The sequence below is a fragment of the Elephas maximus genome, chromosome 7 (assembly GCF_024166365.1).
Source record: "Elephas maximus indicus isolate mEleMax1 chromosome 7, mEleMax1 primary haplotype, whole genome shotgun sequence".
In the NCBI taxonomy this organism is placed as follows: Eukaryota; Metazoa; Chordata; class Mammalia; order Proboscidea; family Elephantidae; genus Elephas; species Elephas maximus.
Window position 1 is genome coordinate 77423331 of NC_064825.1, and position 144179 is coordinate 77567509.

Here is a 144179-nt window from a genome sequence, read left to right on the forward strand (position 1 = left end):
TTAGGGAAAAGGACAGATCCTACAATCATAAATGGAGGAGCAGCATAAAATATTTTCACTGATACAAATACAGAAAAAAAAGTCTCAAGATCTAAAGAGTTGTAGATAAGGAAGAGACCTTCATCAAAAGAATACAACTGGTGTTCAACTTCTTGTTAACAAAGTTCAAAGAGGTTGATACAATATCAGCAAATTCACCATCAAATTATCTCACTTAACTTTGGGAAAAATCATCAATATTAAATATCTTCTCATACATGTCATTTCAAATACAGTGAAAATTAAGAAATATGAAATGGAATTATATAAAATTATAGAAAATAACTTTATTGCCTTTATTTTTATTTAATTTATGTAAAGCAAAAATTGTACTTATCTGTTTAATTCCAATATCCATAGCACCTTTCTTTGGAATAGTCATTAGTATGGACCTCTTCCAGTCTATTGGCCAGGTAGCTGTCTTTGAAATTTCTTGGCATAGACAAGTAAGCACTTCCAGCATGGCATCTGTTTGTTGAAGCATCTCAAATGGTATTTGGTCAATTCCTAGAGACTTGTTTTTCACCAACGTCTTCAGTACAGCTTGGACTTCTTCCTTCAGTGCCATTGGCTCTTGATCATATGCTACCTCCTGAGATGGCTGAATCTCAACCAATTCTTTTCAGTGCAATGACTCTGTGTATTCCTTCCATCTTCTTTTGATGCTTCCTGTGTCGTTCAGTATTTTGCCCATAGAATCCTTCAATACTGCAACTCGAGGCTTGAATTTTTTCTCCAGTTCTTTCAGCTTGAGAAATGTTGAGTGAGATCTTCCTTTTTGGTTTTCTAACTCCAGGTCTTTGCGCATGTCTTCCTGAGCCACTCTTTTACTTCATCATTTCTTCTATTTGCTTTAGCTACTCAACTTTCAAGAGCCACTTTCAGAGTCTCTTCTGATATCCATTGTGGTCTTATATTTCTTTCCTTTCTTTTTAGTGACCTCTTTCTTTCTTCATGTATGATGTCATTCCACAACTCATCTGGTCTTTGGTCATTAGTGTTCAATGCATCAAGTCTATCCCTGAGATAGTTTCTAAATTCAGGCGTGATATACTTAAGATTGTACTTTAGCTCTTGTGAACTTGCTCTAATTTTCTTCAGCTTCAACCTGAATTCGCATATGAGCAATTGATGGTCTGTTCCACAGTTGGCTCCTGGCCTTGTTCTGGCTGATGATATTGAGCTTTACCATCATTTCTTTGCTTTTTTTTTTTTTTTTTTGCACAGATGTAGTCAATTTGATTCTTGCATATTCAATCCAGCAAGGTACCATTGTATAGTTGCTGTTATGTTGTTGAAAAAAGGTATTTTCAATGAAGAAGTCATTGGTCTTGCAAAATTCTATCATGCAATCTCTGGCATCATTTCCATCACCAAGGCCACATTTCCAACTACCATTCCTTCTTCTTTGTTTCCAACTTTTGCATTCCAATCACTAGTAATTATCAGTGCATCCTGACTGAATGTTCCATCAATTTCAGACTGCAGAAGTTGGTAAAAATCTCCAATTTCTTCATCTTTCGCCTTAGTGGTTGGTGCATAAATTTGAATAATAGTCTTAGTAACTGGTCTTCCTTGTAGGCATATGGGTATTATTCTATCACTGGTGGAGCTGTACTTCAGGATAGATCTTGAAATGTTCTTTCCAATGATGAATGCAACTCCATTTCTCTTCAATTTGTCATTGCTGGCATAGTAAACCATAAGATTATCTGATTCAAAATGTCCAATATCAGTCCATTTCAGCTCACTAATGCCTAGGATATTGATCTTTATGTATTCCATTTCTTTTTTTTATAATTTCCAATTGTCCTAGATGCATACTTTGTACATTCCATGTTCTAATTATTAATGAATGTTTCCAGCTGTTTCTTTCATTTTTGAGTCCTGCCATGTTGGCAAATGAAGGTACTGAAAGTTTAACTTCATCCATGTCATTAAGGACCACTCTACTGGCAATATATCAGAGAATATTCTACTGCTATTCATAAGGTTTTCACTGGCTAACTTTTTTTCAGAAGTAGATTGCCAGGTCCCTCTTCCTAGTCAGTGTTAGTCTGAAAGCTCAGATGAAACTTGTCCACCATAGGTGACCCTGCTGGCATTTGAATACTGGTTTGGCATAGCTTCCAGCATCACAGCCAAATGCAAGCACCCACAATAGGATAAACTGACAGATGCATGGGGGCTGGCCAAAGTATTTCAAAGAAAGGTGATCCAACTGAATGCAGAAATTACCAAACAATATCATTAATATCACATGCAAGTAAAATTGTGCTGAAGATCATTCAAAAGTGGTTGCAGCAGTACATGGACAGGGAACTTCCGGAAATTCAAGCCAGATTCAGAAGAAGGCGTGCAATGAGGGATATCATTGCTGATGTCAGATGGATCCTGGTGAAAGTAGAGAATACCAGAAAGATGTTTAAAAAAAAAAAAAGTTTTATTGACTATGCAAAGGCATTCGACTGTGTGGATCATAACAAACTGTGGATAACATTGCAAAGAACGAAAATTCCAGAACACTTAATTGTGCTCGTGAGGAACCTGTACATAGATCAAGAGGCAGTCATTTGAACAGAACAAGGGGATATTGCATAGTTTAAAATCAGGAAAGATGTGCGTCAGGGTTGTATCCTTTCACCATACTTATTCAGTCTGTATGATGAACAAATAATCTGAGAAGCTGGGCTATATGAAGAAGAATGTGGCATCAGGATTGAGGAAGACTCATTAACAACCTGCAGTATGCAGATGACACAACCCTGCTTGCTGAAAGTGAAGAGAATTTGTATCACTTACTGATGAATATCAAAGACCACAGCCTTCAGTATGGATTATACCTCAACATAAAGAAAAATCCTCACAACTGGACCAATAAACAATATCATGACAAATGGAGAAAATGTTGAAGTTGTCAAGGATTTCATGATACTTGGATCCACAATCGGAAACCTTGGTGGCATAGTGGTTAAGTGTTACAGCTGTTAACCAAACTGACAGCAGTTCAAATCCACCAGGCGCTCCTTGGAAACTCTATGGGGGCAGTTCTACTCTGTCCTATAGGGTCGCTATGGGTTGGAATCGACTCTACAGCAACGGGTTTGGTTGTTTTTTTTTTTTTTTTTTTTGTTTGGATCCACAATCAACACCCATTGAAGCAGCAGTCAAGAAATCAAACAATGCACTGAGTTGGGAAAATCTAATGCAAAAGACCTCTTTACAGTGTTAAAAAGCAAAGTCACCTAAAAGACTAAGGTGCACCTGACCCAAGCCATGGTGTTTTCAATAGCCTCATATGCGCACAAAGGCTGGTCAATGAATAAGGAAGACTGAAGAAGAATTGATGCCCTTGAATTATAGAGTTTGCGAAGAGTACTGAATACATCATGGATTGCCAAAAGAACAAACAAATCTGTCTTGGAAGTATAGCCAGAATGCTCCTTAGAAATGACAAAGGTGAGACTTCATCTCACATACTCTGGACATATTATCAGGAGGGACCAGTCCCAGGAGAAGGACATCATGCTTGGTAAAGTAGATGGTCAGAGAAAAAGAGGAAGACCATCAATGAGATGGACTGACACAGTGGCTGCAACAATGGGCTCAAGCATAACAATTATCACGAGGATGGTGCAGGACCAGACTGTGTTTTGTTCTGTTGTACACAGGGGTGCTATGAGTTGGAACCGACCAGACGGCACCTAACAACAACATAGTACCTGGCAGACAGGAAGAATCTAAAGCATCGATATATGCAAAAATTGAATCAAACACTGATCAATAATCAAGTGGTAAAAATCAAATATTGTATCAAAATTAGCAATTTATGATAATTTCATGTAAGTCTATCGATTGATTTATGCATATTCACCTTTTAAACACAGTTTCAAAATACAGCATGTCTGCAAGTAAAGAATTGTCCATAGTCTCCAATCACTTAACAAGAACAATGTATTTCTAGAGTTTTAAGTAGGAAACACGTAGCAAGGTAGTGAGGAAAAAGTGATTTTCAGTCCTGAGTTAATTCTGGTTCAGACAGTCACCAAAACTCTTCTGTCAGCTTCAGTTTCCTCATCTGTAAAAAGTGATTCTCAATTCTAAAATATCAATAAACCCATTGCCATGGAGTTGATTCTGACTCATAGAGAACCTGTATCAATACACCAAACCAAACCCATTACAGTTGAGTTGATTCCAACTCACGGCAATTTTATAGGACAGGGTTTCCAGCCTGTAAATTTTTATGGAAGTGTACTACCATATCTTTCTCTCATAGAGAGGCTGGTGGGCTCAAATCACTGACCTTTCCGTTAGCAGCCAAGTACTTAACCACAGCACCACTGTGGGTGCTCTCCTATATCATCACAAAGAAAAAAAAGTAAAAGTATAAAAAAAAATGAGTTTAAGAGTAGAGACTTCTTTGGTCAACTCCTCATTAGTCTCAAATCATCCCATCCCTGCTCCAAACTCATAGTCACTCCCTTCTCAGTACTATCAAGGCTCCCAAGTTCAGACTTACCTTGCCCTTAGTTCACCATCACTCACTTGTTTCTTCCTTGTTGTTGTTAGCTGCCATGGAGTCACATGGCAACCCCATGCACGACAAGATCAGATGGTTATGACCCATAGGGTTTTCACTGGCTGATTTTTGGAAGATCACCAGGCCTTTCTTCCTTATCTCTCAGCTCCTCTGAAACCTGTTCAGCATTATAGCAACATGCAAGCCTCCACTAACAGGTGGTGGCTGCGCTGAGGTGCATTGGTCAGAAATCCAACCCAGGTGTTCTGCCTATGGGGAGAACTCTACCACTGCCCCACCACTGCCTGCAGCTGTTTTTTTCCCTTATTAGAATGTGCCTTCTTATCCCCCAATTTTTATGACCTGGCAGTTGCTAGGCTCTGAAAAACATAGAAGCAATTCAGAGAGGACTGTGAGGAGTGGGACTATCCACTCTGCTTGAGGCTGAAGCTCTCTGGGCAGTAAGAGACTCGCAGTGGAGCAGAGCTCAATATGTAACTTGGATTAATTACGTGCCAAGCACTCTGCATTGTGCTCCTCACAACATATCTAAGAGATGGGTACTATTGCCATTCTCATTTTAAAGACGACGAAACTGAAGCTTATAAAAATTGCATCCAACTTTTAAGTGGCAGACGATGAATGTGAACTCAGGCCACAATGTATGACATCCCTGCAACTGTTGAAGACAGCGATCCAGTTTGGTGCCCTGGAGCAGCCGCTACCAGGAAAAAAAGTTAATACCCACGCGCCAGAGGCGAGAGGGAGGGGTCTGTTGGAATCTTGGAGATCCTGGCCACCCGCCGGCCGTAAGGGGTGGGGGCCCCCTTTAGGAGAGGGAGGCTTTTTCTCACCCGACAAGAAATAACTCCCGAGCCGAGACGGGGATCCCTCCGAGTGCCACCTGCGGTGGGCGGAGGACCAGGCGGATGGACGAGGACGAGGCCAATTTGCCATGGAAACAGCCGCCCAATCAGTTGGGACCGAAGGGAGTGAGTCCAGAGAGAAGGGAGACGGCAGGATTTAGTGGAGAGGAGTCTTGGATGTGGGCCGACCCGGTGGAAAGGAACCAGGGAAGCCTGTTGAGAATGGAGCTGACCGGCCGAGAAAGCTGGGAATCGGTGCGCTCCGAGGAATGGTCGGACGCGGCGGAGGCCAGGCCGGGGATCTCCAGTCCCCCGAGTGAAGAGGTGCTGTCCGGCACCGAGTCGGTGGGGACAAGGGGCGGGGAGATGACGGTCTCCGCGGGCGGGGCGCGGGCGGATCTTGAGGTCTGGAGGCGGGGAGAGAGGCGGGGAGAGAGGGATCAAGCTGAAAGGAAAGGCAAGCGGCAGGCGAGCCAGACTAGAAAGGACCAGGGGAAGCACGGAGAGACTCGAAGGCCGGACGACAAGTACAAGGAGAAGTGCTGGGAAGGATCCAAGCAGGACTTTCGAGACAGGGACGTGAAGTGGGGGGTCAAAGGCGAGGAGGAGGTAGTGAGGCCCAAGGTCAAGGGGAAGTACCGGCTGAAGAAGCAAAACTGGCAGAGGAAGCCGAGTCTGGTGGACACCCGGGAGGAGGTCGAGGCTTGCAAAGAGGAGAGGGACTCAGACTTGAAGACCTCGGAATCGTGGAAACGATACAGGCGGCCCACGATCAGATTCAGCATCTGCCCTACAACTTCTTGTGTCCAGTCTAAGTCGTCTGTCGCTCGCGGCACCTCGGCCGTCAGCGTCGTTAACGAGCTGGCGAAGATGGGCGACCCAGATGTCTTGGAAATGGTGGTCGCAGAAGGTAGGAGTCCGCGGAGCGCGCGGGGGGCGGGCCAGGCGAGTGTGCGGACCCCGCCACGCCCGGTGCAGGTACGGCGGGGAACGTTGGCGTCCTGCGACTCGTGTCCCGGGAACGTTCGCGGCCCGGCGCGCCCTCCGCGAGGCTGGGGGCCGCAGGACGGAAGCCTCTGCCGCGGGTGGAGAGGGGAATGTCGGCGCTCTGCCTCTCCCTCTGCGGCTCCCGCGCACCCTGGGCCTGGGCTGTGCGCCCCCTGCGGTTCCGGGGACCACCCTCCTGGCTCCTCTGTGTGTATTGTCCCGAGGCGAGGCGGATGCCCTGGGCAGGAGCGCTGCAGCGCTGCGGCTTCTGAACCCAGGCACCTGCATGGGAGGGTCTCCCAAAGAGAACTGCCATTTAGGGTGGGTGACTACAAGCCTGTGTGTAGGAAGCTAGCCCCTTCAGGCCTTTTGCCTCCCTGTCATTGTTGGTTGCTGCTTAAGCTCTGAGATGCTTGAGTATGGGAGGGGCAGGCCCCAAGGTCTTTCGGCTTGAGACTCTTATGCACTTGAAAATGCTGCGGTTCTACCAGCTTTCATTGAATCTTTAGTTCTGTTGGGAAATATTTGTCCATTGTTTGCCAAGGCTATATTCTGTGGATATATTTTAGTATACACATTTTCCTCAAAATGCACATATTTTTCTGTAGCTATTTCGTGTACCTCATTTCCCTCAATGACTGTTTCCACGTCTTGTTTAGTATTAAGCACGGTAACAAACTTTTTTAAGCCACAGAACATTTGAGCCTTATCTTCATAACTCAAAAAACAAACAAACAAAAAAAAACCGTTGCCGTCGAGTCGATTCCGACTCTTGGCAACTCTATAGGACCGAGTAGAACCACCAGATACGGCTTCCAAGGAGCAGCTGGTGGATTCGAACTGCTGACTTTTTCGTTAGCAGCTGAGGTCTTAACCACAGCGCCACCGCGGCTCCATAAAAAACCAAAACCAAACCCATTGCTGTGGAATCCATTCTGACTCATGGTGACACTGTAGGCCAGAGTAGAACCGCCCCACAGGGTTTTGAAGGAGTGGCTGGTGGATTCGCACTGCCAGCTTTTGATTAGCAGCGAGCCCTTAAGCCAAGCTCTTAACCACTGCACCACCAGAGCTCTGTAGGTACCAAAAATACAGTGCAACATTGCATCTTCTCCCCCCTTTTTTAACAGCTTTATTGAGACATAATTCACATACCATAAAATCCACCTATTTAAAGTGTATAGCTTGATGATTTTTAGTGTATTTACAGTTTTGAATCCATCACCATAATCTAATTTTAAAACATTTTCATCACCCCAAATAGAAACCTCTTAGCTGTCACTCCCCATTTCAGTGACCCCAACCCTTCACTCTCAACCCTAGTCAGCCACTAATACACTTACCGTATAGATTTGCCTCTTCTGGATATTTCATATAAATGGAATCATACAGTATTTGGCCTTTTGTGATTGGCTTCTTTCTCTTGGCATATTTTTGAGGTGCACCCATGTTGTAGTATGTATCAGTGTATTATTCCTTTTTATTGCTAAATAATATTTCATGTATTATCCATTTATCAGTTCATGGACATTTAGGTTGTTTCCTAAATTAGGAATAATGCTCCCATGAATATTCACATACAAGTTTTTGTATGAATGTATGTTTTCATTCTCTAGGAGTGGAATTGCTGGGTCATGTGGTAACTCTGGAAACCTTGGTGGCATAGTGGTTAAGAGTTCGGCTGTTGGTCAAAAGGTTGGCAGTTCAGATCCACCAGGCACTCCTTGTAAACCCTTTGGGGCAATTCTACTCTGTTCTGTAAGGCCACTATGAGTCGGAATCGACTTAATGGCAATGAGTTTGGTTGGTTGGTTTATGGTAACTCTATATTAAACATTTTGAGAAACTGTCAGGCTGTTTTCTAAGTGGCTGAACCCTTTTACGTTTCTACCAGCAACGTATAAGGATTCCAATTTCTCTACATCCTCACTAACCCTTGTCTGTCTTTTTAATTATAGCCACCCTGAAGGGAGCCCTGGTGATGCAGTAATTAAAGCATTCAACTGCTAACTGAAAGGTTGGTGGTTCGAAACCATCAGCGGCTCCGTGGGAGAAAGATGTGGCAGTCTGCTTTGTAGAGATATACAGCCTTAGAAACCCTGTGAGGTCACTAGGCGTCAGAACTGACTCAACAGCAATGTTTTTTTTTTTTTCCTTTTGGTAATGAGTATGAAGTGGTAGCTCACTGTGGTTTTGGTTTGCAGTTCCCTGACAGCTGATGATGTCCCTGGGTGGCACAAATTTCCCCTTTACTACTAACCTAAAGGAAACCCTGGTGGCATAACAGCTAAGAGCTACAGCTGCTAACCAAAACGTCAGCAGTTTGAATTCAAGATTGGAGGTTTGAATTCATGCAGCAGCTTGGAAGACTAAAGGCCTGATAACTGTTTCTGTAAAGATTATAGCTAAGCACTGTAGACCCAGAGAAGAATTACAAGGCTGGGACACATTGTGATTTTTTTTCCCCATTTGGGGTTTGTTTTTTTTTTTTTTTTGCTTTGGGATTAAGAAAGCACATGCAGTCAGACAGCTCTGGGTGTGAGTCCTGGGAATGTGACTTGTAAGCTGTGTGCCCTTCAACAAATTGCTTAACCTCTTTCATCCACTTTACTCTTCTGAAAAATTGCTGTGGTAGCATTTTACAAGCTATGTAATACAGTTGTTTTGAGAATTAAAAGGGGTAATGTATGTACTTTGCTTAACTCAGTGTCTGGCACATAATGAGAATTTAATAAATACAGAATATCTGGTCTTATTCTCCCTAAAAAAAGGTTATAGCTAAGAAAACTCTAAGAAGCAATTCTACTCCCTCACTCATGGGGTCACCGTCAGTTGGAATCCATTAGACACCAACAGGTTTTTGGGTTAGTGACTAATAATAAGTTCAGCATCTTTTCATATGCTTATTGGCCATTCATATATCTCCTTTGGAGGAATGTCTATTTAAATCCATTGCCCATTTAAAAAATTAGTTATTTGCTTTTTTCATTATTGAGTCATAAGAGTTCTTTATGTGTTCTGGATATAAGTCCCTCATCTGATATATGATTTGAAAATATTTTCTCCTATTCTGTGACTTATCTTTCCATATTCTTGATAGTGTCACTTGGAGCGCAACCCCCTTTTTTTCTAAAATCCAACATAATTAGAAGATGGAAGGAAATAAAGTGAAGCTATTGAAGACTAAGCTTTGATTAATGGCTCTGCTAAATGATGCAGTAAATTCATTTGCTATGAAAAATGATTGGCTTTCAATGGTGTAAAGAGTGAAATGACATTTAGAAGTATAAAATTAGAAGTCCATTTCCACAACTCTTTTGAACTTTTTTTCCTCCTCTGCCGAAAATTAAGGAGCCCTGGTGGTACAGTGGTTAAGCACTTGGCTGCTAACCAAAAGGTCAGTGGTTCAAACCCACCAACCACTGCAAAGGAGAAAGACGTGGTAGTCTGCTTCTGTAAAGTTTACTGCCTTGGAAACCCTATGGGGCAGTTTTACTCTGTCCTATTCGGGCACTATAAATTAGAATCAACTTGATGGCAACGGGTTTGATTTTTGGTTCCCCAAGAATTATCCTTGTAATATGAGTAATCCCCAAATCTAAATAGAGATGTGCTTTTTCTTTTTCATTTAAAACATTTGGTATTTCCTTATAATCAGTCCTTCTGAAATAAAGCTAGGAGAAGAAACAGAAATGTATATCTTCCTTAAAGGTATATTGGAGGAAAAAAATGTGGAAAGTATAACGTTCTATATACAATGGAGAAAAAAAATCAATATAGCATTAAAGAGATTGACCATTACTTTCCTTCAGATAGTAGAAGTATGTGATCTAATTTAGCCTCAGGATCATTTTACTTGCTAGACTCTATACTTAAATTAGTATCACTTTAGTATGAGGTCATATGGCAGCTTGAGTCCATCCCAGGAAGATTTTAAAACTTTTCCCCAAATGATTTCAGTTTTCTTTTTCTTTGGAAAAAGCCTTTGTAATTTCTTTACACTCCATTTTATTGTGATTGAAGCTGTGTGTCTGTGATTTGGTTGGAGGTGGGTGAAAAGAGTGGAGATAAGGAATACCATATATTTGATGGGTGGGTCCAATGACTGCACCCTGCCTAATTTTCTGCCGCATGATTTGTTCATAAATCCAGAATAGAAGCAGCAGAGGCATGTGGTATTGGTGAGAGCAGGATGGTTCAAAACACCGAAATGATTATTTTTTTTTCTAAATGTTTCTCAGTATGACAATTGTTTTGGTGGGTTGGTTTTACTTCCCCTTACTAAGACCTCTGTTATTACTAGGGTTGTAAAAAAAAAAAAAAAAAAAAAAGTGATGGTGCAGATGGTTAACTCTCTCCACTGTTAACTGAAAGGTTGGAGTTCTGAGTCCACTCAGAGGTACCTTGGAAGAAAGGCCGGGCAATCTACTTCCAAAAAATCGGTCATTAAAAACCCTTTATGAAGCACAGTTCTACTCTGACACACATGGGGTCACAATAGTCAGAATCGACTTGATGACAACTGATTTGGTTTTTAGAAAAAGTGGATTATAATGAGGATGTGTTTTAAACATAGACAGTCCAAAAGATCTCAGACTCTGCCTTCCAAATATAATTGTTCTTCTTGGAGTTAAATGATATAATTATGAAATCAAAACTGTTGGTTGAAGAAGGCTGGGCTCCATACCATCAATTTTTAGGATCTAGTTTTATTTTTGTGTACTTAAATATAAATAGGTTCTTTAGAGTAAATTTATTGAATAAAAGTAAGCCTCTGTCCTTTCTGTAATGTGTTTCTTAAATCATCATAGAAGATTAAATATGAAAAAGTCAAAGATTTAATTTGCATGGGGCAGGGAAGATTTCATCTCAGAGACAGAATGTTCACATTTTGCCTGGTAACAGTTAATGAGATATTCTAGGATTTGTTTCATGTTCTTTGAGTAGTTTCTCCACAGTTGAACACATAAGCAATTGACAGTCTCCAACTGGCTACTTTCCCACTGTCTACTAAAATACAATTCTACGGACAAAGTATAATAGAATATTTGAATAGTTACATAAACACCGCTAATAAAAAGTCAAGGTTGCAGAAATTAAATTATTGACTAGTAGTTGTAATTTGAAATGCCCATTCTTTGATTTATGATACATTTACCATTGGAAAGGGCAGTTTAGGGGTGTTAAGATGCTTATAACTTGAAAGTTGAATGTATGAAAGTCAAGGACTACTTGTATCTTTACACTTACATTAAGCACTGTGTTAAACCAAACCAGCTATTCTGTGTGTATTTGATTGCATATATTTTATTTTATGCTGCTCGTCAGAGTGTAAACTGAGAAGGCCCTTTGGTAAATGCAAGAGCTATTTTTGGACTCTGGGTTTGCTGGAACCTGTATTCTTAGTGGTGTGCTTTCAGAAAAAAACTCGTAGCTCAGTCTTTGGGTTAACTTTATTTTTCACTCATATTTGATGATTCTTCATGATAATTGGTACCAAATCTGTCCTATCTCTCTGGTTTCGAGCCCACAGAAAGAAGTAGTCATAATGTGTTTCCATTCATTGTGGAGGAAATTGGAGAAATAACAAGAGGGTGTTTCAAAGTTGTTGCCTTCAAATCCTGCCTCTTCAGATAGACCAGTGTTTTGACAGAGGTCTGGTGGTTATACATCATTGCTATAACTTCCTAGTATGTGAGCGAGCGTAAAAGTGTGTCTGAGTCTGTGGCACACATGAGCATCTGGTTGGGTGTCAAGAGTGCAAGCAGTATGTGTGAGAGGGAGCATAGTGTGTGAGGAAGTAAACGGATAGTCTTCAACCTTTCTGCTTTTCAGAGAAGAATACAGTTTATAAAGTGTGCATTTACTGGGAAGTGTTTAGGCACCATGCTCAGCTGGGCTCTCAGGGAGCCTGCAGTTGTGAAAACCCATCGTCCTCAAGTCGCCCCAACTCGCAGTGACCCCATATGTTACAGAGTAGAACTGCGCCATAGGGTTTTCTTGGCTGTTATCTCTCTGGAAGCAGGTCACGAGACCTTTCTTTTGCAGCGCCACTGGGTGGGTTCGAACACCAACCTTTCCATTAGCAGCCAAGCACATTTGATTCTGACTCACAGGGACCCTATAGGAAAAGTAGAACTGCCTTTTGGTTTCCAAGTCTGTAAATCCTTACAGAAGCAGACTGCCACACCTTTCTCCCTCGGAGCTACGGGCGGGGACGTGGGTTCAAACCACCAACCTTTTGGTTAGCAACCGAGTGCTTTAACCACTGCTCCACCAGGGCTCCTTTGTGTACCATCCAGGGATTCCTAAAATGCTCTATAATCCTGGGTTACAGCTTGCACTTATTTGATTGTTCTGTGGTAGCGTCTATATTTTTGTTTGATGCACTGCTTTTCTGTATAACAGTGATTATTTATGTTCTCAAGGAAAGAAAAACCTCCCGATGTTAGTGCTCAAGTACTAGCTGTTGAGGGACAAAGCGTGATTTTCCTATAATCCCATCCCTTATGTATTTATTATAAAGATTTACTAGGTTGGTCGCCTTTTCATTCAAAGATCCAATGAGAGGTGGTCAGGATATTGTGGAGTTTTCTTGTACATCTAGGCAGTATTCGTAGGTAAAACTATTTGAGATGGTACGGTATGATGTTTGATATTTTTCAAAACATTTTTACTTATAGTCTTGTCTTTTAGATGCGAAAGTCTACACTCAGAAAAGTTAAGTGATAGAACTTCAGTTAGTTTTCATGCTCTGCTTACAATAATTTTTAACATTTTAAGAGCATATCTTGCAACAAAAGGATCTGAATACAAAAGCCATTCTTTCACCTTTATTCTGACACTCTAAAACTAATCCCAGAGTATTTGTATCAGTTTTAAAAATTAATATGGAATAGAATATACTCTAATAATAATAACCATATAAACAAGAATAACTAGCATGTGTTGGCTTCCTAGGTGCCCAGGGCTGCAGTAAACATTTTACATTCCTTATCTCATTTAATGCACTAATAAACCTTATCTGAATACTGTCGGCATAGCTTCCAGCATCACAGCAACCCCCAGAGTACAACAAACTGACAGACACGTGGGGGAAACCTTGGGACATAGACATTCCAAAAAACCAAATCCATTGATGTAGAGTCTATTCTGACTCATAGCGACCCTATAGGACAGAGGAGAACTGCCCCATAGGGTTTGCAAGGAGCAGCTGGTGGATTCGAACTGCTGACCTTTTGGTTAGCAGCCAAGCTCTTAACCACCGCACCACCAGGGCTCCAGAAAGACATTAGTGACATTTATATGGTAGATTAGAGCTTTAAATTTATATCACACTTTAAGTTGCAAGGAAAGTTAGGAATTTTTTTTCTTTTTGGGGAGGTAGGGACATGTTGCTGCACAATACAATTAGGGTTCTGTTAATAAAGGCATCCCTGGGTGGTGCAAATGGGTAACATGCTCAGCTGCTAACCAAAAGGCTGGAGGTTCAGGTTCACCCAGTGATGCCTTAGAAGAAAGGCCTGGGAACCTGTTTCAAAAAAAGTCAGGCATTGTAAACCCTATGGGGCACAGTTTGACTCTGATACACATGAAGTCACCATGAGATGGAGTTGACTCAAGGGCAACTGGTACTGGTAAAGAAGAAGGAGGAAAAGGATACTTGTGTGCATCTGGCAGCTTCTTCCGTACTCACCATTAACAGTCTTGCCCATTTTATTGAATGGCACCTCCACTAATTGCTAAAGCTTAGCAGTTGTCAGTCCCCTTTGTCTATTACCTACACATCTGAAATTTGATAGCCAATTCTTTCAAATTATTTTCGCAAATATATGCAACCCATCTACTTATTTTTATATGCATTGTTCCAGCTCTAGTCCAGACTGCCATCATCTCTTTTGTGGTTCATTGCAGCAGCCTCATAATTTGTCTCCTTCCTCCTTCTTGCTTTCTTGGAACCTTTTCTCCATTCAGCAGCTAGTACTTTTCTTAAAATGTAAATACTGTTTAAAAACTCGAACAGTTTACCATTTCATTTAGGAAAAAAAAAATCCAGACTCGTTCAAAAGGCCTATAAGGCTTTCTGCCAACTGTTCCCTCTCTATCTCTCCAACCTTACCTTGTGCCCCTCTGCCATTTACCTCCTCCTAACTTACGTTTGTTCTCTTGGGCACCTCAAACTATTAGCCCAGCTCAAGCAGTTATCCCAGTGTCTGGTGCATGGCAAGTTCTCAAAACAGTTTGATTTAGCAGTAGCAGCAATAGTGGTAGAAGAACCTGGCTCCCTTACTGGTCTGCTCACTCATTCATTCAGTAAATACTTAATCAAACAATTTTAATTTGCCAGGCATTGTGCTAAGAGAGGAAAACCAGACTTTGTCCCCAACTTTCAGGATTATGGAAACCCTGGTGGTGTAGTAGTTAAGAGCTATGGCTACTAAGCAAAAGGTCAGTAGTTCGAATCTACCAGATGCTCCTTGAAAACCCTATGGGGTAGTTCTATTCTGTCCTATAGGGTTGCTATGAGGTGGAATTGACTCAGTGGTAATGGGTTTGGTTTGGTTTTTCAGGAATATACAGTCTCTTGGAAAAAGAAAATATTACACATATATTCATGTAAAATTGAAACTCTGACAAGTGCCACAAAATAGACATACATAAAATGATTTAAACTGGTGAGTTAGTCTTCCCTGAGGATAAAGTAGCTTTCAAGCTGAAATCTGAAGGACAGGTGGATTTGTTCTGGAGGAATGAAAGAGGAAGAGAATTTCGTACCAAAACCAAACCCAGTGCCGTCGAGTTGATTCTGACTCACAGCGACCGTATAGGACAGAGTGGAACTGCCCCATAGAGCTTCCAAGGAGTGCCTGGAGGATTTGAACTGCTGACCCTTTGGTTAGCAGCCGTAGCACTTAACCACTACACCACCAGGGTTTCCAGAATTTCTTACGGGGGGAATAATATCTGCAAAGGTGCCATAGTGAAAGGGAGCGTGAAGCTGAAAGAAGTTACAAAGGTCTGAAAGAAGACTGATGGGTTAAGAGCAAGGGAGTGAGGCTGAAGAGGTAGGTTGCTATTATTAAATGTTAAAGAGTTTATTGCTTAACTGGAAGAAGCCAAAAGCCAATATGAAGAATGATTTCTGTACTTTATTGTCAAAGCTATGAATGATGCATCTGATTTTTTTAAATAAAATAAATTTTTAAATAAAATAAATGTTTCTTCCAAAACCAGTATTTATTTTCACATATAGCCTTGCTTGGAGCCCTCGTGGTGCAGTGGTTACAGAGCTATGGCTGCTAACCAAAAGGTCAGCAGTTCGAACCCACCAGCCTCTCCTTGGAAACTCTATGGGGCAGCTCTACTCTGTCCTTTAGGGTCGCTATCAGTCAGAATCAACTCGACGGCAATGGGTTTGGTTTGTTTGGCATAGCCTTCCATTAACAAAGAAAAAACAAATGCTTCTCTATAAAAAGCTTAGGACCTTCTCCCCTCATTGACTCATAATGGTTGAACTTGTGTCAAGTATAGATTCATCTCTACAGTAGATTTAATGGTTAGAGAGAATCAATGAGTGATTTTCATTGTCTGTAAAAAGGAACTGAACTGTTATAAGCAATGTACAATTAATTTCATTTAACATATGTTTAATATTGTTTTGTGACATGAATTGTGTTTATTTTCTCCAAGAAATTTTTTTATGTTGGAAGTTTTGACTTGAAAAATATTTGTTTTTTTTTTTTTCCAGTGGGGGATCACTAGAGAGTAAGACCCTGAATTCTATATGTAACATTTTTAGTGTCAGAAACCTCTTTGAACATGTATTTCAGTTCAAGTGGTTCATCACATACCATCACTAAGATATCTATCTGTGGAGCAGGAAAGTGATTTGACAGATTTAGAACCTGGGTCATTGTGAGTTGGAATCGATTTGATGGCAGCGAGTGCTCTGTTAGTGCTTTACTTACAAACAAACCCAAACCTACTGCCATCAAGTCAATTCTGACTCCTAGCAGCCCCGTAGAGTTTCCAAGACTGTAAATCTTTATGGAAGCAGACTGCCACATCTTTCTCCCACAGAGCTGCAGGTGGTTTTGAACCGTTGACCTTTCGGTTCACAGTTGAGCATTTTAACCACTGTGTCACCAGGGCTCCTTTACAACCAGTGTGATCCAATTCCGTGAAAACAATTGGAAATAATATGATATATTAAATGGGCATTCATATTGGATATTTTCCTCTCAGTGAGTTTGTGTCTATGAATTGATAACTGCATTAATGAGAATTAGTTTTTTTTCTTAGTGGCCAAGATTGCATTTTATACAACTGCATTTGATGCTTTTCACCTAGATTATAGACTGGTTTTTGGTGATGATTTATTTTAGAGGTTGTTTTAAACAACTTAGCTCCAGGAAGGTCTTGTTTAACTATTCCGTTGTGTTTTTTCTTTTCTTTATTTTTTTGCTCCTTGCTCAATTCCTGTTTTATTCTTATGGAGGCTTTTGAACATATTCTGATCAGCTGACTACTTTAATATGTTTTTCTCTTTCTTATTTCATTTAGGGAAAAGAGACAGTAGAGAAATAGACTATGATTTTCAAATGAGTGAGGTAAGTTAAATATATATATTTATTAGCTTCCCTATTTGTTAGACCAGAAAATCGAGACAAGTTTAGGAATGTATTTCATAGAAACACTTAAGTCTTTCTTTAGTTATTTTCTCATACTACATTCTATGTATTTTCTCCTTGGACCTATTCATTTTTTAATGAGTAAATCAAATCCCATGTTTCATGCAGATTTAATATTGGATCTTTCTAAATGTTGTGAGAGAGCAAACATAACTCTGCATTTATTTCAAAGCTCCCTGTGAAATAAACTCAGATATGTTGAGCCTTGATGTGCAAGACAATAATATTTGACCTAGCACTTTTTTAGAAGCATAATACATGTACAATATGTGACAGCTCTTTGTTACAGTTAGTAGTATTTAATTAAGTAGTGCTTATTGATAACTGCTTGAATACAAGTGACTCAACCTGAATTAAGTAATACAATTTTTGAAAATACAGAATTCTTTTCGTCAGAGACCTTATTTTATTTATATAAATTTTCAAAAAGATACTAAGAATTTAGATTGCTTCAATACAGAGTATAAGCACTATAAAGGTGTTTCAGATAAAATAATCCTCAAGTAGGCTCTAGTTGGTCCAGAATGCCTATTCCAGAGGAAGATGGTCTTGAATTCATCAGTGTGCTCAGCCAGATATAAATAAGGTATTAAAAAAAAGTAATAAGTGAGCACTGGGCAGATTTCTAGAAATGACTGTAATTCCCAGTCAACTAGAATAAGTTGACTGCATGCTTGTTGACTGGTTGAGCTGGTTAACTTAAGATTCCCAGAAATTCTAGGATCCCTTCCAAAAGTTCAGTGACCAAAATGCTGAGAGGAACTGTAGAATGTCAGAAATGGAAGGGACTATGAAGATCGTCTGCCCAGTGATTTTTACAGTGAAGTTTGCAGACTTGCCTGCATAAGAATTATGTGAACAGTTTCTTAAAAATGCAGACTTTTGAACCCAGCCTTAGACTACTGATCAGAATCTTTGGGAATGAGGCTGAGTCATTATTTTAAAAAGCAACTTAAGTTCTCCTTATTGTCACTGAAGTCTGAGAACCATTGTCATAAAGCAGAGTCTCTACAACTAAAGTGATATAAAATGACACAAAAACAATGTCTTGACATATTTATTGAATTACTGAGTAAGTGAATTTCAGAGCGTTACCTGGAAAATAAATAACAAGAAAATTAAAGCTTTTGTGTCTTTGGAGTGGGCTATGGAAAGGTTGATTTTATGAGATTCATTTAATCAAATTTAAATGATAATAAATTAATTCTCATTACTATTTTGTTCATATTGACATAATAATAATGTGTTTCTCCCAGACCGTTATATGTATAGCTCAGGTTAACTTCAGTTATAGTTCACGTTCTGTCCTTCTATGTGTATCTTTCATATTTATATATATTTCAGAATTTGAACTTCTAGGACAGAAAAATAATTTTATCAATTCATACTTTTGCCATTTCTTATTCCTTTGCACATTTCAAGAATGAATATTGCTTCCTTGCCTTCAAGCTCAGATCGAACATCGTCTGAAATAATCTTGCTAAGAATTTTAATGTTTTAAGTTTGGTTTGCCAAACTGAGTTTACTTAATTAAATTTGAGCCTAAACTCTTCAGGTACATCATGTCTCATCATTTTGAGTGAATTTTTTTTGTTGTTTTTGTGTTTTTTTTTTAATAGAAAGGCAATAAGTGACATGGGAATGTTAGAGTATTGTAGTGTTACAGCAGAGTAGCACTCTCATGCCTAATTCACTTTTAGATCTTGCCTAGATTTATGTTTAACATATCTTTTTTTAACATACAGTACTTTGGGATAAAAACAGATTATCGTTGAATAAAAGATGAAGAACTGCTGGTAAATACTGGAGTTATTAAATTGGTGTATTATTGAATCCGTCACTTCAAAAGTGCTTATAGCCTTTGCTTCCAGAAAGATGGAGCAAACACATTTTCCCTGTTCTTTCTGCTAATTACAGTTAAAAACCCCTGGACATTATGTATGAAACAAGCATAAGTAGACTTTGAAAGGTGAAAGAAGGCACACTGGCTAAGGACCTTGAAACCCAAGAAACATTGTGATTAGTTTCCTGAGTTTTATTTTTGCCTCATATATTTCATACTGGGTGCTGGAGAAACTAGCAACCTAGAAATGCCAACTGGCACAAATATGTAAAGCCCCAAGTAAAGCCTGGTCTCTCTAGCTCATAGGCCAGGAAGGGGGTGGTCTAGGAGTACAGAAAAACAGTTGCTCAATAACCACTTTATTGTAGCCAAACACTGCAGAAAAATATTGTGGTCCTTCCCATCCTCTTTGCCAGAGGTCAAGTGAATATTTTAGACTTTCATCCTCATCTGTTTGTAATGAGGTGCCCCAACTCTCTGTTGGCATGGTGCCAGACAAGGCTGACTAGGGAGCTGAGACTTTCATCCTTACTGAGTAGTAACTAGTCCTCCTCCCCTCCCCCACTTGGTGTCCATGGAGACCATGTGGGAAGCCTGGACTTCTACTACCACTAGTGGTAACAAGGCATCCTAAACCCTCTCTGCTGTAGTGGTGTCAGAGGGGGCCTAGTGGTAGGTCAGGAGTTTTATCAGCCCTCAGAGGTAATAAGGCCATGTAGGGAGCAGTGCTGAAGCACCCTTATACCTCCTACCCAGGGTATTGTCTGTAAAGGCCTAATGGTCATCCTGAACTCTCACCCCGACCCAGCAAAAAGTACCAAGTAACCCCCCTCTCCCCACCTCCGCCCAGGTATCAGCAGCTGAGTGGGAAACCTGAATTTCCACTCCCACCTGGCAATAATGAGGAAAAGCCTCAATTACCCCACTGGAGCCATGTTAGAGGAAGTGTGCTAAAAGAATTCCAGAGTCTCATAATGGAATACTCAAAAAGTCCAGGTTTCAGTTGCAAATAACTTATAACACCAAGAACTAGAAGGATCTCAACTTGGATGAGAAAAGACAATCAAGAGATGCCAACACGGAGGTGACACAGATCTTAGAATTATCTGTTAAGGATTTTAAAACAACCATCATAAAAAATACTTTAATGAGCCATTATGAAAATTCTTGAAAAATTAGAAAGTCTCAGCAAAAATTAGCAGTTATGAAAAAGAACAATATGGAGCTGTTAGAACTAAAAAATAGGATAACTAACAGAAACTTACTGGATGGGCTCAACAGCAGAAAGGAGGGGACAGAGAAAAGAATTGTCAAACAAAAAGATAAAAGAATAGAAATTACTCGATCTGAACAATAGAGAGAAAATAGACTTGGGGGGAAAAATAAAGAACAGAGCCTCAGGGATGTGTGAGGCAACAAAAAAAGTTCTATTTTGTGCCTTTGGAGTCCTAGGAGGAAAAGAGAAAAGAGAATGGAGTAAAGAAGTATTTAAAGAAATATTAGCTGGACATATCCCAATTGGTCAAAAGATACAAACTTACAGACTCAAGAAGCTGTGGTAACTACAAATAGGTTAAGCCTAAAGAAATTCACACCAGGAGACCTCATAAACTAAAACTAGTCTGAAAACTACAGATGAAGAAAAAAAAAAATCTTGAAAGCAGTGAAAGAGAAAGAATACCTTAACTATAGGGGAAAATAATTAGAATGATAACAAATTTCTTATCAGAAACGATGGAGGCCAGAAGTAAGTAGCACAACATTTTTAAGTGCTAGAATTAATCTAGAATTCTATGTTTAACAGAAATATCTTTAGGAATGAAGGGGAAATCAAAACATCCCCTGATGAAGGGTAATAGAAAATTTTTCATCAGAATCCCTACTATTAGATTGCCTAAAGAATGTTTTTTTAACAGAAAGAAAATTATAAAAAGTAGAATTTTGTGATATCAGAAAGGAAGAAAGAGTAAAAATATGGGTAAAAACAATAGACTTCTCCTCTTGAGTTCTCTAAATTATGCTTGATAGTGAAGCAAAAAGTTTAACACTGTTTGATGCAGTGCTCAATGTATATTCAGAAATATTTAAGACTATAATAAATTATATATATAATGTAAAATGAAGAGCCACTATTTAAAAAACTACAGAAATGTAGGAAAAAACTGTATAGGTAAATCAACATGGAATTAAATAAAATGTTCAAGTAATTCACAGGAAGGTAGGAATATTCAAACAGAGAAACAAAAGATACAGGGAAAAACAGAAAACAAAAATACATAGTGGCAGAATTAATTCCTAATACGTCAATAATTACATCAAATGTATATGCTCTAAACATACCAATTAAAGATAGATTTTCAGGAAATCCATTAAAGTAAAAGGATTAAAAAGATACATCGTGAAAACATTAATCAAAAGAAAACAGGAGTGGTTATATTGAGGGACAGAGAGGAATATTACATAATGATAAAAAAAGGCGATCAATCCAACAAGAAGACATAACAATCCTAAAGGTGTATGCACCAAAAAACAGAACTTCACAATATGTGTAGAAAAAATTGATAGAATGAAGAGGAGTAATACACAAATCCACAGTTATGTTGGAGATTTCAACACCTCTTTCACAACAGTTAAGTGGAACTACTAGATAGAAAACCAGCAAGAATATAGAAGAACTCAACAACACCATCAACCAAATAGCATGTAATTGACATTTATAGAATATTCCACCCAATAACAGTATACACATTCATTTTAAGGACATACTCTGACCATAATGGAATCAAACTAGAAATCAATAACTGATAGTTAACAGGAAAATCTCCAACACTTGAAAACTAAACAACATACTTATAAATAATCCATAGATCAAAAAGTCTTAAGAGAAAAATTTTAAAAATACATTCAACTGAATGAAAATACAACATATCAAAATTTGAGGAATGAAGCCAAAGTAGTGCTATGAGGAAAATTTGTAGCACTAAATGCTTATAATAGTAAATAGGAGAAGTCTCAAATCAATAATAAGCTCCCATCTCAAAAAAACTTGAGTACAATAAAACCAAAACAAGAAGGGAGGAAATAATAAAGATAAGACCAGAAATCAATGAAATTGAAATGAAGAAAACATTAGAGAAGATCACTGAAAGCAAGAGCTGGTTCTTTGAAAAGATCAATAAAACTGACAGACCTCCAGGTAGACTGACTAGAGAAAGAGAGGGAGAGAATGGAAGACACAAAGAACCACTATCAGGAATGAAAGAAGGCATGTCATTATAGACCCTGTGGATATCAAATGAGTAATAAAAGAATGCTACAGGCAACTTTACACACATAAATTTGACAACTTAGATGAAATGGGCCACTTTCTCAAAAAGCATAAACTATCACAATTCACCTAATACAAAATAGATAATTTGAATAGTTCTACATCTATTAGGAAAATTGAATGTGTAATTTAAAAATTCCCACAAAAGAAACCTCCAGGCCCAAATGGTTTCACTGGAGAATTCTACCAAATGTTTAAAGAAGAATTAACACCAATTTAACACAATCCCTTCCAGAAAACATTTCCCAATTCATTTTAAAAGGCCTGCATTATTGCCCTGATACTCCAACAATACAAAGACAGTACAGAAAAAGAAAACTACAGAATGATGTCCCTCGTGAATACACACCTTGAAAACCTTAGCAAAATTTTACAAATAGAACTATACACCATGACCAAGTAGGATTTATTCTAGGAATGCAAGGCTCATTGATTATTTGAAAATCAGTTGATGTACTTCACCATATTAAAAGGCTGTTGTTTTTGTTAGCTGCTGTGGACCCAGCCCCTAACTCATGGCACAACATAATAAAACACTGCCCGGTCCTGCGACATTCCCGTTATTGCTTGTGGCTTGGACCGTTGTGATTCAGGGAGTTTTCATTGCGTGATTTTTGGAAGTAGATCTCAAGGGCTTTCTTTCATTAAAAGAGTAAAGAAAAAAAAATGATTATAACTTTTTTAAAAATGCATTTGTCAAAATCCAAAACCATTCATAATAAAAATGTTCAGAAACCTGGAAATAGAGGGAGACTCAACCAGCTCGAGTTGGTAAAAAAAATCTACAGTAACATCATGATAGTGTAAGACTATTCTTTCCCCCTAAGATCTGGAACAAGGTTAAAGATGCCCTCACCACTTCTATTAAACACAGTACTGTAAGTTGTAGCTAGTGCAAGAAGGCAAGAAAAGAAAAACCATACAGATCAGAAAGGAATAAATAAAAATGTCCCATTTGCAGCTGGAGGAGCCCTGGTGGTGCAGTGGTTAAAAGCACTTGGCTGCTAACCAAAAGGTCAGCTGCTACGCAGGAGAAAGCTGTGGCAGACTGCTTCCATAAAGATTTACAGTCTTGGAAACCCTATCAGGCACTTCTAGTCTGTCTTATAGGGTCGCTATGAGTCAGAATCAACTCGACAGCAATGCAGCAGTGGGTTCGGTTTTATTTGCAGATAACACGATGGTCTATGTAGAAAATCTCAAGGAATCTACTAAAAAAAACTCCTAGGACTAATGAATTTGTTTAGCAAGCTTGCAGGATACATGAGAATAATATAGAAATGAATTGTATTTATATATACTAGCAATGAACATGTGGAAACCCAAACTGGTCTTCAGGTTTAATGCATAATCTCAACAAGACTTTTTATAGATATACACAAGATCATTCTAAAATTTTTAGATGAGAATGCAAAGAAACTAGAAGAGATAAAACAATTAAAAAAAATTTAAATCACTCAATCCATTTCAAGAATTATTTTTAAGTTGCAGTAATTGAGACTGATATTGGCTAAGGGATAAGCACAGAGAATAGTGGAGCAGAATAAGAGAGCCCAGAAATAATCCCATACAAGTGCAGCCAACTGATTTTTGACAAATGTGCAAAAGCAGTTTAATGGAGAAAGGGTAGTCTTTTTAACAAATGGTGCTAGAGCATTTGGGTGTATGTAGACAAAATATCAACTTTGACCTAAACCTCATACCTTCTATAAAAATTAATTCAACTTTGATCATAGATTTAAAAGTAAAACATAAAACTTTCAGAAGGAAATATAGGAGAAAAATCTTTGGGAACTAGAGTGAAGAGTTCTTAGACATAACAAAAAATAATGATCCATAAAAGGAATAATTGATAAATTGTACTCTCTCAAATTTAAAAAATTTTTACTCTGTAAAAAATACTATTAAGAGGACACTCTACCAACTGGGAGAGAATACTTATGGACAATATGTTTTACAAAGAAGTTGTATTTATAATTAAAGAACTCTCATAACTTGATAGTAAAAAAAAAAAAATAGCAAATGGACAAAACAGATGAAGAGACATTTCACCAAAGATGATATATAGATGATAATTAGACACATGAGAAGAAGTTCAACATCACTAGCCATTGGAGAAATGTACAATAAGACCAAAATTAGATACCATGTGATACCTATTAAAACACTGAAAATAATTTTAAAAATATTGACAATATCAAATAATGGTGAGGATGCAGAGAAACTGGATTTCTCATACACTGCAGGTGGGAATGTAAAATGGTACAGCCACTCTGAAAAAACTATTGGGAAGTTTAAAAAAAAAAAACAAAAAACTAAATATTCACTTACCATGTAACTCAGCATCACACATTTGGGCATTTCTCCCACAGAAAAGGAAACTTATATTCCCATTTTTCATAGCAACTTTATTAGTTTTATGAGTATGCAAAACTGGAAACAACCAAAATGTCCTACAACTGCTGAATGGTTTAACGGACTGTGGTACATCCTCACCATAGAATACTACGCAGCAATAAAAAGGAATGAACTCAATACATGCAACTTGGATGAATTATGCTGAGTGAAAAAAGCCAACCTCAAAGGTCATATAATGTATGATTGTATTTTTATAACACTATTGAAATGACAAAATTATAAAGATGGAGAAAAAAATGAGTGGTTGCCAGGGCCTCTAGATATTGAGGAGAAGGGAAGTGGATGTAACTTTAAAGGGATAGAGATCTTTGGGATGATGGAATAGCTGTATATCTTAATTGGATTATTTCTGACCAAAAATGTACACATGTGATAAAATTACACAGAACTATACAAACACGTATTTTACTGATGTCAATTTCCTCATTTTGATATTGCACATATTGTGTAATATGTAATCATTTGGGGAAACTGGGTGAAGCGTATGTGGAATTTCTCTGTACTATGTTTGCGGATTCCTGTTAATCTATAATTATTTCTAAATAAAACGTTTTAATAAATGAATGCAACTTTTTTCACTTTCTTCAGTGCCAAATTGCTTTTTCCCACTGACACTCGAATGCTGTGAAGACACCAACTCTATGTTACAGTCAGTTTTTAAAAGACAGATTAATAATAGAATATACATCGAAGCTTTGGAATGAGGCAGAGATAACTAGAACCAATGAGTTGAACAAGTTTATAGTTATGATGAATGTTTGGACCTTTACAAAACAGAAAAATATATAGAAATTCTAGGCTATTTTAAAATTATTCTGTACTTCCAAAGGGCCTTCTTTCTGTGCTTTCGTGATTCCACAAACTTTTAAAAGGGTAAATTAATCAGTGTTAACTCTGTTTAATTGATATTGATCATCATTGGCCAGTGTTATAATATTTTTGGAGATACAGAAAATGCATGTGAATTCAAAACTTTTGATATGATAAATACCATATATTAAATGGGTGATAATGATCACTAGAATGTAAGCAAAAAATTAATAAAGTAGCCAGCATTTATTGATAACTTCTCATCTATTATTCTCATTCTGAGGAAATTGTGTCATACAAATGTTAAGCAACTGTTCATCTTTGTATAGTTTTGTTGTTGTTGTTAGGTGCCATCGAGTCAGTTTCGACTCATAGTGACCCTATGCACAACAGAACGAAACACTGCCCGGTCCTGTGCCATCCTTACAGTCATTGTTATGCTTGAGCTCATTGTTGCAGCCACTGTGTCAATCCACCTCGTTGAGGGTCTTCCTCTTTCCGCTGACCCTGTACTCTGACAAGCATGATGTCCTTCTCCAGGGACTGATGCCTCCTGACAACATGTCCAAAGTACGTAGAACGCAGTCTCGCCATCCTTGCCTCTAAGGAGCATTCTGGCCACACTTCTTCCAAGACAGATTTGTTTGTTTTTTTGGCAGTCCATGGTGTGTTCAATATTCTTTGCCAATACCACAATTCAAAGGTGTCAACTCTTCTTTGGTCTTCCTTATTCATTGTCCAGCTTTCACAGGCATATAATGCGATTGAAAATATCATGGCTTGTGTCAGGCGCACCTTAGTCTTCAGAGTGACATCTTTGCTCTTCAACACTTTGAAGAGGTCCTTTGCAGCAGATTTGCCCAATGCAATGCATCTTTTGATTTCTTGCCCTGCTGCTTCCATGGCTGTTGATTGTGGATCCAAGTAAAATGAAACCCTTGACAACTTTCAATCTTTTCTCCATTTATCGTGATGTTGCTCATTTGTCCAGTTGTGAGGATTTTTGTTTTCTTTATGCTGAGGCGTAATCCATACTGAAGGCTGTGGTCTTTGATCTTCATTAGTAAGTGCTTCAAGTCCTCTTCACTTTGAGCAAGCAAGGTTGTGTCATCTGCATAATGCAGGTTATAATGAGTCTTCCTCCAACCCTGATGCCCCGTTCTTCATATAGTCCAGGTTCTCGGATTATTTGTTCAGCATACAGATTAAATAGGTATGGTGAAAGAATACAACCCTGACGCACACCTTTCCTGACTTTAAACCACTCAGTATCCCCTTGTTCTGCCTGAACAACTGCCTCTTGATCTATGTAAGGGTTCCTCATGAGCACAATTAAGTGTTCTGGAATTCCCATTCTTCGCAGTGTTATCCATAGTTTGTTATGATACACACAGTCAAATGCCTTTGCATAATCAATAAAACACAGGTAAACATCCTTCTGGTATTCTCTGCTTTCAGCCAGGATTCATCTGACATCAGCAATGATATCCCTGGTTCCACGTCCTCTTCTGAAACCGGCCTGAATTTCTGGCAGTTCCCTGTCGATATACCGCTGCAGCCATTTTTGAATGATCTTCAGCAAAATTTTGCTTGCGTGTGATATTAATGATATTGTTCTATAATTTCCAGATTAGGTTGGATCACCTTTCTTGGGAATAGGCATAAATATGGATCTCTTTCAATCAGTTGGCCAGGAAGCTGTCTTCCATATTTCTTGGCATAGACGAGTGAGCACCTCCAGTGTTGCATCTGTTTGTTGAAACATCTCAGTTGATATTCCATCAATTCCTGGAGCCTTATTTTTCCCCAATGCCTTCAGAGCAGCTTGGACTTCTTCCTTCAGAACCATCGGTTCCTGATCATATGCCACCTCTTGAAATGGTTGAATATTGACTAATTCTTTTTGTTATAATAACTCTGTATTCCTTCCATTTTCTTTTGATGCTTCTGGCATCGTTTAATATTTTCCCCATGGAATCCTTAACTATTGCAACTGTAGGCTTGAATTTTTTCTTCAGTTCTTTCAGCTTGAGAAACACCGAGTGTGTTCTTCCCTTTTGGTTTTCCATCTCCAGCTCTTTGCACATGTCCTTATAATACTTTATTTTGTCTTCTCAAGAGGCCCTTTGAAATCTTCTGTTCAGTTGTTTTACTTCATGAATTCTTCCTTTTGCTTTAGCTGCTCGATGCTCAAGAGCAAGTTTCAGAGTCTCCTCTGACATCCACCTTGGTCTTTTCTTTCTTTCCTGTCTTTTCAGTGGCCTCTTGCTTTCTTCATGGATGATGTCCTTGATGTCATTCCACAACTCGTCTGGTCTTCGGTCACTAGTGTTCAATGTGTCAAATCTATTCTTCAGATGGTCTCTAAATTCAGGTGGGATATACTCAAGGTCATATTTTGGCTCTCATGGACTTGCTCTGATTTTCTTCATTTTCAGCTTGAACTTGCATATGAGCAATTGATGGTCTGTTCCACAGTCGGCCCCTGGCCTTGTTCTGACTGATGATATTGAGCTTTTCCATCATCTCTTTCCACAGATGTAGTCAATGTGATTTCTGTGTGTTCCATCTGGCAAGGTCCATGTGTATAGTCGCGGTTTATGTTGGTGAAAGAAGGTATTTGCAATGAAGAAGTCGTTGGTCTTGCAAAATTCTATCATTCGAGCTCTGGCATTGTTTCTGTCACCAAGGCCATATTTTCCAACTACTGATCCTTCTTCTTTGTTTACAACTTTTGCATTCCAATCACCAGTAATTATCAATGCATCTTGATTGCATGTTCGATCAATTTCAGACTGTAGCAGCTGATAAAAATCTTCCATTTCTTCACCGTTGGCTCTAGTGGTTGGTGCGTAAATTTGAATAATAGTCGTATTAACTGGTCTTCCTTGTAGGCATATGGGTATCATCCTATCACTGACAGAGTTGTACTTCAGGATATATCTTGAAATGTTCTTTTTGATGATGAATGCAACACCATTCCTTTTCGAGTTGTCATTCCCAGCATAGTAGACTATATGATTGTCCGATTCAAAATGGCCTATACCAGTCCATTTCAGCTCACTAATGCCTAGGATATCGATGTTTATGCATTCCATTTCATTTTTGATGACTTCCAATTTTCCTAGATTCATACTTCTTACATTCCAGGTTCTGACTATTAATGGATGTTTGCAGCTGTTTCTTCTCATTCTGTATAGTTTTACATAATTGAAAAAAGGTTATGTGCAGTCTGCAATGTGAGTTTGTAATAAGTTTGTTTATTGTTACATCTACTAAGTGTTGAAGCTAGGATTCTGAACCCAGATGTTATTTTTCTAGAGCTTACTCTCCTAAGCACTCTATAGTATTACTTCTCTAAGAATACTGTTTTAAAAACTCTGTTAGAAGTAGGTTTTTTGTTTGTTTTGTTTTGGTTTTGTTCCCCCCCGCCCCCGAATTTCATAAGGAGCAATTCTAAATCGTTGCTTCTTATGTTCAGGGTACTCAGTATGGGTACTTAGCTTCTGTGATGATTCAGTAAATCTTCTGAATATTGTCACATTTTGTTGCAAGTGGAAGTGTGTGTTTTTCTTTCTATTTTGTACCATTTCATGCCATATCTTAATAGTTGGAGTCAGAGAACGCCTCAGCCTAAGACATGTAAAAAATGGCCACAGATATTTGAAGAGAGAAGCGTAGAATAGAGAACAGCACAGATTCTCCGTTTGCCTCAGCCTGAGGACGTTGAGAAATGAGTATGAAGGAATCTGTTATCTTATTTTACAGTTTGCAGACTGAAGATCGAACCAGAGGTTTTGATTGGAAGGACAGCAAACTTGTTTTTTGTAAAGCGAGACATTGTAAAGTGACTAGCCTGTTTGCTTTTGGAACATTTAATATGCTGTTTTCTTGTACCATCCTATAAGCAAAACAACTGGCCTTTCTCTAGGATAATTGAATAAAATATGTTATGAGAAGTCTATAATCAATTGAAACTAGCTATTTATTGTCTTAAAGGCAAAATATAGATATATGGGCAATACACACAGTATATTATTACAAGACACAAACATATTAAAAATAAAAAAAATTTTTTTTTTTTTAAATTTTAGGGCCTGCTAATTCAGAATGGGATAATTAAGACATTCACTAGATTTATTTGGTATCTGATATACTTGGATATGTTAATGGAATTCATCCAATGTCCACAAGTAAACAGAATCACATATAAGGGAAATAGGATATTGAGCATATATTCACTCACGGAGACTTTCAGTCTTCCTAGAGCTCTTCCCATTTATTTCAGTATAACTTTAATACCGTAAATGCCCTTTGATTAGTCCTTAAATGTGTCTATAGCACTTTTTATCTGCTATTTTCAAAACTGATTTGCTCAGCATCACCTGGGCATAAGGAGATGCTGGTTGTGATTTACCAAGGACCAGGTAAGTGAACTCCCAGCCTGGGCATGCATCATAGGTCATTCTTGTTGGCTTCTACCTCTCTGTAGCTCTTTAGTGTCTCTGTCACTAGACACTACTGAGAAGTGACTGATGTGATTTCAGGAGCATGTACTGTGGTGTGTTGGTTATCATGGAGCACAAGGATTTGAAATCCCTCATACGCCAAGAGAGGCAGCAATCACTATTACTTTAATCATAAAGTTGTGTGTTTGTGTGTTTATATGCATGTATAGCTTTTTTTCTTGGTTATAAGTACAAATATAAGTTCATCTTCCAAAACAAAAAAAAAAAAAAAAAATCCGAAACCTATTGCTGTCGAGTTGATTCCAACTCATTGTGACCCTGTAGGACAGAGTAGAGTTTCCAAGGAGCCCCTGGTGGATTTGAACTGCCAACTTTTTGGTTAACAGGCATAGCACTTAACAACTATACCACCAGGGTTTCCTCATCTTCCAAAGTATTTATTAATTTCAAACAAATGTTGAAGGGCATAAAATAGCCAATTAATTAACCCCTTCCTGTTGGTCCCATTCATGATTTGACATCATTAAAAGACTAGAGTGCCTGGTTAATTACCTATAATATAGTAGTTCTTAACCATTTCTTGGGTCATATATAATTTGATAAAGCTACCTCTAAAATGCTCATTTCTCTCAATCTCTCTCTCTCACCACCCCCCACATACACATACTCTCATGAACAGACATGCATATGTAACATACACACATGCAAAGTTTTGCATACAATTTGAGGTATTTCATAACTCCCCTGAGGTCCAAGTTTAATATTTCTGCATAGGTAGCCTAAAATTTTTGTTAGTAGAAGTTAAAGACATGCCTTCCCCATTTGAATTATTATTAACAGCATTATATCTTTCCTACGGTGCCATTAGCAGAGCCTGAGCAGCAGAGAGACCAGCTTTCTCATCAGGGAACAACCAGGGGTAAGCAGCACTCAATATTATACTTTCTTGCATGGACACAAATGGGTATCTTTTCCGTAGCATGCAATGATGATGCTGTCTTTCCCAGTTCACAATTATTTTTCAGGTTCTTATACATGGTATTTGAGAATTTACTAGTTTGGTTAGAAAAAAAAGTAACAGCAGACATATTAATGAGAATGGCACATAAAATGTAACATTTTGCTTATATTTTAATTTCCCAGTTTTACAAATGAGAAAACCAAGGGTCTAAGGAATTTTATGACTTAACCAAGGTTATCAGCATGTATTAGGGGCAGATCCTGGACTAAAACTCAAGTTTCTGAGACCTAGTTCAGTATTCTCCTTTACATGAATCTTCTTACCTATAAATACTTACCTAAGAATAATCATGAAGAAGTAAGATTTATTTAAAAATGAAATTTGAATATCAATTAAAAGGATAATAAAGATATTAAAATTTTTTTCATTGTTTTCCTAGTGATTAAAATATGCTTGCTTGTTCCCATTCTTTGCTGTGGGAAATAGAGTTATATTCTACTGACAATTTCAGCATAGATGATAATTTGCCTTCCACTAGATTACTGATCTTTAGTATTCTGGTATGATGGTTGTAGGATTGGTGAAATTATAATAATGGAAGTTATGTTAGTTTTTATGTATTTACTTTTATTTTTGATCATGTGAAACATTTACATGATTACAAAGTTGAAAACCACAGATTGAACAAGGTTTTGTAAAACCTGAAACTTTATAATTTTGGTGACGCTCTTTAAGAAAATAATGCAAAAATACTCTATCTTAAAAGTTTACAAAAATATTTGACCATGACTACAAACTGCTAGAACCCATTGCCATCAAGTCAGTTCTGACTCATAGCGACCCTATAGGACAGAGTAGAACTGCCCCATAGCGTTTCCGAGGAGAGGCAGGTGGACTTGAACAGCCAACATTTTGATTAGGGGTTGAACTACTATACCACCAGGGTTTCGAAACTGCTAGAGTCCCTCCTAAATCCTTGGAAGGGGCCAGTGCAAGTCAGAAGCCCTAAAATTTAGACTGCATTAGCTTGAAAATAAATCTGTCTCATGTTGATGCTATGAAACAAAGCATACTCAGAGAAAACTTTCTTCCTTTCTCTCTCAATTCTTCTCTAGTAACCATTTTTATTTGGTCTATCCTTCTAGCATTTCCTTTCTTTTAAAAATATAAGTAAATATATATCTGTGTATTTGTAGCTATGCACATACATGTGTATGTTCAAATTCTCTTTGCTTCTTGCACTAAAGGTAGCATGTTGTATATTCTGTTCTGTGCCTTGGTTTTTTACTTAAAAACATGCTTGAAGTTAGCTCTGTATTGTGTGTAGATTTCTTTCTCATTCATTTGTATCCTGCATAATATTCCATTGTGGGGATGTAGCATAGTATATTCAGTCAGTCCCTTTATTGATGGACTTATGAGTTATTTTTAACCTTTTGCTATTACAAATACTGCTGTAATGAATACCCTTGGGCATTGATCTTAAAGTATTTTTGCCAATGTGTCTTTGGGATAGAATCATCCTAAATGGAATTTCTGGATCAAATAATAAATGTATATGCAATTTTAACATATGCTGACAAATTTCCCTCTGTTTTGCCAATGTTTGAGAGTGCCTATTTTTCCACAGCCTCACCAGCAGTGTGCTGTCGTCCTTTTAGATTTCTGCCTATTTGATAGTGAGAAATGGTATCTCAGTGTAAATTTTCATTTGCATTTCTTTCATTATGAGTCAGATGTCCATCTTTTTATATATGAATGGTTATTATTGATTTTGCTGGATCATCCTGTTTTATATATATATATATATGTATTTTTTTTTCTCAGACTGTTAGGTTTTGTTTTTTTTCTTGATTTTTAGTAGATCTTTATATGTTGGAAATATTATCCCCTTGCTGGTGACATAAGTTGCAAATAACTTCCCCAATTATGTCATAAGCCGGTAATTGAAATTTTAAATTCTAAATCACTTTAGAATGGCTTGTGATATTTCACTATGTTGACATTGTCTTAGGTTAAATAGTAAGTTGTTAAAATAAACAGTATTTTTTAAATAAAATTCTTACTTTAGAACAGTTTTAGATTTGTTGAGAAGATGGTACACAGAATTTCCATATCCTGAACATTCATTTTCTCCTATTATTAGCATCTTACATTAGTAAGTTACATATGTTACAATTAATATTGATCCATTATTATTAACTAAAGTCCATACTTCATTTAGATTTCCTTACTTTTTATCATTATAGATTATTTTTTTCTAAAGTTTTATGCAATGGAATCATATGGTATAAACTTTATGGCTGATTTTTGGTTTCTTTTGCTCAGCATAATATTTTTGAGATTCAAGTAAAACTCCAAGTGATACTGATGGATTGACTCTTGTTGAACACATGAGTAGTTTTTTTTTTTTTTCTTTTTTATTGCTGAGTAGTATCTCATTGTATGGACTTACCAAAATATGTTTATTCATCTGTTGATGAATATTTGGGTGTTTTCAATTTGGGGACCATTGTGAATAAAGCTGTTATGGACATTTATTTAAAAACTACTTTTGTTATAGACATATATTTTCATTTCTCTTGAATGATTTCCTAGGAGTAGAATTCCTGGATCATATGGCATATAGAAAGAATATGGTAACTTTACGTGAAACTTTATATGAAAATATATGTATATATGAAATTTTATATATAACTTTACATGTTTTGAAAAATGCTCGTGCCATTTTTTACCTGCAGTGTATGACAGTTGTAGTTGCTCTACATACTCACCAGCACTTGATGCCAGCTGTTAATTTTAGTTATTCTAATACAAAAAAAAATTTTTTTTTAATGAGTGGGTAGCAGTCCCTGGGTAGCACAGATGGCTAAACGCTGGGTTACTAGCTGAAAGGTCAATGGTTCAAACCCAGCCAGAGGTGCCCGGGAAGAGAGGCCTGATGGTCTGCTTCCAAATGGTCACAGCCTTGAACGCCCTTTGGAGCCCGGTTTCACTGTGACGCACATGGGGTCGCCATGAGTTGGAATTGACTAGATGGCAACTAACAACAATGACAAATGAATGGGTAGCGAGATCTCCTTGCAGTTTTAATTCTGATTTCCCTAATGAATACTGATGTTGTACTTCTTTTCATTGGCATTTTGGCCAGTCATGTGTCTTCTTTTGTGCAATGTCTGTTCACATCTTTTGTCCATTTTTAAACTGGGCTTGATCATCTTCTGACTGACTTTTAAGAGTTGTTTATACATTCTGGATGTAAGACCTTTGTCAGTTGTATGTATCGCACATATTTTCTGCCAATTTGTGGCTTGTCTTTTCATTTACTTAGCAATGTTTACAAAAGCAATTTTTAAAAATTAAGATTTTTGCCATTATTATGTTAGCCATATATTTTTCTTAGATGCCTTTTGTAGAAGTCCATTTATCTTTTTTTTTAAATGGAGAAAGGGGCCCATGAAGGCAAACATGCCTTGAGCCCATGAAAGTCATAATGTGGCCCTACGTGCCCCTCCCCCCCAGTATATGACTATTTCATTTCTTTTAACAAATCTTTTACGAGTGTAGGGGAAACATCAGAGAAAAGCAGTAGTTGTAAATCTCATGAAAGGTCCCAAGAAAATTAAAGTGCTGTGGCAAAATGTCTAGGTCAACAGATGAACATAATTTAAAATATACTTTTAAATAAATAACAGCAATATTAGCTCCTATTTTGTAGGTATTTTGTTAACAAAAGAGGAATTTTCATTCCAATAATTACCAGTAACTTTGACCTCTTCAACTTATTCTAGGAAAACAATAGGAATTTAAGCCATTTATTGATAATATTTTTTAGATTATACGTCTTTTCATTATACTATAAAATGCACACAATGCTTGCTTTTTTTGTGCCATAGGCTTGTCGTTCTTTCAAATATTGATTATCCAAGGTATTTTTAGGTAAATATTGGCCATGGTAAAAGAAGATTGAAGACAACTCAGCATTTAAATAATTGAATGATTATTCCTTTTTTCCAGTGTTCTGTCTCTCCTTTCTTTCTTAATTCAATTCCACAATTTTTTTTTTAAATTTAAAACCACTGTTTAGAGAAACTTTTGAAGTCTCCTCTTTCCCTTTCCTTTATTCTTAATTGTTTTCTTCCTATTTTTCCTCTCTTCCCTTCACGCTACCCTTTTTCCCCTTCCAACTTTAAATGTCGCGTGCACACACACACACACATACACTCACAGAGTGATGATGCTAAGGTTTTGTTTGTGTGTCTGTTTTTTGGAATCTTCCTTTTGTTCCTGTGTATGATTTGCTAACTCTCTATCGGTTGCTTCACAGACTGCTAAGCGATACAATTTGTTCCTGAGGCGGCGTCTTATGGTAAAACCAGTGCCGAGTGATGTTGCTTATGCTTTGGATGGCTGCAGTGATAGCCTGGGTCATTTTTCTTCCTGAAAGCCGTTGATTTTTGAGGGGACCTTTTCACTGATTCCTAGTCCTCAGGAAATTGAGGTTTTGAAATGATGTTTCTTAATCTTTTTTGGATGTGATGGAAGCTGTGGACCCTCTTCCTAAAAATGCACACATACAAGTAAAATTTACATACAATTTCTGAGGGTTATGAACCTACATAAGGAATCCAGGTTTATGAACTTCAGATTAAGAAACTGATTCAAACAAACGGAAGCCACCCAGATGTTTGCCTCCTGGCAAACAGACATTTCTTAGAGCGAACCAAATATAAACGCATAGAGATATATGCACTGCAAAGTACACTCTTAATGTCTCTCCTTGAGCCAAATAAAAAATGATGAATTTTAACAATATGCGATTATAATATAGCAAAATTATCAGTGTTTTCTGCCCTAGATGGCTTCAACCAGTTTTCGTTAACAGTCTTAAGACATGTATCTCATGGTAACTTACAAAACTGTCAGTGATTTTTTTTTTTTTTAACTTAACAGTTTATAGTGAGGGCATAACGTAACGATAAAAATTTGGGGTTCCTAGTTAGCCCTTTGGCTTTTAGGCAAAGGAAAGTAAATATACCTATTTTGACTGAGCACTCAGGAAAATAATTGGAGCAATTATTTTTTTAGCTGCTTTGTCTATTTGGTAGTCCTAAGACACTCCGAGTGTGATTTTTGCCAATTTCCACGTGTACATCTGCCCCTGGAGCTGCTCTTTGTAGATTTAGCCTGTCTGAACAACACGAGCACTTCTATACACGTTAGTCGTTTAAAAAAGCAAAACCAAACCAAACAAACAAACCAAATATAGCTATCACAGACTTAGAGCAAAAGAAGTATTGTTTTCTTCTCTACTTTTATGCTTTAATTATATTTCATCTAATGAGGATATTTTCTGCCTCAATATGTTTCCACAGTTTTGGTAAATGTCATAAAATATGTTTATGCTATAGTGATTTTCAAGAGTGCCAATGCTTTATTTCTTTTTGTTTTAGTGATCAGTTTTTAATCAAGTGTAGCATGATAGTTTGAGTTTTCTCAGGTTCTCTTATTTTCTTTTAGGAAAAGGGAAGTGAATATGCATCTTCTAGTTGGGGTGCAGAGAACTCTGACATAACAACTGAGTGACTATATTTTACTACTTAATCTCGAGACTATCTGGGTCTTTTTGTTTGTTTGTTTCTTTATTCATTTTCTACCCATCTTCTCCTGAGGATTGGGAGCTAATGTAGCCCTTTTTGAGGCACAACAGTCATCATACATAAAATACAGTTACTCTGTTCATAAACCGCAGGTCAAAGAGGACATGTTTGTCTTATTCATGCACGACAGATTGGCATTCATTCCCTTTTATGGGAGGCTGTCTGACCTGATTAGAGTGAGAAACAGCATAGAGTACCTTCAAAGAAAGTCATAAGCTAGCTGATGTATACACAGGTTATAAAAATTAAACTCATCCAGCTCCCCATTATCAGATTAGCTGAAGCAATTGGAAAGTTGTCTATATTGACTTTGCATCACAGAGTGAGAGAAATCCACTGAATCATCTATTTGAATCATATACATTACATATGAGCCATTATAAGTATTAAGTTTTACATATTGCATGTAAACTCTGAAGATGATGGGATCAGTGAAACATGAAGCCTCACCTTTCTGAAAGTACCTCTAGTGTTTTTGCCATTTTGAAAGGGAACAACATGGGAACTTGAGCTTGTAAGTTTGTCTATTATACTGAGAGTTGATAATCAAATGTTAACAGAGGATTGATTTTGACTCACCTGAGAAATCTGATGCTGAAGGGAGCTTTGCACGAGAGCTTACTTGTCATGAGACCAGCTGGCAAGCTACTACCTGCTTCCTAATTTATAAGTGCACCTTGGTTTTGGTTTTCACCCTTCAAAAATTGAGTTAGAAAATGAAAATTTTATAAAGAACATGGTATAAATGATATTAATCATAAATTAACTTTTCTTATACTGAGGTTCTGTGAATTGCTGTCTAATTAATCATACCCATCAGAGCTTTGTGTAATGATGGATGATGTCGTTGGCTCCTTGGTATATTGTTTACTGAAGATGACAAGTCTCTCTGAATATACATTTCAGGATCCATGTGTACATATATTCACTTTATACTTTGCTATAATTGCAGTCTTTTCATTGTGTGTGCATATAATTAACGTGCTTAGCTTTGTCCTGAGTCCTCATTGTTTAATATATATGCATCGCCTATGTGGAATCTTCACGTACTAAAACGGGCATATTCTTAGGTGGATGAAAATTCTGGTTATTTTTCTTGACCTGGCATTTCAGGACTGCAAATACTAGCTGGGGACAAAATTGTAGATAATTCTTTTAATGTTTTTACAATCGCAGAATAAAATTATAGTTTACATTGTGCCACTTATGTCTCCTGCAGTTTAAAAAAAGTCTACAAAGCAAGGATTCTATCTTCTTTCGAGATGGGGTTAGACAAATTGATTTTGTGCTTTCCTATGTTGATGACATAAAGAAAGAAGGAGACATAAAGGTGGTAAGTACTTAGTGAATGAAAAACAGAAATAATAAAAAGAAACACATTCTGTAGTTTGAGATACAGGCAGTCCCCGGGTTATAACTGCCGACTTACAGACAACCCATCCCAAAAACCCAGTGCCACAGACAACCCATACTTGCCCTTTAATGCTTTGTAAATTTGCCCTCGTTTTAAAATGATTGAACCCACCCATAAACCAAAAAAACCAAACCCAGTGCCATCAGTCTATTCTGACTCAGAGTAGAACTGCCCCATGGAGTTTCCAAGGAGCACCCGGCAGATTTGAACTGCTGAACCCACCTGTACTGACAACAAATTCTTCATCACAATCACTTTCACTTGCTACACATGAAGCTTGTAAATCACCGAAAAGGCATCGAGCCTTTTCTTGCACTAAACCCGTTGTCATCGAGTCGGTGAAGTAAGTAAGACTGAATAAGAACCGTATGTACCTGTTCCGACTTCCCTACAAACTCAACTTGAAGATACCTTTAGGAATAGATCTCATTCATTAACTCCAGGACTGCCTATAATGTCCGCATTGAATTATGTGAGTCAGAGGGCTCTGAAGTGATACTGAAAGCTAAAACTGTGTGAGAAGACTACAATATATACAATATAGGCAGCCAAAAACTGGAAGTGTGGTAGCCGTTTATTTTTGGGGCCTTTTGGAAACTAGCTTCTTTTTATTTTTCTTCCAAGTAAGTTGATGTATTTCTTATACAGCTTTCTTTAGATATTAAAGGGACAATGAAATTTGAGATAAATGTCAGAATATAGTCTTTATTATATGCAGTTTTCATTTTGAAAACTTAAGAACTGATCCATTTTATTTGAAGTAGCCTCCCCATTATGCTCCATCTCCTTATCCTATTTTATTTTTATTATAACACCACTTTCTGAACTTAAATAATTTATTCGTTTTTACTTGTTTATTGTATGTCTCCATTACCATAAATTAAGTTTCATGAGGCCAAGGTCTTTGTCTTGTTCGTTGCTCTATACCCAAATGCCTGAGACAGTGGTTTGACCATAGTGAATGCTCAGTAAATATTAGATATTTAAAATAATGAATTAATAATATACACACACATACCATTTACTTATATACTTACGTATGAAATAAATGCCATACAAAATTTTAATTATAGATATTGTCCCCAAAAGACTGTGTACATTTTCAGTTCTGTCCCTTTCTTCTGACCTCTCTTGGAAAACCCTTCTACCAAATCCCTGAAATTCACGGTCCATCGTCATCTTCACCTCTTCTCTGAATGCTTTTTCAAAACTGACACTTCACTGAGGTTTGTTGCTTCCTTCCATAAAAAACCTGTTGCCATCGAGTCGATTCTGACTCATAGCAGCCCTATAGGACAGAGTAGAACTGCTCCATAGAGTTTCCAAGGAGTGCCTGGTGGATTTGAACTGCCGACCTTTTGGTGTGCAGCTATAGCACTTAACCACTACGCCACCAGGGTTAAATAGTGGTCGTTTTTTCCTTACACTGCCTTTTCCTGGAGATGGGGTAAGTGCTTACCCTCCATATATCTTATTGTTCATTGCAATGCATCCTCCCTCCTTTCTCCCTAAAATCCTGACTTCTGTATCTCATTTTGTCATATTATCACTACCCTGCATTGTTGCTGTCATCTATTGAATCCCTGCATCTTCCCTTTTATTTCCCAATAATTTTAGCTCCTGACTTACTGTCCCTCTTTCTACCAATACTCCTTTTTTAATTAATTTCAATACATACATAAATGATTAGTTTGGCAAACTGGCCTTCTTCTTGAACTCCCCTCATTCAATTAACTTAGCTTCGTCCCCAACTCACCCATTTACTACCCCCTGAAACTTGTTAAGAGGAACCCTGTGGGCCCAGTGGTTAAGCGCTTGGCTGTTAACCGAAAGGTCAGTGTTTCAAACCCACCAGCCTCTCCATGGGAGAAAGATGTGGCAGTCTGCTTCCATAAAGATTATAGCCTTGGAAACCCTGTGGGGCGCTTCTCCTCTGTCCTGTAGGGTTGCTGTGAGTCAGAATTGACTCATGCAGTGGGTTGGTTTGTTTGTTTGGTTTGGAACTTGTTATTACTAATAACTGCAACCACTTTATATTCTTATTCCGTGCTCAACTGTCTGCCCAACTGCTTAAGTATTTTTGACCCATGCCTTCCATCCTACAGACCTATCAGGACCCTCAACATAACTATTATTCCAGCTCTTCATTGCTCGTTGTCCTCCTCTTCCCTGTCTTTGTTGTTGTTGTTATTAGCTGCTGTCAGGTCAGCCCCTGACACATGGCGACCCCAGCACAATGGAACAAAACTCTGCCTGGTCTGTGCCATCCCCATAATTGGTTGTGGATCAGACTATTGTAACCCATAGGATTTTCATTGGCTGATTTTTAGAAGTAGGTCAGCAGGTCTATTCCTAGTCTGTCTTAGTCCCATGGCGTTTTCAATTGCCTTATATGTATGTGAAAACTGGATGATGAATAAGGAAGACCGAAGAAGAATTGAGGCCTTTGAATTGTGGTGTGGCAAAAAATATTGAATATACCATGGACTGCCAAAAGAACTGTCTTGGAAGAAGTACAACTAGAATACCCCTTAGAAGCAAGGATGGTGATACTATGTGTCACATACTTTGGACATGTTATCAGGAGGAATCAGTCTCTGGAGAAGGATATCATGCTTGGTAAAGTAGAGGATCTTTTGAAAAAGAGGAAGACTCTCAACAAGATGGATTGGCACAGTGGCTGCAACGATGGGCTCAAGCATAACAATGATTGTGAGGATGGCACATGATCGGGCAGTGTTTTGTTCTATTGTACGTAGGGTCACTATGAGTTGGAACTGACTCAATGGCACCTGACAACAACATCTTAGTCTGGAGGCTCCACTGAAACCTGTTCATTGTTATAGCAGCATGCAAGCCTCCACTGAAAAATAGCTGGTTATTAGATGCATTGGCCTGGAGTTGAACCCAGGTCCCCTACATGGAAGGTGAGAATTCTGCCACTGAACCACCAATGTCCCTATCCTTATCCAGCTTAAATCTCATGGCCAATAATTTTAATCACTCTCATACATATGCCATTAAGTCTTTTGCCTCAATTGTATTTACTTGGCAAAACCACAACTCTAGTTAATTCAACTTTCCATCTATTAAATGCAAGCACTAATGAAGAAAGAAAAACACACAGGCCACTGACCAATTGTGCCTTATATTTGTGCCCACAGACACAACTGAGTCCTTGATGGTGCTTGTCAGTCATAATTATATCCCTGTTATTTTCAGTCTCTCACTATCCTGTATGACTCTTTTATAACTTCTTTCTTACACCTCTGATTTTCCATTTTCAAGCTTAGCTGACCAAATTTTTCCATTTCATTGAGAAAACTGAAGGAAGTAGAAGATAAATTCTATAAATTTTCACCACCATGTATATCCATCTGTCTGCATCTAAACATGTACGATCTAACTTTCTGCCCTTTGTAGATGAATTATTTATCCTTCTATCTAAAGCCAACCCCTTCACTTATGCACTGGGTCCCATTCCCTTTTGTCTATTCTTTGAGGGTCCCAATACTACCCCCAGGTTTCATTATTCACTAGAAGAACTCACAAGGTACAGCTTACTATGATATTGATACCTATGAGTTATTACGGCAAAAAAAGAAAAGGCAAACTAATATCAGCAAAGGGAAGGGCACAGGGGGTGAAGTCCAGAGGAAACCAGATGCAAGTTTCTAAGAGTCTTCTCTCAGTGTAATCACACAGGATGCACTTAATATCTCCAACAATGATGTGTAACAACACATGCAAAATATTATCTCCTAGAGAAATGCATTACAGACTGAGTACCTACATTTTTATTGGCCTAGGATGGTCCATGAATGACTATGTAGTCACCTTCTGCCTAGCACATACCAAAATATACTCCCAGAGGGAAGCAGGTATTCACCATAAACAGCATAATTATTACAAATAGTTTAAGCACAGTGAGCCACTCTTACCAGTTCTGGGAATAGTGGGAACCTTCCTGAAACCCAAATTGCCAGATGCTAGTGAAGCGCCAATCTTGCAAGCAGGCCTTTCTAAGGACAGCGGGCTCATATTAGCTCTTTTTTGCACACCTATGTAAGAATATCACTGTAACAGCTTGCTCCTCTCTCCTAAATTATATTTTGTGTAATTGTTGTTCTTTACTAGGTCATAATTTTCAACACACAAGTATCTGTTAATTCTCCCAACTTAAAAAGAAAAAGTAAAAAAATTTCTGACCCCAGTTTCCCCATCAGCTAGTGCCCATTTCTCAAATTCTTTCCTCCCGTTTTGAGGATTATAGTATAGGTGAAAGATAGTACATGGTACCAAGATCAGTGCAATTCATGTAGCACTTTTCACACAACAATGGAAGGGGTAGAGAACCTTATCCAAAGACAGAGCCATTGTGAAATGATTCTACGTATTCACTGGACAGAAGAGTGCTCTGCGTAATTCTGTTTATTTGTTTTGTCACAGGAAAGAAGAAGAGAGTTTGAAATAAATCTCAGAAAAACAGGTCTTGAGTTGGAAACTGAAGACAAAAGGGTAAATGTAATTGTTAATTTTTACTGGAAGGTTGGTGTTTTAAGTGTTGTTTTCTCCTGTTCCGTCCTTTGATGTGATAGACTTGTGTTTGGGGACAATGAAATGGTTCATTTGGCTACAGATATGTGTGCTTGACATCGTTTAGGCTCTGGTCTTCCAGGTAAGTAGATCTTTGCCCTGAGTGTGGGATAATCAGTGGAGCATTTTAAAAATAGATACCCATGATTCCCATCCAGAATAAAAAGAAAAAATGAAGACACTGTCTTTGCTTCATATCTGTCTCATTTGAAGGCTGCCTGTAATCTGGCACCCTAGCTAGTTAACTTGGATAGCTTCCAGCACAACCTGTTATTTAAGCCAAGATACTTTTTCTGTTGCATCAGTATGCCAAGTTCTTTTTATCTCCTACCACCTACTGGTTTTCTAGAGACCTATTTCAATTCCCACCTGTTGATGAAACTTCGAGAACTCTTCCGTTCTAAATTAATAATCTCTAGTTCTTACTTGGAAACCCTGATGGGATAGTGGTTAAGAGCTACATCTGCTAACCAAAAGGTCAGCAGTTTGTATATACCAGGTGCTCCTTGGAAACTCAATGGGGCAGTTCTACTCTGTTCTATAGGGTTGCTTTGAGTTGGAATTGACTCCATGGCAACAGGTTATTCATTTATTTGTTTATTTCGCTTAAACCCAGTGCCGTTGAGTTGATTCTGACTCATAGCGACCCTTTTTTCACTTAGTTCTTATTTATCCCCTTTTTAAAATTGAACTAATGAATGTGTATTATACCACACAATTTATGACTGATCATTTCTGTAATGAACCTTTATTATCTAAAGCTCTTCTTCTATGTGTGGGTTATACATAGAAGCTGCGTAAGAAGAATGAGTAAATTTCGTAGTTGTGTATATCCTTCATATAAGCAAAACACAATTCCAAGCTCATCACTCATCTTTAAAAACTTAGTGATTGCTCAGAGCCACATAAAGAGCTGTGGATTTTGGGCTTAGTCTACATTGAACATGAAGTATATATATTTTTAAATTTCTTTCTCTCTCTATGTGTGTGTGTGTGTGTGTGTATGTATATATATATATATATAACTACCACATGTCTGTCAGTTTACTGTACTGTGGTAGCTTGCATGTTGCTGTGATACTGGAACCTTGGCCACAGGAATTTCAAATACCAGCAGGGTCACACTTGGTGGACAGACTTTAGTGGAGTTTCCAGACAAAGACAGACTAGGAAGAAGGGTCTGGAGGTCTACTTCTGAAGGAATTGCCCAGTAAAAACCTTATAAAAAGCAAGAGAACATTGTCTGATATAGTGCTTCAAAACGAGTGCCTCAGGTTGGAAGGCACTCAAAATAGGACTAGGGAAGAGCTGCCTCCTGAAAATAGAGTCAATCTTAGTGATGTGGATGGAGTCAAGCTTTTCGGACCTTCATTTGCTGATATGGCATGACTTGAAATGAGAATAAACAGCTGCAAACACCCATTAATAATTGGAACGTGTAATATACAGAGTATGCATGTGGGAAAATTGGAAGTCATCAAAAATGAAATGGAATACATAAAGATCAATATCACAGGCATTAGTGAACTGAAATGGACTGGTATTGGCCATTTTGAATCACACAATCATGGTCTTATATGCCAGGAATGACAAATTTAAGAGGAATGGCGTCACATTTGTTCTCAAAAAGAACATTTGAAGTTCTCTGTCCTGAAGTACAATGCTGTCCATGATAGGATAATATCCGTATGTCTACAAGGAAGACCAGTTAATACGACTACTATTCAAATTTACACACCAACCACTAAGTCCAAAGATGAAGAAATTGAAGATTTTTTACCAACTTCCACAGTCTGGAACTGATTAAACATGCAATCAAGATGCACTGATATTTACTGGAAGGAGAAAGTTGGAAACAAAGAAGGAGGATCAGTAGCTGAAAAATATGGTCTTGATGATACGAACGACACCAGAGACCACATAATAGAATTTTGCAAGACAAATGACTTCTTCATTGCAAATATGTTTTTTCAACAACATAAATGGTGACTATACATGTGAACCTTACCATATGGAATACAAAGGATGGAATACACAGGAATCAAATAGACTACACCTGTGGAAGGAGACGATGGAGAAGCTCAATATCATCAGTCAGAAGGAGGCTAGGGGCTGACTGCAGAACAGTATTGACTGCTCATAAGCAAATTCAAGTTGAAGCTGAAGAAAATTAGAGCGAGTCCAAACCAAAACCAAACCAAACCTGTTGCCGTCGAGTCAATTCTGACTCATAGCAACCCTATAGGACAGGGTAGAACTGTCCCATACAGTTTCCAAGAGGCATCTGGTGGGTTCGAACTGCTGACCTTTTGGTTAGCAGCCCTAGCTCTTAACCACTATGCCACCAGAGCAAGTCCATGAGAGCCAAAATACGACCTGAAATTTATCACACCTGAATTTTGAGACCATCTAAAGAATAGATTTGAAACATTGAACACTAATGACTGAAGATCAGATGAGTTGTGGAATGACATCAAGGACATCATACATGAAGAAGGTAAGAGTCATTAAAAAGAAAAGACCAAAATGGATGTCAGAAGAGACTCTGAAACTTGCTCTTGAACATAGAGTAGGTAAAGCAAGTAGAAGAAATGATGAAGCAAAGAGTTGAACAGAAATTTTCAAAGGGCGGCTCGAGAAGACAAAGTATTTTAATGACAAGTGAAAAGACCTGGAGGTAGAAAACCAAAAGAGTAGAACACACTCAGCATTTCTTAAGCTGAAAGAATTAAAGAAAAAATTCAAGCCTCGGGTTGCAATATTGAAGGATTCTGTCCTTCATTATTGCAATGGGGAAAATACAGAACAATGCAGGAAGCATCAAAAGAAGAAGGAAGGAGTACAGTCACTGTGCCAAAAAGAAGTGGTCGACATTCAACCATTTCAGGAGGTAGTGTATAATCAAGAGCTGATGGTACTGAAGGAAGAAGTCCGAGCTGCACTGAAGGCATTGGTGAAAACAAGGCTACAGGAATTGATGGAATACCAACTGAAATGTTTCATCAAATGGATGCAGCGTTGGAGGTGCTCACTCATCCATGCTAAGAAATTTGGAGGATATCTACCTGGCCAACTAATTGGAAAAACAAAACAAACCCGTTGCCATCGAGTCAATTCTGACTCATAACAACCCTATAGGACAGGGTAGAACGGCCCCATAGAGTTTTGAAGGAGCACCCGGTGGATTTGAACTGCCAACCTTTTCGTTAGCAGCCCTAGCACTTAACCGCTATGCCACCAGGGTTTCCCATATTTGTGCCTATTACAAAGAAAGCTGATCCAAGAGAAAGCAGAAATAAACAATATCATTAATATCACACAAAAGTAAAATTATGTCGAAAATCATTCAAAAGCAATTGCATCAGTGCATTGACAGGAACTGCCAGAAATTCAAGCAGGATTCAGAAAAGGATATGGGATGAGGTATATCAATCCTGATGTCAGATGGATCATGGCTGAAAGCAGAGAATACCAAAAAGATGTTGTCTTGGTTATCTAGTGCTGCTATAACAAAAATACCACAAGTGGATGGCTTTAACAAAGAGAAATTAATTTTCTTGCAGTCCAATAGGCTAGAAATACAAATTCGGGACACTGGTCCCAGGGAAAGGCTTTCTCTATCTGCCAGCTCTGGAGGAAGGTCCTTGTGATGCATCAGCCTTCCCTTGGTCTGAGAGCATCTCAGCGCAGGAACCTCAGGTCCAAAGGACACACTCTGCTCCTGGCACTGCTTTCTTGGTGGTATGAAGTCCCCAACTCTCTACTTGCTTCCCTTTCCTTTTATCTCTTGTAAGATAAAAGGCGGTGCAGGCCACACCCCACAGAAACTCCCTTTATATTGGGTTAGGGACGTGACCTTAGCATGGGTGTTATAATCCTACCCTAATCCTCTTTAACATAAGATTACAGTCACGAAATGGAGGGCAGCCACAAAATACTGGGAATCATGGCCCAGCCACATTGATACACATGTTTTTGGGGGGACATAATTCAACCCATGACAGATGTTTACCTGTATATTGTTGACTATGCAAAGGCATTCAACTGTGTGGGTCATAAATTATGGACAACATTGTGAAGATCGGGAATTCCAGAACATTTAATTTTGCACAGATGGAGCCTGTACATAGACCAAGAGGCAGTCAATCTAACAGAACAAGGGCATACTACACGTTTTAAAGTCAGGAAAGGTGTATCCTTTCGCAATGCTTATTCAATCTTTATGCTGAGCAAATAATCCAAGAAACTGGACCATATGAAGAAAAACATGGCATCAGGATTGGAGGAAGACTCATTAACAACCTACGATAAAGATGACACAATATTGCTTGCTGAAAATGAGTAGGACTTGCAGCACTTATTGATGAAGATCAAATACCACAGACTTCAGTATGGATTGCACCTCAACATAAAGAAAACAAATATCCTCCTAACTGAACCAATAAACAACATCTTGATAACCTGAGAAAATTCTGAAGTTGTCAAGGACTTCATTTACTTGGATCCGTAGCCAACACTCATGGAAGCAGCAGTCAAGAAATTAAAGGATGTATTGCATTAGGCAAATCTGTGGCAAAAGACCTCTTTAAAGTGTTAAAAAGCAAAGATGTCACTTTGAGGTCTAAGGTGCACCTGACCCAAGCCATGGTATTTTCAGACATCTCATATGCATATGGAAACTGGGCAATGAATAAGGAAGACAGAAGAAGAAGATTTGACACCTTTGAATTATGGTTTGGCCAAGGATATTAAATATACCATGGACTGCCAGAAGAACGAACAAGCCTGTCTTGGAAGAAGTATAGCCAGAAAGCTCCTTGGAAGCAAGGATGGCAAGACTTTGTCTCATGTATTTTGGATGTATTATCAGGAGGGCCTAGTCCCTGGAGAAGGACATCGTGCTTCTTAAAGGGTCAGCAAAAATGAGGAAGACGCTCACTGAGATGGATTGACACAGTGGCTGCGACAATGGTCTCAAGCGTAACAATGGTTGTGAGGGTGGCACAGGACCGGACAGTGTTTTGTTCTGTTTTTCATACAGTCCCTGTCAGAACTGACTTGATGGCAGTTAACAACAACAAATTATATATCTATATCTATATACGTATATGTTGTTTTATATACATGTATATATTTGTTGTTGTTGTTGTTTGCCATTGAGTCAATTTTGACTCGTAGCAACACTTGTGTGGCAATGGTTAAGTTCTCTACTGCTAACCTAAAGGTTGGAGGTTTGATCCCACCAGCCTCTGTGCAGGAGAAAAAAATATATATATATACACACACACATATATATACATATATATATGTATATGTGTGTGTGCACATGCATGTGTATATGTATATATATGTATATCTAAGCATATATTTTAACACTTCCTTTTCTAGAAGTTTTGCTGAAAAAAATTCAATGAATTGAAAGTACTGAGACATCTTTAATTTGAGATTTTTATAAAATTTTATTTTATTTCTTTAATTAGCCAGTAATAAGCAGATCATTAAGTTTTCTGTTATCTTGCCTCCTTTTTATGCAGGACTCTGAAGATGGAAAAACTTACTTTGTCAAGATCCATGCCCCTTGGGAGGTATTAATTACCTATGCTGAAGTGTTGGGAATGAAACTGCCCATTAGGGAGAGTGATATCCCCCCACCTGATGCAAACCCCTTTAGCTGTGTCCTTGGGCCTCTGAAGCTCAAAAAGGCTGTGAAGCACCCTCATCCTGAATATTTCACTGCCCAATTCACCAGACATCGGCAGGAGCTCTTCCTCATTGAAGACGAGTCAACCTTCTTTCCGACCTCAGCAAGGAACAGAATTGTAGGTAGAAAAGACCTTTGTGTATATAGCCATTCAAGGAAGGGATGTTTACCTATTTGTGCTTTTGTACATATACATGTATGACACTATGTCTGCAAGACTTTTTTTGAGTAAATTTTAATAAATATTTGGTAGTTTGGTTCAGGTTCAAAAGTCCATTAGGGTTACACAAATTCATTAACCTCCCTACATCTCAAATTGTTTTCTAAAAATGAATGGTTGACAGTGTGGATGCAAAAAAGAAAAGGTGTCATGCAATATCAGGAAAGTGCTCAATTGGGAGGCAGAGGCCAATTGTAATTTTTGTAAAAAGGTCTTAGAGACACAGTTTTGTTTTGTGCACTCAGTGCATGGAAATGGGATGTTTTGATTTTTTTATATATATATAAATAGCATTTCAGAAACCTCAGAATTTTTTCCACATCATTTGAAATGATTTTCAGTCTTTTGAATAGTAATATTTCTTCTTCATTTGTAGTACTACGATGTTTAATTTTCTCATTTAAGACCCCTCTCTTAGAGCATCATGATTCCTGTTCCAGTATTTCTTTGTGTCATTGTAGGGCTAATATCTGTCTCGTTTGTTATGCAAAAAATTAAATGAGTTACCATATAAAAGGCTTTGAACAGTGCCTGCCACATAGCATGTGCTCAGGAAGCGTTACTTACTATAGTTATTGATCTGACTAATCTTTCACATCCTTATGACAGATAGATTATTCTATTTAGTTCTAGGGTATTTTGTTCAGTGCTGGTGAGGATATGGAGTCAGTGACTGAATCACATACCTGTTAAGTTTCTTTGGCGGCCTCTGAGAGATTTACATGTGCTCACTGAGAAGAACAGGATATCAGTTAATATCTGCTTGTGAGCAAGCTCACTGCTCGTTGTTTTAAGATCTGAATTCTGTGTTGCCCTAGGCAGTTAGTCTGTATAGCTGAAAAGACTATTCTGCCTCACATCATTCTCAAATCAGTCATTGCAAGGATATTAAAATAAAATCTTTGTAATCAGTGTTACTCAATGGGGTAAAATTTGGAAGGTGTGTATAAAAAAAAACGAAACCAAATCCGTTCTCGTTGAGTTGATTCCAATTCATAGCGACCCTACAGGATAGATTTGAGTTGCCCCCTAGAGTTTCCAAGGAGAGCCTGGTGGATTCAGACTGGCAACCTTTTGGTTAGCAGATGAGCTGTTAACCACCTTACTACCAGCGTTCTGTATAGACCTAGTGAAATTTGTTTTTACCATTAACAAAAGAGTAAAAGTTCTAGTATGTAAATCTTTCCTCCCTCCCCTGCCTGGGCTATCTGCATGGTATGATCAGCTTAGGAGATATTAGCATATATTTGCATGTTATGTATATTTTTATATATTACCAAATTATCCGAAATTATTTTTGTTAGGTGCTGTCAAGTTGATTCCAACTCGTAGTGACCCTATATACAACAGAAAAAATCACTGCCTTGTCCTGCACCATCCTCATAATCGTTGTTATGCCTAAGCCCATTGTTGCAGGCGCTGCAACAGTCCATCTTGTTAAGGGTCTTCCTCTTTTAAGCTGACCCTCCACTTTACCAAGCATGATGTCCTTCTCCAGGGACTGATCCCTCCTGACAACATGTCCAAAGTGTGTGAGACATAGTCTTGCCATTCTTGCTTCAGAGGAGCATTCTGGTCTTACTTCTTCCAAGACAGATTTATTCATTCTTTTGGCAGTCCACTGTATATTCAATATTCTTCTCCAGCACCACAATTCAAAGTCATCATCCAGCTTTCACATGCACATGAGGCAATTGAAAACACCATGGCTTGGGTAAGGCGCACCTTAGTCTTCAAGGTGACGTCTTTGCTTTTCAGCACTTTAAAGAGTTCTTTTGCAGCAGATTTGCCTGATGCAGTGCATCTTTTGATTTCTTGACTGCTGCTTCCATGGGTGTAGTCCAAAATTACATGCATATATATATAATATCCCAAACACCTTGCCGTCAAGTTGATTCTGACTCATAGGTACTCTATGGGACAGATTAGAACTGCCCAATAGGGTTTCAAGGCTATAAATCTTTATGGAAGCTGAACACTTTAACCATCGTGCCACCAGGACTCGCATATATAAGGATATTTTATATATATATGTATAATAGGTCAATAGCCCCCTCCCCTTCTTTCAAAAGTTGCTTTCCTCCTCTTGAATAAAATATCTTTTGAATAAAATTTGTCCTTACCTAAATTAAGATTTGTTTTCATTTGAAAATACCATACCATATTTATTACCATAGCTTTATTAAAAAAAAAAAAAAAAAAACATGCCCAGTGCCGTCAAGTTGATTCCTACTCAGAGCGACCCTACGGGACAGAGTAGAACTGCCCGATAGAGTTTCCAAGGAGGACCTGGTGGATTTGAACTGCTGACCCTTTGGTTAGCAGCTGTAGCACTTAACCACTACGCCACCAGGGTTTCCCCATAGCTTTATAGTAAGTCTTAATATCTATCTAGTAGAGTTAGATTTTCCTCTTTGTTGTCACCTGAAGACAGAGTTCTTATTTTAGTGAATCTTTCTTAAGGAAATAATGCAAGGTGTGTAAAATAGTTGATACTCACATGTTGTTTATAAAAATTAAAATCAACTTGTATAAATTATGGCATATTTACCAAGATGGAATATTAAGCTGCCGTTGAAATGAATGGCTAGATTAGATAAAAATGACAATTCAAGGACAACAATCATCCCAATCAATCCTTGAATGATGAAATATAAAAAGGAGGTAAGGGAAATAAATCTAAAACAGTGCTAAAAAGACCAAAAGAACAGAAAGCAGAAAAAACAGAAGATCTGAAAAGCCTGGAAAGGCAAAAACAAATGAGATTGAATTTACAGAAATACAAGAACAGAGGAAGCCAAAGCCCAGTTTACATGTAGGAGAAAACTAAAATTAAAATACAGTGTTTGCAGAGTGATTACAGAGATATGGTACTCTTGAGTTAATATATTTAGGTATCAGGAGCAGCCCTGTGTAAATCGTGAGAGTAATTAATTGAAGAAATATTTTAAGACTTGGCTAAGTATCAGTTCTACCCCATATTCCCTTAACTGAGTCGTTAGTAGCACAAAGAACTCCTGGAGAAGCTTGGAACCAGAGAAGAAAAAAAACTTATGATCCACCCACCAGGAGATTGAGGAGCTCTCACATTCAGGAGCTAAAAATACCTGGAAACTCCATACAACCCCATACTCTACATCTTCCCCCAGACATCTAGAAGAGAAGCTTCCTTCTGTAATCATAGCCTGTATTTACATTCAGACAAAGTGCATATTGTTTTAATAATAGGGAGAAAAAATTGGAAAACAAATATGGGAAGCATCAGTTCTGAGATGTGACACTGTTGCTCTACTTGCTTTGTAGGTTTACTATATTCTCTCACGGTGTCCTTTTGGCACAGAAGAGGGGAAGAAAAGGTTTGGGATTGAAAGACTACTAAATTCTAAAACTTACTCATCTGCCTTCCCACTCCATGATGTAAGTATAAATTTGATTTTTTTTTTTCTTTTTGAATTTATTATCCATTTATTTAAATTTTTTTTATTAACTTTTATTAAGCTTCAAGTGAACGTTTACAAATCCAACCAGTCTGTCACATATAAGTTTACATACATCTAACTCCGTACTCCCACTTGCTCTCCCCCTATTGAGTCAGCCCTTTCAGTCTCTCCTTTTGTGACAATTTTGCCAGCTTCCCTCTCTCTCTATCCTCCCATCCCCCCTCCAGACAAGAGATGCCAACACAATCTCAAGTGTCCACCTGATATAATTAGATCACTCTTCATCAGCATCTCTCTCCCACCCACTGACCAGTCCCTTTCATGTCCGATGAGTTGTCTTCGGGGATGGTTCCTGTCCTGTGCCAACAGAAGGTCTGGGGAGCATGGCCGCCAGGATTCCTCTAGTCTCAGTCAGACCATTAAGTATGGTCTTTTCATGAGAATTTGGGGTCTGCATCCCACTGATCTCCTGCTCCCTCAGGGGTTCTCTGTTGTGCTCCCTGTCAGGGCAGTCATTGATTGTGGCCGGGCACCAACTAGTTCTTCTGGTCTCAGGATGATGTAGGTCTCTGGTTCATGTGGCCCTTTCTGTCTCTTGGGCTCTTAGTTGTCGTGTGACCTTGGTGTTCTTCATTTTCCTTTGCTCCAGGTGGGTTGAGACCAATTGATGCATCTTAGATGGCCGCTTGTTAGCATTTAAGACCCCAGACGCCACATTTCAAAGTGGGATGCAGAATGTTTTCATAATAGAATTGTTTTGCCAATTGACTTAGAAGTCCCCTCAAACCATGGTCCCCAGACCCCCGCCCTTGCTCGGCTGACCTTTGAAGCATTCATTTTATCCCGGAAACTTCTTTGCTTTTGGTCCAGTCCAATTGAGCTGACCTTCCATGTATTGAGTGTTGTCCTTCCCTTCACCTAAAGCAGTTCTTATCTACTGATTAATCAATAAAAAACCCTCTCCCTCCCTCCCTCCCTCCCCGCCTCGTAACCACAAAAGTATGTGTTCTTTTCAGTTTTTACTATTTCTCAAGATCTTATAATAGTGGTCTTATACAATATTTGTCCTTTTGCCTCTGACTCATTTCGCTCAGCATGATGCCTTCCAGGTTCCTCCATGTTATGAAATGTTTCACAGATTCGTCACTGTTCTTTATCGATGCGTAGTATTCCATTGTGTGAATATACCACAATTTATTTACCCATTCATCCGTTGATGGACACCTTGGTTGCTTCCAACTTTTTGCTATTGTAAACAGAGCTCCAGTAAACATGGGTGTGCATATATCTGTTTGTGTAAAGGCTCTTATTTCTCTAGGGTATATTCCGAGGAGTGGGATTTCTGGGTTGTATGGTAGTTCTATTTCTAACTGTTTAAGATAACGCCAGATAGATTTCCAAAGTGGTTGTACCATTTTACATTCCCACCAGCAGTGTATAAGAGTTCCAATCTCTCAGCAGCCTCTCCAACATTTATTATTTTGTGTTTTTTGGATTGATGCCAGCCTTGTTGGTGTGAGATGGAATCTCATCGTAGTTTTAATTTGCATTTCTCTAATGGCTAATGATCGAGAGCATTTTCTCATGTATCTGTTGGCTGCCTGAATATCTTCTTTAGTGAAATGTGTGTTCATATCCTTTGCCCACTTCTTGATTGGGTTGTTTGTCTTTTTGTGGTTGAGTTTTGACAGAATCATGTAGATTTTAGAGATCAGGCGCTGGTCGGAGATGTCATAGCTGAAAATTCTTTCCCAGTCTGTAGGTGGTCTTTTTAGTCTTTTGGTGAAGTCTTTAGATGAGCATAGGTGTTTGATTTTTAGGAGCTCCCAGTTATCAGGTTTCTCTTCATCATTTTTGGTAATGTTTTGTATTCTGTTTATGCCTTGTATTAGGGCTCCTAGGGTTGTCCCTATTTTTTCTTCCATGATCTTTATCATTTTAGTCTTTATGTTTAGGTCTTTGATCCACTTGGAGTTAGTTTTTGTGCATGGTGTGAGGTATGGGTCCTGTTTCATTTTTTTGCAAATCGATATCCAGTTATGCCAGCACCATTTGTTAAAAAGACTATCTTTTCCCCAATTAACTGACACTGGGCCTTTGTCAAATATCAGCTGGTCATACGTGGATGGATTTATATTTGGGTTCTCAATTCTGTTCCACTAGTCTATGTGCCTGTTGTTGTACCAGTACCAGGCTGTTTTGACTACTGTGGCTGTATAATAGCTTCTGAAATCAGGTAGAGTGAGGCCTTCCACTTTCTTCTTCTTTTTCAGTAATGCTTTGCTTATCCGGGGCTTCTTTCCCTTCCATATGAAATTGGTGATTTGTTTCTCTATCCCCTTAAAATATGACATTGGAATTTGGATCGGAAGTGCGTTATATGTATAGATGGCTTTTGGTAGAATAGACATTTTTACTACGTTAAGTCTTCCTATCCATGAGCAAGGTATGTTTTTCCACTTAATTATGTCCTTTTGAATTTCTTGTAGTAGAGCTTTGTAGTTTTCTTTGTATAGGTCTTTTACATCCTTGGTAAGATTTATTCCTAAGTATTTTATCTTCTTGGGAGCTACTGTGAGTGGTATTGATTTGGTTATTTCCTCTTCGGTGTTCTTTTTATTGATGTAGAGGAATCCAAGTGATTTTTGTATGTTTGTTTTATAACCTGAGACTCTGCCAAAGTCTTCTATTAGTTTCAGTAGTTTTCTGGAGGATTCCTTAAGGTTTTCTGTGTATAAGATCATGTCATCTGCAAATAGTGATAACTTTACTTCCTCCTTGCCAATCCGGATACCTTTTATTTCTTTGTCTAGCCTAATTGCCCTGGCTAGGACTTCAAGCACGATGTTGAATAAGAGCAGTGATAAAGGGCATCCTTGTCTGGTTCCCGTTCTCAAGGGAAATGCTTTCAGGTTCTCTCCATTTAGAGTGATATTGGCTGTTGGCTTTGCATAGATGCCCTTTATTATGTTGAGGAATTTTCCTTCGATTCCTATTTTGGTAAGAGTTTTTATCATAAATGGGTGTTGGACTTTGTCAAATGCCTTTTCTGCATCAATTGATAAGATCATGTGGTTTTTGTCTTTTGTTTTATTTATGTGATGGATTACATTAATGGTTTTTCTGATATTAAACCAGCCTTGCATACCTGGTATAAATCCCACTTGATCATGGTGAATTATTTTTTTGATGTGTTGTTGGATTCTATTGGCTGGAATTTTGTTGAGGATTTTTGCATCTATGTTCATGAGGGATATAGGTCTATAATTTTCTTTTTTTATAATGTCTTTACCTGGTTTTGGTATCAGGGAGATGGTGGCTTCATAGAATGAGTTGGGTAGTATTCCGTCATTTTCTATGCTTTGAAATACCTTCAGTAGTAGTGGTGTTAACTCTTCTCTGAAAGTTTAGTAGAACTCTGCAGTGAAGCTGTCTGGGCCAGAGCTTTTTTTGGTTGGGAGTTTTTTGATTACCGTTTCAATCTCTTTTTTTGTTATGGGTCTATTTAGTTGTTCTACTTCTGAATGTGTTAGTTTAGGTAGGTAGTGTTTTTCCAAGAATTCATCCATTTCTTCTAGGTTTTCAAATTTGTTAGAGTACAATTTTTCGTAATACTCTAAAATGATTCTTTTAATTTCATTTGGTTCTGTTGTGATGTGGTCCTTCTCATTTCTTATTCGGGTTATTTGTTTCCTTTCCTGTATTTCTTTAGTCAGTCTAGCCAATGGTTTATCAATTTTGTTAATTTTTTCAAAGAACCAGCTTTTGGCTTTGTTAATTCTTTCAATTGTTTTTCTGTTCTCTAATTCATTTAGTTCAGCTCTAATTTTTATTATTTGTTTTCTTCTGGTGCCTGATGGATTCTTTTGTTGCTCACTTTCTATTTGTTCAAGTTGTAGGGACAGTTCTCTGCTTTTGGCTCTTTCTTCTTTTTGTATGTGTGCATTTATTGATATAAATTGGCCTCTGAGCACTGCTTTTGCTGTGTCCCAGAGGTTTTGATAGGAAGTATTTTCATTCTCGTTGCATTCTATGAATTTCCTTATTCCCTCCTTGATGTCTTCTATAACCCAGTCTTTTTTCAGGAGGGTATTGTTCATTTTCCAAGTATTTGATTTCTTTTCCCTAGTTTTTCTGTTATTGATTTCTAGTTTTATTGCCTTGTGGTCTGAGAAGATGCTGTGTAATATTTCGATGTTTTGGACTCTGCAAAGGTTTGTTTTATGACCTAATATGTGGTCTATTCTAGAGAATGTTCCATGTGTGCTAGGAAGAAAAGTATACTTTGTAGCAGTTGGGTGGAGAGTTCTGTATAAGTCAATGAGGTCAAGTTGGTTGATTGTTGTAAGTAGGTCTTCCGTGTCTCTATTGAGCTTCTTACTGGATGTCCTGTCCTTCTCCGAAAGTGGTGTGTTGAAGTCTCCTACTATAATTGTGGAGGTGTCTATCTCACTTTTCAATTCTGTTAAAATTTGATTTATGTATCTTGCAGCCCTGTCATTGGGTGCATAAATATTTAATATGGTTATGTCTTCCTGATCAATTGTCCCTTTTATCATTATATAGTGTCCTTCTTTATCCTTTGTGGTGGATTTAAGTCTAAAGTCTATTTTGTCAGAAATTAATATTGCTACTCCTCTTCTTTTTTGCTTATTGTTTGCTTGATATATTTTTTTCCATCCTTTGAGTTTTAGTTTGTTTGTGTCTATAAGTCTAAAGTGTGTCTCTTGTAGGCAGCATATAGATGGATCATGTTTCTTTATCCAGTCCGTGACTCTGTCTCTTTATTGGTGCATTTAGTCCATTTACATTCAGCGTAATTATAGATAAATAAGTTTTTAGTGCTGTCATTTTGATGCCTTTTTATGTGTGTTGTTGACAATTTCATTTTTCCACATACTTTTTTTGTGCTGAGACGTTTTTCTTAGTAAATTGTGAGATCCTCATTTTCATAGTGTTTGACTTTATGTTAGTTGAGTCGTTACGTTTTTCTTGGCTTTTATCTTGAGTTATGGAGTTGTTATACCTTTTTGTGGTTACCTTATTATTTACCCCTATTTTTCTAAGTAAAAACCTAACTTGTATTGTTCTATATCGCCTTGTATCACTCTCCATCTGGCAGTTCAATGCCTCCTGTATTTAGTCCCTCTTTTTGATTATTGTGATCTTTTACCTATTGACTTCCATGATTCCCTGTTATGTGTATTTTTTTTTTTTAATCAATCTTCATTTGTTCGTTTTTGTGATTTCCCTATTTGAGTTGATATCAGGACGTTCTGTTTTGTGACCTTGTGTTGTGCTGGTATCTGATATTATTGGTTATCTGACCAAACAATATCCTTTAGTATTTCTTGTAGCTTTGGTTTGGTTTTTGTAAATTCTCTAAACTTGTATTTATCTGTAAATATCTTAATTTCGCCTTCATATTTCAGAGAGAGTTTTGCTGGATATACGATCCTTGGCTGTCAGTTTTTCTCCTTCAGTGCTCTGTATATGTCGTCCCATTCCCTTCTTGCCTGCCTGGTTTCTGCTGAGTAGTCTGAACTTATTCTTATTGATTATCCCTTGAAGGAAACCTTTCTTTTCTCCCTGGCTGCTTTTAAAATTTTCTCTTTATCTTTGGTTTTGGCGAGTTTGATGATAATATGTCTTGGTGTTTTTCTTTTTGGATCAATCTTAAATGGGGTTCGATGAGCATCTTGGAAAGATATCCTTTCGTCTTTCATGATGTCAGGGAAGTTTTGTGTCAGGAGATCTTCAACTATTTTCTCTGTGTTTTCTGTCCCCCCTCCCTGTTCTGGGACTCCAATCACCTGCAAGTTATCCTTCTTGATAGAGTGCCACATGATTCTTAGGGTTTCTTCATTTTTTTTTAATTCTTTTATCTGATTTTTTTTCAGCTATGTTGGTGTTGATTCCCTGGTCCTCCAGATGTCCCAGTCTGCATTCTGATTGCTCGAGTCTGCTCCTCTGACTTCCTATTGCGTTGTCTAATTCTGTAATTTTATTGTTACTCTTTTGGATTTCTACATGCTGTCTCTCTATGGATTCTTGCAACTTATTAATTTTTCCACTATGTTCTTGAATAATCTTTTTGAGTTCTTCAACAGTTTTATCGGTGTGTTCCTTGACTTTTTCTGCAGTTTGCTTTATTTCATTTGTGATGTCTTGAAGCATTCTGTAAATTAGTTTTTTATATTCTGTATCTGATAATTCCAGGATCGTATCTTCATTTGGGAAAGATTTAGATTCTTTTGTTTGGGGGATTGGAGAAGCTTTCATGGTCTGCTTCTTTATGTGGTTTGATATGGACTGCTTTCTCCGAGCCATCACTGAGAAACTAGTTTTTCCAGAAAATCCGCTGACTGGTACGCTGGCTCCAGGCTCTGAAAACAATCACTGCTTCCCCATATTTGTTTGTTCTCCATCTCTAAATCTGTGTTTGTTGTTCAGGGTTCGTAGATTGTTATGTATGTGATCGATTCACTTGTTTTTCCGAGTCTTTGTTGCAAGAGGGATCCGAGGTAGCGTCTACCTAGTCCGCCATCTTCGCCCCTAAATTTGATTTTTAAATGCTGAGCCTATTTTCCCTTTCCTGTATTCAGAGATTGCCTTATTGGGAGAGGGGATCTTCCATTTTCTCCTCTTTTTATAACAGGCTGCTAAATTCTTGTTCATGTTGAGAAAATCCCTGCAGACTTCCTAACACAAAGCTGAGAAGTTACCTACTATGCTGAAACCCCCGGTGACATTAATATCTCTTCAAATTGAGGTTTCAAATGAGAGTTCATTTAAAACAATTATTATGTTTGCACAAGAGTTTCCTTTAGAACCCATTTTGGAAACAGTGGTTTCACTAAAAGAACATTTTAGAATATATATTTGCAAATCTCTCTCTGAACCCATCTGATCTTTCATTTGTAAAATTTTGAAGCCATATGCATTTATTTATTCATTCATCAATTATATAACTTGTTTCAATTACATGAAAAGCATTCTGCTAGATATTGCTGGAATATGCAATGAAATGGAGCTCACAGACTAGAAGAAATGGAGCTCACAGACTAGGAATTTGTTTAGAAACAAAGCATGAACACAACTGTAAAACAAGCGAAAGTCTTCAACCCATACGAAAGATTGGAACAAACAACTGAGATTCAGAAGGGGATCAAGGAAGAATGCATGTGGAGGATGTTGAGTTTGTTATTTTAAGTATTTCCATTGTTTATTTTCCTACAGTTAAAAACAATCCTGTATTTTCACTACTAATGCCTGTAATATCTATCAGTGTACAAACCTACTGAACTTTGTAAATTGTAAAGAAAAAAAAGTTATATAAAAAGTGATATTTTATATGATACATCCTTTGAGCTAAACCTGAAAACTCGGCAACGAAGACTCAGTCTCATTTCTGAGGGCAACAATTGGGAAACCTTCCCATGTGGATATTTAGCATTTAAATTTAGAAGTAGAAGTCATGTCACTGGACATGTATACACTCCTTTGAGGTCATCTGTTGGAGCGTTCATTTCTTTTGTTCCTGTTTTACTCTTCCATACTTATAAACAAAAATGAAAATCCATAAAATTGGACCAATAACATCATGAAGAATGGTGAAGAAATTGCAGTTGTCAAGGATTTCATTCTTCTTGGATCCAAAATCAATGCCTTTGGAAGCAGCAATCAAAAAAATCAAGCGAACATATTGCATTGGGCAAATCTACTGCAAAAGACCTCTTTAAACTGTTAAAAAGCAAAGACGTCAACCTGAGGACTAGGTGCGCCTGACCCAAGCCCTGATATTTTCAATTGCCTTATATGCATATGAAAGCTGGACAATGAATAAGGAAGACTGAAGAAGAATTGACACATTTGAATTGTGGTGTTGGTGAAGAATACTGATGTTTCCTGGACTGCCAGAAGAACAAACAGGTTTATCTTGGAAGAAGTACAGCCAGAATTCTCCTTAGAAGTAAGGGTAGAGAGACTTTGTCTCACTTACTTTGGACATGTCATCAGGAGGAACCGATCGCTGGAAAAAGCCATCATGTTTGGTAAAGTAGAGTGTCAGCAAAAAAGAGGAAGACCCTCAATGAGATGAACAGACACAGTGCCTGCACCAACAGGCTCAAACATAGCAACCATTACGAGGATGGAGCAGGACCTAGCAATGTTTCATTCTGTTATGCCTAAGGTCACTATGAGTCAGAGCCTCCTCGAAGGCACCTAACACCACTACCAACATACTTACAAAAGGCTTTTTGATGCTGTTTCTCTTCCTAAGAAATACTTTCAATATGGAAAAAACAAATATTTCCAATGAAACGAGTGGCAGCTAAACTATTGCCCAGATTTTTCGAGGTAGTGTTCCTTGAAAAATCTAACCACTTTAAACTATTGTGTCACCTTTCTAGTGTCAATATTTATTTGCCAGTATGATAATTGACTCTAGGTCACACACACACACACACACACACACTTTCTTTTTTCTTTTAGGGCATTAATTCTGTTCTTACTATTATCAGGCCATAAACCAAAACAATAGCCTCAATTGCCAGTAATTATAATCTATGCATCTAGGATGACAGAGGAGTCAGGCTTACTGGAAATACAATGTCACTAGCTAGCAATAGAGATCACTGTAAGCTTATTAATTTAGTTTTATTTCTTTCTTCTCTTCTGAATGCCAGTTAGGTATTAGATTTTTTTCTTATGTGCTTTAGACACACGTTTTTACACAATACTCAAATAGGTGGCTTTTTTTCCCCCTCCTATTTTAACTCTCAAGATTCAGCAGGATTAACTACAGGAGGAAAAGAAGTTCTAATCTAGATGCTTTAAAATCTTGTTCCTTATCATACGTGCCCAATTTTAAGCTGGCTAGTCATTCAGTATCGTCCTAAGCAATTCACTTGTCTAGGCAAACAGTTATAAGGAATGTTTTGAAGGGCGACTTTGTAGCTAGTACTTTAAAAAAAAAAAAAAAAAAAATACTAGGCCCTAAAGGAGTATTAATAAAACTACTCATTTCTAATGGTGGCAAAAGAATTGAGGCATGAAACAATACTGAGGCTCTTAAGTGCTAATGTTTGTTGTGTATATTTTAAGCTCTTTGGGAAATGGCTAGCAATGATAGCCAGTGAGGCCAGGACAGATTCCTGTCAAAGCAGTGTGACTTTGGATCAGTTGCTTAACTCTCCTGAGATTTAGTGTTTCCATCTATAAAAGAAAAGAGTTAGCCTGTTGTAAAGTAGCAACCTACTATATAGTGCTAAGCTGTAAATATATTAGGATTTGAGTAAAGAAAGGACATTTTGGGTGAAAGGAACAACTTGAATAAAACCAATCTGAAACTTTCACTTTTGTTCTTACATAACTGGGTGCTAGAATTTAACAAATAAATCACTATGACTATAGTTTATACAGAATTTATTAAATACTTAAACATTACTGAAATATTAAAATCTAAAAGTAAAGAGAGCATTAGCCTAATTCACCGTTTTTATAAAAACAGTGTTCAATTACTTCTTTGTCTTTTTCTTTGTCCTTTATGTCCCCTCTTCTTGAATATCTGTAGGGCCAATATTGGAAGCCATCAGAACCTCCCAGTCCTGTCAATGAAAGATACATACTTCACAAGAACTGGGCTCGGTTTTCCTATTTTTACAAGGAGCAGCCTTTAAATTTGATTAGGTAAGTTTCTTATACAAGGATGAGGCTGATTAAAACTTGATGATGTAATTTTTATTGAAAATGGCATCATATTCTTTTCTTTTTTACTACTGTTTTCACCCACTACATTTCACAGCTTCTCAAGTTTCATATCAACACCTTGATCAGTATTTCACTGAAAGGCAGAATGTTGTACCAGAATCTCTGGGAGAGGCAATAGAAATAGCACAGTGGTTAAGAGGCCAGGCGTTAGTATTATCTAGGCTTGATTCGAATCCACATTCTGCCTCTTAGAAGCTAGATGAACCTAGTCAAGTTACTTAACCCCTGTGAGGCTAACTTTTCTCTGCTTAAAAATGGGAATAACAATAGAACTTACCTTACGGGGTTATTTGGTATTAAATGAAATATGTGTATTTTTTAGCAAAGGGGCTAGTAATTAGGTGTTTAATAAATATTAGATTTTTTTTCCATCGTATATTTTCTAATAGCATCCTGGAATTTTGAAGATAGCAGAAAGGTTGTGTATGGATATTTGTGTATATGTGTTGACCTCAGAGAGCTGTGAAGATGATCTGTGACTCAATTCTTTTAGACAGTTTCATTAACTAAAGCAAGCATACTCTGGTTGCATGTCCCTGTTTTGAGCAATAGCAATACTACTTATACAGAGAATGTTAGGAGACACCTGTTATGATTTCGCTACAGGAACAATCAGATTACAGACCCTTTGCTATTATAGGCTGTATTTTTCAGTTGATGATTTATGCTTGTACTGCTCTGCTTGCACAGCATCACAGCATCCGTTTTAAGAGACTGATTCTGATGCATCCATCCAAATCATTGAAATGTTGTCTCAATAGATAGTTTAAGGAGAACAAGAGGAGAAATTAAAAAAAAAAAAAAAAAGACACCTAGCATACATAAGTTGATGCTTTCTGTAAATCATTTGCTTTATGTGAACTCTTTTTAGATGGATGTTTTAATTGTTTTGAATAGTGGTCTTTTTTTTTTTTTTTGCATTATAAAAATAGCACAAGTTTATCAAAAAATTTCAAGTAACAAAGACATATGCAAAGTTTTAAGTGAAATTCCACCTCCATCACACTCCACAGAAGTAACTACTCTTGACTCAGTAGTATCCATTCAGTCATATTTTTGTGTGGTGTGTCCGGGCATGGACCATCAACACCAAATTTACCTCCAAAGATTGTGGGTGTTGAGAGGCTGAAGAAAGAGGCAGGCAACACCAGGGTAGGAGTAAAGGAGTTTGTAAGGGACACTTACATACAAGCTCAAGGCCAAGTCCTGGGTGGCTGCAGGACCAGAGCAGATCTCAGCACCCCACAGTGGGAGGGCAGAGGTTTTATAGTGGTGGTGGACATAGTGGCTGTATGCCAGGGGCTTACATAAGGATGACTTAGCAAACCGCAGTGAGCTAGCAAACCACATGAGGACACTCATGTTCAGCCTCATAAAACTTGTTTCCCTTTCAGTGCACCCCTCAAAGCCAGCTTTCACAGTCTGGCACACTCCCCTTCTTGTACCATAGTATGAAAGACTCTGTTCCTTCCCCACCAGGAAAAGATATAGAAGTGGGGTTGGCCAGGTGGTGCCCGTGAATGTGCAAGAGACACAGAAAGTTAGTGTGTGCCCAGAAGAGGGGGAAGGCTTCACTGAAAAGGAGAAGGAACCAGGAAAGAGAAGGCGACCCAATTCCCAGCCTCCTTATCAGAGAATGCTCTGGGTCAGGGCCTTTACTTAGGCAGTGTTCACGGAAGGTACAGAGGCAGACCATTCTCCCAACTGTCCAACCCTCAACTTCCATCAGGATGCCAGGAAAAGAAGCAAAGCAGTACCAAGTCTTCGTATACCCATCACCCATTTTGGACATTGAGCTGCATGTCTGTGGTTTGGCGTATAAGTCTGTTGGATGTTACATCTGTGCATCATTTGAGGCAGCATTTACTGAGGCTCACTAGGACGACTGTTCCCAGCAGATTCCTCAGGCCTGCTTGGAGGAGAGATTCCAACTAGCCCTCCCAGCTATGGCTTAATACAAGCCAACTAAATAAAATAAAGCCAACTAATCTTACGTATGATTTCCAGCATCCTGTGGTTGTCCTCCATTTTGTGATTGTAATTTTATGTTTAAAAGGCTTAGAGTGGGATTGTAACACCGCCCTTATTCAGGTCACCTCCCTGATCCAAGGTAAAGGGAGTTTCCCTGGGGTGTGGTCTGCACCACCTTTTATCTCTCAAGAGATAAAAGGGAAGCAAGCAGAGAGTTGGGGACCTCATACCACCAAGAAAGAAGCACTGGGAGCAGAGCGTGTCTTTTAGATGTGGGGTTCCTGCACAGAGAAGCTCCTAGTCTAGGGGAAGATTGATGAGAAAGACCTTCCTCCAGAGCCGATAGAGAGAGAGAAAACCTTTCCCTGAATTTGGACTTTTAGCCAGCTTTACTGTGAGAAAATCAACTTTTCTTTGTTAAAACCGTCCACTTGTGGTATTTGTGTTATAGCAGCACTAGATCACTAAGACAGTTCCCAAAAGGGCAGGTTATATAAATTTAGTGATATAAAAACACATTAAGTCTCAGTGCTGGTTTATCAGTAATATCTTTCTAACAGTTGCTTATTTTCTTTTATAACAAAGAAGAGCTCCATATAGGTTAAATAAAATAGCTTTAATTTTTCTCATCCTATTGTGATTATTTTCTATTTTTATCAAGTTATACTGCTTTTCCATTTCAATAGTGAACTAATTTTTCAAAAATAAATTTAAAGTGTTTTTAACAGAAAATTTAATGTAAAGAATTGATAACTAGATACAAAGTTGTTAACTAAGAAACTGTAAAGGCAAAAAAGATGGTGCAAGCAGAAAGATGCCTATTCAATTAGAAAGGAATTTTGAAAACTGAAGAAGTGTTCGAATGGAATTAATATTAAAAATGAGAAAAATATTTCAGAATCTTCTTACTGGGAAATGGAGTTTATATATACCCTTTATGTTCAAAATTGCCTTCTTTTTAGCATTATGGAAATTACTATTTATATTAAGTGCTCTTATAGAATTATATAGAGCAGGCTATTAGAACTCCAAAACGATCCTATCTATCTATCTACCTAGGGATCGGTCTTAGTTACTTCATGCTACCATAACAAAAATAACTCAAGTGGGTAGCTTTAAAAAACAGAATTTTATTTTCTCACAGTCTTGTAGGCTAGAAGTCCAAATCAGGTTGTCAGTATGGCTATACTCTCTCTCTCTCTGTGGGCTGAAGGGGAAGATCCTTGTCTCTTTCAGCTTCTGTAGCCTGGGCTTTTCTTAACATTCCTTGTACTGCAGATGTATTTTCATATTGAGTCTTCCGCCATGTATGTCTCTGTGTCTATTCTGCTCTTTTTATAAAACACCACTCAGAAGGGATTAAGTAGGACCCACCTTACTCCCACATGGACCATTAACATAACAAAAAACCGTATTTCTAAACACAGTCACATTCATAGGCATAGGTGTTAGGCCTTCAACATATCTTTTGGAGGACACAATTCAATCCATAGCAGAAAATGTGGGAAGACTTCACAGATTTGGTAAACTGAGTTCTATATAAATAAAAAGTGAAAATAACCAGGCTAAAACAAAACAATATAAACAACAACAAAAAAGCCTGGTTTTCTGAGGCGGAGAAAGCTATATTCTCTGGTTACTTGAGAGATTTTATTTAAAAAAAAAAAAAAAAGAAAAAATACCCAGAACTTGATTTTGTGATTTGAACATTTATCACTTTTCAGCTCTTTGTAAGGCAAGAACTAAGCTGTATATTTTGTAGACCTTTTATTAAGTAGCTGTTTCCAATTTCTCAGTCTGCTCCCTATCTCACAGATCAGAGATCCAAACTTGGAGGAAGATAGAAGTATATACATACAACCACTCTCACCTAGTGTGGTCAGAGTACTTTCTTAAGTTATAGAAAGAGAAGTAGAGCAAAAACCCATGCAGATTACAAATGTGATTCTTATTTGTTAAAATTAATTTCTAGAAGTTACTTTGCAGAATATTCTGCAGTTAATTTCAGAAACATTTAAATTGTCTTTAGAATTTAGAAACCCTTCAGAGTACCTTATTATTTCAAAATTAAAACATAAGTTACACTCAGTTGACTTCCTACTTTTAAGTGTTATCTTTGTGTGTGTGTTATCTCTTTTAATCCTTACAACAATTCTTTAAAACAGGTATCATCCTATGTTTAAAGATTAGTAAATGAAACTTAGAGAGTTTAGTGACTTTCCCAAAATTACATAGTTAGAAAGCAACAGAGCTAAAATTAAAATCTCAGCATGCCTGAATATAAAACCAGGACTCTTGGGACCATACCACTCTTCCAGATGCTGATTCTAATTTTACCCTCTTTCACAGGAGATATTATGGAGAAAAAATTGGCATCTATTTTGTCTTTCTTGGATTTTATACAGAAATGCTGTCCTATGCAGCTGTAGTTGGCTTAGCTTGTTTTATTTACGGCTTATTATCAATGGAAGGTGACTCAAGCAGGTAAGTGTAATGGAGTTCCCCAGATAGGGAAAATGCCTCAAGCTTATGCTAATTGAAATTATTATTATTATTTCTCTCGTATTTGCTTCAGAATGTTTCCTTACAGCCACAGATAACTGATATTTCTATGACCACAGGCTGTGTAGTATGAAAAAGGCCCAATCACAGCAGTTGCTCTCATCTGGCATTTTGTGGAAAATCTGTTTTAATATCAGCTCTAAAGACTCTGTTCCTCATGGCATGACTTGAGCTACTATAGAATTGCCTCCTCATTGACCACCTGTATATAAGAAGCTGTAGAAATAGTTTTTCTGATAAGAACAGCTTTGGACTTTCACCCAAACACAAATCACTTTAAAGTAACACCACTGTTCCCCTGCAGCCGTGAAATCTGTGACCCTGAAATTGGAGGTCAGATCCTCATGTGCCCACTCTGTGACCAACTGTGTGATTACTGGAGACTGAATACTACGTGTTTGGCCTCAAAGGTAAGTATGCATTGTGCTATGTTGAAAAGACTTGGAATTTTTCTCTTTCTGTATTGTGTTTGGTACTAAGTAGTCTTTGTGATGTTGCTGCTTTTACAGTTCTCCCATTTATTCGACAATGAGTCAACAGTGTTCTTTGCAATATTCATGGGAATTTGGGGTAAGTATATAGTCTCATGACAACCAGCTTTTTCATATTATATGTTTTATGGCCCATCCATATATTATGTATGAATAGCATATATTACACACCAAAGATGGTTTTAGATCTCTGTGACTTTGCTGCCATCAATACATTGACGAAGTGTGGCCTAAGCTTTGGTTTGCAAAAATCTCTCTTAAAACTTCTACTCATTTCTCTAAGATGCTCTTTTTGAAGCTTAAAATGTATTTTGTTCACACTATCTCCCAGTGCCATGGTAAAAACAGGTCAATAAGTACTTAATTCAGGAGAGACTAAATATAAATATTTGATTGCTGGAGGATATTGAGTTATGGGTAGAAATTGGAACAAAGATAGAAACTATTTTTGAGTGTTAATAGGTCAATTTTTAAGCCTACATTTCTCATGTTTCTTTCTAGTTCTAGATTCCATTTCCATTTATAAATCTTTCATATTAAGTGGAGCACCCCTTAACTTTGGAAATGCCCCAGTGCTTCACTTTTTTCATTTCAGATGAGAAGTAGAAGTGTCATAAAGTTTTTCCTTCATCATTGAGGAAAATATATTTGTAAGAATAACTCAGCAAGAGAAGTCCTATAGATTAGTCTAAAATGTGTCCCAAAACTCAGTGTAGACTTTTCTTTCCACTTAAAACAAGTCTTTGGGACAACCGAGTCTCCACATGCAAAATAATGAAGCTGGACTCATACCTCATACCGTATATGAAGATTAACTCAAAATGAATCAGTGACCTAAATGTAAAAACCAAAACCATAAAACTCCTAGAAGGAAACAGGGATTATGCTGCAGGGCCTAGTTTTCAACAATGGATTTTTAGATAGAACACCAAAAGAACGAGCAACAAAAGAAAAAAAAAAAAATAGATAAATTGAACTTCATCAAAATTAAAAACTTTTGTGCATCAGAAAACTTTATTAAGGAAGTGAAGAGACAATGTACAGAATGGAGAAAATATTTGTTAACCATATATTGGATAAGGGTTTAATATCCAGAATATATTAAAAGCTACAACTCAACAACAAAAAAGACAAACAACCTAATTTAAAAGTAGGCAAAGGACTTGAATAGACATTTCTCCAAAGAAGACATACAAATGCCAATAAACACCTGAGAAGATTCTCAGTGTCATTAGTCATTAAGGAAATGCAAATGAAAACAATGAGATACACTTCACACCCACTAAGATGGCTGTTATCAGAAAAATGGAAAATAACAAGTGCAAATGAGTATATGGAGAAATTGCAGCACTCATCTATTACTGGTGGAACGTAAAATGGTCCAACCATTGTGGAAAACAGTTTTGTGGTTCCTCAAAAACATAGTTACCATATGACCTAGCACTTACACTCCTAGGTATACATCCAAAAGTTTTGAAAACAGGGACTCAAACAAATATTTGTATACCAGTATTATTTGCGATATCATTCACAATAGCCAAAAGGTGGAAACAACCCCTGTGTCCATCAATAGATGAATGGATAAATAAAATATGATATACGCATACAATGGAATACTATTCAGCCATAAAGAAAAATGAAGTTCTGATATATGCCATAATGTCAATGAGCTTGAAAACACCCTGAGTAAAATTAGTCATACATAAAATGACAAATATTGTATAATCCCACTTATATAAAATATCTAGAAGAGGCAAATGCATCAAGGCAAAAGTTTATTAGTGGTTACCAGGGGCTGGGGGAGTGAAAATAGGGAATTATTACTTAATGTGTACTCAGTTTCAGTTTAGGGTGATTTAAAATTTTGGAAATGGATAACAGTGATGATTACACAACATGGTGAATGTAATTAATGTCATTGAATTATACACTTAAAAATGGTTAAAATGGTAAATTTTTTGTTGCATATATTTTACCACAATAATTTTTTTTAACAAACACCAAAAAAAAAAAAAAAACCACTGCCGTTGAGTTGCTTCCGACTCATAGCAGCCCTACAGGACAGAGCAGAACAGCCCCATAGGCATTCCAAGGAGTGGCTGGTGGAGTCAAACTACTAACCTTTTGGTTAGCAGCCAAGCTCTTAATCGCTGTGCCACCGGGGCTTCTTAACAAGTACAAATATGTACATTTCAAAACTTGGAAAGTATAGCATTATACAGGCAGAAAGACACCACAATTTTTGTGTGTGTGTACAAAGCAGAGGAAATCCCTCTGCTTGGCTGTTACGGTCTAAGGAAAGAAGCCTAGATAACTTTATGGAGCAAGAGCTATAGATGTGAAGAGAGAATAGAAGACAGAGAAATCATACGAAGAATTCATTAGCACTCTTAGGTTTGGTATATTGGTGTATGGGCATCTCTTTGTTGTGAGGCTGCCAAATCCTGCCTTATCACTACTTAGAATCAAAAGTGAATGAATGGTAGAAAAACTTGGAAGGAGACAGCGGTGATAGTAGCACAATTAACGTCAATGAATTGTAAATGTAAAAAGTGTTGAAAATGCAAATATTTTGTTATATATATATATATTCATACACACTTAGCACAATAAAAAAGTAAATAGTAAGTACACAAATTCCAATAAATGTAATAGTTTTCCTTTGTTCTATTGAGAGAGATGGTGTGCCAACACCAGCTTTATATTTTATGACAAATAGAGGAACAGCCATATGTGAAACACCCATCAACCCTATAAAGTGAATATTATAAACAGGCTCTGCCATCAGTTAATTTTTACAGAAAAGTTTATTGTAGCAGTGAATTGATTTAGCTTTGGCTTTTTAGTGTCTTGATCACATTCTATGAAAACAGAACTTCAGGGACACTTCTGTTAGTATGATTTCTGGTAAACCATTGAGCTGAATCAAATTATGCATTTGTAGAGTAGGTGTTAGGAAAACAGTCCAGATTTTAAAGGACGGCACTAGTCCAAGGGGTTGAGGTCTGAAAATAGTCAATGCTGTGGTTGGTAGTGGAAGGTAGGAAGTGCTTTTCTTTCTTTCTTTTTTTTTTTTTTTGGTTTGTTTATAATGAAAATACATACCCACGATAAAAAAATTCAAACAATATATAGAAGCTGAAAGAAAAAAATTAAAAATTACCTGAAATTTAATTACTATTTTGGCAATAATTTTTTAGGATCTTTCTCTATATGTGTATGTACCTGCATATAATTTTACATATTATACATGGTTTTAAGCCTGATGTTTTTTATATAACAAATACTGCCTGATGGAACACCTTCCATATCAATAAATATGTAGGCATGATTTGCCAAAGATGGCAGCTTAGTCAGACACGCCATGCCGTCCCTCTACTGCAAAGACCCAAATAACCAAGTGAAACAGATGTGGGTGACAATCCTGGAACACCGAACATCAAAAGGAAGGATAAAGAATTAAATCTAACACTGATTGGAGGAAGAAACTGAACAAAGGCAGTGAGTGAGGAGTAATACAGAACGGATGTGCCCTGCCAGCCACCCTGGCACAACGTGGCCATCTTGAGACAAAGCCAGGATCAATCCTGGCTGAGGAGCTCAAGAAGGCAACTTCACGGAGTTCCCAGTAAGAGACAGATAAACTGTGTAGACATAAGCAGAGTGAAGCAAGGTGAGCAGATATGATCCAGATCTAAGGAAGGAGGGTGAGAGCTCCAGGGTTCCTGGCATCCACAGATTAGAGAGAGAGCCAGGATCCAGAGACTGCCCTACTTACCAGTGGTGGTCCAGGACCATTAGGGTGGGTGGCACACAGGAAGAAATAGATCCATAGAGTGTCAGCAAGAGGGTCCCCCACATGACCTGATTCAGGACAGCCCCCCACCTGCTTGTACTTGGTCGGGGCCAGGCCTGGATTGTTGGCTGCAGCCAATGGGAAGTGATCAAGCACCCACATCAGGCTCCCACTCCTCCCACCCTCCTGATCATTAGCCACAAGAATTTCTATGCCTCTGCCACCCTGCCTGCCTGGGGACCATAACGCATGCCCCTTCTCCCCCCCACACACACCCCTGCCTGCTGACGCAGCGAGTGGTGGAGAATAAGCTCCCATACCCCTGCTCACATGCCATCCAGCCCATCAGTCAATTCAGTGAGCAGTGGAGAGCATGATCTCCTCATGCCCGCTTGCCCAACGACCAGCCCCACCAGTCGACCTGGTGAACAGTGAGAACATGATCTCAGTGTGCGTGCTCTTCCGCCACCCACACCCTCTGACCCAGCAAATGGTGGAAAGCATGCATCTGCACCCCTGTTTGCCTGCCATCCACCACAGTCTGCCAACCTAGTGAGCAGTGGGGAGCATTTTCTCACACCCCCACTCACCCGTCACGACCCCCACCCTCTGAACTGATGAGTGGTGGAGTGTGTACTCCCGCACCCCTGCTTGTCCACCACCTACCATTGCCCACCAACTCGGCAAGTGATGGAGAGCGAAATCCCATGCTCCTGCTACCCACCCCTGCTGCTGACCCAGCAAGTGGCAGAGAGAGCATTCCTGCGTGCCTGTGCACATGCCGCCACCCCACCGCTGCCCTGTCAAGGAAACGAGAGCACACTCCCGTGCTCCTCCTTGCCCCACATACCTGCTGCACCATCCACTCTTTGAGTGCCATCACCCATTCCTGTGCTGCTGGACCTACAAGAGGCAGTGGCCAAAGCCTGCCCAGCCCACCCCTCAGCTGCCCCACACGACCACTGAACAGAGACCAATAAACAATGACAAACTTAAAATGAAAAGAGGGAATAAATGGTGTAGTTATGGAACTTCCATATGGAGAGGAAGTCAAGGTGATATCAAGAAATAACAGACTCTTAAATTTAGGAAGATAATGGTAAATTTCAGAGTAACCACAAAATTAATAAACCTACTGGGAAAACATTAATTAAATTAATAAACCTACTGGAAAAATATTAGACGACACAGGAGGCATCAAAAAAAGATGGAAGGAATACACAGAGTCATTATACCAAAAAGAATTGTCAACATTCAACCATTTCAGGAGGTAGCATATGATCAGGAACTGATCGTACTAAAGGAATAGGTCCAAGCTGCACTGAAGGCATTGGCGAAAAACAAGGCTTCAGGAATTGATGAAATACCAGTTGAGATGTTTCAAGAAATGGATGCAGCACTGGAAGTGCTCACTCGTCTATGCCAAGAAATTTGGAAGACAGCTATCTGGCCAACCGACTGGAAGAGAGCCTATTTCCAAGAAAGGTGAACCAACCAAATGCGGAAATTATCGAACAGTATCACACACAAGTAAAATTTTGCTGAAGAGCATTCAAAAGTGGCTGCAGCAATATATTGACAGGGAACTGCCAGAAATTCAAGGTGGATTCAGAAGAGGACATGGAACCAGGGATAGCATTGCTGATGTTAGATATATACTTGTTGAAAGCAGAGAATATCAGAAAGATGTTTACCTGTGTTTCATTGACTATGCAAAGGCATTTGACTATATGGATCATAACAAACTATGAATAGCATTGCAAAGAATGAGAATTTTGGAACACTTAATTGTGCATATGAGGAACCTGTACATAGATCAAGAGGCAGTTGTTTGAACAGAACAAGGGGATACTGCATAGTTTAAAGTCAGGAATGGTGTGCCTCAGGGTTGTATCCTTTCATCATGCTTATTCAATCTGCATGCTGAGCAAATAATTCAAGAAGCTGGACGATATGAAGAAAAAGGGGGCATCAGGATTGGGGGAAGACTCATTAACAACCTGCATTATGCAGATGAAACAACCTTGCTTGCTGAAAGTGAAGAGGACTTGAAGCAATTACTGATGAAGATCGAAGACCACAGCCTTCAGTATGGATTACACCTCAACATAAAGGAAACAAAAGTCCTCACAACTGGACCAATAAGCAATATCATGATAAATGGAGAAAAGATTGAAGTTGTCAAGGATTTCATTTTTCTTGGATCCACAATCACTACCCATGGAAGCAACAGTCAAGAAAATCAAAAGACACATTGCATTGGGCAAATCTACTGCAAAAGACCTCTTTAAAGTGTTGAAAAGATGTCACCTTGAGAACTAAGGTCTGTCTGACTCAAGCTGTCGCGTTTTCAAATGCCTTATGCATGTGAAAGCTGGACGATGAATAAAGAAGACTGAAGAAGAATTGATGCCTTTGAATTGTGGTGTTGGTGAAGAATATTGAATATACCATGGACTGCCAAAAGAATGAACAAATCTGTCTTGGAAGAAGTAGATTTTTTAAAAATATAATTTTGTTGGGTAAAAAGAGGTAGGAAATATATTCTAGTGATGGAACAATCTGTTTTGAGGACTAACTTCCAACAGCTCCAACACTGTGCCTTCAGTGTCATGAATTATCTCCAAGAGTCCCTTTAAGGTGAAGTTTTTTGCTGTCATCACTTCCCCTGGGACAACTTCATCCTTTTTGTGATGACTACTTTCCTCATCTATGTTGACAAGTTCACCTTCACTAAGCTCCACTGGCTGTGTATAGAGAGTCTCAACTTTCCCACACCCAGTTATTTCATCTATAACTCCATTTATGTTTGATTTGAATTTCATTGCAGCATTATCACTTTTCATTTCTTTGATGCACTTTCATCTTTGTTGGCCAATTCCCTCTTTTAATTATCCATCTTTCTAAAATGTCATGTGAGTTTTTTACTGGGAGACAAGAAAACAACACAACTGTGTGCTTTGCTGTGTGTACGTGAACTGAATAACGTGCAGTGACCAACGTTGAAACTTTCAACAGACTTTGAAAGAAATTGTGTGATTGGTCATTTATCATGATGTACCTCTATTATTTATGCAGTGATTTGTGGACTGAATAAGTAACAGTGAATTTTGTATTTTATGTATTTACACTTAGTGTATCATGGTAACTGAAATTTGAGTCATGTTTTCAAAAGACTGGTGGTATTTAATCTGTGGAAATGGAAATCCATGCCTGCATATTGGAAACATGCCAAGCAAGGACTGCTTGTATTTCATAATGTGTAAAGGAATAAAATAAATGAACTGGAGGACACGTAACTGAATATATGAGCAAATGAACAAACTAAAAGCTTTAGCGGTCAAGCGATCAATGTATCTGCATTGTAAACACAGGATATTTGAAACAAAGAGACCACTTAGATGACTGTAATGATACCTGAAGCAAAATATAATTAGGGCTTTAAAAATGTGCAGATAGAATCCTTAGTTCCTCACAATTATTTAAGAGGTAGGAATAAGTCAGAGGAAACATTCAAAGCCGAATCTTTAATATTTGATAAAATTATAAGTTCATACTGCTTGTATTAGTATTCTATTCCTAGATGTATACCTAACAGAAAGGCATGTGAATGTCCACCAAAAGGCATATACAACAATTTTTATGGGAGCATCATTTGTCATAGCAAAAGAAAAACTAGAAACAACCCAATTATGCCTCAACCAGGCATAGATAAACAGAATTACAGTTTAGTCACACAATAGAATGTTATAGGGCAATGAAAGTGAGTGAAATTTTGCCATGTACAGCAGCACGACTGTAATTTATAAATATACCTAGGCATGGAAATGATGCTAAGTTAATATGCAATTTTTTTAAAACTACTTTCAGTATGACATCGTTTATGTTTAAATTAAAAGACAGGTAAAACTAATCTATGAGATTATAAGTCAGGATCCTGGCTACCTTCATGTCTTAGAAGAGTCACAAAGGAGGGCTTCTGGGGTCCTGGTCATGTTTTATATGGGTGCTAGTCACGTGATGTTCACTTTGTGAAAGTTCTTTGGCCTGTACGTTTGTGTTTTATGCACTTATTCTGCAAATATGTAATTCTTCAATTAAAACTTTATTACAAAATAGATTTTGCTGGGGAATAACTTATGTTTTCCCTAAACATGCTTGGTACTTCCCTAAGGCTGATAAAGTGGTACAGTTGCATGAATGCATTCAGTAAAAGACTCATGCCAACAAAACCTAGACGTTTAGTAAAAAATTAAGCTTCTGTACAACCTCAAGTTATCTGAATGAAGAAGGTAATGTGCCTGAAAAAAAACTTCTTGCTTGGATTACTGTCTAAGAAATTAACTTGAATTTTCGTAAATTTTCATAATAGGCAATTTTTGTAAATGAGTTATTTCAAAATATTTCTCTATATGATTACGCAAACCTTAAATTTTTTGTAATTTTACTATGAAATATAACAATGACAAAGTAGCCACTTGAAAAATATGAACCATCATGCGACAAATGATTAAAATGGAGAGAAGTAGAAAAAATAGAGTTACTATTAAGTTTACCTTTCTATCACCTGGTTGTTTTCACGTGTCTTCCCACCTATAGTCACACTATTTTTGGAGTTTTGGAAACAGCGACAAGCCAAGCTGGAATATGAGTGGGACATGGTAGACTTTGAAGAGGAACAGCAGCAGCTTCAGCTGAGACCTGAGTTTGAAGCCATGTGTAAACACAGGAAATTGAATGCAGTGACTAAGGTAACTTAGGCAACGTGAAATGGGCGGCGTATTCAAATGTATACACTGTTCTGGTTTGCCTCTCAAATAATGATGCACATTTTAATTAGCCTTTCAAATCTCCCTTAATACATAAATCATATAAAATTCTTTACTTCTGGAAAAAAAATACACACGCACACAATACGTATATGCTAAAAACCCATTTTTTTTTTTTATCTAGTCAATTCCGACTCATAGCAACCCTATAGGACAGAGTAAAACTGCCCCATAGGGCTTCCAAGGCTGTAAATATTTATGGAAGCAAACTGCCATATCTTTCTCCTGCGGACCCGCCGGTGGGTTCAAACTGGTGACCTTTCGACTAGCAGCCAGTTGCTTAACCACTGTACCACCAGGGCTATGCATAATATATATAAGTATTTTTTTTTTATTATATATATATCTGTATATCTATGAAAATTTCCAAACACGTACAGAAGTTGATAGAACTGTATAATGAGCCCCATGGACTCATTACCCAGATTTAATAATTATTAATTCATGGCCAATCTTGTTTCATTTGTGCTCTTACTCTTACAACCACCACTCTATTATTTTGAAGCAAATCCCGAACTTTTTATCATGAAATATATGGTTCTCATACTAATTGAAAAAAAGTAAAATGGGTAATAGTGTGTATACTGTGGGCTTTATATATAATATGTTTATAAATACATAGGCATAGAAATGATACTAATATGCAAAAATTAAAATAGTAGTTGTATTAAATAGTGGCTTATAAATGATCTCATTAGCCAAAACTTTCTTCACATGGTTCAGTCTAACTGATTATAGTGGGAAGGTCATTGCACTGTGGCCTGGGGCCTGGTTGTCCTGTAGGATTTTATCTTAAAAATAAATAACTACTCAAGTTTGTTGTGTATCAACTTGCTAGTCTATTGCAAGGTAGTCATGGCAAGGCGTGCAAGTTAGTCCTCAAGACATTCATTTAGAATTGTTGTTATTAGGTGCCATTGAGTCAATTCCAACTCACAGTGACTGTCATGGACTGAATTGTGTCCCCCCAAAAGATCTGCAACTTGGCTATGTCATGATTCCCTTGTATGATTCTATGATTATCTACTATTTTATCATCTAATATGATTTCCCTATGTGTTGTAAATCCTATCACTATGGTGTAATTAGATGGATTAAAAAAAAAAATTTTTTTTTTTTAATGGATTACTGGCAGTTATATTGATGAGGTCTACAAGATTAGATAGTGTCGTAAGCCAATCTCTTTTGAGATGTAAAAGAGAGAAATAAGCAGAGAGACATGGGGACCTCATACCACAAAGAAAGCAGTGCCAGGAGCAGAGTGTGTCCTTTGGACCTGAGGTTCCTGTGCTGAGATGCTTCCAGACCAAGGGAAGACTAATGCATCACAAGGACCTTCCTTCGAGCCGATAGAGAAAGCCTTCCTCTGGAGCCCGCACCCTGAATTCAGACTTGTAGCCTACATGACTGTGAGAGAATAAACTTCTCTTTGTTAAAGCCATCCACTTGTGGTATTTCTGTTATAGCAGCACTAGATAATGAAGACAGCGACCCTATGCACAACAGAAGGAAACACTGCCTGGTCCTGCACCATCCTTACAATTGTTGCTATGCTTGAGCCCATTGTTGCAGCCACTGTGTCAACCCATCTCATTGAGGGTCTTCTTCTTTTCTTGCTGACTCTCTACCAAACATTAGAGAATCAGAATTAATAATTACAATGTTAGTTCAGTGATTATAGTGATTAGACTTCAGGCTTTGACGAGTAGTCTTAGGAGGAAGACTTGACCACAACTCAAACTCACAGGTTTTTCACTGGAGCTAGAGTCTGAGGTCAGATGTGGTGGGCAGTATTACAGCAGGCTCTTGGTCTTCAGAGTGAGAGAGAAAGACCCAGAGAGTGAGCAGGAATTCAGGGTTTATGTACAATTTTCTAACCTTTACTTCACAAGATAAGGACTACATGATGTCATACTTAATCAAGATTAGTATGGTTTATTGTTAAATAAGGGAATTGTTTTATGGCATATTTATGTCTCAAGGCCAAGCTATAGAGATTTGACTTATCAGAAATTAATGGGGTTGTCGTATGACATTTATGTCTGAAGGCCAGTTACAGCATTTGATTGATGTTACATTTCTTTATCATAGCATGCAGGCACATGGCTATCTTAGGGAGGTTGTTTACTACATACTTCTCACCGTTCAGTTATCTATTTCCAAGGTTGAAACAACTTTCTGATAATTTAGTCTCTAATGTACAGTTAATCATTAGAGAGCATCATAGAAGTATGCATGTTTCTATTTCTGAGTTTAGAAATTCTTTATTTCTAACTCCACACTATAAGTAACTTATACATAGGTATTTAAAATACTATAAAAAGCATCATTACGGTATAAAGATAATTATAGAAGCATACACGATACTGACTTAAATACATAAGTGATTTGAGAGCATCACAAAAAAACATATAACAGGGTGAAACCTAGATGCTAGGATCATTACCTGGCAAATTAGCTGTGTGTTCTTTTTTTTTTTCTTTCTTTCTTTTAATTGTGCTTTAAGTGAAAGCTTACAGCTCAAGCTAATACCTCTTTCAAAAATTTATACACACATTGTTATGTGACCCTAGTTGTTATCCCTATAATATGTCAGCACGCTCCTCCTTTCCACCCTGGATTTCCCATGTCCATTCAATCAGCTCCTGTCCCTTTCTGCCTTCTCATCTCACCTCCAGACAGGAGCTGCCCATGTAGTGTCATGTATCTACTTGGACTAAGAAGCACACTCCTCACAGGTATCATTTTATGTCTTATAGTTCAGTCTAATCTTTGTCTGAAGAGTTGGTTTCAGGAATGGTTTTAGTTCTCGGTTAACAGAGAGTCCAGAGACCATGTCTTCCAGGGTCCCTGCAGTCTCGGTCAGACCATTAAGTCTCGTCTTTTTACTAGCATTTGAATTCTGCACCTCACTTTTCTCCTGCTCCTTCAAGGACTCTCTGTTGTGTTCCCTGTCAGGGCACTCATTGGCGGTAGCTGGGCACCATCTACTTTTTTAGTCTCTGGCTGATAGAGTCTCCGGTTTATGTGGACCTTTTTGGCTCTTGGGCTAATATTTTCCTTGTGTCTTTGGTGTTCTTCATTCTCCTTTGCTCCAGGCGGGTTGGGACCAATTGATGCATCTTAGATGGCCACTCCATAGCTTTTAAGATCCCAGATGCCACTCTCCAAAGTGGGATGCAGAACATTTTCTTAATACCCTTTGTTATGCCAGTTAACCTAGATGTCCCCTGAAACCATGGTCCCCAGACCAGCTGTGTGTTCTTGACTGAGTCATTTGATTTCTTGGTACCTCATTCTTTTCCTGTGAAAACTGGAAATACTTTGCCTTCCAAAGACCAGAAGCTTGGCTACATATTGTTACAGCCCTTGCCTCTCCATAATCTATAATCGCTGCATTACCTAATGCTATAAAATGGAATAGAATATGTTTCAAACACAGTCTCTTCAGTAGACTCCCCTACTCTGTTCAGGACACTCATCTTGCAGTACAACACTCAAAATTCTTTGCAGTTTAGACATTCACTAAATATTAAATTGCATTGAAACACTATAAATAGTAATTCAATAAATGAATAAAGGAGAAAAACAATGCGAGAAAATACATCAACAACTTAGGTGGCAGTTTGAAATTATGAAAATATATTAAAAGAGACAGTGACATGACAATGACGTATGTATCTATTCATATTTCTTGAGATAAAAAATAAGAACAGGCCTATTGTCTTCACCAAATGATTAACAGAAAAACAGGTGTATTAAATTCTTACACTTGAAACCAGTTAGAAAGTAATATGTATTACAGTTCACTGTGAATCATCTACTTTGCTTTAACGGCTTTGAAATCGACAGGAAGTTTTTTGACTTACAGTGCTTTTTCGGTGGTTAAGCACAAACAGAACTCTTATGTTTGAGTCTGCATTAGGAACAGACATACACACATACATGTAGATACACACATATGCACACAGAAATACATGTATACATGTGTGAAGCACAGATATATTGGGTGCATACTCACGTACACATACATGCATGCAAACACACACACACATACTCTGGGCTCCTATAGAGCTCTTGGACAGCCTACTCTGCCTGCTGAGTTCTGTTTGCATTCACTCCACCCTGGAAATCCTTAAAATGTGAAATCTTACGTATTAGAAATACATGATTTAGTTTTCACTGTATGTCAGTCTTCTTTTGGTTGAGAACTAATTGCTTCTTGATGTAGTTCAAAATGTCAGCTGATTTAATTATTATCTTCTATTAATGACTGAAAAGCCTAGAGGAGGGAAAGGCTGGGCTTCTAGACTGTGGAAGAACAGAATATATCCTATAAAAATCTAAAGAAGGCATCCTATTTAATGTCATGAAGAGCAATTATGAAGCAATTCATTAGAATAAAATTGTACCATCATTAAAGCATGTTCATTTAAACAGCAGCCCTCAGGTTTTGACTTTCTTTTGTGTCTACCAGGCCATAAATACCATTTCAATTCAGCCCTTAGGAAATATGAGTGTATCCATTATGCCTTATGTCATCTGTAATGCGTCTTATCCAGGAGGCCTAAAGGCTTCTTAAAGAGAAGGAACTATTGCTAGAATGTAGCTTACCACAAGTTATAGCGGGTCCTCTTGGAAGGTCCTGCTTTAATTGGGCCCTGTGCTTTTGACTTCGGAAGAAAGATGTGGCAGTTGCTTCCATGAAGATTACAGCCTTGAAAACCCTGTGGGGTCACTATGAGTCAGAATCGACTCAACGGCAGTGGGTTTGGGGTATTTTTTAGTATGATTTTGACTACTACTTGGAGTCCAACGCTGATGGTGGATTTTGAATTTCAAAATTACAGGAGATGGAACCTCACATGCCTCTATGTAGCCGTATTCCATGGTACTTGCTCTCAGGAGCCACAGTGGCATTATGGGTGAGCATTTCTTTAAAAACCTTGATCATCTCTTTAACATACCATCATATTTGGTTAATTTCAATATTTACTTTTGTCAGTGTTTGCTCTTGATTCCCCCACCCCTGTTTTTCCCTGCTTACACTTCTTATTTAAACTAATTTATATGAATTTGCCCTAATTGAACCTTGGGAAAGACCTAGGGAGAGAGATAGATGCTTTTATCTTAGAACCAGTCTTTTTTTCTCCCCACTGTTCATGTAATTAGATCATAACCTCAAACTAGAACAGAATAACAAACCTACATGGATTGCAGACTCTGATTAGTTTTTGTTGTTGTTGTTATTTTTTAAACCATTAATTTATCTTTATCTCTATTCAAAACATCTGCACAAAATGAATCAACCCATACTATTAAAGTTCATTCTTTTGCTCAGATAAACTTGAAGAACTTAGTTAGGATATCCCGTTGTTAGGGAGTTGTTTTCTCCATGTCTTTAACAAATAGATTCCTCCATCACTACACTCTATTCTTACCTTTCCCTTTCCAAACTGGTGTCCTCTAACAGTTGGCCCATAATTTTAGGAAAAGAGGCAGTGTTACCTAGAAATAGTTAGCAGATGAAAGTATAAATTATTAGAAGTTATAAGCTACAGCTTAACCTCACCAATCCATATTCTTCCATATTTTTTTTTTATCTTTAATATTTCTTGCTGAAGCTCTTGCTTTTTCTATTTGTTGTCTGAGACATTTGTTTTTTTAGATGGTATAACAATCACTGAGGAAAGATGATAGAATAAAAGGGGGCAATAATCAGTTTGGGACACTCCTTGGAAAACAGTCTAGGTTGCGGCCCCAGAACAATTACTCTATTTTGCATTTCTAGTTCTTGCTCAACTAGAGTAAGTTTCTCAACTTTAGAATAAACTTCTCCAATTATTGATATAAAGCCATCCCTAGATCTTTCTGCTTTTGCAAAATGGGAAGTGTATATAATTTATAGAAAATCTATACAAATATCTAAACTCCCAGTCGTATAAAACCATTCAAAGTATTATTTTGAGAGTAAATGAAACTGAACTTTTAAATTCATTATTCTTGGGAAATAAGTAATCTTCATAGTACTTGTTTAGCTATAATCCAGAGCTGGGCTTGACAAACATTTTCTGTAGAGGGCCAGATAAATTTTAGGCTTAGGACCTCTTATCATTTCTGGCACATACACTTCTTTATTTTTGTTTACAACCCTTTAAAAATGTATTCTTAACTCTCTGGTCATACAAAAACAGACCATGGGCAGAATTTAGCCTCAGGCCATAGTTTGCCAACTCCTGGTTAAAGATAGGCCTAGAGCATGGGAAATGAATAATTTTTTCCTATTTTAAGCTTAATCACTTGCTACTATATGCCTCATCTCTAACCCTTGTACATCGAGTCAATATTTCCTGTCATCTATGGTTTGCTTTGCTAAGTTTAATACAAGGAGATGAAGAAAGTAGTATATGATGTTTCAGGTATGTATGCATCACAAAGGTACAGGGACCAGAGTGAACAATCATTTCCCTTCCTCAGATGTCTCTTGTCATCGCCTGTATGGTAGCTGTGATTGTGTACCGCCTGTCAGTCTATGCTACATTTGCTACCGTAATGGAATCTGAAGCAACCTTAGAGCCTGTCAGAAGTATCCTTACTCCCCAGCTGACCACCTCACTCACAGGATCATGCTTGAATTTTATTGTCATCTTAATCTTGAATTTCTTTTATGAAAAAATATCTGCCTGGATCACAAAAATGGGTAAGCTGGCTACAGTGGGTTGAATTGTGTCCCCCCAAAAGACATGTTCAAGTATGAATCCCAAGTGCTTTTGACTATTGCTTTATTCGGAAATAGGGTCTTTGCATATTTAATCAAGTTAAGATGCAGTCATACTGGATTAGAGTAGGCTCTATATCCAATGATAGGTGTCTTTATAATTGAAAGAAGAGGAAGATTTGGATACAGAGGCACACACACCCAGGGAAGAAGACCATGTAATGACAGAGTCAAAAATTGGAGTGATGCATCCACAAGCCAAGGATTGCTGGCTGGCAACCACCAGAAACTAGGGGAGAGGCATGGAACATATTTTCCACTAGAGGCTTCAGAGGAGGCTGCTAACACTGGATTTCAGACTTATTAGCCCTCAAAACTGTGAGAAAATACATTTGTGTTATTCTGAGTCATCAGGTTTGTGGTAAGTTGTTACAACACTCTTGGGGTACTACTCCACTGGCCAAATCACCAGTGTGATTCTAAAAAGGGGCTTCTGTCAGTGTCCTATGTCCATTTCAGGTCATCTCCTCTGGAATTTATTTTCAAAGGGCACATTTTAAGGTAGTTTTGGTCTGTAGGTAGACCCATATCTTGGTACTTCAGAATCCACTAACAGTTATATTTGGCTCATTATAATGGAAGCAAGAAAAAATAAAAAGAATTAGGACTTTGTAGAACTTTTTCAGTATTCTTGTCTTAATCCTCCTTTGGTGGAACTGGAGCCTTGCTGGCACAGTGTTAAGAACTCGGCTGCTAACCAAAAGGTCTGCAGTTCAAATCCACCAGCCGCTCCTTGGAAACCCTGTGGGACAGTTCTTTTTTGTCCTGTAGGGTCACTATGAGTCGGAATTGGCTCAACAGCAATGGGTTTAATGGTTTTTTTGTCTTCATCCTCCCTTGGTGGAGGTAATAGATTCAGTCAGAGAGAGGAGCACAGAGCACACTACACCACCAGGGTTTCCTCTGTGTCTTTGGGGTAATATTATTTACTATTTTTGTAAATATCCTAGATTTGGCTGGATCAGATCATACTATTGGGAGATTATCAGCTCACAAAAACACGGTCCCATATTCTTTTATGCCTCATGATGCTCCATTGTTTTGTAAAGAGAATCTGTATTTTCTTACCTTTGAAATTCTTTAAACAATAGATCATAATCATGTATTTTAAGCAAAGGAAAGGGAAAATGTATACAATTTCTGCCACTATTTGCTGTCACACTGTTTTCTAAATTGATATAGCCATTTAATTAACAAGAGGAAAACACAACTCAGTTTGGAAATCATCTTCTGCCCTTGACCTGAGCGTATTTTGTTTAACCCCAACTGAAAACAGAAAAGAGAAAAATCTGACATGTTTATGGGACACCACATAGTGTATTGAGTTGAGCATAGCCTCTTTAGTCCAATATGGATTTGAATTCCACATTCTGATTGTGTGAAGTCAGGCAAGTATTTTATTCCTCTAAATATAATAGTATTTGCTTCTTAGGTTTTGGCAATGGTTAACTTAATGCAAAGTGTCTAACAGATAGTCTGGCACAAGTCCATAGTTACTTAATGTTGGGTTAGCTGTAGCCAGCGTGGGGAGCGTTCCAGCAGATTCTCCGGATAATAATGAGAAGATACCCAGTTGCCCCAGGGAGTAGAAAATTCATGGAGAGACCAGAAGGTACATTAAAACTTGGTGTTTGTTTACTTACCAGAAATTCCTCGAACTTACCAGGAGTATGAGAGCAGCCTTACCTTGAAAATGTTCCTATTTCAGTTTGTAAATTATTACTCTTCCATCTTCTACGTGGCTTTCTTTAAAGGGAAGATTGTGGGTTATCCTGGAAAATACACGTACATGTTTAACATTTGGAGAAGTGAAGAGGTAAGAATTCTCTTGATAGCTGGGATTTGTGGCTTCAGTAATTCAGTGTTTAATAAGTACCTTCTGTGTGCCCAGTCCTATGCCAGATATTAACAGATACAAAAGAAGGCTAAGACATTGACACTGTCTACAGAGGGTATAGGTGTTACAGTCTTATCATTTGATAGACTTTCCAGTGCCTTTTTAGCAAGAAGTTATGTTGTGCCTATTGTTTGGTAGTAAAAATGAGCTATGAAATGCGATGTGTCCCTCATTTCTGTAGAATTCCCACAAAGGATGAATGATTACTTCTTGGGGATATACCAGAAAGGGCTTTACCATGGGGTGTAAAGTTGGACTAGATCAATGGTTTCCAAACCTGGCTGTGTATCCAAATCACATGGAGAAAATGCCAACTCTCAAATCTAATGCAGATATACAAATTCAGTTTATTCTAAGAATGGGATCCAGAAATCTATGTTTTTAACACATTCCCCAGCTGAATCTAATACAGTGAGCCTGATCCTGGTCCAAGGTCATGTTTGAAACTATTGGGCTAAATGCTTTTTTCGTATCCTTTCCAACCAAGATTCTAACCTGGATTTCTTTTAGTTGTTGCTAAAGTTCATCTTTCATCATTCACTTCTTTTTTTTACCCCCCTCTTGTTGCTGACTAGTGTGATCCTGCAGGCTGCCTAATAGAATTGACGACTCAGTTGACCATCATAATGTTTGGGAAACAGATATTTGGAAACGTTAAAGAAGCCATTTATCCGTATGTATGACTTATGAGTTTTTTGTTTAAATAACCATGATAGATTTTCTCTGGAAGAAGATGGGCTTCTTTGATTATCATGGTGCCTTTATAGCAAATGTTTAAGCCAACAAACCCTCTTCTTTTAATCATCAGTTATGAATACATTAAGGTAATATAGGCTTTGAAACGCGTGTCTCTATTGTTTGAATCAAGTTTAGGGAAAGATCATTATTCTCCTCTCCTCTGAAGATTTCACTAGGAAATTGAAATAACCCCTATAGAGTATTCTACATGTTACGTATTGTTTCTCAGGATCACTAAAACTTGAATCCTCTTTGTAAAAGTATTCCTGGGTCATAGAAGCGTCTAGGAATAAAAATTGGTTGTCTGTGAAATGCTTGAGAACCTTCAGCTCAATATGTGAAGGAATTGCTGTCTGCTCGAAGAGCCTGGCAATAATGAATACATAATACAAAAAGAAAATTAAAATGGCAGTTGGTCTCAAATATAAGATGACCATCTTCATGGATAGAAAGAAATAGAATCATAAAGTCATAAGCTTATGATCTTACCGGGATTCTAGTTAGGAAATGACAGTATCAGAGTTTGGCACCCATAGGATAAAGTTGACTGAAGGTGCTTCACTGAGATGGGGATTGGCTAGGTAACTGTACTTAAAGCCAGGGACTGGGTTGATTCTCACTCATTCATAAGATTGAACACCTTCCTTCCCCTTCCCACCCATAACACACACAGTTCCATAGTGCTGCCTGAGATTCTATTTCGTGTGCTAACAAAGGAAGAACATGGACTTAATCTTAAGAAACAGTAACTGAGCCAAGCCTTCTTCTAGCTTCGTGATTGAATCTACCACATCCCCAATATTACTTCAAGGAAATAACTCTAAACTGTTACTTTAAGTCTTAGTTCTAAAGTGAAAAACAAAAGAGCAAAATGGAGGTAATTCCTAAACCAAACACAAGATGGAGGAGAGTTATGCATAGAGAGACAAAGTCAAGTAGAAGGGAAACAAGCAAATTAAAAAAGTCAATGTGAGCCTGGCTGCAAAGCAAAATTTTAAAAAAGAAAAAACTGATGAGACTCAATGCTAATGAAGCTGCTACCAAGATCAATTATCAGAAAGTTAACTTACTCCAGCAGAAGTTCATTTTATAGAAGATTCTGGCAAAGCCTGTAAAACAATTATGTTGAGAATATTAAGGACAAATAGTGGAGGTGATACTTTCTTTAAAAATGACCAATAAATAATTAAATGAAAACAAGCAGAAAAATAAGAACAAGCTGATACGGAAAAGAATCAATTAGAAGTCTTATAAATGAAAAACATTATGTTAACTTGAAAATACAATAGATGGGATGAGCCCTTGACTGGACAGTTGAAGAATGAATTAGTGAATTGGAAAATAGTACTGAGAAACCCTCACATTCTATAGTGCAATAGAGAGATAAAGAGATTAAAAAAAAAAAAATTAGTGACAGGAGGGTAGATTGAGAGGCTTTCCATTAACCCAATAGTTCTAGAAAAAGAGAATTGAGTAAATGGTGGAGGAAAGAAAATTTAAATAGGTGATTGCTAAAAAGTTTCCAAACATGAAGGAAAACATGAGTTCCAGAAACAAAAATAAACTCAGAATAAGATGCAAGATAAAGGAAAGTAAATTCACATCCAGGTACTTTATGGTTAAACTACAGAATAGCAAAGATAGACAATTTTAAAATCTGGCATGAAAAGAGCTTGGAAGTTATCACTGCCATCCTCACACCAAGAAAAAAGCTAAACAAATTGAAAATCAACAGCTCTTTTTAGATGCATCAGATAATTGAGGTCACAGGGTGAACAACCCTGAAAACTGGAGAGACAGGCAAATACATAGAATCACATCTTACTAGGAGCAAAAGCTCACCCCTGGAGCCAACAACTCATAGAAACACTTAAAAGTGTTACTGATTAATTGCTGGAGACTGAATTGTAGTCTAGCTGGAGAGATAAAAACCCTAGAGGCTCAACCTTATGGTGGTCCCTTCATGAGTTTTGTCTCACAATTTGTGGGATGAACTTTCAGTGTCCAGTCTAGTATGTAAAGAGCTTGGAAGTAATCCTCTCTCTTCCTCAAAAGGAAAGGTTGAAAATCTAAAAATCAGCAACTTTTTTTAGATCCATCGGAGAACTGAGGTCATAGAGCAAACCACTACCTCAGAAGCAAGAGAGACAGGCTAATACAGAGACTCACTCCTCACTGTGTGCACAGACTGCTGATGCTGATATTGCAGGACTAAGTGTTGGGCAGGACTCTTTAAAGGGTAATTGACTAATTCCCTGGGTGGTGTAGTGGTTAACTCACTCAGCTGCTAACCAAAAGTGTAGAAGTTCAGTCCACCCGGAGGCACCTCAGAAGAAAATACTGACAATCTACTTCCGAAAAATGAGCCATTGAAAACCCTATAGAGCCCAGTTCTACTCTCAGTCACATGGGGTCACCATGAGTAAGAACCAACTTTAGAGAAACTGGTAAATGGGGGTAATAGTTGTCAAAACTGCCAAAAAGAAAAATTTAATCAAGTCAATTAGCGTTAACAGTTTATTTGAGTGAGAAGAATGAGCACTTCCAGTGCTGCATCTGGTCGTTGAAACATCTCAAATGATATTCCATCAATTCGTGGAGCTTTGTTTTTCACTGATGTTTTCAGTTAAGCTTGGACCTCTTCCTTCAGTACCATCAGTTCCTGATCATATGCTACATCCTGAAATGATTAAATGTCGACCAGTTTTTTTTTTGGTATAGTAACTCTGTGTATTCCTTCCACCTTTTTTTTGATGCTCCCTGCGTTGTTTCATATTTTCCCCATAGACTCTTTCAGTATTGCAACTCAAGGCTTGATTTTTTTCTTCAGTTCTTTCAACTTGAGAAATGCTGAGTGTGTTCTTCTCTTTTATTTTTCTATTCCCAGGTCTTTGCACAGGTCATATAATACTTTGTCTTCTCAAGTCGCCCTTTGAAATCTTCTTTTCAGCTCTTTTACTTCATCATTTCTTCCATTTGCTTTAGCTACTTGGTGTTCAAGAACAAGTTTCAGAGTCTCTTCCAACATCCATTTTGGTCTTTCATTTCTTTTTAATGACCTCTTTCTTTCTTCATGTATGATGTCCTTGATGTCATTCCACAATTTGTCTGGTCTTCGGTCATTAGTGTTCATGCATCAAATCTATCCTTGAGATGGTCTCTAAATTCAGGTGGGATATACGCAAGGTCATACTTTGGCTCTCTTGGACTTGCTCTAATTTTCTTCAGCTTCAACTTGAAATTGCATATGAACAACTGATGGTCTCTTCTGCAGCCGGCCCCTGGACTTGTTCTTACTGATGATATTGAGCTTTTCCATCATCTCTTTCCACATACGTAGTCAGTTTGATTCCTGTGTATTCTATCTGGTGAAGTCTATGTGTATAGTCACCATTTATGTCATTGAAAAAGGTTTTTGCAATGAAAAAGTTATTGACTTTGCAAAATTCTATCACGCAGTCTCCACCATCATTGGTATCACCAAGGTCATATTTTCCAACTACCAATCCTTGCTGGTTTCCAACTTTTGCATTCCAATCACCAGTAATTATCAGTGCATCCTGACTATACGTTCGATCAATTTTAGGCTGCAGAAGTTGGTAAAAACTTCAGTTTCTTCATCTTTGGCCTTAGGGGTTGGTGCGTAAATTTGAATTATAGCTGTGTTAACTAGCCTTCCGCGTAGGCATAGGGATATTGTCCTATCACTGACAATGTTGTACTTCAGGATATATCCTGAAATGTTCTTTTTGATGGTGACTACACTGCCATTCCTCTTCAAATTGTCATTCCTGGCATAGTAGACCATATGATTGACTCCACACCCATACTACACTCTCTTATTTGATATAGCTTTGTGGTATGTAGGGTCGCTATGAGTTGGAATCGACTCGACGGCACTGGCTTACTGGCTTTTTGTAATATGTCTTGATATATGTTAGGGCAAGTTTTTCCATCTTATTCTTCTGTAGAAATATTTAGACTGTCCTTTGGCTTTTGTCTTTTTGTACAAATTTTAGAAATATTTTATCAGATTTTACATGGAAAAAAGTATTTTGATTGAAATTGAATCTATAAATCAATTAAAAAATAATCAACATGTTTTATTATACCAAGTCTTCTTATGCATGAACATTTTACTTAGGACTTTATATGGCAACAGTTTGGTTTGGTTTGGTTATTGGCATTAAATAAAGGAAAGTTTTAAATTTCTGCATATATGTCTTACAAATCTTCTGTCAAATCCATTTCTAGGTACTTTTTATTTGCCCTTTTAGATGCTATCATTTTAAAAACTGTGCTTTCTAACTAGCTATTGTTGGTATATAAACTCTCTTGCTGTGGAGTTGATTCCGACTCATAGCAACCCTACAGAACAGAGCAGAACTGCCCCGTAGGGTTTCCAAGGAGTGGCTGGTGGATTCAAACTGCCAGTCTTGTCGTTAGCAGTCTGAGCGCTTAACCACTGTGCCACCAGGGCTGCTCTGAGTATATAAGAATGAAAAATAATTGATCTTATAGGCAGTCACCTTGATACATTTCTATTATTATTTCTAATAGCTTTTGTCTAAATTCATTTGCATTTTCTATTTAGGTAATCATATAATTGTGAATAATGATAATTTTATTATCATTTCCAATTATTTTGGCTTTAGTTATTTCTTTATTTGTTTGATTCTTTCATCTTATTGTGCTGTTAAGATCTCCAGTAGAATATTAAATGTGATCATGTACACTCTTATTTTGTTTTTAATTTTAATGGGAATGCTTCTAACTTTTCCTTATTAAGAATAATGTTTATTCCAGGTTTTTGGTAGATTCTTTTGATCAGATTGAGTTAATTTACTTCTATTCTTAGGTTTTTGTAATAAGTAGATTTTGAATAGATGTTTGAAATCCATCAAATGCTTTTTTTCTGTATCAACTGAGATGATTTTATCTTTTTATCCTTAAATCTGTTAATGTGGTCCATTACACTGATTGATTAATATTAAAGAACCCTTGCATTCCTCAAATCAATCAAACTTTATCATCACGTATTATCTTGTTATGTAGTATGAAATTTAATTAGTTCTTATTTTGCTTGAGATCATTGCATCTATTTTCACATCTTAGATAAGCTTCTATATTGTCCTTCTCGTACATTTTCTGTTATAACCAATGTCCCATTTTCTTGAATAACCCAAGTATAATACCTCTTCTAAGTATCATCAAAGCCTAAAGTCTAATAAATTCAATTGGAAAAAAAGCGCTTCTAGGGCTGATCCCCCTCTTCTGCATGTTCTTCACTTAGAACTCTGAGTAAATATATTTCTTTGGAGAGAGTTGGTATTGTCTTATTAATTTTCTGAATAAAGAACTCATGACACAGCAAGTGTTGTGAAGAGAACGCTAGATTTTGACTTGGATGTTAGCTTTACTCATATTTCTACTTAGTCTGTGATCTTAATTTACACTTAACCTCTCTGACTCCAGTTTCTAGATATATAATTCCAATTCTCTGACCTCTTTCTCTTTAACTCTATTTCATGTATTTACTTCTTTCACTTCCAACAGCCTTGCATTGAATTGGTGGAGACGCCGAAAAACTCGGACCAACTCTGAGAAGTTGTACAGTCGCTGGGAGCAGGATCATGACCTGGAATCTTTTGGAAACCTTGGTCTATTCTATGAGTACTTAGAAACAGGTAATTTCCATCCACTGCCCTGAAACGCAGAGTTGGACTGAGCAAAATAAGTGCTTTTCAGCACTTAATATGTTTTTGTGCTTTGCATATAGTAGGCATTCAATAAATCATTGGATGATGGCTGAAGAGATAGGTGTACCAATATGGAAATTGGTTCACTATTTCCTGAAATGTTAATATCGTTGAACTAAAGCAAGTAAGGTTCACTTTTTAACTCCTGCCTCAAATGAACTTCAATGGCTATATATCCTTTTGTCTGCCCCTGTGATTAGCTGAGAGGGAGAATACATTGAAAAGCATTTTCAGGGTCTGACATACATTTAGTATATGTCATTTACTTTCAGTATGAAAAGAAGGCTAAAAGCCTGTAAGGGAAACCTAAACTGAACTCAAGAAATACATGAAATAGTCCAGGGACTGAACATAGGAGAGATCTTGAGGTGGAAATACCAGAGCAATAATGCTTCAGACTTCTTGTATAATCTACGCAGAGTCTTTCCTCTAAACCTTTTCTGTTCATCTGATGGAATTAAGGAAGGCAATTTATTTTCAAGGCCCATAAAATAATGGTGGAATGAATGAGATGAACCTGGCATTTTTCATGATTCCCCAGTATAATACTTATCTATACTACCTGGATTAAAATCGGTAAATTTAGGACAGAAAGATGTTCTACTATATAAACTTAGGTAGTCCTTAATTTTGGGGGAGATAAGGTTGTAAATTATAATTAATTATGTTAAGTTTTCAATGAATTTGTACATAAATGCATCGGATTATTACTAAATTGAAAGATGAAATCAAGGTTTCATAATGAGTTTCACTACCATTTATTGCTGTACAACTAAGAGTTTATTTTGGATGCTTTATGGGAACAACCTGGGAACTAATCCGGGAACAATTCTGCCAAGTAGGAATTACTAAAAAAAAAAAAAAAAAAATTTTTTTTTTTTTTTTATATTTGAGGAAACTTAGGCTTGAATAGGTTAATTAATCTGCCATGGACTACATGGATTTTGAGCAGAAATCTGTGACTTCAACCTAGAGCGGTTTGGTGCAAAGCTGATGCTGTTTTTATTCAATTCTGTCTTAGTTATCTAGTGCTGCTATAACAGAAATACCACAAGTGGGTGGCTTTAACAAAGAGAAGCTTATTCTCTCACAGTCTAGGAGATTAGAAATCGGAATTCAGGGTGCCAGCTTCAGGGGAGGGCTCTCTCTCTCTGTCAGATCTGGGGGAAGGGCCTTGTCAGCAATCTTCCCTGGTTGAGGAGCTTCTCAGCGCAGGGATCCCAGGTCCAAAGTACGCACTCTGCTCCTGGCGCTATTTTCTTGGTGGTTTGAGGTCCCCATGTCTCTCTGCTTGCTTCTGTCTTTTATATCTCAAAAGAGATCAACTTAAAACACAACCTAGTCTTGTGGATTGAGTCCTGCCTCATTAATATAACTGCCTCCAATCCTGCTAATTAACATCATAAGAGGTAGGATTTACAACACATAGGAAAATCACATTGGATGACAAAATGGTGAACAATCACACAATACTGGGAATCATGGACTAGCCAAGTTGACAGATATTTTGGAGGAACACAATTCAATCCATAAAAAATACCAAAACAAAACAAAACAAAAAACTACCAGTTATTATTAAGTCGATTCTTACTCACAGCAACCCCAAGTGTGTTAAAGTAGAACAGTGCTCCATAGGTAGGATTTTCAATGGCTGACTTTTCAGAAATAGATTGCCAGGCCTTTCTTCCGCGGCACCTCTAAATGAACTTGAACCTCCAACCTTCTGTTTAGCAGCTGAGCATGTTAACCATTTCCACTGCTCAGGGATGCATTCTATGCAGTGATTCCTCTTCATTTCTTATCTCTTAGTTTAGTAGAGAAGGAAGTAGAGGAGGCATTCTGTACATGTTTGTTCACTTGGTTTAGTGGATAACAGGACTGACCCAGTCTTATGAGAAAGGATGAAATCCAGAGCCATTCAAGATTCATCTAAAAATAGAACTAGTGGAAGATTGGGTAGGTTTCCCGCCCCCTTTAGTCAAAAGCCATTTTTAAGTGTCTTATTGTTTTTCCGTCAGCCTTTTTTTTTTTTTACCCTTAGGGAAGTTGAAACTGCTAGTTCTTTTACCCCAAGCATTGCTGTAAACAAAAGAAGAATGTGGAAAGAAGCCTGCTCACACAGACACATAACATTCCTATTGTTAATGAAGAAAGTAACACTTATTTAGAAAGATGTCAAGATAGTTAGAGGATCAGGACCTTAAAAAATACCTCATTCTAGAGAATGTATATTTGTTTTGCTCATATGTAAGTTGTTTCTGATTTTCTTTAGACAATTCATTTTCTTATTCTTGATCCATTTATTATACTCAGATATCTCATTTTGCACTGTCTTTTCATCTCTTGGCTGCTTCAAATTAATAATGCTCATAGTTTAGCACCTTTAAGTGCTCAGCACATGCAGAGTACTGGAAATGTATAAAAGAATAAGTCATCATCCCTGTCCCAAAAATCACATAGTTTAGCAAGATAGAAGAACCTGATTACTCCACAGATGTGTTAATATATAAATGTAAAGACTAGACCACCATAGACCTAAACTTGGGCCCTAATGAAAAGCAAAGAAAAACAGATCCTTTCTTCATACAAGCAGATCTCAAAACGAAAAGCAATGGAAAAGGTGAGCTATGCATGCCCACTTCTTTCTTTCAATTCCTGCAAACTAATATGTCACTCTACTTCCTGTGGGGAGGAGGAGTTGGGCAGATGGCAAGAGGCCTGGAGTGTTTCCGCTGCCGAAGATCCCTCCAAACTGAAGGAAGTGGCAGACTGTTCCTGCTTCCCTCCCCCCCACCCCCACAGTAATAAGTTTTTGCCCTTTTTTCTTCTCTACAGTTATCCAATTTGGATTTGTTACATTATTTGTGGCTTCTTTTCCTCTGGCTCCTCTTCTTGCTCTTCTGAACAATATTATAGAGATTCGAGTTGATGCCTGGAAACTTACTACTCAGTACAGGAGACCTGTAGCTTCCAAAGCTCATAGCATAGGAGTTTGGCAAGACATTCTTTATGGAATGGCTGTCCTTTCCGTCGCAACTAATGTAAGTAGACCTATTTCAGTGAGGTGACTGTACTGCGTTTTGTTTCCTGGGGGATGGAGAGATGTGAGTGATGCTCAACTCATCTTTATAACATTGATTTCATCACAGTGACAGTCCATAAATATAAAACATTCCTGAACTTTTAGTCACTAAACAACTCAGAGAAATCTATGACACACAAACCCTAGAAATACAAGGAAAATTTGTAAAACCATCCTCATTAAAATATCATAACACACGTTCCATAGTGTGTGACAAAGTAAACAGAAAATAAGTGCTGACATAAAGGATTTGAATAATGTGTATTTATTGTCTATAACTGGAACCCAGGTAGCTCAGTAGTTAAGAGCTACGGCTGCTAACCAAAATGCTCGCAGTTTGAATCCACCAGCTGCTCCTTGGAAACCCTATGGGGCAGTTCTACTCAGTCCTATAGGGTTGCCATGAGTTGGAATCAACCTGATGGTAACAGGTTTACGGGTTTATTGTATATAGATATATGTATGTATTGCAAGCAGAGACTATACAATATTTACATGTTATGTTTATGGAGCATTTATTTAAAAATGATAAGCTAAATAAATTTTCAAAGTAGAAATTTTATAGTACACATTCGCCTAAACGAATGTTTTAAAAATAGAAATTGATAATAATGGAATTAAAACAAAAATCTAATCACTTAAAGTCACTCTTCTATGTAAGCTCTGTATAAAGAGGAGACAAAGTTGAAATTATAGCATGTTGTTGTGCCATCGAGTCAATCCCAACTCATAGTGACCCTATAGGATAGAGTGGAACTGCCTCATAGGGTTTCCTAAGCTGTCATCTTTACAGGAGCAGAAGGCCAGGTCTTTCCTCCTGCGGAGCTGCTGGTGGGTTTGATGTGCTGAACTTCCCATTGCCACCGAGCTCTTCACCACTGTGCCACATGTCAAAACCAAGCCTGTTGCCATTGAGTCAATCCCAACTTGTAACAACTCTGTAGGACAGAGTAGGACTGCCCCCCAGGGTTTCCAAGGAACAGCAGGAGGATTCGAAGTGCTGACCTTTTGCTTAGCAGCTGAATGTTTAACCATTACGCCACCAGGACTCCTTAATTACAGGGTGGTGTTGTTGTTACATGCCGTCAAGTCACTTCTGACTCACAGTAATCCTATGTACAACAACGAAACACTGCCCAGTCCTGTGCCAGCCTCACAACCATTGCTATATTTGAGCCCATCGTTGCAGCCACTGTGTCAATCCAGCTCCTAGAAGGTCTTCCTCTCTTTTGCTGACCCTCTACCTTACCAAGCATGATGTTCTTCTCCAGGGACTGATCCCTCCTGGTAACACGTCCTAAGCACCTGAGGATGAAGTCTCGTCATCCTCTCTTCCAAGGAGTATTCTGGCTGTATTTCTTCCAAGACAGACTTATTCGTTCTTCTGGAAGCCCATAATATATTCGTTCTTCTTTACCACCGCCAGTAATTCAAAGGCATCAGTTTTTCTTCATTCTTCCTTATTGATTGTCCAGCTTTCTTGTGCATATGAGGCAATTGAAAATACCATGGCTTGGGTCAGCCTCACCTTACTCCTCAAAGTGACATCTTTGCTTTTGAACTCTTTAAAGAGATCTTTTGCAGCAGATTTGCCCAATGCTACTTCTATGGGCACTGACTGTGGATCCAAGTAAAATGAAATCCTTGACAACTTCAGTCTTTTCTCCATTTATCATCCTGTTGCTTATTGGTCCAGTTGTGAGGATTTTAGTTTTCTTTATGTTGATGTGTAATCCATACTGAAGGCTATAGTCTTTGATCTTCATCAGAAGTACTTCAAATGGTCTTCACTTTCAGCAAGGGACGTTGTGTCATCTGCATATTCCAGGTTATTAATGAGCTCTCTACCAATCCTGATGCCACATTTTACTTCATATAATCCAGCTTTTTGGATTATTTGCTCAGCATACAGATTAAATACGTATGGTGAAAGAATAAAACCCTGATGCACACCTTTCTTGATTTTAAACCACACAGGATCCCCTTGTTCTATTTGAAAGACTGCCTCTTGGCCTATGTACAGGTTCCACATGAGCACAACTAAGTTTTCTGAAATTCCCATTTTTTGCAATGTTATCCATAAATTGTTATGATTCACACAGTCAAATGCCTTTGCATAGTCAATAAAACACAGGTAAACATCTTTCTGGTATTCTCTGCCTTCAGCCAAGATCCATCTCACATCAGTACTGATAGCCCCTGTTCCACGTCCTCTTCTGAATCCAGCTTGAATTTCAAGCAGTTCCCTGTTGATGTACTACTGCAACGATTTTTGAATTATCCTCAGGAAAATTTTACTTGCATGTGATATTAATGGCATCGTTGGATAATTTTGGCATTCAGTTGGATCACCTTTCTTTGGAATAGGCACAGATGTGGATCTCTTCCAGTTGGCTGGCCAGATAGCTGTCTTCCAAGTTTCTTGGCATAGATGAGTCACTACCTCTAACGTTGCATCCGTTTGTTGAAACATCTTAATTATTATTCCATCAATTCCTGGAGCCTTGTTTTATGCCATTGCCTTCGGTGCAGCTTGAACTTCTTCCTTCAGTACCACCGGTTCTTGATTGTACGCTACCTCCTGAAATGGTTGAATGTCGACCGATTTTTTTTTGGTACAGTGACTCTGTGTATTCCTTCCATTTTCTTTGATGCTTCCTGGGTCATTCAATATTTTGCCCATAAAATCCTTTGCTTGAGCAATGCTGAGTGTGTTCTTTCCTTTTGGTGTTCTCATTCCCAGTCTTTGCACATTTTATTGTAACACTTTACTTTGTCTTCTCACGCCATTGTTTAAAATCTTCCATTCAGCTCTTTTACTTCATCGTTTCTTCCATTTGCTTTAGCTACCCTATGTTCAAGAACAAGTTTCAGAGTCTATTCTGATATCCATTTTGTTTTTTCTTTCTTTCATGTCTTTTTTATGACCTTTTGCTTTCTTCATGTATGATGTCCTGATGTCATTCCATAACTTGTCTGGTCTTCATTCATTAGTGTTCAGTGTGTCAAGTCTATTCTTGAGGTGTTCTCCAAATTCAGTTGGGATATACTCAAGGTCATATTTTGGTTCTCATGGACTTGTTTTAATTTTCTTCAGCTTCTACTTAAACTTGCATATGAGCAATTGATGACCTGTTCTTCCTTCTTCTGATTGATGATACTGAGCTTCTCCATCCTCTCTTGTCACTGATGTATGTGATTTGATTCCTGTGTTTTCCATCTGGTGAAGTCCACATATATAGTTGCCTTTTTGTTGTTGAAAACAGGTGTTTGCAATGAATAAATCATTGGTCTTGCAAAATCCTATCATGTGCTTTCCAGTATAGTTTCTTATCACCAAGGCCATACTTTCCAACTACTAATATTTCCTCTTTGTTTCCAACTTTTGCATTCCAATCCTCAGTAATTATAAATGCATCCTGACTGCATATTTGATCAATTTCAGACTGCAGAAGTTGGTAAAAATCTTCAATTTCCTCATCTTTGGCCTTAGTGGTTGTTGCATAAATTTGAATAGTAGTCATATTAACTGGTCTTCCTTGTAGGTGTATGGATATTATCCTATCACTGACAGCTTTGTACTTCAGGATAGATGTTGAAATGTCCTTTTTGATGATGAATGCAACGCCATTCCTCTTCAATTTCTCATTCCTGTCAGAATAGACCATAGGATTGTCTGATTCAAAACAGCCAATACCAGTCCATTTCAGTTCACTAATGCCCAGGATATTGATCTTTGTGCATTTCATTTCATTTTTGACAACATCCAATTTTTCTAGATTCATTATATTCATATATATATTAATTATAGCGTAAGATGAGTTAAAAAGAAAACCAACCTTTAAGAATCAGCTAAAACCACATTTACAGGAATACTTGTAGTTATAAAAACTTTATTATTAAAAAAGAAGACTGGAAATCATGAGCTCAGCATATAACTGAAGAAACTAAGGAAGAATTAACAAAGATGTATGCAGAAATAATCAAGAAGACAAAAACAATAAAATTGTTAGTACACCATGAGTTGAGTATTTGAAAAGACAAATAATTTATGCATTTAGGCAAAATGCTGGCAATGTTGAGCAAGAAGAAAAAAGAATTACAGGGTATAGATTAAATTTAAAAAAATTATATTCTACCTATTTATTTCAATAAATTTTAAAATCTACTTGAAATTATCACTCTTTAGAAAATAAAATTTGCCAAAAATGTTTTCAATAAGTGATAGAAAACCTAAGCAGAGTGGCCATGGATGTAATATTAAAGATATTTAACAGTCTACCACCAAAAATCTAGAGTCCTACGATTTTTTATGGCTTTAGAGTGACTTACCTAACCTAAAATAAATATGTTGTTTATACTATTTCAAAACTTGGAAAATGATGAGAAAATTTCATTCCTATGGAATCAAATACTGAAATTAATGGCACTACTGAAGATATTTACTGGCACATGGTTTTCTGTCTCTATAGTCCTTCCCCCCAATCTCCTATGCACATACACACACACACACACTCCTAGCTTACAGACTTTGTCCAAGCAAATGAATTTGTTTAAGGATAGTAGGACTCTGTTTTGACAGAATAAGAAATAGCAAGGCAATTGAAACATGGTTCTTAGAGGCAGATACAACTAGGTTCGGTTCTCAACTCAGCCGCTGTCCAGCTATGGGATATTGGACCAGTAATCACACACTGTGTAAGTGAGCTATCATTCCTGAGGCCAAAAACTTGTATATGAAAGTTGCTTATAAAAGGATTTTAATAATTTTGAAATATCCATGTGGCTCATGAAACTGAAAGATATGCAACTATGATATGTTTAAATTGAATCAGCAGCTCATGTTCTCCATTGTTCATTTTGTCCTTCAGGCCTTCATTGTAGCATTTACATCGGACATCATTCCCCGTTTAGTTTACTTCTATGCCTACTCAACAAATGCCACGGATCCTTTGAAAGGATATATCAATAACAGCCTGTCAGTATTCCTGATAGCTGATTTTACAAACCGCACTGCACCCGCGGAGAAACGAGGCATCCTCACTTGCAGGTTTCCTTTTGTTTGTTGAGGTTTTAATTTTGCCCTTTAAATGTGTTCCTTACTTCCCTAATCTCTTAATTTTTCCCATAATGTAAAGGATTTACTTGGAGCAATAAAAATTCCAAGTAAATATAGTGCATCAATCCTGGAATTCACACATTGTATGACTCTGAATGAAAGGTAGAATGCCCCAAAGTAAGAACACTTTATGAGTAAATATAATGTCAATTTTGAATTTTTTCTAATTTTCTAAATTAATTGAAAAAATTTCTCTACTAACAAATATTCTTTGGTCTCAACATTTAGTATATAGAGAGCATATATTGTCGTCGAGCCGATTCTGACTTATAACAACCCTATAGGACAGAGTAAAACTGTCCCATAGGGTCACCAAGGAGTGCCTGGTGGATTCCAACTGCTGACCTTTTGAGTAGCAGCCATAGCTCTTAATTACTACACCACCAGGGTTTATAGGATGGTCATATTATATGTATATTTAACTTACTTAAATCTAGCTGTATGTCCTCAACAAAGAGATAGGATGAGAGAAATAACAATACAATAATATGATCGGTTCACCAGTCATCCTACTTAAAGGGTATTTTCCCTGGAGGAAGGGTAAAATTAAATTTGTGAATCTACTGTTTCCACGCATCAAGGCTCCTTAAACCAAATGCTTCATCTGGAATTCCAACAAAGAAACAGCAAAATGTTGCAACACAGTGAGAAAAAAATTTTTTTAAAGATTATCGTATTCCATATTTGACTACAGAGAAACCATTCCATAGTGTTTAAGAGCATGGGCACTGGTGTCAGATTCCTTGATACTCTTCCTAGGTGTATGATGATATACTATTGTATATCAAAAGGTTGGCAGTTTGAATCCACCAACTGCTCCTTGGAAATGGTATGAGGCAGTTCTATTCTGTCTTCTAGGGTCACCGTGAGTCGGAATCAACTCGATGGCAACGGGTCTGGTTGTGTGTGTGTGTGTGTGTATACTGGTGCACAGTAAATATTATGTAATTGTTGGCTATTGCTATTTTCTGAGGGATTTGGAGATCTTAAGGGTAATTTTTGCCCATATTTTTGTCTTCGGCATTGACATTAGAATTTAACTGTTGAATAAAATGATCAGTCTTGACTATCACATGAGACGACCAGGCAGCTTTATGAGAGCTTTACTATAGGATAAGTAAGTTGTAAGTTGTGGATATTTTATATAATGGCTTATCCACTTATAGATAATTAAGAAGTAACAATATTTCTTTTGACTCATTCACTATGATGGTTCTGAATGACATAATAGAAATAGAAAGACGTAATAGAACTCCAGGCTAGAAGTCAGGGGTCTCAGCCTCTTATCTTTTCTCTGACTGTCCAGCTTTGTGACTTTAAGCATATAACCTCTCTCAACCTAAGTTTTCTATTCTGTAAAATAAATTTTTTTTACATAGATTAAAAATAATAATAATAGAGGAAGCCAATTTATATGAAGAATTCTAAGAAAAATCTTTGACTGCTCTTTCTCCCACCTACTCACAAAACCTTGACAAATAATGAGCATCTACTGTTTCAGGCATTAGGAACTGAAGATTTCTTAAAAAACTGGTACAATATTTCTCTTGCCCTCAAAAAGCTCAGTATAAAAAGGAAATTCATTCCAATCACCATGTACTCAGTTCCTAAATTTGCAGGAGTGTGGGGGATGAGGGGTCAAGAATGATTTTTAAGTTGTGTCCTGTTCATGATTCATTGTGATATTTACTTATATATGGAGTACAGAACAAGGACTGTATTAGGTGGTAAGGCATACAATATCTTAAGTAAGCCCAGGGATGCACAGTTCTGGCACACAGAAGGAAAATCATGGCTGCAGATATATATTGTTAGTAATTTATGTTTAAGTAGCAATTGAAGTGAATGAAATCATTTAAGGAAAGAATTTAAAGTCAGGATAGAAGATATCTCTGGACTAAGTCTTGGAAAAACATCAATATTTAGTGACCCTGAAGATGACAAAGAGCTCACAAAGCTGAGCACTAAGAAAATTCCAGAAAGGTGGTGAGAAAAGCAAAATAGTGCAGTGTCAGATAAGCCGACAGAGGAGAGTTTCAGAAAAATAGAAGTGGTCCACAATTTCAAATCCTATTCTTGAAAGATCAGATGAAGATTAAAATGTTTCTTGAATTTAATGACAGAAGACAATTGGTTCCAGTGGAATGATGGAAAGATCCAAGTGTGCTAAGAGTAGGAACAGAGGTAATGGAGACAGTAAATTTGAGAAACTCTTTTCAAGTTTGTCTTCGAAGGACAGGGGAGAAATTTGTCTTATAAGTCTGTTGCTACATCTACACCGAACATAGGTATCATATGGCAGTGATTTTAGTGTACAAAGAAATAAAAATAAGTTTCATAGTAGCAGTTATCTTCCTGTGACCTGGCTTTTGTGGCCAACTCCAAGGGATCTTTTAATAAAAATAATAAGAACTTATGTTAGGTCTCTTCCAGTTAAAGTTACAGCTAATTTTTGCACTTATTTCCATTTTTCAGGTACAGAGATTACAGATACCCTCCTGAGCACGAATCAAAGTATTCTCCTAATATGCAATTCTGGCATGTCCTTGCCGCCAAGATGACCTTCATCATAGTTATGGAAGTAAGCCTTTCTTAACCTTCATTCCAATTAGTCTCTCTTCTGTCTTTAGATAGACATTTCTAAAGGTACCTGTTTATGAGAAATTTAACATTATCCCTATAAATTATTTTGAAAGAATTACTTGTCATAAAAAGCAACCTAGAGATGTTTTCAATACAATGGGTGTTAAATGCCTATTACACAGTTAACTATGAATGAAGACATCATGGAGACAGGAAAAAGAAGGAAAATATGGCCTCTTCCCTTGAGTTCAGGAACAGGAAATAAAGCCCACTAATTTTTATTGAATATCTACTATAAAATGGTTTCCAGAGCTATTTTAAGGCTTTGTATATATTATCTCATTTCGTTCTCATAACAACCTTATAAGCTATACTTTATCATTCTCCTTTGACTAATGAATCTGAGATTCAGCGAAATTAAGTAGTTTTCTTAAGGCTACTCAGGTAATATTAGAGCTTGGTTTCAGTGCCAGGTAGATCTCATCCCAAGCCTATGCTCTGTTCATAATATTATGTGTCTTCCCTTCTGAAATATCTAGTATAAGTATGGAGATAAGACATGCAAGAAGATATAAATAATGCAGAGGGGGTATTTGACTAAGTTATAAATGGAATGTTACAAATAATAAAAATACGAATGTTAATGGGGAGAGAGAAATAAATATAAATCACACTATCACTGTAAAACCCAATAATAGAAAAGCCTTACCCAAGCACAAATACCAGTCAGCTGCAGTTTAATTTATTTTTATCAAAGTTGTACATGTAAATAATTTTAGAAGTCGAATAGTTATACATGGCTAATAAAGAACAGTTGTATGTACTATTCCTTCCGATCCTTAAACCCTGATCTCCTCAGGCAACCATTTTAACTTTTTAAACCCATTGTTCTAGTAGTTATCTCCATATTATAAAGTGAAGCACTTTATGTTGCTGTTTCTTTAGCTTTTAGTTTTAGATATTAATTATAGACGTTCTACCATGGCAGATCACACACACACACACACACACACACACACGTGCACACACACATGCACACAAGCTTGTGTCTTTCTCCCACCTCTCTATATTACAGCATAATTCTAATAATGTCTTTGATTTTTCTTTATATTTCCTTTAGCATGTTGTGTTTTTAGTTAAATTTTTGTTGGCATGGATGATCCCTGATGTTCCCAAAGATGTTGTCGAGAGAATCAAGCGAGAAAAGTTAATGACTGTCAAGATCCTTCACGACTTTGAGCTCAATAAATTAAAAGAGAACTTGAGACTTAATTCTGATCTTTTCGCCAAGGAAGTCATGATCCAGGAAAACAAAGTACAGCTGGCTAAATCAACAATGTAATCAGCATAACAAGCAAACAGCTGGTTGCCTGCCTCACTTCACTTTTTTCTCTGGGTTTAGGGCCAGGGGCCAGAAGCCATGGTCAATTTTAACTCTTCTTCTTTTTGTTTTTTTCTAACTCAAAGTTTTTGTACACTTTTATAGAAGCCAACTTTGTAACGTTGGAAGAGTACCACTTGTTTGTTTCATTGGCTGAGCCTTCCAGATATTGTTTACTAGATTCTGTAAATGATTGTTAAAAGTGAATATGGAAGCAGAATGTTGGAAAATCATGGGATGTTGCAGTTTAGAGTGGAATACTGGACTTGGGCTATCCCATCACCCTCCAGTGCATCTGCATATTTTCATGGTATTCTATTGAGTTGTTTTATATCAAGAAGAATGTTAGGACAAAACAGAAGGCAGCATAGAGGCCTACCAAGCCATACAGATCCTGCCATTTTTCAACATGCAAATGAAAAACCAGAATCAGACGACACAAGAAAACTCACATATCAGAGAATATTGGGTAAAATATCATGCCAGGGGTTTGTTCCTGAAATCATCCTGAGTAAGTTAAACTCATCAAAATCTCAGATAGTCCTTTCAGGTAAATGCAGAATTGACTTTTCAAATGACTGAACTTTTAGGTTTCAACAAAGGACTAACTAGTCAATTCTTTAAAGATAATATTTTGGTAGCAGTAGTTTCAAGACTGAATTGTCTTATCTGGAAAATTGCATTACGTAGGTATTGGACTGCTTCAGGTCTTCAAGTAAACAAAAGGCATTATAGAGAAGTAAATGTGTTTTCTTAGAATTTAAAGAATGCAAGACAATGTATATTGATTAATTTAATGACCTTAATCTAGAAAATCGTTGAATATTTTTTAAAATCATTTTTCTTTGAGTATGTCTATTTTGCATCATGAAGCCTTTGCAGCATTAGCTATTTGTATAAGTTAGGTACAAGCTGTTTATGAAATGTGATTTCGTTGCTGTAATCTCGAATCTTTTTTATAAGTTCACGACCTTTCCTATTGATGCACCAATTCATACAACGCTCAGTGCCTTTTCCTATGCCTTTGACACACAAGAAGTGGTATTGTTGGCTGTTGATTTGATGTGATGAAACAGCTCAAATGTCAACTTGTTTTAGAGAAACTGTCAGCTCATCACCAACCAGAGTTTAATACCAAAAGAGAATCAACCAAGAATGATGTAAGAGAACTGATAGCTAAGTAAACAAATGGTTTGTTGAATTATTCCTCTCAAACTGAGGCCTGTGATACATATATACCTATTCTTGTCCTTTCACTTCAAAAATCTGTGTGTATATGTATATATGTGTGTATATATATACATAATATGTGTTTATATATATATGTGTATATATATAAATATACACACACATATATAGTGGAAAAAAAATTTTTTTTTTTATATAATATACCACTATAGAGTAAGAGATACAGTCCAATTATATAGCATTTGAATCTCTAGTTTCGAATTACCTTCAGTTACAAAAGAATAGTGTTTTTTAATCACACACATAAAAAGAAACTTTGTCAACAATTTGTTTAAAAAAAAACAAACAAACCTAGTGTTTGATCATCTGATACTAATGAATTTTTGTGGAATTGCCAGTATTAAGTAGATGGCAGATGGTATTAACTAATGATCAATATTAAGCATATAGAACTGGGGATTATGAATTTTATAAAACCATGAGATAATGACTCCAGTATTGGCAGTACTGATTTTATCATCCACTGGGTAGATTTTATGAATATGTTTGTGTAATTTGAAATTATCTCATTACTGAAGGATGATTTCTCATATGGTGGGAGAAAAACAGTCTAGATTACCATGAAGTAAGCTAAAGATGCTGTATCTTTGGCTTGCCAAGTTAGCCTCTGTGTGACTGTGATGTTGGACATTGCACACAGCTTGTATTGCTTCCATTCTGGGTGCTGATAAAAATAAGGGAGAGCACAGAAATTGGTTTATTGGATATAAGCTTTCGTTGTTATGGCTTAAAAGTATTTGTAGAGATAGATTGTAAAATAAATAAAGGCAAATTTAACTCAAGAAGTTATCTATACTCCGCAATTTTAAAACAAACAAATTCAAGTATTGTGTTTCGAGTACATAAAGAAACCACCAAGGAAAGAAATCATTTTTAGATAAGTACATAATTCCCTGATTGGTTGATATTATCCTTTTAAAAGGTTATTGGCAAATACTTTGTATTCACCTTTCAATTACCTACTCAGAAGTTTATCCATGTTTCACAGATTTTAAAATGAAATACAGGTATCCTTCACTTTCCTGGGAAACTCTGGTGGCATAGTGGTTAATTGCTACGGCTGCTAACCAAAAGGTCAGCAGTTTGAATCCGCCAGGCGCTCCTTGGAAACTCTATGGGGCAGTTCTACTCCGTTCTATAGGGTCTCTATGAGTCGGAATCGACTCGACGGCAATGAGTTTGGTTTTTTGGTTTCACTTTCCTGAAAGCGTGCTAACCAAAATCAGGAGTGAAAAAGATTCAGGTAGATTTTGTCTCATCTCGTTAAACCCACTGAATATTATGGGAGGGCTGAATTAAAAGCACCTGGCCACTAAATGTAAGTTGATATTTATCAGCATGGCAGATTTTTTTTTTTTCTTCCAGTCAAACTCATAGTTATTTTTTCTCGGGAATATTCCAGGAAGCATTTGATATCTTAATATTAAGTGCAAAAGCAAAAAAAATACTAATTCTTTTCAAATGCCCTCTCTTATCCTTTCCTTAATCAATTTTTCTTTGTACACGAGAAACAGAAACTTCCTCAAAACCTTGATTTTAGAGGTGTGCGTCAAGGAGGGTGTGTCTTAATGAAATAGAATGCTGCCTTATTTTCGGTGCACCTCATGACTCCTAGCTTTCAAGTCCTTTTTTTTAGCCAAGTCATCCAGCCAGCCATAAAAGGGAAGATGGAGGAGAAGAAGGAGAGAAGGGGTGGAGAAAGGAGAAGAGCCCTTTCCTTAGGAATCCTATGTTTCTATGGCAGAGAGAGGTATGTGGTAGGGAGGCTGGGTGCAGCCGTGGGTGCTAAGAGGAATGTCTCTTTCCCAAACCATCTACTGAGGTTAAGAGAAAGCAAAGCGATTTCAAGTTCAAAACTATTGTGTCAAAAGTAAACATTTCATTTCAAAGGCATTTTGTACTGTCTGGTGGTATGTGTGGACCTGGATCCCTGTTGATTGGCTTTAGTTGAGGGTGAGGAATTTGTGCTGCTCATTCAAAAGGAAATTTACAGTTTTGAAAGAAGCTAAGAATTGTTTTTAATTGGTAGTAGTTATTATGTTATCAAAGAATTTTATTAAGGGAAATAGCATGGCAAACCTGCCACCATAAGTCGCTAAGCATCCTGCCACCATAAATCACTATAACTATTATGTTTTTCTTTTTGAGACAAATTTTTACTCTTCGACTTTTGTGTGTAATAATGCAAGTATGTTAGTTATTTTAGCATCATATAAAAATTGATGAGAATGTTAAAAAGGATAGTATGGTTTAATGACTGTGACAGTCCTGCTTTGATCCCCTCAAAATGTTTACCTAGGTATCTATTTCCTATGAGTGATTATGTGCCAAGGTGTTAATATGGAAAATAAGTACTCTTGTTTTTTGTTTTTTTTTCCTTTCTTCCTTTCACTTTTTTGGGGAGGTGGGTTGGGGAGAATAAACAGGAAAATTGCTCTTAAATTTGGAGGTTTACATGTATATAAATCTCAAGATATTCAAAGTCATGCAGCAAATAAAGTAATAATTTTAAACTACATTTTGACATGAACTCAGTTTATTCTTATAGTAAAATATGGATATAATTTTTTTCTGAGTATGAGTGCTCATAATATTTTTAAGTCATTGTATTTGTTTATAAACATTAAAATAAATATATTTGTTTATTTTAAAAAGTTACATGTTTGACACATTTAGAGGTGCAGATTCCATGAAGTAAGAAGGCTGGAAAAAAACCCACCCACCCACTGCCGTTGAGTCGATTCCGACTCATAACGACCCTATAGGACAGAGTAGAGCTGCACTGTAGAGCTTCCAAGGAGCGCCTGGTGGATTCGAACTGATGACCTTTTTGTTAGCAGCCGTAGCACTTAACTGCTATGCCACCAGGGTTTCCAAGAAGGCTGGAGGGTCCAGAAAATTGGGGGTCATAGTTTTTGTTGTTTTGTCTGCTTCTGTTTTTTACTTTGGAAGGTACTATGGATAAACAGAAGGGCCCAAGGAGGAAAAAAAAAGCTGAAATACTTTCCAAATTTTTTTGTATTTCTGTCTTTCCAAAAAGAAGTTCATAACCATCTTCATTGGAATTATCTGGGCTCTTTGTTAGAAATGCACAACCTAGGTCATATTCCAGACCTGCTGAAACAGTCTCTGAGAGAAGAGTTTTTTTTAAAGCTCTAGGATTATTTGTTTAAAAATAGCTTTGTTGAGATATTTGTGTATCATTTATTTAAAGTACACAATTAAATGTTTTAGTATATTTATAGTGTATGCATCACCATAATCTAATTTTGGAACATATTCATCATTCCCAAAAGAAACCTTGTACCCATTAGCAGTCTCTCCTTATCCCCTTACCCCCAAGCCCTAGGTAACCACTAATCTAATTTCTGTTTCTATAGAAATTCCTACCTTCAAAACATACGCTCGGGGGTTTTTTGTCTTTTAAAATCATTGGAGACAAACAAAAGATATCTGTGGGCAATATTCAACCTATGGACCTCAAGTTTGACACTTCTGATATAGGTATAAAATATCAAGGAACTTTGCCTGAGGTAGGTGACAACTGAGATACAAAGGAGTCAGTCGTTTACTGAAAATTGATTGATACATCAAACTTAGGGGAAAGGCCAGGGTGTTTGCTCTAACCATTCAACATTGTACTGAAGGTCCTAGTCAGTGTAATAAGGTGAAAAAAAGGCATAGAAATTGGAAAGGAATGAATAAAACTGTATTTATTCATGCATGACATGATTGTGTATGTAGAAAAACTTAAGGACATACAAAAAAGCTATTACAACTAATATTAAATGAGGTCACAGGATACAAGCTCAATACACAAAAAGTTTTTTTATAATGAAGAGTTGGAAAATAAAATTCAAAAGGCAATGCCGTTTGTAATAGCAATAAAAACATGAAATATGTAGAGATAAATTTGATGTAGTACGTGTAAGACCTGTAAATCAAAGTCTATAGAACATTGTTGTTGTTAGGTGCCATTGAATCAGTTCTGACTCACAGTGACCCTATGTACAACAGAAGGAAATACTGCCTAGTCCTGTGCCATTCTCGCAATTGTTGTTATGCTTGAGCCCATTGTTGCAGCCTCTGTGTCAATCTATCTTGTGAAGTTCTTCCTCTTTTTCACTGACTCTCTAGTTTACCAAGCATGATGTCCTTCTCCAGGGACTGATCCCTCCTGATGACATGTCCAAAGTATGTGAGACATAGTCTCGCCATTCTTGCTTCTAAGGAGCATTCTGGTTGTACTTCTTCCAAGACAAATTTATTCGTTTTTTTGGCAATTCATTGTATAGTCAATATTCTTCACCAACACCACAATTCAAAGGTGTCAGTTCTTCTTTGGTCTTCCTTACTCATCAACCAGCTTTTGCATGCATGTGAGGCAATTGAAAACACCATGGCTTGGGTGAGGCGCCCCTTATCTTCAAGGTGACATCTTTGCTCTTCAACACTTTAAAGAGGTCTTTTGCAGCAGATTTGCCCAATGCAGTGTGTCTTTTTGATTTCTTGACTGCTGCTTCCATGGCTGTTGATTGTGGATCCACGTAAAATGAAATCCTTCACAACTTCAATATTTTCTGCATTTGTCACAATGTTGCTTATGAGTCCAGTTGTGAGGATTTTTGTTTTCTTTATGTTGAGGGGAAACCCTGGTGGCATAGTGGTTAAGTGCTACGGTTGCTAACCAAAGGGTCGGCAGTTCAAATCCACCAGCTGCTCCTTGGAAACTCTATGGGGCAATTCTACTCTGTCCTATAGGGTTGCTGTGAGTCGGAATCGACTCGACGGCACTGGGTTTGGTTTTGGTTTGGTTTTATGTTGAGGTGTAATCCATATTGAAGGCTGTGGTATTTTATCATCGTCAGTAAGTGTTTCAAATCCTCTTCACTTTCAGCAACCAAAGTTATATCATCTGCATAACATAGGTTGTTAATGAGTCTTCCACCAATCCTGATGCCCTATTTTTCTTCATATTGTTCAGTTCCTCGGATTATTTGCTCAGCGAACAAATTGAATAAGTATGGCGAAAGTATACATCCCTAATGCACACCTTTCCTGACTTTAAACCATGCAGTATCCCCTTGTTATGTTCAAACAACTGCCTCTTGATTTATGTACAGGTTCCTCGTGAGCACAATTAAGTGTTCAGGAATTCCCATTCTTTGCAATGTTATCCATAATTTGTCATAATCCACACAGGCAAATTCCTTTGCACAGTCCCTAAAACACAGGTAAACATCTTTCTGGTATTCTCTGCTTTCAGCCATGATCCATCTGACATCATCAATGATATCCATGTCCTCTTCTGAATCCAGCTTGTATTTCTGGCAGTTCCCTGTCAATATACTGCTGCAGCTGCTTTTGAATGATCTTCAGCAAAATTTTACTTGTGTGTAATATTAACGATACTGTTTGATAATTTATGTATTCAGTTAGATCACTTTTCTTTGGAATAGGCATAAATATGGATCTCTTCCAGTTGGTTGGCCAGGCAGCTGTCTTGCAAATTTCTTAGCATAGACAAGTAAGCACTTCCAGCACACTGGAGGCCCCGGGGGTGCACTGCTTAAGCATTCAGCCGCTAAGCAAAAGGCTGCAGTTCGAATCCATGAGCCACTCCTTGGAAACTCTATGGGGCTGTTCTCTAGGGTCACTATGAGTTGAAATTGACTCGACAGCAATCGGTTTTTAGAACATTGCTGAACAAAATTAAGAACCAAAAACCAAACCAAACTTGTTGCCATCAAGTTGATTTCCACTCAAAGAGACCCTACAGGGTAAAGTAGAACTGTCCCATATGGTTCCCAAGGAGTGCCTGGTGGATTCAAACTGCCGACCTTTTGATTAGCAACCATAGCTCTTAACCACAAAGCCACCAGGGTTTGAAAGACCTACATAAATGGAAAGATATAGTATGCTTACATATTGGAAGATTCCATATTTTTAGAACATGAATTCTCCCCCAAATTGATCTATAAATTCGTTACCTCACCAATGAAAACCCTTAAAGCCTATTTTCTTTTTTTAGAAATTAGCAAGCTGATTTTTAAATTTATATTCAGGGGACTAGATGAACTAAAATCATTATGAATAAGCATAGATTTGGAGAACTTGCACCACCTGATTTCAAGACTTAAAGCTATAGTAATTAAGACAGGGTGATATTGGCATAATGGTAGACACAGATAATGGAACAGGATACAGAACCCGGAAAAAGACTCATACTTAGATGTTGTATTGATTTTTATAAAGGCGTCAAGATAATTAAAATGGAAAATGGCAAATTTTTGAACAAGTGCTGCTGAAATAACTGATATGCATATGGAAATAAATGAACCTCAACCCTTACCTCATACCGTACATAAAACATAACTAGAAATGGATCATATACCTACATCTAGGTCTAGGTGAAAACATAGGAGAAAATCTGTGCAACCTTGAGGTAGGCAAAGTTTGCTAGATGGTTTACAAAAAGCACAAAGAAAATTGTTAAGTTGTACATCTGCTCTCCTAAAGACACAGATATGAAAGTGAATAGGAAACCACAGACTGAAAGAAAGCATTAGCAATACATATATTTGACAAAGGACTTGTAAGAATACGTAAAAACTTTAGTTCAATGTTCAGTGATTAATTAAAGAATCCAGTTAAAAAATGGGCTCAGGAGGGTTGAAGTAACTTCCCAAAGTTATGCTGACACCAAAAAAAAAAAAAAAAAACCTCAAAAATCAGGTGATCTGCTCTAAAGTAGCATGCATCGTTGAAGATTTCAGCTGCAATGCTAAATATTTATGAAGACTACCCAGGAAGATTTGAGATGTAGATATATTGGATCAGAAGTTATTCATTTTTGTTATCATACACATTGTGGAGCAAGAGACAGGATGCTATAGACAGCAAGCCGAGGGGAAGCAAAAATACCAACAAGGAGCTAGGATGATGGTAGCTTTAGATTCTGAATAATAAGATACTACTCCATGACAGCAGCAAGTCCCCTTGGTGAGTCTCTAATGGATCGTGGATTCTGAGGAAAGCAGGGCTTGATTTGTGGGGATAAGATGTCTGCAGTACCTGTGTCATAGCTGTAGGAAGATTCCAGGGTGAAGGAGGCATGGGCTGGAAGCACTGTGCCTTGCTGAGTTTCCTGTTCTGGCAAAATGCTCTTTCTGGGAAGGTAAACAGTTACTTTGTTTCTTACGGAGTCTCTAAAACATTGAAGGGAACATAAAAAAGATAGGGGTTAACTGAAAGAGTTTTTAATTTTTTAAGTAAGATGACAAATGAAGGAATAGCTTATAAACAAGTTACATGATGTCTATTCATAATTTTTTGTAATACCCTTTACTTTCATCTTTCATTTTTTTTGTTACTTTATTCTTTCTCTTACTCTCCCCTTCCCTCCTGTCTCCCTGTCTTCCTGCCTCCCTGCCTTCTTTTCCTTCTTTCTCTGTTTTTCTTTCTCTTCTTTTTTAATCATCTGATTAGAACAACCCAGTAAAACTTCTTGCTCCTTGTTTGGAAGAGAAATAGGATGTTCTAAGCTGTCTCTTCTAGGAATAGTTCTGCAGAGTCATGACATAAAGGTTATGAAGGAGCAAAAAATGCAAATTCTTTAGTTCTGCAGAAATCCAGACTGCAGCAGAAATGAGCAAAAATTATCCATCAGCTTTTACATCGTGAATTTTTATGATTCTTTTAAACATTTTACATCTATTTTTTAGCAATGTATTCAAATATGACTATTTTTACTCTTTTCATTAAACTTCTAGCAATTAACTTATACAAGACCAAAGCACAAAAAAAAAAAAAAATTAGAAAACAGTATAAGATGCTGTTATACTGTTTTTTTTTTTTTTTAATATTCTAAGAAGAATGAGTCTTTGTGGGAAAAGAGGTTGGAGAATCAAGGAAATTTAGGATTTACAGTCATCACAGATGCTATCAACCCAAACTATTGTCAGAGAAATACAGAAGTCACATACTATTGAGTGAGGGGAAAACATGTTATATAATAGCATTCATAGCGTGAGCTCATATAAGTTAAAATAGCTTACTTAAGTGGGGTAGGATAACTTAAAACCAGACACTTATTAACTCTAGTAACTAAGTAACTATCTTATATGTATACAATTCTAGGACTGGTTCATTACTTCATTTATACAAAGGAGGACACTAGCTCATTCTTTCTTTGTACTTGACCATCCTTGACTGTTGGTTTTTATCCTCATTTTCATCATTTCCTATTATATTTTTATTATAAGATGGCTGCTATAGCTTTAGGTGTCATGGTGGTATTTGAGGCAGGAAGAAGGTATATCATTCAAGGACCTTAACTGAAAACAACAGATCCACCTTTACGAGTTTAAGTTAAAAAGTGATGTACAGTATATTCAGCAGCTTGTGAAAACATTGGAGGCGGGGGGGAAAGACCTTAGGCTCAGATTCCAAGAGAATATCCCCAATCCTTAATCCCACTGCAGAACAAGCCAGATGAAGAAACTTCAGTCATTGCCACTGCTTAGCACTAAATTCCAGGAACATGGTTTTATTTGGAACTTGAACTTACTACCACTTGGGAATGTCACCTACCACAGGGTGATCAATCGTCTGGGTTTGGCCAGGACTGGTGGAGTTCCTGGGATATGAAGCTTTTACTTTTTAAAACTGTAACTGAGAGTTTCTGAGGATGCAGGACTTTCCATGGTGAAGCCATGAACGCCTTAGACAAAACAGAATGGATAGGTCGCCCTACCTTACCACCACTGGGAAACTGCCATCATTGCCTCCAACAATACCTAAATCCAGATGCCTCACCCACCAACCACCATGCTAGCGAAATGGAAAATGCATACAGAGCCTGATTCCTAACTGTACACTTCCAAATCAGTCTCACAAGGATTATGTCTGATACATGGGACTTAGATGTCTGCTCAGGAATGATTCTGCCCAGTCAGAACATACATGTTCTGAAGACACTGACTTCTGTGCCAGGCAATTCAAAAGATAATGGGTGGTCACAAATATGATAAACATCTACTTCAAAGGGTGAGCGGGCAGGGTTAACTAGTTTGCCTTTTGCTTTCCCAGAAGCCCTCTTTGGCCAGAACTGGGTTACATGGTCAATCATAGCTGCACAAGAGACTAGGAAAATGAGTATTGGGCTTCTCAGTCCCTATAGTGAAAAGCCACAGAGAGAAATAAGTAGGAAATAGCACAGGAGGAGTCAACCAACCATATCTGCCACAAGAACATTTATGTGAATTTGTTTACCTCTTTCTATATTGACACAGGGTGTTTGCAGCAATAGCAGACCACTAGATCAGAATCACCTTGGGTTTTTAAATACCTCCTTACATTTTAAATTCCGAATCCTGGGTCTACCCTGTATATATTAAGTTGCAAACTCTGGGAGTTGAGGCCTGAAGGAATCTGCATTATTAGCAAGTCTTCCAGGTTATCCTGATGCACATTATAGTCTGAGAATTACCAATATGGAGAGATATTTCCCAAAAGGTAAACAAAAGTTATATTGCGGTGGTGGTTTTTAAGTGAATTTAAAATTTTATTGTCTTGTTTTATTGCTTGAATTTTTAGAACAAGCAAGGAATTCTCTTTTTTAAAAATCTGTTTTTAAAAGATAAAAAGAGGCAAACAAAAATACTCATAATTTGCTCAAGGCAAAATAAACAAAATGAATGAATGAGTAAATGAATGAAGAGCATACGATGGGGCAGAAAAATAAGAAGATCCTATAAGACTAGTGGCAAATTCCACATGTTGATGACCCGCAAAAGTGATGGTGAAGGCCCAGAAGCAGGTTGAGTAGAAAAAAAAAAAAAAAACAACTTTTCCATCGAGTTGATTCTAACTCATAGTGACCTTATAGAACAGAGTAGAACTGTCTCCTGTGGTTTCCAAGGAGTAGCTGGTGGATTGCACTTGCCTCGAACTGCCAACCTTTTGGTTAGCAGCATGAGCTCTTAACCACTGTGTCATCAGGACCCCAGGTTGAATATAAAGGGATGTAAAACATGCAGTGTGAAAACAGACTGGGGATATTGAAAGATTTCATAAAGAAAAGAGAAAGTCAAAAAGTGAGGAAATGGAGGCAGGGCCAAGATGGAAGAGTACTCAGATGCTTCCTATGGTCCCTCTTACAACAAAGACCCAAAAAACAAGTGAATCAATTATACATGACAATGTAGGAGCCCTGAATATCAAAGACAAAGTTGAGGAGTTGGACAAATGGCAGAGGGAGGGACAGACAGTTCAGAAGCACAAGGATTTGTCAGACCTGACCTAGCCAGTGCCAGCACCATGGAGGCTGGATCAGCTGGTGTGAGCAGGCTGAGGCAAGCAATAGTGTTTGGGACACATTTTCTATATTGGGAAAAACTGAGCGGTGGAGAGTCTACTCAATCCTCCAGATCCAGGGAGAAGCAGCGCTCAATTGCAAAAGATAAATACAAGCGTCTCACCTACCGTGAAGATCAAAAAAACCCTTACTGCACGTGGGAAGTACCTTTCTGCCCCCTTCCCACTCTGCTCAACGTCCAAGTCTGGCTTCAGCAATTGATGTGCTCCCTGGGCCAGAAGTAGGACCTGTTGAGCATTCTGAGCCATTTCCCCAGTTTTGGAGCAGGAACAAATTAACAAGCAGAAAAAAATAATCTGCCAGTTCCCCTAAGCCAGGAACTCAGGGAAGGCACAGCCCCCTTGCCTAGGCACAGGCGTAAGGGGTCCACAGACTTTGAATGCCTTTCACCCCTGCATAGACCTGTGTGGGCCCATTTCAACAGTGTAGGCCCTCATTAGCACAGTACAACAGGGTATATACCTGAAGCCTATTTTCAACTGCATCAGCTATAAGGGGGAGTGGCCGATTTGTGACATTTGACACCACCCTGCCCTTTAAGCAAAGTCCCCACCTACCCATATCAGGGGCCTGATGACTGGTGGTTCCACCCACTCCATCCTAGTGACAGGGGTCCAAGAATAAGTGGTGCCTCTCAGTCCTGGTAATAACCTCAGTACTTACAGCCAATAGCATTGGGTGCCCATAGTCAGGTTGTGAAACCCACCCACCTACATGCTCAAGCGAACAGGGACATGCTTTCCAACCACTCAGAGGCAGAGAACAGCTCCCTACCTTTCTCAGCACATGACCGCCTACTGCAGCCAGATCCTTGTGCCTACTCCAATCACTCCTGCCTATCTAGTACGGTACGTGAAAGTCTGCACCACACACTTAGTGACTGACTACCTGGACACCTTAGCTAAATTCACACAAGAAAAGTAAATAGACTCCTGGGCTTACATACCTAGTAACAGCTCTAACAACCTGGTGACAGTATGCGAGAGCTTCAAAGACATCAATAATCAAACGCCGACATGACCAGCCTATTTGGGCATATCAAAACAAAACAAGAAGCTAGGACACAGTAAGGAAACATAAAATAAATATAATAACTTATTGATGGCTCAGAGACAACAGGCAATATCAAATCACATAAAGAGGCAGACCATAATGGCTTCAGCAAGTGACCAAAACAAAGAACCGAGCAACCTTCCAGAGGAAGATAACTTGGAATTACCAGAGGTAGAATTCAAAAGATTAATATACAGAGCTCTTTAAGAGATTGGGCAGGAGATCAGGCAAAATGCAGAACAAGCTAAGGAACACACAGACAAAGCAACAGAGGAACTTAAGATTATAGAAGAGCATAATGACAAATTTAACAGGGTGCAAGAACACATAGAGAGACAACAAACAGAAATCCAGAGGATTAACAATAAAATTTCAGAATTAGGCAACTCAATAGAAAGTCACAGGAGCAGAATTGAGGAAGTGGAAGTCAGAATTAGTGAGAATGAAGATAAAGCACTTGACTTCAATTTATTTGAGGAAAAATCAGATAAAACAATAAAAAAAAATGAAACTCTAAGAATTATGTGGGGCTCTATAACCTATGAGTGACTGGAGTACCAGAACAGAGGAAGATAACAGAAAATGCAAAGATAATTGTTGAATTTTTGTTGGCAGAAAACTTCCCTGATATTGCAAAAGATGATAAGATATTTATCCAAGAAACTCATCAAACCCCACACAGGATAGATCCCAAAGGAAAGTCACCATGACATATTATAATTAAACTTGCCAAAACCAAAAATAAAGAGAGAATTTTAAGAGCAGCTAGGATAAACAAAAAGTCATCTACAAGGGAGAGTCAATAAGGATAAGGTCAGGCTACTCAGCAGAAACCATGCAGGCAAGGCATTGGGATTACATATATAAAGCCTTGAAGGAAAAAAAATTGCCATTCAAGAATTATATATCCAGCAAAACTGTCTCTCAAATGTAAAAAATATGATGGTAAAATTAGGGCATCTCCAGGTAAACAGAATTTTAGGGAATTTGTAAAAAAAAATAATAATAAATTAAAAAACTAAAATTACCGGAAATACTAAAGGAAGTCCTCCAGTTAGAAAATTAATAACACCAGATAACAACCCAAGACTAGAACACAGGACAGATCAACTAGATAACAACCCAGATAGGGAAGTCACAGAAATAAATCAAAGCTAAAACACTGATAATAGGGGAAAAGAGATGTCAATATGTAAAGGTTAGCAACATTAAAACAAAAAAGAGGGACTAAATAATGTAGTTACAGATCTTTCATATGGAGAGGAAGTCAAGGTGATATCAAGAAATAAAAGATTGGTTTAAACTTAGAAAAACAGAGGTAAATATTAAGTTACCTACAAAGGAAACTAACAATCATACACATCAAAATAAAAAAGAAAAACATAAAGACTCAGCAAATACAAAAAGCAACAACAATGAAAAAGATGAAAATACATAAAGGAAAACAACTGAGCACAGAAAATTAAGTGGAACAAAGAAACTGTCAACAACACACAAAAAAAGACATCACAATGACAGCACTAAACTCATATCTAACAATAATAATGCTGAATGTAAATAGACTAAATGCACAAATAAAGAGACAGGGAGTGGCAGAATGGATAGAAAATACAATTTGTCTATATGCTGCCTACAAGAGATACACCTTAGACTTACAGACACAAACAAACTAAAACTCAAAGGGTGGAAAAAAATGTATCAAGCAAACAACAATCAAAAAAGAGCAGGAGTGGCAATATTAATTTCTGACAAAATAGACTTTAAAGTAAAATCAACCACAAAGGATAAGGAAGGACACTACATAATGATTAAAAGTCAATATACCAGGAGGACATAACCATAGTAAATATTTACACACCCAATGACAGGGCTCCAAAATACATAAAACAAACTGTATCAGCATTGAAAAGAGAAATAGAGAGCTCCACAATAATAGTCAGAAAACTCAACACATCACTTTTGGTGAACAGAACATCCCAGAAAGAAACTCAAAAAAGACACAGAAGATCTAAACGGCACAGTCAACCAGCTTGATCTCATAGACATATACAGAACGCTGCACTCAATAGCAGCCAAGTATAGTTTCTTTTACAATGCACATGGAACATTCACCAGAGTAGACCACATATTAGGCCACAAAGCAAGCCTTAACAGAATTCATAACATTGAAATATTACAAAATGCCTTTTCTGACCATAAAGCCATAAAAGTAGAAATCAACAACAGAAAAAGCAAGGAAAAAAAATCAAATACATGGAAACTGAATAACACCTTGTTCAAAAGCCAGTGGGTTATAGAAAAAATTAAGGACAGAGTAAAGAAATTCACAGAACCAAACGAGATTGAAAACACATTCTACCAGAACACTTGGAACACAGCAAAAGCAGTGCTCAGAGGTTAATTTATGGCAATAAATGCCCACATCCAAAAAGAAGAATGGACCAAAATAAAAACATTAACCCTACAACTTGAACAAATAGAAAGAAAGCTGCAAAAGAAGCCCTCAGGCACCAGAAGAAAGCAAATAATAAAAATTAGAGCAAAATTAAATGAAATAATTAAAATAGTTAACAAGACCAAAAGCTGGTTCTTTGAAAAGATCAACAAAATGCATAAACCACTGGCCAAACTGATAAAAGAAAAACAGAAGAGAAAGCAAATAACCCAAATAAGAAATGAGATGGGTGATATCACAACAGACCCAACTGAAATTAAAAGAATCATAACAGAATTCTATAAAAAATTGTATTCCAACAAATTCAGAAACCTAGAGGAAATGGACAAATTTCTAGAAAAACACTACCTACCTAAACTAACACAAACAGAGGTAGGACAACTAAATAAATGTATAACAAAAGAAGAGATTGAAGAGGTAATTAGAAAACTCCCAACAACAACAAAAAAAAAGCAAGGGCCCTGACGGTTTCACTGGAGAATTCTACCAAACTTTCAGAGAGGAGTTAACATTACTACTACTAAAGGTATTTCGGAGCATAGAAAAGGATAGAATACTCTCAAACTCATTCTATGAAGCCAGCATAACACTGATACCAAAACCAGGCAAAACCAAAAACCTATTGCCATTGAATCAATTCTGACTCATGGTGACCCTAGAGGACAGAGTATAATTGCCTCGTAGGGTTTCCGAGGTGCACCTGGTGGATTTGAACTGCTGATCTTTTGGTTAGCAGTCTTAGCTTTTAACCACTACACCACCAGGGTTTCCAAACCAGGCAAAGACACCAAAAAAAAAAGAAAATTACAGACCAATATCCTTCATGAACATAGATGTAAAAATCCTCAACAAAAGGTCTAGCCAATAGAATTCAACAACATATCAAAAAAAAAAAATTTTATCATGACTGAGTGGGATTCATACAAGGTATGAAAGGATGGTTCAACATTAGAAAAACAGTAAATGTAATCCATCACATAAATACAACAAAAGACAAGAACCACATGATCTTATCAATTGATGTAGAAAAAGCATTTGACAAAGTCCAACACCCATTCATAATAAAAACTTTCAGCAAAATAGGAGTAGAAGGGAAATTCGTCCATGTAATGATGGGCATTTATACAAAGCCAAAAGCCAACATCATCCCAAATGGAGTGAGCCTGAAAGCATTCTCCTTGAGAACAGGAACCAGACATGGATGCCCTTTATCACCACTCTTATTCAACATTGTGCTGGAGGTACTAGCCAGAGCAATAAGGCTAAATAAATAAATAAAGGGCATCCAAACTGGTAAGGACAAAGTAAAATTATCCCTATTTGCAGATGACAGGATCTTATACACAGAAAACCTCAAAGAATCCACAAGAAAACTACTGAAACTAATAGAATATTTCAGCAAAGTATCAGGGTTCAAGGTAAACATACAAACATACACCAAAAAAGAGAACATCATTGAAGAGGAAATCAGCAAATCAATACTGTTTACAATAGCCCCCAAGAAGATAAAATACTTATGAATAAATCTAACAGAGACATAAAAGGCCTATACAAAGAAAACTACGTGACACTACTGTAAGAAACCAAAAGAGACCAACATAAGTGGAAATACATACCTTGCTCATGTATAGGAAGGCTCAACATTGTGCAAATGTCAATTCTGCCCAAAGCGATCTACAGATACAATGCAATCTCGATCCAAATTCTAATGACATTTTTTAATGAGATGGAGAAATAAATCACCAACTTTGTATAGAAGAAGAGTCCCTGGATAAGTAAAGCCTTACTGAAGAAGAACAAAGTGGGAGGACTCACACTACTGGATTTTAGAACCTATTATATGCCATGGTAGTCAAAACAACCTGGTACTGGTATAACAACAGGTACATAGACCAAGGGAACGGCATTGAGAATCCAGATGTAAATTCATTCACCTATGAGCAGCTGATATTTAACAAAGGCCCAAAGTCCATTAAATGGGGAAAAGCCAGTCTCTTTAACAAATGGTACTGGCATAACTGGATATCCATATGCAAAAAAATGAAACAAAACCCATACCTCATACCATGCACAAAAGCTAACTCAAATGGATCAAAGACTTAAATATAAGATCTAAAACAATAAAGATCATGGAATAAAAAATACGGACAACACTAGGAGCCCTAATAAATCGCATAAACAGAATAAAAAACATAACTAAAAATGCACAAATACCATACGAGAAACTAGATAACTGGGAGCTCCTAAAAATCAAACTATTATGCTCATTCAAAGACATCACCAAAAGAGTAAAAAGACAACCTGCAGACTGGGAAAAATTTTTAGGTACAACATATCTAATCAGGGTCTAATCTCTAAAATCTACAAGATACTGCAAAACTTCAACAACAAAAAGGTGAATAACCCAATTAAAAAATGGGCAAAGGGTATGAAAAGGCACTTCACCAAAGAAGACATTCGGGCGGCTAAGAGATACATGAGGAAATGCTCACGATCATTAGCCATTAGAGGAGTGCAAATCAAAACTGCAATGAGATACTGTCTTACCCCAGCAAGCCTAGCATTAACCCAAAAAACACAAAATAATAAATGTTGGAAAGGTTGTAGAGAGACTGGAACATTGGTGGGAATGTAAAATGGTGCAACCAGTTTGGAAACCGATTTGGCACTCCCTTAAAAAGCTAGAAATAGAAGTACCATATGATCCAGCAATCCAACTCCCTGGAATTATCCTAGACAAGTAAAAGTCATCACATCAATAGATACATGCACACCCATGTTCATTGCAGCACTGTTCACAATAGCAAAAAGATAGAAACAAAGTAGGTGCCCACCAACAGATGAATGGATAAATGAATTATAGTATATTCACACAATGGAATACTACCCGACGATAAAGAACAGCGATGAATCCATGAGACATCTCATAATGTGGATGAATCTGGAAGGCATTATGCTGAGTGAAACTAGTCATTCGCCAAAGTACAAATATTGTATGAGACCACTATTATAAGAACTCAAGAAAAGGTATAAACACAGAAGAAAACATTCTTTGATGGTTACAAGAGTGAGGAGGGAGGGAGTGGGGAATTCACTAGCAAGAATTATCTTCGGTGGAGGGAAGGACAACATACAAAAAAAGGGAAGTCAGCACAACTGCACTAAACCAAAAGCTGAGAAGTTTCCTGAACACAACCTAACACTTCGAGGGACACAGTTGCAGGGGCGGAGGGTCTGGGGACATGGTTTAGGGGGTCATCTAGGTCAACAGGCATAACAAAGTTTATTAAGAAAATATTTTGCATCCCACTTTGGTGAGTGGCATCTGAGATCTTAAAAACTTGCAAGCAGTCATCTAAGATGCATCAATTGGTCCCAACCCACCTGGAGCAAAGGAGAATGAAGAACGCCAGATGCAAGGAAAATATTAGCCCAAGAAATCAAAAGGGTCATCCAAACCAGAGACTCCACCAGCCCGAGACCAGAACTAGATGGTGTCCAGCTACCACCAATGACTGCTCTGACAGGGAACACAACAGAGAGTCCTTGACAGAGCAGGAGAAAAGTGGTGTGCAGAACTCAAAAGACCAGACTTAATGGTCTCACTGAGACTGGAGGAACCCCAGAAGATATGGCCCCCGGACTCTGTTAACCGAGAGCTAAAACCATTCCCAGAGCCAACTCTTCAGATGAAGATTAGACTGGACTATAAGACATAAAATGACACTTGTGAAGAGTGTGCTTCTTAGTTCAAGTAGATACAGGAGACTAAATGGGCAGCTCCTGTCTGGAGGCAAGATGAGAAAGCAGAAAGGGATAGGAGCTGGCTGAATGGACGTGGGAAATCTGCGGTGAAAAGGAGGAGTGTGCTGTCACATTATAGGGATAGCAACTAAGGTCACATAACAATATGTGTATAAATTTTTATATGAGAAACTAACTTGAGCTATAAACTTTCACCTAAAAAGCACAATTAAAAAAAAAGTGAGGAAATGATTTGCTCATAGTTATTACTCTTTACAGGCTTGCTGGTTCACATTTTTATTGTATGTTATTTCTTACTCAGCCATTCTTACACTATTTCAAACCCTCAAGCAACTTCATTATAGAGATGGTACAAGTGTCATTAACTTTATTGTGTACATGAAAAAAGAAAAACTGAATATCAGAAATTTCAACAGTTTCTTACACCTTAGTAACATAGACTGACCTAGGACAATAGTGATTTGTCTCCTCTACCAATGGTAACTCTTCTTCCACTGTAATCAGATAGCTGCCTGCTCGCAAAATGCAGTGGCACAGAGAAGAGAAAGGGAATTCTATACAGTAGAGGGTGCAGCTCATGTGCCATTTCCTTTGCAAAACTTGCACCACCATGGATAGAACAGATCTTTCTCTGCTTGTCTTCCCACTGCCTCCTGTACAGTCTTCTGCTACAGTTCCCACAATGCACCAGTGCAGGAGTTTATCTGCATGTCTGTCTCCTCTACCAGCTGACTGTTTCTTGTTGATTAAAAAAAAAAAAAAAAATCTTATTCATCTTCGTATTTCTATTATTTAGCATAGTACCCAGGACTCTGTGATTGCTTTATAATAATGGTAAATTGAAGAATGAAAAACATAACTGCATATTATGTGCACTTTGATTCAGATGAATCTAATTTTAGGTTATCGCTCAGGCACTTAAGGGCTTTGGGACCCTATGCAATTACTAGTTTTCTCATCTGCAAAATATTGCATTGTTATACTATGTTATACTATATTATATCATGTCATTTCATCTTATACATCCGCTTCATTAGAGCTACAGTAAGGATTAAATGAAATACCACATATAAAGCTCTGCTACCTTGATAAATGGATGATGATACATAAATTTTTAGAAATTGAAATGGCATATCAATGTGTTTGTTTGTTTGATTTTGTCTCTTCAGCTGAAAGAAAAGCTCCATCAGTCTGGAAAATGGTCTGTTTTGTTCATTCTCTTCTCCCCAGGACATGGAATAGAGTCTGGCACACAGCAGGTACTTAATAAATATTTTATAAATAAAAGAAGGAATGAATTTTGGTGGACATATATTGAAGAATTAAAAAATTTAATCATGCACACTAATCACGCATCCTCTCTTCTGTGAGTTCATTAAAGGAATTTTATACGTAAGGATCCGGAAGATGAACCTTTATTACATATCGTGTAAGTGCTAGATATCCGGACACAGACCCCTGAGATGCAGCTGCAGCTGGAGCTTGTGATCTGCATGAAACCTGATACTTCCCTCTCAGTCTTATTCTTGGAATTGCACCAACCTTTGTACAGTCGCACAAAGGAAGGAAGTCAAAACAGAGAAGAAAAAAGCTCCATGTCTTGTAAGCAGTGAGTTCTGCTAAGAATGACGGGAAAATTTGGAAACAGATACTGTTAATGGTGGAACAACATGATAAAAAAGTAACTAATGTCACTGAACTGTACATGTGAAGAATGCTGAAAAGGCAAACAATCTGTTACATATACATTTACCACAATTAAAAAAAAAAAAAAAGAGCCGTCCAGAGGGTTTTCTCTACTTATTACCTTAGCTGCATTAATGAAGAAAGTGCAAAAGGGACAACACAAGGAGGTGCTTGAAACTTTAACACAATAGCCCAGCCCACCAGCATCTGTGGCTTAAGTGATGTGTTGGATTTTATCCAAGGAATCAATTCTGTTTTAAGAGAGGAGAGAGGTGGAACAAATGGAGTAAGCATCCTTCAGAGGAAAAAAAAGTATGTATTTATATAAACATACATATATATATATATTCATGTATAAAAATCTACTGCCATTGAGTTGATTCCAACTCATAGTGACCCTATAGAACAGAGTAAAACTGTTCCATAGGGTTTCCGAGGTTGTAAATCTTTACAGAAGCAGACTGCCACTTCTCCCTCGGAGCTGCTGATGGGCTGTAACCTCCAATGTTCAGATTAGTAACCAACAGCTGTAACCACTGCACCACCAGGGCTCCAGTATACATGTGTATACATACACACACACATACACATTGTTGTTACTAACTGTTGTTGTTGTTAACTGCTGTCAAGTCATCCCTGATTCATGGCAACCCCATGCACAACAGAACAGAATGCTGCCCTGTCCTGTGCCATCCCCATGATCAATTGCAGATAGGACCATTTTCAAAAATAGATCACCAAGCCTCTCTTCTTAGTTAGCCTTAGTCTGGAAGCTCAGCTGAAAATCTCTTCAGCATCATAGCAACACACGTCTCCACTGACAGAGAGGTGGTGGCTGTACATGAAATACATTGGCCAGGAATGGAACCTGGGTCTCTCGTGTGGAGGAAAAGAATTCTACAACTGAGCAACCATTGCCCGCTACAAATATATTTTACAAATATATATATACATACATATGCATATATGTAAAATATGTAGGTGTTTATTAATAAAAAGCTTCACATATCCCTCCAAGATAAATAAATATCTAGTGTGTTCCTAAGAGAGTATGTATCTTCTTTCCAGGGCCACTGTACAAGCATCATCCAAGGACAGATTCTTAACTACTGGGGATAATAGAGCTGTTACCCTGAAAGTCAATAAGCAGATGAAGTAAGTCCTCAAAGCCCTTCTAGTCAGGAACTGTATGATGCTGCATCTTAATCTCAAATGGAACAGCTTCCCCCAGTAGGTGAACCAAGCAGGGAACTCTCTGGTAAGTGTGGAATAGATCTAGTTTTCATTCCTGATTCCAAAGTATTAACTTAAGGTGTGGCCCTGCACAAGTCACCTAACCTTTCTGCTCCTCAGTTGTCTCATCTGTGAACTCAGGGCTTTGGACTAAACAAGCTTTAAGTTTTAAAATGCAATGGACCTACTTGTGATTTGTGGCTCAGCGAAAAATGTCATTGCTTCAGCTCCCTCCATTTAAGAAAATACAAATGACTTCAGCCATCACACTGTCAGCCCCAACAAGGAGATATAAAACCTGTGTGGTTCATGACTTATTTTAAAAAGACAGTGACATTTCCACCTAGGTTTTAAAGCAGGTCAGCCTGATGGCAAAGCTGTGCCACTCCGTTGGCTCCGCTGCTGCAAAGGCAACGCGGGAGTACATACTGCTTGCTGTGCAACAGCCATGTCTATTCTAGAACACCAATTCATTCCTCGAGCCGCGAACGATTTTCTTTTAAAGTTTAAAGCTGTCTTTCGATGTTCACTCCGCCATGTTTTTTTCTTAGACTATAGAGAAACACATTAAATTGCTGAAAAGTCCTGATGAGCTTCCATGGGGAGTTTCCATCCCCCCTCGCACTAAACCTTGGTGCCTCATGTCACTTCACCTGCTAATGAACCACACTTGCCTTAGCTTGATCTGTTTCCACTGGCCTCCCAGAAGCTTTTCTCCATTTCCAAAAGACCACCCTGGGGCTAGAAACAAATTGGATTCTCTGAACTTTTTTTTTTTTTTCCTCATTCTAAATGGGATTGTAAGGGCCACAATAGAGAAAATTAGTTAGGGGCAGCGGTGTTAGGCAGTTCTTTCCTGGGGCTTTCTAGCTCCTTTGGTTAGAGAAAATTTCTAATGAGGATAAGCTCACTATTCTGCAGACAAATGTTCTTCCTAGATTTGGCCAATGACCTGGTTTGTTCATTCGCTTGTTTAGTCATTCACTTAACTAACTAGATGCTAGGCACTAAGAAAAAATAATGCTGATTAGCAGTTTTTGAGTACTTACTTTGTGCAGACAAAGTACGATTGATGCTTTATATACAGATCTCATTTAATCTTCACAATTAAGGTAAGTAATATTATTCTTCCTATTTACATCTGAAGACACTAAGATTTAGGCGAATTAAGGAACTCGCCCAAAGTGGAGGAGTAGGAAGCCAGAATCCAACCCCTGAATCCATATCAAACTAGAGTTCTAATCCTTATGGAGTCTAGTCCAGTCTAGTCCTCCGTAAGGGAGCCAGATACTAAATAACAATCTAGTACACATTCAATTATTATTTGACTGTAATAATTGATCAATCATTATGAATTGTGATGAGGACTGAACAAAGGGACTGAGTGCCATGAGATTCTATTGAGAGTATCTGAGGAGGTTTCCCTCAGGAAGTAACACCTAAAGCAGAAACACAAATGTTGAGAAGACATCAGCCAGGTAAAAAGTTCGAGGGTGGGGTGCTTTCTAGGCAGAGGGACCTGCGCTATAAAAAGAAAACAATAAATCAAAGAAGCTAGTATGTATTGATTGGTTAATAAGAACCAGACTATACTAAGCCTTTTGTGGCGATTCTCTTTTAATCTTCACAGAAACCCTTTAGCATAGATACTACTATTATCCTCATTTCAGTTATTCGGAGACTGAGACTTGGTATAGTTAAGCAACATAACCAAGGCCATGCATCCAATAAGCAGGGACTTGGGGCAGTCTAACTGTAGAATTTATATTCTTAATTACAGTTTGTCTGGCACAGTGGTTAAGAGCTTGGCTGCTAACCAAAAGGTCGGCAGTTTGAATCCACCAGTCACTCCTTGGAAACCCCATATGGCAGTTGTACACTGTCCCATAGGGTCATTATCAGTCAGAATCAACTTGACAGCAATAGGTATTTCGGTATAAGTAGGAAGGAGCCTAGTATATACTGTAGTGCACTGAATAGTGTTCCTCCAAAATTCACATCCACCTGGGACCTCAGAATGTGACCTTATTTGCAAGTAAGATCTTTGCAGATGTAATTAGTTAACTATTTCAAAATGAAATTATTTTAGATTTAGGATGAACCCTAAATCCAAGACTGGTGTACTTAAAAGGAGAAATCAAGGCATAGAGAAGAAAGCAACTTGAAGATGGAGACAGAGTTTGGAGTGATGAATCCACAAGCCAAGGGATGTCAAGGATTGCTGACAATCACCAGAAGGGAGGCACAGGCTGGTTTCTCCCTCAGAGCCTCCGGAAGGAAACAACCTCACTGACACTTTCATTTCTGACTTCTGACCTCCTGAGTGGTGAGAAAATAAATTTGTTGTTTTAAGCTACCTAGTTTGTGGTAATTTGTCATGGCAGCCCTAGGAAATGAACTCAACACTCTTTTCCAAAAAGGAGCCTAGTAATAAAGTTTAGGTGGGTTTATTTATCCAAAAATTTTATTAACTTAAAATTAAAAAAGCCAAAAGCTGGTTCTTTGAAAAAATTAACAAAATCGATAAACCATTGGCCAGACTGACTAAAGAAATACAGGAAACAAATAACCTGAATAAGAAATGAGATGGGCCATGTCACAACAGACCCAAACGAAATTAAAAGAATCATATCAGATTACTATGAAAAATTGTACTATAACAAATTTGAAAACCTAGAACAAATGGATGAATTCCTAGAAACACACTACCTACCTAAACTAACACAATCAGAAGTAGAACAACTAAATAGACCCATAACAAAAAAGAGATTGAAAAGGTAATCAAAAAACTCCAAACAAACAAGAAAAAAAAGCCCTGGCCTGGATGGCTTCACTGCAGAGTTCTACCAAACTTTCAGAGAAGAGTTAACACCACTACTACTAAAGGTATTTCAAAGCACAGAAAATGATGGAATACTACCAAACTCATTCTATGAAGCCAGCATATCCCTGATACCAAAACCAGGTAAAGACACCACAAAAAAAAGAAAATTACAGACCTATATCCCTCATGAACATAAATGCAAAAATCCTCCACAAAATTCTAGCCAATAGAATTCAAGAACATATCAAAAAAATAATCCACCAAGACCAAGTGGGATTTATACCAGGTATGCAAAGCTGGTTCAATATTAGAAAAACCATAAATGTAATCCACCATATAAATAAAACAAAAGACAAAAACCACATGATCTTATCAATTGATGCAGAAAAAGGCCTTTGACAAAGTCCAACATCCATTCATGATGAAAACTCTCAGCAAAATAGGAATAGAAGGAAAATTCCTCAACATAATAAAGGGCATTTACACAAAGCCAACAGCCAACATCATCCTAAATGGAGAGAGCCTGAAAGCATTTCCTTTGAGAATGTGAACCAGACAAGGATGCCCTTAATCACCACTCTTATTCAACATTGTGCTGGAGGTTCTAGCCAGAGCAGTTAGGCTAGACAAAGGAATAAAGGGCATCCAGATTGGCAAGGAGGAAGTAAAATTATCTCTATTTGCAGATGACATGATCTTATACACAGAAAACCCTAAGGAATCCTCAAGAAAACTACTGAAACTAATAGAAGAATTCGGCAGAGTTTCAGGTTACAAGATAAACATACAAAAATCACTTGGATTCCTCTACATCAGCAAAAAGAACATCGAAGAGGAAATCACCAAATCAATACCATTCACAGTAACCCCCAAGAAGATAAAATACTCAGGAATAAATTTTACCAAAGATGTAAAAGACCTATACAAAGAAAACTACAAAGTACTACTGCAAGAAACTAAAAGGGACTTACATAAGTGGAAAAACAAACCTTGCTCATGGATAGGAAGACTTAACATAGTAAAAATGTCTATTCTACCAAAATCCATCTATATATACAATGCACTTCTGATCCAAATTCCAATGACATTTTTTAATGTTATGGAGAAACAAATCACCAACTTCATATGGAAGGGAAAGAAGCCCCAGATGAGTAAAGCATTACTGAAAAAGAAGAAGAAAGTGGGAGGCCTCTCTCTACCTGATTTTAGAACATATTATATAGCCACAGAAGTCAAAACAGCCTGGTACTGGTACAACAACAGGCACATAGGCCAATGGAACAGAATTGAGAACCCAGATATAAATCCATCCACATATAAGCCACTGATCTTTGACAAAGGCCCAATGTCAGTTAACTGGGGAAAAGATAGTCTTTTTAACAAATGGTGCTAGCATAACTGGATATCCATCTGCAAAAAAATGAAACATACCTCACACCATGCACAAAAACTAACACCAAATGGATCAAAGACCTAAACATAAAGACTAAAACGATAAAGGCCATGGAACAAAAATAGGGGCAATGTTAGGAGCCCTAAAACAAGGCATAAACAGAATACAAAACATTACTAAAAATGACGAAGAGAAACCAGATAACTGGGAGCTCCTAAAAATCAAACACCTATGCTCATCTAAACATTACAGATTAAATAGGTATGGTGAAAGAATACAACCCTGACGCACACCTTTTCTGACTTTAAACCATGCAGTATCCCCTTGTTCTGTCTGAACAACTGCCTCTTGATCTATGTAAAGGCTCCTCATGAGCACAATTAAGTGTTCTGGAATTCCTATTCTTCGCAGTGTTATCCATAGTTTGTAATGACCACACAGTCGAATGCCTTTGCATAGTCAATAAAACACAGGTAAACATCCTTCTGGTATTCTCTGCTTTCAGCCAAGATCCATCTGACATTAGCAATGATATCCCTGGTTCCATGTCCTCTTCTGAAACAGGCCTGAATTTCTGGCAGTTCCCTGTCGATATACTGCTGCAGCCATTTTTGAATGATCTTCAGCAAAATTTTGCTTGCGTGTGATATTAATGATATTGTTCTATAATTTCCAGATTTGGTTGGATCACCTTTCTTGGGAATAGGCATAAATATGGATCTCTTCCAGTCAGTTGGCCAGGAAGCTGTCTTCCATACCTATTTAATCTGTATGCTGAAGCTGGACTATATGAAGAAGAATGGGGAATCAAGATTGGAGGAAGACTCATTAACAACCTGCGTTATGCAGGTGACACAACCTTGCTTGCTGAAAGTGAAGAGGACTTGAAGCACTTACTGATGAAGATCAAAGACCACAGCCTTCAGTATGGATTACATCTCAACATAAAGAAAACAAAAATCCTCACAACTGGACCAATGAGCAAGATCATGATAAATGGAGAAAAGATTGAAGTTTTCAAGGATTTCATTTTACTTGGATCCACAATCAACAGCCATGGAAGCAGCAGTTGAGAAATCAAAAGATGCATCGCATTGGGCAAATCTGCTGCAAAGGACCTCTTCAAAGTGTTGAAGAGCAAAGATGTCACCCTGAAGACTAAGGTGCGCCTGACACAAGCCATGATATTTTCCATCACATTGTATGCCTGTGAAAGCTGGACAATGAATAAGGAAGACAGAAGAAGAGTTGATGCCTTTGAATTGTGGTGTTGGCAAAGAATATTGAATATACCACGGACTGCCAAAAGAACAAACAAATCTGTCTTGGAGGAAGTGTGGCCAGAATGCTCCTTAAAGGCAAGGATGGCGAGACTGCATCCTACATACTTCGGACATGTTGTCAGGAGGGATCAGTCCCTGGAGAAGGACATCATGCTTGTCAGAGTACAGGGTCAGTGGAAAAGAGGAAGACTCTCAACGAAGTGGATTGACACAGTGTTTCATTCTGTTGTGCATAGGGTCTCTATGAGCCAGAACCGACTCAAAGGCACCTAACAACTACAACAACATGCTCATCTAAAGACTTCACCAAAACAGTAAAAAGACCACCTACCGGCTGGGAAAAAATTTTCAGCTATGACATCTCCGACCAGCGCCTGATCTCTAAAATCTATATGATTCTGTTAAAACTCAACCACAAAAAGACAAACAACCCAATTAAAAATTGGGCAAAGGATATGAACACGCACTTAACTAAAGAAGATATTCAGGTGACTAACAGATACATGAGGAAATGCTCTTGATCATTAGCCATTAGAGAAATGCAAATTAAAACTACGATGAGATTCCATCTCACTCCAACAAGGCTGGCATTAACCCAAAAAACACAAAATGATAAATGTTAGAGAGACTGTGGAGAGATTAGAACACTTATACACTGCTGGTGGGAATGTAAAATGGTACAACCACTTTGGAAATAGATCTGGTGTTTTCTTAAAAAGCTGGAAATCGAACTACCATACGACCCAGAAATTCCACTCCTCGGAATATATCCTAGAGAAATAAGGGCCTTTACATGAACAGATAGATGCACACCCATGCTTATTTCAGCATTCTCTACAATAGCAAAAAGCTGGATGCAACCAAGATGTCCATCAACCGATGAATGGATAAATCAATTGTGGTATATTCACACAATGGAATACTACGCATCGATAAAGAACAATGATGAATCTGTGAAACATTTCATAACATGGGGGAACCTGGAAAGCATTATGCTGAGTGAAATTAGTCAGACGCAAAAGGACAAATATTTTATAAGACCACTATTATAAGATCTTGAGAAATAGTTTAAACTGAGAAGAACACATTCTTTTGTGTTTTATGAGAGGGGGGGGAGGAGGGTGGGAGAGGGTTATTTACCAATTAGATAGTAGATAAGAACTACTTTAGGGAAGGGAAGGACAACACTCAATACAGGGGACGTCAGCACAACTGGACTGGACCAAAAGCAAAGAAGTTTCCGGAATAAACTGAATACGTGGAAGGTCAGCGGAGCAAGGGTGGGGGTTTGGGGACTATGGCTTCAGGGAACATCTAAGTCAATTGGCAAAATACATTCTATTAAGAAAACATTCTGCATCCCACTTTGAAGTGAGGCATCTGGGGTCTTAAACGATAACAAGCTGCCATCTAAGATGCATCAATTGGTCTCAACCCACCTGGATCAAAGGAGAATGAAGAACACCAAGGTCACAAGGTAATTATGAGCCCAAGAGACAGAAACAGCCACATGAACTAGAGGCTACAATATCCTGAGACCAGAAGAACTAGATGGTGCCCAGCCACAACCGATGACCGGCCTGACAGGGAGCACAACAGAGAACCCCTGAGGGAGCAGGAGAACAGTGGGATGCAGACCCCAAATTCTCATAAAAATACCAGACTTAATGGTTTGACTAAGACTAGAAGAATCCCAGCGGTCATGGTCCCCAAACCTTCTGTTGGCCTAGTACAGGAACGATTTCCGAAGCCAATTCAGCAGACATGGATTGGACTGGACAATGGGTTGGAGAGAGATGCTGATGAGGAGTGAGCTTCTTGCGTCGGGTGGACACTTGAGACTATGTTGGCATCTCCTGTCTGGAGGGGAGATGGGAGGGTAGAGGGGGATAGAAACTGGCAAAACGGTCACGAAAGCAGAGACTGGAAGGAGGGAGTGGGCTGACTCATTGGGGGAGAGTAAGAGAGAGTATGTAGTAAGGTGAATATAAGTTTATATGTGAGAGACTGACTTGATTTGTAAACTTTCACTTAAAGCACAATAAAAATTATTTTTAAAAATTTTATTTGTTATGTCAGAAATTTTTGTGAGAGTTATGGAAAATGTACAGAATTTGAATATGAATCCATTTTTAAGGACTGCAAGGTGGAAAGTGACAAGTGTCATATAAAAGGTTTCAATAGATAGTAATAATAATAATAACTCTAGTGTATTAAACACTTATTAGGTGCCAGGAGGGAGGTGGTTTAAATGCATTATTTAATTTAATCCACAAAGGGTAGATATAATTCACTCCATTTGACAACTAAAGAAATGGAGGCTCAAAGAATTTCAATTACCTTCTCCAATATTATACATTTCTGCCAGTGACATTTAGGGCTGGCTCTCCATTTCCAGTGAGGAGATAAAAGAAGGCACTTCATTAAAGAGAATAGGTTTGATCTGGGTCTTGAATGATACGTAATATCTGGCCATTGGTGAAAGGAGGACAAGGAAATGGTGTTATGGGTGAGAGCAAAAATCTGCCTAATGGCAGAAGAGCAGAGAATGGGACTTTTGTGAGTAACATAGTACTCCAATAAGTCAGAGTATATAAAACCCTAAACAGGAAAAATGGGAAATCAATTTGGAATGACACATTCAAATCTGTTGTCGATGAATGAGGTAATGTCAGGAGGAACTGGGAAATTATTCTTGAAAGAGTTTGAAGTTCTAGAAGATTTTGCTAAAACAAGTGGAAAGACCAATGTTGCTTCAGAAGGATGAATCCCACAGGGGTATGAAAAATGAACTAGAGATCAGGAGACACTGGGGACCAAGGATCCATTTAGGAGCCAAATGCTATGAGGAAGGAGCAAAATCCATTTACATTCCTAACTCAAATTATTCATTTACTCAAAAATATCTATTGAGCACCTTCTTTGCAAGAGGGAATTTATATTTTTTTAAATTATGCTCAAGTGAAAGTTTACAGCTCACATTAGTTTCTCATACAAAAGTTTATACTCACATTGTTATATGACCCTAGTTGCTCTCTGTATAATGTGACAGCACACTCCTTTCTGCCCTGGATTTCCTGTGTCCATTCAACCAGCTCCTGTCCCTTTCTGCCTTCTTATCTCTCCTCCAGACATGAACTGCCCATTTAGTCGTAGGAGGGAATATTCTAAGCACTGGGAATAGAGTTGTGAATAAGACAGGCACAGATCCCTGTCGTTCATGAATTTTCTATGGCGGGCTACAAAAGCCTAAACAAAAATAAGACAAAAGAACCAACAGATACTGTGATAGGTAGAATAATGGCCTACCAATGATGTTCATGACAAAATCCATAAATCTGTGAATATGTTCCCTTATGTGGCAAAAGGGACTTTGTAGGTGTGATAAAGTTAATGATCATGAAAGGACATGATTATCCTGTATTATTCAGGGAGGCCCAATGTAAGGGTCCTTATAAGTGAAGGACAGAGGCAGGGGTGGCAGAGAAGGAGATGTGACAAGGGAAATGCAGGTCTGAGTGATGGATTGCTTACAGAAGGCCACAAGCCAAGGAATGCAGGCAGTCTTTAGAAGCTAGAAAAGGCAAGGAATGAATTCTCTTCTAGAACCTCCAGAAATAACTCAGCCCTGTCAGCACCTTGACTTCAGTCCCATGAGACCCCAGGCAAACTTCCAACCTACAGAACTCTAAGATAATAAACTTGCGTTGTTTTAAGCCACTAAGTTTGTGGTCATTTATTGCAGCACATGACTTATAATAGATAGCAAACTAATGCAGATAGTAAACAGAAAAATAAATATTTTTGTTGTTGTTGTTAGGTGCTGCTGAGTCAGTTCCAACTCATAGTGACCCTATATGTACAACAGAATGAAACACTGACCAGTCCTGCACCATCCTCACAATCATTGTTATACTTGAGTCCATTGTTGCAGCCACTGTGTCAATCCATCTCATTGAGTGTCTTCCTCTTTTTCGCTCACCCTCTATTTTGTTTCAGTCATCTAGTGCTGCTTTAACAGATGTACCACAAGTGGATGGCTTTAACAAAGAGAAATTTATTTCTTCACAGTAATGTATGCTGAAAGTCCAAATTCAGGGCATCAGCTTCAGGGGAAAGCTTTCTCTCTCTGTTGGCTCAGGGGGAAAGTCCTTGTTCTCACTCTTCCCCTGGTAGAGGAGCTTCTCAGGCCCAGGGACCCCAGGTCCCAAGGATGTGCTCTGCTCCCGGTGCTGCTTTCTTGGTGGTATGAAGTCCCCTTGTCTCTCTGCTGGCTTCTTTCTTTTATATCTCAAGAGATTGCCTCAAGACACAACCTAATCTTGTAGACTGAGTCCTGCCTCATTAACATCATAGAGGCAGGATTTACAACATATAGGAAAACCACACAACAATGGGAATCATGGCCCAGCCCAATTGATACACACATTTTGAGGGGGACATAATTCAATCCATGACACCAAGCATGATGTCCTTCTCCAGGGACTGATCCCTCCTGATAACATGTTCAAAGCATGTGAGACATAGTTTCTTCATTCTTGCTTCTAAGGAGCATTCTGGTTGTACTTCTTCCGCGACAGATTTGTTCGTTCTTTTGGCAATCCATGGTATATTCAATATTTTTCGCCAACACCACAATTCAAAGGCATCAATTCTTCAGTCTTTCTTAATCATTGTCCAGCTTTCACATGCATATTAGGCAATTGAAAACACCATGCTTGGGTCAAGAACACCTTAGTCCTCAAGGTGACATCTTTGCTTTTTAACACTTTAAAGAGGTCTTTTGCAACAGATTTGCCCAATGCAATATGTCTTCTGATTTCTTGACTGCTGCTTCCATGGATGTTGATTGTGGATACAAGTAAAATGAAATCCTTGACAACTTCCATCTTTTCTCCGTTTATCATGATGTGGCTTATTGGTCCGGTTGTGAAGATTTTTGTTTTCTTTACGTTGAGGTGCAATCCATACTGAAGGCTATGGTCTTTGATCCTCATCAGTAAGTGTTCCAAGTCGTCTTCACTTTCAGCAAGCAAGGTTGTGTCATCTGCATAAAGCAGGTTGTTAATGAGTCTTCCTCCAATCCAGATGCCCAGTTCTTATTTTTAGATAGTGTTATATTCTGGAATGAAGAAAAATTTTAAAAGGATAATTTGATAGTGAGATAGTGAAAAGGGCCTAACACAAAAACACACTTGGTCAGTGCTGATGGTGTGTAGGGAGATGATAAAGATAAAGAAGGAGGCTGCATTAGAGAGGAAATGCTTTAAAACTCTGCATATGATCATCTAACATGGTCAGAATGAAGAAATTTTAAACTGGTATAAGTTTGAATATCAGGGGTTTTTCTCTGATGAATGTCCTGTTTTTTCTACCCTTGAAAAAGAAACGTAGGCTTCATATCAAGGTTAACATGGTAGATATAACCTTTTAAATATAAAATGGACACAGATTTCCAATTCAATTTGGAAGATTGAACATATGGATTTATGTTTGTTCCCTCCTGAGATCCAACTAAAATGATTTTTTTTTTTTTTTTTTTTTGAGCTTTGAACCTTCTAGGATAAAGAGAATGGCGAAGAAAGTCACAGCATTCGGAAGATGTTAACAAGATTTTTGAAGATGAAAAGCTGATGGACGAGTGGAAAGCTATACAGACAATGGAGAAAGATGAAACTTAAATGTCTTCCAGTGGGAAACCAACAGGAAGCAATCCGATTCATGCAAAAGCCCTAGAAAAGCTTGGGAGTTGCAGTTACCAGGTAACTATCAAATCAAGATTGAGGGTTTGGGTTAAAAACAAGATGGCCGCCTGCTGCAAGTCTATGTAAAGAGGACTTAGATTGATTCCAGTCTAAAACAGGAAAATGTACCTTACCCACCCTGGCAGAAGATCCAAATTTATCTCCTCAGAGGTAAATCAGAGAGGCCCAGCCTATAAGGAGAGCAGCCATAGGTGAGATCTGGGGTGAGATGGAAACCTCAGGAACATGGAAGCCTGAGAAAACAACATCTACAAATAGGGTGATGCAATTATGAGCCCCAAGGAAAAGAAAATGTTGTATAATAATGGAAAAGAAATCAAAGTAGCCCTTATAGTTTGGTTGTGAGCAATAACAGGTAGATTGCTTGAGATAGAATTCTAACTCTGCCACTAACTAGTTGTGTGACCTTGGTATCATTGCTCAGCATTATTTTAATAGTCACTGTGTAAACTCTTGTAGCGTAGCAGTTAAAAGCTACATTTGCTAACCAAAAGGTGGGCAGTTCAAATGCACCAGGCGCTCCCTGGAAACTCTATGGGGCAGTTCAACTCTGTCCTATAGGGTCGCTGTAAGTCGGAATCAAATCTACGGCTATGTGTTTTTTTCTACGTGAACTCTGAATTTTGACTTATATAAAAATAGTGAGAGGGGCGGAGCCAAGATGGCGGACTAGGCAGACGCTACCTCGGATCCCTCTTACAACAAAGACACGGAAAAACAAGTGAATCGATCACATACATAACAATCTACGAACCCTGAACAACAAACACAGATTTAGAGACGGAGAACGAACTAATACGGGGAAGCAGCGATTGTTTCCAGAGCCTGGAGCCAGCATACCAGTCAGGTACGGCACGAGCACAGAGACCTGCTCCACCCCCCTGAACTAACCCCGGGAGGGGGACTAGCCGGTTCCACGGGCGGCGTGGGACGCAGCCGTTAGGAGAAGTCCCCGGGAGGCAGTGACTGATCTTGGAGCAGAAAGAGCAGCACCCGAGCCGGGGAACCGTCCCACAGGGATTTGGACTGCACGCAGGCGGCTTCATTAACATCTGAATAGCCTGAGCCAGAGGGAGAACTCTGATAGGGATCTGACTGCAGTTTTTTTTTAGCGGATTTTCTGGAAAAACTAGTTTCCCAGTGATGGCTCGGAGACAACAATCCATATCAAACCACTTAAAGAAGCAGACCGTGACAGCTTCTCCAACTCCCCAAACAAAAGAATCAAAATCTTTCCCAAATGAAGATACAATCCTGGAATTATCAGATACAGAATATAAAAAACTAATTTACAGAATGCTTAATGATATCACAAATGAAATTAGGATATCTGCAGAAAAAGCCAAGGAACACACTGATAAAACTGTTGAAGAACTCAAAAAGATTATTCAAGAACATACTGGAAAAATTAATAAGTTGCAAGAATCCATAGAGAGACAACATGTAGAAATCCAAAAGATTAACAATAAAATAACAGAATTAGACAACACACTAGGAAGTCAGAGGAGCAGACTCGAGCAATTAGAATGCAGACTGGGACATCTGGAGGACCAGGGAATCAACACCAACATAGCTGAAAAAAAATCAGATAAAAGAATTAAAAAAAATGAAGAAACCCTAAGAATTATGTGGGACTCTATCAAGAAGGATAACCTGCGGGTGATTGGAGTCCCAGAACAGGGAGGGGGGACAGAAAACACAGAGAAAATAGTTGAAGAACTTCTGACAGAAAACTTCCCTGACATCATGAAAGACGAAAGGATATCTATCCAAGATGCTCATCGAACCCCATTTAAGATTGATCCAAAAAGAAAAACACCAAGACATATTATCATCAAACTCACCAAAACCAAAGATAAACAGAAAATTTTAAAAGCAGCCAGGGAGAAAAGAAAGGTTTCCTTCAAGGGAGAATCAATAAGAATATGTTCTGACTACTCAGCAGAAACCATGCAGGCAAGAAGGGAATGGGACGACATATACAGAACACTGAAGGAGAAGAACTGCCAACCAAGGATCATATATCCAGCAAAACTCTCTCTGAAATATGAAGGCGAAATTAAGATATTTACAGACAAACACAAGTTTAGAGAATTTGCAAAAACCAAACCAAAGCTACAAGAAATACTAAAGGATATTGTTTGGTCAGAGAACCAATAATATCAGATATCAGCACAACACAAGGTCACAAAACAGAACGTCCTGATATCAACTCAAATAGGGAAATCACAAAAACAAACAAATTAAGATTAATTAAAAAAAAATACACATAACAGGGAATCATGGAAGTCAATAGGTAAAAGATCACAATAATCAAAAAGAGGGACTAAATACAGGAGGCATTGAACTGCCATATGGAGAGTGATACAAGGCGATATAGAACAATACAAGTTAGGTTTTTACTTAGAAAAATAGGGGTATATAATGAGGTAACCACAAAAAGGTATAACAACTCTATAACTCAAGACAAAAACCAAGAAAAACGTAACGACTCAACTAACATAAAGTCAAACACTATGAAAGTGAGGATCTCACAATTTACTAAGAAAAACGCCTCAGCACAAAAAAGTATGTGGAAAAATGAAATTGTCAACAACACACATAAAAAGGCATCAAAATGACAGCACTAAAAACTTATTTATCTATAATTACCCTGAATGTAAATGGACTAAATGCACCAATAAAGAGACAGAGAGTCACAGACTGGATAAAGAAACACGATCCATCTATATGCTGCCTACAAGAGACACACCTTAGACTTAGAGACACAAACAAACTAAAACTCAAAGGATGGAAAAAAGTATATCAAGCAAACAATAAGCAAAAAAGAAGAGGAGTAGCAATATTAATTTCTGACAAAATAGACTTTAGACTTAAATCCACCACAAAGGATAAAGAAGGACACTATATAATGATAAAAGGGACAATTGATCAGGAAGACATAACCATATTAAATATTTACGCACCCAATGACAGGGCTGCAAGATATATAAATCAAATTTTAACAGAACTGAAAAGCGAGATAGATACCTCCACAATTATAGTAGGAGACTTCAACACACCCCTTTCGGAGAAGGACAGGACATCCAGTAAGAAGCTCAACAGAGACACGGAAGATCTAATTACAACAATCAACCAACTTGACCTCATTGACTTATACAGAACTCTCCACCCAACTGCTGCAAAATATACTTTTTTTTCTAGCGCACATGGAACATTCTCTAGAATAGACCACATATTAGGTCATAAAACAAACCTTTGCAGAGTCCAAAACATCGAAATATTACAAAGCATCTTCTCAGACCACAAGGCAATAAAACTAGAGATCAATAACAGAAGAACGAGGGAAAAGAAATCAAATACTTGGAAAATGAACAATACCCTCCTGAAAAAAGACTGGGTTATAGAAGACATCAAGGAGGGAATAAGGAAATTCATAGAAAGCAACGAGAATGAAAATACTTCCTATCAAAACCTCTGGGACACAGCAAAAGCAGTGCTCAGAGGTCAATTTATATCAATAAATGCACACATACAAAAAGAAGAAAGAGCCAAAATCAGAGAACTGTCCCTACAACTTGAACAAATAGAAAGTGAGCAACAAAAGAATCCATCAGGCACCAGAAGAAAACAAATAATAAAAATTAGAGCTGAACTAAATGAATTAGAGAACAGAAAAACAATTGAAAGAATTAACAAAGCCAAAAGCTGGTTCTTTGAAAAAATTAACAAAATTGATAAACCATTGGCTAGACTGACTAAAGAAATACAGGAAAGGAAACAAATAACCCGAATAAGAAATGAGAAGGACCACATCACAACAGAACCAAATGAAATTAAAAGAATCATTTCAGATTATTATGAAAAATTGTACTCTAACAAATTTGAAAACCTAGAAGAAATGGATGAATTCCTTGAAAAACACTACCTACCTAAACTAACACATTCAGAAGCAGAACAACTAAATAGACCCATAACAAAAAAAGAGATTGAAACGGTAATCAAAAAACTCCCAACAAAAAAAAGTCCTGGCCCGGACGGCTTCACTGCAGAGTTCTACCAAATTTTCAGAGAAGAGTTAACACCACTACTACTAAAGGTATTCCAAAGCATAGAAAATGACGGAATACTACCCAACTCATTCTATGAAGCCACCATCTCCCTGATACCAAAACCAGGTAAAGACATTACAAAAAAAGAAAATTATAGACCTATATCCCTCATGAACATAGATGCAAAAATCCTCAACAAAATTCTAGCCAATAGAATCCAACAACACATCAAAAAAATAATTCACCCTGATCAAGTGGGATTTATACCAGGTATGCAAGGCTGGTTTAATATCAGAAAAACCATTAATGTAATCCATCACATAAATAAAACAAAAGACAAAAACCACATGATCTTATCAATTGATGCAGAAAAGGCATTTGACAAAGTCCAACACCCATTTATGATAAAAACTCTTACCAAAATAGGAATTGAAGGAAAATTCCTCAACATAATAAAGGGCATCTATGCAAAGCCAACAGCCAATATCACTCTAAATGGAGAGAACCTGAAAGCATTTCCCTTGAGAACGGGAACCAGACAAGGATGCCCTTTATCACCGCTCTTATTCAACATCGTGTTGGAAGTCTTAGCCAGGGCAATCAGGCTAGACAAAGAAATAAAAGGTATCCGGATTGGCAAGGAAGAAGTAAAGTTATCACTATTTGCAGATGACATGATTATATACACAGAAAACCCTAAGGAATCCTCCAGAAAACTACTGAAACTAATAGAAGAGTTTGGCAGAGTCTCAGGTTATAAAATAAACATACAAAAATCACTTGGATTCCTCTACATCAACAAAAAGAACACCGAAGAGGAAATAACCAAATCAATACCATTCACGGTAGCCCCCAAGAAGATAAGATACTTAGGAATAAATCTTACCAAGGATGTAAAAGACCTATACAAAGAAAACTACAAAGCTCTACTACAAGAAATTCAAAAGGACATACTTCAGTGGAAAAACATACCTTGCTCATGGATAGGAAGACTTAACATAGTAAAAATGTCTATTCTACCAAAAGCCATCTATACATTTAACGCACTTCCGATCCAAATTCCAATGTCATATTTTAAGGGGATAGAGAAACAAATCACCAATTTCATATGGAAGGGAAAAAAGCCCCGGATAAGCAAAGCACTACTGAAAAAGAAGAAGAAAGTGGGAGGCCTCACCTTACCTGACTTCAGAACCTATTATACAGCCACAGTAGTCAAAACAGCCTGGTATTGGTACAACAACAGACACATAGACCAATGGAACAGAATTGAGAACCCAGACATAGATCCATCCACGTATGAGCAGCTGATATTTGACAAAGGACCAGTGTCAATTAACTGGGGAAAAGACAGCCTTTTTAACAAATGGTGCTGGCATAACTGGATATCCATTTGCAAAAAAATGAAACAGGACCCATACCTCACACCATGCACAAAAACTAACTCCAAGTGGATCAAAGACCTAAACATAAAGACTAAAACGATAAAGATCATGGAAGAAAAAATTGGGACAACCCTAGGAGCCCTAATACAAGGTATAAACAGAATACAAAACATTACCAAAAATGATGAAGAGAAACCCGATAACTGGGAGCTCCTAAAAATCAAACACCTATGCTCATCTAAAGACTTCACCAAAAGAGTAAAAAGACCACCTACAGATTGGGAAAGAATTTTCAGCTATGACATCTCCGACCAGCGCCTGATCTCTAAAATCTACATGATTCTGTCAAAACTCAACCACAAAAAGACAAACAACCCAATCAAGAAGTGGGCAAAGGATATGAACACACATTTCTCTAAAGAAGATATTCAGGCAGCCAACAGATACATGAGAAAATGCTCTCGATCATTAGCCATTAGAGAAATGCAAATTAAAACTACGATGAGATTCCATCTCACACCAGCAAGGCTGGCATTAATCCAAAAAACACAAAATAATAAATGTTGGAGAGGCTGCGGAGAGATTGGAACTCTCATACACTGCTGGTGGGAATGTAAAATGGTACAACCACTTTGGAAATCTATCTGGCGTTATCTTAAACAGTTAGAAATAGAACTACCATACAACCCAGAAATCCCACTCCTCGGAATATACCCTAGAGATACAAGAGCCTTCATACAAACAGATATATGCACACCCATGTTTATTGCAGCTCTGTTTACAATAGCAAAAAGTTGGAAGCAACCAAGGTGTCCATCAACGGATGAATGGGTAAATAAATTGTGGTATATTCACACAATGGAATACTACGCATCGATAAAGAACAGTGACGAATCTCTGAAACATTTCATAACATGGAGGAACCTGGAAGGCATTATGCTGAGCGAAATGAGTCAGAGGCAAAAGGACAAATACTGTATAAGACCACTATTATAAGATCTTGAGAAATAGTAAACCTGAGAAGAACACATACTTTTGTGGTTACGAGGGGGGGAGGGAGGGAGGGTGGGAGAGGGTTTTTTTATTGATTAATCAGTAGATAAGAACTGCTTTAGGTGAAGGGAAAGACAACACTCAATACATGGAAGGTCAGCTCAATTGGACTGGACCAAAAGCAAAGAAGTTTCCGGGATAAAATGAATGCTTCAAAGCTCAGCGGAGCAAGCGCGGGGGTCTGGGGAACATGGTTTGCGGGGACTTCTAAGTCAATTGGCAAAATAATTCTATTATGAAATCATTCTGCATCCCACTTTGAAATGTGGCGTCTGGGGTCTTAAATGCTAACAAGCAGCCATCTAAGATGCAGCAATTGGTCTCAACCCACCTGGAGCAAAGGAAAATGAAGAACACCAAGCCCACATGACAACTAAGAGCCCAAGAGACAGAAAGGGCCACATGAACCAGAGACCTACATCATCCTGAGACCAGAAGAACTAGTTGGTGCCCGGCCACAATCGATGACTGCCCTGACAGGGAGCTCAGCAGAGGACCCCTGAGGGAGCAGGAGAGCAGTGGGATGCAGACCCCAAATTCTCATAAGAAGACCAAACTTAATGGTCTGACTGAGACTGGAGGAATCCCGGTGGCCATGCTCCCCAGACCTTCTGTTGACACAGGACAGGAACCATCCCCGAAGACAACTCATCAGACATGAAAGGGACTGGTCAGCGGGTGGGAGAGAGACGCTGATGAAGAGTGAGCTAATTATATCAGGTGTACACTTGAGATTGTGTTGGCAACTCTTGTCTGGAGGGGGGATGGGAGGATAGAGAGAGAGGGAAGCCGGCAAAATTGTCAAGAAAGGAGAGACTGAAAGGGCTGACTCAAGACGGGGAGAGTAAGTGGGAGTAGGGAGTGAGATGTATGTAAACTTATATGTGACAGACTGATTGGATTTGTAAACGTTCACTTGAAGCTTAATAAAAGTTATTATAAAAAAAAAAAAAAAAAAAAATAGTGAGAGGATGGGAGAGAGTAAGTATGAGAAAAATAGAGGATGAAGGATAGTACGAGTATGTGTGTGCGTGCGTGTGTGTGTGATAGTTAATATTATGTGTCAACTTGGATAGATTATGATTCTTAGTGGTTTGACAGACACTATGTAATCTTCCATTTTGTGATCTGATGTGAGCAGCCAATCAGTTGAAGGGGAGGCTCCTTGAGGGTATGAGTTGCATCCAGTATATAAATGGATGTTCTGGCAAACCTTGCTCTCTCTCTCTTGACCCTACAATCTTCTTGTCATCTGACCTTTGGTTTTTGGGATGTAAGCCAGCAGTGGCCTCCATCCTGTCACCTGACACTCAGATTTTGGGTTCGTCAGTCCCTGCAACCACGTGAGCAAGCAGAGGCCTTTAACCTGTCACCTGACACACAGATTTAAGACTTGTCAGCCCCCTCAACTGTGTGAGCCATTTTCTTGAAGTAAATTTCTCTCTATACATATCTACATACACTTCACTGGTTTTGCTTCTCCAGAGCACAGACAATCTAAGTCTAGGCTAAGACAGTGTGTGGGTGTGTAAGAAATAGTAAGACAGAGAAAGAGAGACAGAGGGAATTAAAACTAATTCCTTATCTTTCAAAAGAGGATATCAACAGGTTAAGTCAAAAATTAAAAATCAGTCAACACATATAGCACTTATTCTGTGCCAGGCACTATTTTCCTTCTTCTTTTTTTTAAAATAATATTTATTGTGTTTTCAGTGAAGGTTTACACAGTAGTTTAGGTTCCCATTCAACAATTTCTACACAATTTGTTCAGTGACATTGATTACATTCTTCAAAATGTATAAACAGTCTCAATTTTCCATTCTAGTTGTTTCCCTGCCCTATTACATTCTCACCTTTGTTTTAATGTAATTATTGACCATT

At 37.8% G+C, this 144179-nt stretch overlaps 1 protein-coding gene across 2 annotated transcripts; it reads left to right on the top strand.

Annotated features, from left to right (window-relative positions):
* The first annotated feature begins 5848 nt into the window (after positions 1-5848).
* On the top strand, positions 5849-103986 carry ANO5 (anoctamin 5). Of its 2 annotated transcripts, none has more exons than XM_049890715.1 (22): positions 5849-6337; positions 16978-17024; positions 30842-30892; positions 35262-35303; positions 37814-37927; positions 42458-42526; positions 48139-48423; positions 51829-51942; positions 61543-61658; positions 66060-66194; positions 66577-66682; positions 66782-66842; positions 75159-75310; positions 80239-80313; positions 81866-82088; positions 83813-83982; positions 84639-84736; positions 90358-90488; positions 93396-93601; positions 98514-98692; positions 101237-101342; positions 102465-103986. In XM_049890715.1, the coding sequence occupies exons 1-22, from the start codon at positions 6298-6300 to the stop codon at positions 102684-102686; spliced, it is 2742 nt and encodes a 913-aa protein (XP_049746672.1). In that variant the 5' UTR covers positions 5849-6297; the 3' UTR covers positions 102687-103986. The 2 variants fall into 2 exon arrangements, with proteins under 2 accessions (XP_049746672.1, XP_049746673.1); XM_049890716.1 differs by having other exon boundaries at positions 30845-30892.
* The last annotated feature ends 40193 nt before the right edge of the window (positions 103987-144179 follow it).

Excerpts from the sequence above, each read along its gene's own strand:
- ANO5 (XM_049890715.1), top strand. The coding sequence starts at position 6,298 with ATGGGCGACCCAGATGTCTTGGAAATGGTGGTCGCAGAAG. Across the intron at positions 42,527-48,138 it reads TGGAAACTGAAGACAAAAGG|GACTCTGAAGATGGAAAAAC; the intron begins GTAAATGTAATT and ends CTTTTTATGCAG. Across the intron at positions 80,314-81,865 it reads GAGCCACAGTGGCATTATGG|ATGTCTCTTGTCATCGCCTG; the intron begins GTGAGCATTTCT and ends TCCCTTCCTCAG.